Source organism: Platalea leucorodia, assembly GCF_965183815.1.
Source record: "Platalea leucorodia genome assembly, chromosome: 13".
Lineage (NCBI taxonomy): Eukaryota > Metazoa > Chordata > Aves > Pelecaniformes > Threskiornithidae > Platalea > Platalea leucorodia.
In genome coordinates this window covers 9358288-9502466 of record NC_138835.1, presented here as the reverse complement: position 1 = coordinate 9502466, position 144179 = coordinate 9358288, and the positions used below count along the sequence as shown (strand labels likewise).

At 40.2% G+C, this 144179-nt stretch overlaps 2 protein-coding genes and 1 long non-coding RNA gene across 21 annotated transcripts; 1 reads left to right on the top strand and 2 right to left on the bottom strand.

Moving 5' to 3' along the window:
• The first annotated feature begins 36620 nt into the window (after positions 1-36620).
• Positions 36621-81859, top strand: PTPN1 (protein tyrosine phosphatase non-receptor type 1). 3 transcript variants are annotated; one of them, XM_082326258.1, is made up of 9 exons: positions 36621-36854; positions 67646-67736; positions 69487-69587; positions 71577-71675; positions 74478-74615; positions 76481-76690; positions 77421-77582; positions 78238-78473; positions 81177-81859. In XM_082326258.1, exons 1-9 carry the CDS (start codon positions 36681-36683, stop codon positions 81382-81384), a joined length of 1419 nt encoding a protein of 472 aa, XP_082182384.1. In that variant the 5' UTR covers positions 36621-36680; the 3' UTR covers positions 81385-81859. The 3 variants fall into 3 exon arrangements, with proteins under 3 accessions (XP_082182384.1, XP_082182385.1, XP_082182386.1); XM_082326259.1 differs by lacking the exons at positions 67646-67736; positions 69487-69587; XM_082326260.1 differs by lacking the exons at positions 36621-36854; positions 67646-67736; positions 69487-69587 and adding an exon at positions 69719-71029.
• Positions 81860-85678: 3819 nt separating this feature from the next.
• RIPOR3 (RIPOR family member 3) lies at positions 85679-140242 on the bottom strand. 17 transcript variants are annotated; one of them, XM_082326253.1, is made up of 24 exons: positions 139858-140011; positions 131018-131086; positions 127736-127892; positions 118149-118277; positions 114124-114270; positions 110268-110346; positions 109486-109509; positions 109305-109358; positions 108400-108549; positions 107740-107803; positions 107297-107340; positions 106486-106611; positions 104146-104291; positions 97095-97224; positions 95510-96094; positions 94212-94351; positions 93233-93365; positions 92353-92461; positions 90965-91126; positions 90636-90794; positions 89298-89500; positions 88960-89043; positions 87902-87992; positions 85679-86774 (listed from the first exon to the last, which is right to left on the bottom strand). In XM_082326253.1, the coding sequence occupies exons 4-24, from the start codon at positions 118247-118249 to the stop codon at positions 86674-86676; spliced, it is 2832 nt and encodes a 943-aa protein (XP_082182379.1). In that variant the 5' UTR covers positions 118250-118277; positions 127736-127892; positions 131018-131086; positions 139858-140011; the 3' UTR covers positions 85679-86673. The 17 variants fall into 17 exon arrangements, with proteins under 17 accessions (XP_082182379.1, XP_082182381.1, XP_082182368.1 ...); XM_082326255.1 differs by lacking the exon at positions 127736-127892 and adding an exon at positions 118628-118906; XM_082326242.1 differs by lacking the exon at positions 127736-127892 and adding an exon at positions 118628-118906 and having other exon boundaries at positions 139854-140006.
• Positions 110353-113211, bottom strand: LOC309597155. The gene is made up of 3 exons (XR_014229687.1): positions 113030-113211; positions 112320-112386; positions 110353-111397 (listed from the first exon to the last, which is right to left on the bottom strand). It is a non-coding gene; the product is annotated as an uncharacterized lncRNA (long non-coding RNA).
• Positions 140243-144179: the final 3937 nt, after the last annotated feature.

The following is a 144179-nucleotide window of genomic DNA, read 5'->3' as shown; positions in this document are numbered from 1 at the left end:
GATATACTTCCACCATGACAGAAAGCAATATAGAAACGGTGCTTTTTCCCCAAGGAATTTTATCAGTCAGAATGACTTTGCTATTCATGCAAATTAAAACTGTACCCTGGTGAGTCTGGAATCCAAACCCATCCCAGTTCATGGCTTAAAGGCACAGCAAAGACAGCAAAGTGTACACTAAAGGAGACACTGCTCTGTACTCTAGGCATCCAATAGTCAGAAAGTAGTCTGCTTATATAGTAAAGTAAAAGAGGTTTTGAAGAGGGCAGTACAGGCCATCTTCTTTTTCAAATGACTGTAAAGTTGACTAGGCTTCTAATTCTGTGTGTCCAGAATAGATGCCCTCTATGGTATAGATTATGCATCCTGTAAGGGTTTCAAATGTGAAGCAAAGTATGACTGAAGAAAATGGAGAAAGCAGTTGCCTAAAGATAAGTTTTGCTTCGTCTTGAATTTAGATGATCAATTCAGGCAGGGCACAAATAGCCTGGGGGAAATCAGGACTCGTTGAGTCCATGCTCATAAAGGAGTAAAGCGGCAATTTCCTCCACCATCTTTCCAGAGAAGACAGCAACAAGGGAAATTCATGGCTTGACAATCCCTGTGTGAAGCCTACAGAACCAGTTGTACAGAATGAGTCACGTCATGAAGGCAGAAAACTGCTTCCACAGCAGTACGTGAGAAAAGGTGATAGAATCCTGCGTTTTTCCAAAAGGTATCACGCTGCTTAACTCCCTTGTATAGCCAAACTTTCCCTCTTCTCTGAAATATCTCGCTCTTAGTCTGGCAATAACAAGCAGCACTGGAACTGATCCTTCTTAATCTGATTTACATTTTCCTAATAATTCCTGGACTTCAACTATGTCACTTCCTAGATGCAATGATGCAATCACACAATGCAGATGCAATGCTATGGCCATGAATACAGGCCCAGAACAATAATTATCAATTTCACTGTGTTAATCTGACCTACTCTTTCCTCTTCATTAGATTTTCTAGACCAGTTTAGTACAGAATACTACAATTGATAATGTCTCCCAGGCCACAGCTGTAACAAATACTTCCATCATTCTGCATTGTTAGGAAAATAAAATATTTTTGGCCTGCAAAGATTTTTGGTAAGGTAATGCATCTCCCTTTTCCTCTTCCAAATTGTCTGAAAAAACTTCCTCATTTCCTAGTTTGGCGATTTTGGAGGAACACATCTCCCAGATTAGATTAATGTTCTTAGCTAAGCACATATCAAAGATTCTCTATGAGTTTTGTGTATGGGTGGCGGATCCAGCACCTTCACATGTATATGGAAAAATTTAACCATGACGTTTCCATCATTATATGAACACTTTGAGTTCATATGGTTGTCAATTACTGTGAGGTAGAAAAGCCACAGATGGCTTTCTGCTCCTCAGACTAGAGGGAAGGTGGTAGCCATACGTACATGTCAAAGAACGCTTGCAGTGGAAGCATGTATTTTAGTGTCCTGCAATACCATTTCTGTTTATTATTATTTGTGTGTTTCAACCTGCCACACAGCAAGCAGGCACAGTACATTCAATTACACAGAAACCTCCAAAGAAACGTTGCCATCAGAGACCGAACCTGAAAAGGAAGCATTGCTGAAAACTGCTCCAGCTCTTTAGCAGATGTGCTGTCAAGGCAATAGTAACCTACATAGTGACTCAGTGGCTACACAGCCATCAAAGCGTATTCCACTACTTAGCAGGTTGTTGTTTGCAACCTCAGAAATATTGTGGCCGGAAAGACTGGGAAATGGAGGCTCAGCCTCACAACAAGATTCATGAGGAATATATTCAGAGTTGGCTTTAGATTTTGTAAGCCACTAATTCTCAGCACTTCTTCCCAGCTCCAGTACAGGCCTGTGTGGTTCATCAATGCACACAAACAGTTACCAAATTAATCACATATTGGCATATGCACTGGTGGCTAACTATCATGGGCATTCAGGCTGTGGAAGGACACTGTAACTGTATTTCTGAGGAGTGAGGCTTTGAAGTTGGTATTCCTTTTAAAATAAATCAACTTGGTCCAAAAGAAGAGAGAATTTTGGCTGACAGGAAAGAGACAATTTATTATCCCTGAGATATCTTTAAAGAAAATTTGAGCATCTAATCAAAAAAAAGTGCAGGCCAGATAAGACTTAGCCCTTAACATTAAATCAGCTGAAGGAAAATGGTAGAGGAAAACACAAAGAGAACTGCTGAACACTGTCAGTGAAGTCCCAAAATGATGGCAGGAAAATTAATTAATAAACTCTTCTCACCTTCACTAGCTGGGTCACAGAAAGTGCAGCTGTCCCTGAGATCTTGAAAACAAACACACTAACTGGTACTGAACACTTGGTATAGGCAACATTGAATGCAGGCCCAAGGAAACTTAACCTTTTGTCACCAGGTGACTAACAGGCACCACAAACTGAGATAAACAAACTTATCACTTACCTAAGTTATCCTGTGTTCTGAGAGTGCAGCACATATAAATAGTTATTCATTACGTCTTCATGTAATTATTTTTAATTAAATATATAGAGCATAGCAGTAACACAAACATCAGAAAATCAGTTAACATCTCAATACCACTCTACAACCTTACAAAAATAATCTGTTAAGAAAAATGCTGTTATCCAAACTGTTACACAAATGAACACTAAAATGCAAAATAGTGGGGATTGTTCACTTCAACACAGTGTTGTTCTCAGAAGAAGGTAGTGAATCATGTCTTTACAAAGCAACTTCATTTGCTTTCAGAGTTAGAAAAAAAATGTTCAACATACAATATTAGAATGCACTAGTTCCTCCTCTATTTTCTTTGATGAAGAAATTTATCTTTAACATATTCTGTGGTGAAAGTACATTAGTATGGTCCATATGACTGAAACTACGTTGTGGCTTTGCAACCGTCCATTGGTACAAGATCAAGCAGACAGCCAAAGTACTCTGATATATTCCAAGTAAAGCAGGTTTAGCTAAAATGCCTCAGGGAATGAGCTACATACTGCTCCTTCTATAGGCTGTTGAAGAAGCAAACTACATTCCCCATAACTTTGTCACTAGATGTTGGCAGGCTGCCCACCCAATCCAGCTGGCCCCACTGTTGTGGGACTGTGCAATGAAACCCATGTGCCTGCTGTTTGCCACAATAGCAAAATGTAAAAATACTTCTTCTTCCAGAGTTCAGGCAATGTTCCTGCCCTTTTCATAGGTGTGAGGCAAGCCCCAGAGTTGCAGCGAGATTTCAAAACGCCACAAGCGGTCTAGTTCACGCTCCTTTTCTTATTGGAATCTTGGCACTCCAAAGCAGCTAAAAGTATCTCACAGCTTGGGCAGGAATATTCTGAACAGTTAAAGTTATGATGGCTCACTTTATCATGCATATCTATAACTACTACTATTGCTCTCACCAATCATTGTCAAATAGCTCAGCATTCTTAGCAGTGCACTGACTTCCTAAAGCTTTGAGTTACACCGTGCAGTGAACCAACTCATCCTGCTTCAAGCAAGAGTTTGAACAAGTTTATCAATAAAGGTCCCTTCCAACCAGTATCTCTATTAACCTCTTAAATAAACAGAAGATTGACATCTTGAAGTCAAGACAAAAACAAATGTTCATGTGTCAATAAAACCAAATAGTCGTGTGTCAATATAGCAAAACAAAATTGGGTGGGAAATGGGCATGCAACCTTATTTCAGTAAAATCTGAACACAGTCTAAAAACACGTGGTCTGAAATATTGCCAGCTCCCATCTGTTCTGAGATGGATCTGCATTTTTAACTATTTCGAGGCTAGCTAGGTTGCAAGTCCTATAAATATTACACAGATTATCATAAATGTGCACGTTGGTATTTGAACCCTGCCAGTGGATAAGCTTACACTTTGCACCAAACCTCAAAGTACCCAGCTGCTCTTCACTGCACTGAAAACCTTTATCACGTTTTTTAAAATCACCCTGTACTTGGGGCTCAATCAAATCTTCCCAACATAGCACTATGCTCATTATCATCCTACTTCTTAAACGCTCCCTCCCTCTCAACCCCCACCCTTTTTTTAATCTTCCCACAAGGTACACACCTGTATAACTCTTGAGATAGAAAAGCAAAGTAAACAACCTCATAGCATCGTGACTGAACTCTCAGGGTACAGTATGTACAGCGCTTGCCAGATCTGACGGTTGACAGTACTTATTTTGGACACATTTGCTGATAAGGATGAATGAGTTTGTACATTTCCTTAAAAACTCCACGTTCCATTAATAAGCACCCGAGAGGAATGACTGGTCTAGCAATAATCCTGACACCCCATTCCACTCCTCAACTTCTTGAAGTACATATTTTAGAGAACCGTCTAGTTATCCATCAAGACCATATGAATGCTTTGCTTGGATGTCTTTGGCGCATTTTCTGGCTTAACGCAGAGTTAAGCTTTTCATCTTAAAGCAGCATCTGTCGTAAGAAGGGGCTGAGAGGTTGTAACACATTTCAGGCATATGGTTTAAGCCTATAAAGATCTTGTGTATATATAAAATTATTTCACATTTTTAACCACTTCAGGGGCAGATATTTTGTGTTCCCATGACATAATTGTTATTAAAAGGTAGTAGTTTGAATTGCAATCCCTTCTTTTACATCCTCCATTTCATTTTAGGCCTTCACAGTGGTACATCTTTAGAACTTTGATCTCAGAGGAATCAGAAACTGCCAAAAGTGAGATGTAAGTAGAGTTTGAAAATGGTATTCAACAATACCAGTATCAAAAATCTACATGGAAAAAACCCCTTTTTTCCATGTGACAGTTTTCCATTACAATTCCTATCTGTGGACAACATTACTACACTGATGTGAAAGTTCTTTCACTGGAGATAAGTTTGTATTAAAAAAATAAAATAATAATGGAACAACTCCCAGGAAACAGAGAGAAGGCAGTGGGTAATAGTAAAGTACACCATTGGGTGGCAGAGTCAAACAGACATGAGGTCTAGAAAATGCCACTTTTCTCTTTGATCTTCCGGTGTATCCAATACAGACTCTGTAGAAATAACTAACATAAATGGTGAAAAGACATGCCAAAGATTGTTAAGAGAAACTTAAGGCAGAAGTAGTTTATCCAAATTCACTCATGAATTCAGTGCTAGTCAGGAATAATCTTGAAATTTTTCACATCACAAGTCCGTGACACAAATACAACATCCACTCAAGATAAAAATCTAAATACTAATCTAAATTCTGAAATGCCTGTCTTTGGAGATTTTTAAATTTATGATGATAGTGTTATTATTTGAATCCTTCTGTGTATAATAACTAAGGAATGAATAGTATATAGTAATATAAACCTAAGTTTTCATCAAAGGGACAGATTACCATGTAAATTTGTGTATTCCATTTACATCCTCTGTTACTCAAAGCATGATACTAAGATGGGAGGGATCTGCTGTACTAAGATAAAGACTTTAAGAATTTAAAGGACCTTTCTGCATCCAGGAGTTGGTAAGTTTCTGCCATCTTTTCCATTAAATGTAATGGATCAAATTCTGTTCCGTTTTTACAACAGGATTTTTACATGAGTAAGGACTCTATAATGACTGAACAAGAAAGCCCCACTCTGATCCATTAAATGTACAGTGTTACCCAAGTAACATTCCCACTGTAGGTACAACCTGCATGAGAACTGTGCAAAGTCCTCAAAATTTTGAGAAAATCTGTGTCACTGGAAGAGGTTATTTCTTGTACAAATGGATTGGGTAAGACTCAGGCTTTCTGCATACTCTGGCAACCAACTGGGCTCTTCAGCATGTGCTTGGCATATCTTACTGCTGTCCTCAAAACAACACATGACATACCACGTACCATGCCCAGTTACTGAAGATGGCAGACCTTCATAATACAGCTGAAATTTAACTGGATAGGTAGCAATGCCACTGTGTATTCAAGGGGAAATGGTTTGCCTGATCTTCCAAGTCTCATCCTTTTGCAGGCAATACCTATGCAAAACTTACTCAAAAAGATAAGCAAATCACCCACATTAAGACCACTTTTGTTCCTTTATTAATAGATGGAAAAATATTACTATTGCCAATGCCTCTGTTTCCTGGGAGAGGATAGCAAAAAAGACTTTGTAATATATTATTACACACCTTTTTGTGGGTGTCTTGGTGTCAGCTGGGATAGAGTTGATTTTTTTCTTCCTAATAGCTGGTATAGTGCTGTATTCTGGATTTAGTATAAGAATAATGTTGATAACACACTGATGCTTTAGTTGTTGCTAAGCAGTGCTTACACCAGTCAAGGACTTTTCAGCTTCCCAGGCTCTGCCCGGTGCACAAGAAGCTGGGAGGGGGCACAGCCAGGACAGCTGACCCAGCCTGGCCAAAGGGCTATGCCATACCACATGATGTCACGCCCAGTATATAAACTGGGGGAGTTGGCCGGGGGGCAGCAATCGCTGCTCGGGGACAGGCTGGGCATCGTTCGGCAGGTGGTGAGCAATTGTATCGTGTATCACTTGCTTTGTATATTATTATTGGTTTTTATTATTATTATTATTATTATTATTATTATTATTACTACTACTACTACTACTACTACTACTACTACTACTACTACTACTACTACTACTACTACTACTACTATTCTATTTCATTTTACTTCAATTATTAAACTGTTCTTATCTCAACCCATGCGTTTTCTGACTTTCACCCTTCCAATTCTCTCCCCCATCCCACTGGGGTGGGGGTAGTGAGCGAGTGGCTGGGTGGTGCTTAGTTGCCAGCTGGGGTTAAACCACGACAGTGGGATCACTAGTCAGATATTACACATACAGAGAGAAGTGGTAAAGCAAGTAGAAAAAAACTGGAAAGAAGCCAAGCAAAACACTATCATCCAAACATTATTTTACACTACACGGACAAGGGCAAACCCAAAAGATCATTAACAGCGCTTTCCAAAAAAGGCATAATATACATCACCTTTTGCTCTGCTTATAAAAAGGTTAGTTCCACACTTAAAATACCAAGATATGACATAAAATAATACATCATCAGAGACAACAGGCAAGGAGAGAAGAGAAAAAAAATCATTTTCTCCGACTCTACAATGCACTTTCTGTCCTGAGGCCATGGGAAGTCTTCTGCGAGTTCCCTTCTTAGCTGAAGGTCAGGGCTTTCTCCACTGGAGGCCTCAAAGTGTCTACCTATGTACAGAAGTCACTTTTTAGTCAAGCACATTTGCAGCTCTCAAATCATTATACAAACGACTATACCAGCAATACATTTCTGGTATCAGGCACTTCGAGGCTTTCACTAAAATAAAACCCATTATTAAAAGTCAGCAAGAGTATAACCCAGCATAAGCTGAAATCTAACGCCTGCGCTGGTACAGAAGCATGCATGTTTCAATACCAGCAACAGCCTCATATATCTGCTGATGTTATAAGGGTTATTATAACAGTGGCTTATTTTACAGATGAGAAAATTAAGGTTGTAGTCAAAAGTGTGCCTGATTTGCGGTATGTTAATATTCTATTCATTATGGGCACATAATGAAACACAGGAAATTCAACTTAAACATAAGAAAAAGCTTTTTTACTGTGAGGGTGGTCTAGCACAGGAACAGGTTGCCCTGTGAGGAGTTTGTGGAGTCTCTATCGTTAGAAATATTCAAACAAGACACAATCCTGAGTAAACTGCTCTATCTTGGTCCTGCTTTGAGCTGGGGAGTTGGACTACTTGGCCTCCAGAGGTCCCTTCCAGCCACAAATATTCTATGATTCTATGATTCCTTCGCAAAAAATCCCCAACTCCTAAGCAAATTATGCTGATTTTACAGCAATTACTTTAAGTAATATTTACTAAAAATGTGCAGAAGACTGGGAAATCACAAACATTAAACAAATATGTATGGTTTTTTCAGTATAAGTATATGCATGATGTCCTGAAAGTAAGAGATTTCTGTTTGTGTAGATTGTGGGTTTTCGGGTACCTGTCCCTTCAACCAAACTTGGCTTTTCCAGAGAGATATTTTTGTTCTGGACACATTTTTGTAATAAGGTAACTTTTTCCATTTTCCTTGTCCATTTAAGTCCTGCTCATCCTCAGGGTTCCTTCAAATGTTCTTCAAAGAAGGACATTTTTCTGACATAATTTTTTAAACGAATACATGTTTTATTACATCCAAAATATTACATACAAACACATACCTGTTTACAAAACAAAACCTATAGGGGCTAACCTATAAACTGACCTGACTTTCTGAACATTCCTTGTAACTTATCTGTTTATACAGAGCTGCAAAGTCAGAAGACTGTTTTTTCCATCCTTATTTAAAAGAATCAGGGCAGTCCTTGATAAGGCCAATTCATCTAATAAACAAGCATTTCTTTTTCAATGTTCAGTTTTCCCAGGACAAATCTCAATATGCAGAGTTTACCTTTGACTTCTGCAGCAGCAGGAGGAGGTATACGACATATAGGCCTCAAAGACAGGAATTGTTCCTTATCTCATTTATCATCTCATTATCCATGAAATTTACATTTTTCAGTAGAGATTGTTAAAGCAGGACACAGATAATTAAATGCTTCAGCTTTTCATAGGACCTGCCCAGTTAATTTTTGTACAGTTTGTTTGAGCACATAAGTATGTGAAGTCCATCTGGTGATAAGAAATGAATGTTACACGGAATGATCAAGGAAGGAAAGAATTCTAGTTTGGGCGAGAGAAGGTGAAACAAGGACGCAGTGACAGAATCCAGGGCAGAGAAACTAAATTGCTTCTGATGTTGCGCTCCTTTGACTCTTAACTGGGTCCTAGCAGAACATGGAGTCACTGGGATCTAGCTCATTTGACTGTGCTGTTGTAGAATTCCAGTGTCCCAGGGAGACTCCATGAAATGATATCTAATCCTGATGTGAAGGTGTCTAAAGATAAGATTCTGACAAAAGGCACCTATAGAATAATATACCAAACAGAACAGAACAAGAGTTCTGTCTCCTTTACATTAAGGTCCCCTTACATAATTTCATTTCTGTAGAACCTTGCCTTGGAATAGTATAAATTAATTGCTTCTCTTTATGCTGCATTGACACATGAAAGGAAACCTTCCCGGACGATGTTGTAGGTAATTCAGCCCTCTTTGAAATTAGTGGTAAGTGAAGTTTTATATCTCTCCCTCAAGGAGTTTTCTCTAATGCTGATTAGCTTACCTGTTGCTCTACTTAAGATTCAGCTTGCTTGTAAGTTACAACACAGAATATTCACCAAGTAGCCATCAGTGAAGACTAACCTAAGACACTCAATCTTTTGAAAATGCCAGCCTTAACTTCCATGGGGATTTTGATACTTTTATAAGAGATCCATTTGAAAAACAGAAATAATGATACATATTCACACTTGTAAAGACTTTGGCAAACTGAAAGTGAGCAGCACAAGGGTAAATAATATCATTATTATCTTTTACAAATATAAATTATGAGACAGTGTAGAGTTAAAGAAATCTCAATCAGCTATCTCTCTTAACACATGTTGCAAACACTTGCATTTCTTCTTTTCCCAGCTCTACATTCTCTGAAGGACATTATAATTTATTGTCTCAAGCCATATTTGGTATTTAGTGCCTGCAGAAGCTTGTGAAAAAAAGATGTGTTTGTTACATGAAAATGAAAACATGTTGTGGTTTCACCTCAATTTCTTTCCTTCTCCCCCACTTCTAAAGAGAAGAGACAATTTTAAGAAGCAGGAAAAGTAAACAAACGAGATATACAAAAATATACAAACACAAATACAAACAAAAACAACTCATAAGTTAGGGAAAAAATGGAACTTCTGCCCTGGGGTAAAGTATGCAAAAAGTGGTGATTTGTTCAAGGGCAGAATTTTGGCATTTTTCTTTAGCTTCAAGTAAATAAATAAGACAAAGAAAAGTCTTTTCATTTGATTGTTTTACAGTGCCTGGGGCTATGTACATTGGACACTGTTTGCAACTGTTTTCATTTAGGGATAAGTGAAGTGGTTCAATTAAAACATTAGCAGTTCTGGACCTTTGCTGTGAATAAAACAGAATATTTCTGGGGAGGTTCAAGGAAGTCCAGTTAATTGTCATTATTTACCTCTTTGTACTTATGTGTTGTGACACTGTCTGTATTCAAAAGTGCCACCATATAAGCCAGGCCTATTATATTGTGCTTAATTCTGCTGATCAAAACAGTTTGAATTGGTTGGGCTAGCAGCATGGAAATTTTGGGGAACTAACCCATGTACAATGTGAAGTTTTGAGGTCCACCCATTACAAATTTCCCACACCCACTACTGTGCCTTTTACTTCTGTGGGAAAAAAGGAGCTGTTGCAATTTCTAAGGAAAAGAGCACTGGAGCATTAAAGCCTCAGGCTAAGTCTGCACTACAGACCTCCAGAGGCATATATCGTGTAGGTGAAAGGTGTGAAGAGGTGCATGAGATGTGTTAGGAGAAACCCATAATGTAGAAAAAAATCGGTAAAACAGCACTTCACTAGTATGAGTTGTTTTTCTCTGGAAGGATAGTTACATTAGATTATGTTTCACTGCACTGCTTTAGTACAAAATACCAGCGCTGTCACAATTACACTGGAAGCACCTCCGGCTCTATGGCTGATGAGCATTTCTTCCCCAGTAAAGGCCTCTTATTGGAGGCATGAGTGTCACCTTACTGCTTTGCAGCCAGGTATCTCAGTGAGCCAGCATCGGTGGAACATTCTCCTCTGTTCTGTAATGCGTCTGGGATAGCTGTTTCCCACATCATGATACAAGTTCATTGCCTCCCTGTCCACTCACAGTCAGCTGCAAAAAAAAAGCCTCAAAGCTACAATGTCAAAACTCTTAGAAAATTAAAGACATGCTAACAGACAGAACTGACTGCAAGCCCTCCTATGGATCCCAGCTTCACCAGCTCAACAATTTCTTCTGGTTCCACTGAGTTTGACCTGAGAGACTGGGTGCTGACTTGTCCCCAAGTGCTGTTAAGGGCACAATGTATCCATAGATATCCCAGCCAGATTTGTCACGAATCACATAAACTGGCATTTTTTCACCAGCAATATCCTCAGAGAGGATATACTGAACAATTTTGCTTTGTTTGCTGCCGGTTTCTTCAGAAAATTATGGAAGTCACTGATACTGCTCACGGTCTACCTATATCATATGGTGAGGTACACATCGTCCTGGGCTGTTTGCTACTCCAGTCTTTTCTCTGTATCCAATTCTGCACTAAACTTTACTTATTTGAAAGGTTAAAAGACTACTTCTCTTCAAACTGTATTGAAGAGAGCTGTCTCAGAGATTTTATCATATGCATGCGAAGAGATCATTCACCTCTGAAAGAGCTCTCAGCCTCAGATATTTATGGGACACCATTTATAGTACATACAAATACATCCAATAAAGCTGGGGGTTAATCGGTGATGGCAAAGTTATATGCAAGACTCACAATTAAATAATCATACTGGGTCAAGAAAGAAAAACAATTAATGCCAGTCCTACTTACTAACTTTCAAAACAAGATGCAGAAGAAAATGGTATCACCATCTGCTCGAGGGAGTGGGTGTCATTATTGTTCTCTTCATTATTATGTTTTTATTTTCCAAATTAGAAAAAAAGAGGATCACAGAATATCTTCTTCCTCCATTGTCCAAACCAGACTAATCAGATGCCTACCATAGAGCATGACCATGGGTTTTCGGGGCTTGTATTTAAACCCAGACTTTTTCAGCTCTATGCTGCAAATGCTTATGTATGTACTTAACTCTAATACTGTGAATAGTCCCACTGATTTCAGAAGCATAGTCAAAGTAATAAAGGTAAGCACATACGTAAATACTTGCAGCATTAGGTCTAAATTACTGAATTCAGTCACTTACGTGGAAAAATGATTTTTATGTATCTTTGGATTCATCTGGCATGAAAAACGTATTTGTCACTTTACACAATACTCAGGGACTCATGCTTTCACTAAAGATACGTGAGTCCTTTCACAGAAACAAGTAAATACATCCAAGAATCCACGTATTTTTCTACAACAGGGTATTGTGCATCTTTTGGATGCCAAAATAGTTATAACTGTTATAACTCTTTCCTACCAAGCAGAAGACTTAAAAGTGTGCCTTTATATTCATGCAAGAATAGCAGCAATTAGCAAAATTCATTTTAAAATGTGAATCTTTTTTTACCTGGATTACAGTGTCTTTTAATTATGAAACAGTAAAACATTTATTATCATAATACTCTATGAGTGTGCAAATTTGTTAACTGAAAGATTGGGATGCTTAGTACTGTTCTTTACTGTATCATCTGATTTAAAAACCCTGAGTCTAAATTCAATGCTGATTCCACTTTGAGCAGGAACTGGACTAGAGACTTCCCCAGGCCCCTTGCAACCTGAATGACTCGATGACTGTCTGTGTGATAGAGAGTGGGGCCAAGACCTCGGAGACGAAATAAAAATCAGCTGTCTCTCTATTATAGCTCATACAGCTTAAGAACTACATTAAACCAGGATTTGCACATGCTGCCATCAAGTAACAAGGGAACTACTGTGACATGGGTTTAGCTACACTTTGTTCTCTGGGACTAACTGATACAATATCGATCATGTACCACTGAATAAATTATAAATGAGAAAAGAAATGCTATGAAGTTACCTTATTCTTCCTTGTCCTGGAAGGATTCAAACATCAGGAAATCATGAAAATGAACTGGCAGTAAATGGAACATTAGCTTTCAGTTGAGAAAGACATTCTATGAGAGGATTTTCATAAAAATCAGAGCAAAAACTCAGGGCCAAAATTTTATCAGCATTTTGGGATTACTGAATTTACAGCAGTAAATTCCCATTTGAATTGTAATTTTGATCCCTCAGTTTTGCAAATGTACAGATAAAAGAAGTATATTGTCATGCAAACTTAAGGATATATTATTTTTGAGAGAAATGCATACTACATGAGCTCACAGAAATTTTTATAATTTGGAATTTCTCCTCCCTTTCAGTTTCAGAACACTAGATAGTAACTATTCCAAGCACAGGGTTCTCTCTCTTACTATATTTAGAATTTAGCAGCCACTCTGCATTGAATCACATCTTTCTTCCTTCATGGTTCTAGTGATGATAACTGGTTCTGAACTTGAAGTTTATCACAGTATTTTCCCTGAGTTGCTGTACATATCGTGAACCTGCTCTGCAGTTCCTTCTAGTTCTATTAAGAAACACTGATAAATTTACATTAGCCAGTTGACTGAATACTACCTGAAGATTCCTGGCTCCGAGAGAGGCAACTACAATGTGAACTGAAAAATCCATTCATTCATTCACTCCTTCCCAGCAGCATTCCTTGGCCTGGTGCCAGATACCATTTGACGTCACGGCTCTAACCAGGAACATAATGTGCTGGCACTGGGACAAAAGTTTTACTATGGAAAAAACCAGCAACAAGTAGAAACTTATCACAGTAGCTGGGAGAGTGAGTTAAGAGAATGAGATTGAGGGCAAATCAGCAGAAAATTAAATGAACTATGACAGGCCCAGTATTTTGCTTGTGTTTTTCAGCACAGCACCTCCTTAAGTTAATACTCAAAAGTACTGATCTTACTAACACAAATAGCATGCACAGCGAAAAGATGTCCTTGAATACTTACTACTTCCCATTCTATTTTTTGTAGCACTTGCTGAAGTATTACAAAAGGTCTATTCTTTCATGTTTTTTACTTTAAATGATTTGAAACAAAATAATCCAAAGATTTTTTTGGCCTGCAATAGCTAGTTTTGTAGAAAAAAATCTCAGTTCTGTTTATTTGAGTTAAATATTAAACAGGTCTTTAAGTAGAGACTCAAAAAGTTTGCAGTGTTAATACGCAAAATCCTGAAAGTAGTTTAAGGACAGAAAAAACAATCTTTCCAGTCTCTTCATAGCCACAATTAAGGTGGTGGGTAACACTTACACTCTGCTTCTAATTGTCAATGACAAGCAGCCTAATTTTTGGGAAGTACCCTTATCTCTCTATAATTCAGATTTTAATTAAAAATGGGATTAATGTTACTGACTTCCCTTACAAAACACTTCAAGAGCTACTGCTAAAAATTCTACGAAAGAACTAAAATTACTGTTAGTGCTTGTTTTAGTGCTAGGTTGTTTTCATAACATGAAGCTAAAGAGAAACTAGACTGAGGCTTAACAAGCCTCATACATATCACACTGAGTAATGGTCACGTTAAAATTTCTGTCACTACTGGATTTAAACCTGTGACCTACAGATAAGACTGTTTCAGATCCTGCCATGTGACATTGTCTTTTTTGAAAAGGCCAACAAAGACACCAGCAATCTGTGGTAAAACTGAGGATCTGTGCAGCCAAGAGTGTCCCTCATGGAAAGCACCTCCCATCGAATTCTCCTTATTGATTCTAGGTAGAGAAATTTCAGGGGTAAGACTGGTTGAAGAGTAGGGAGCACAATCAGAGATCTGTTGTACTATAAAAACATTTAGTGGATATTAAACACTTGTGAAACTAAATTGTACCAATAATCAAACTGGCCAATGAAACCTAGCAGAACTTTCTTCTAGAGAGAATTATCAGACCCTATTCCCCAGAGCTGTATGTTTTACTCTCATTGCTGACTGTGTTCTGTTTCCCTCACAACATTTAATTCCATACATTACAAGGACACTTTCCAATCACTCCACACCGTTAATTTTATTTAACAAAATTTAGTTTTGTTCATTTCTAACCACATAGCTTATACGTGCAGATCTATTTTCAAAGTGCTTCTAAATTTATTAAGCAACTGATTTCAAATGTGTCTTTAGAAGGTTTTTTGTGTAGAATATTTATGAAGTTCAAAAGCAGGTATCTGTATTCATCGAATTCACTGCTGTACAGGAGAACATTTAGAAATAGGACCTAAATGTGTTAAGTATGTCTGCTGTAGACTGCTATTCATTTACAATTTGTTTTAATAAATGTGCACAGTGAATATTTAAAAAAAACACTGATGTATTCTTACAAGCTCTACCATTCTTCAGAACACTGACATTTCAAACTATATTGCTTTCAGTCCAAAACTTTGATACTTGGACTCAGCCTCCAAGTACTCAATTACTGTACGTGGCACCCAGTGCCTAGTTTTTGGAATCCAAGCCTACAACTTATGTCCAGTGCACTAAATCAGATTTTGGCTCAACCCAGTGCCCCATACCTGGAGAACTTTGAGGACATCAAGAATACAATGCAGGCTTATACAATTTGTTAGAAACTTGAGTGCTGATTCTGAAAATAATTCTGAAATTCTAAAAAGCACCTTAGAAAATAAAAGAAATTGGTGTGGATTTTAAATGAGCATTCCAGAATCTTCCACAGAATTACCCAGAATGGATAATTAGCTGAGCAGTCCCAAAGACTGCTGAGCTGACAATGCAGAACTAGGGCCTTCATGAGAATTTTAATAGCACCAAAGTCTTAACTCCTCAATTCTTTTGAGAGTTCCAGTCACTGATACCTGAAGTTGTATCATTCCAGCCATTGACCTCCAGAAGTTTACAGAGACATTTCCTGAACAGTCTATAAATCTTATGGTAGTCTACATGGAATTAATTTTGGAAAACAGAATTTTTATTTGGCAGTTATCTAAAATTTAATCCTCAAGAAAACCTTCTGAAGATGTCCATCACCTTCCTGTTTGTTGGCGTTCTTGGACTCTTCACAGAAAACGCTGAGTTTCAATTACATTGGAATTTGAGACTGCTCAGCAAACACCACCAGACAGCTCTCTATATTTCAGTGGCTCTTCAAGGACTATATTCCTGTTCAATTCAAAACAGGAAGGACGACTTGGGAATGAGCTATGTACACCCTTCAGTGGTTTGAAGCTAAACTACAATCATGCACAGTACATTGCATGCACATTCCAGAAGCCAATTTCACCATTTTCTTTTGGCCTAGGTCATGACCATCAGACTCACAGCATTAGTAAGTGGAGTGTTCAAATCCCTGTTCAGCTGAATATACCCAGTCATTAGAGACATATGAAGTGGAAAAAGTTCACAAACATCGTGTTTTGTTGAAATCTGGAACTACTTAGGCTGAAATTACACAAACATGGACAATAGCATACCCACTCTGCATGGAAAAAACGCCCTGCTCAAAGTACAGATATCTGTTCCATGGAGAGTTTCAACTGGGGTGCCAGTGACTAATAAATCTCTCATATATCTTAATTTTCTCATTATCTCTGTAACCTGCTAATTAGCAGTAGCAATATAGGCATATTTAACTATGCCTACTGACAAAATTCTCTTTGCTAAAATTCAGTACTGCTAAGATACCATGCTGTCTGGTCACAGGACAGTCTCTCTGATGGGAGCTATAAGCTACACCTAGCCACATCTATAAATGTATTAATTATAAGTGAATTTTTGTCAAGTCATATTATCACTGAGAAATTTATTCTAGTTTCGGAAATGTTAGTCTGAGTTAAAAACCCACAAACCCACCTGGGCACTCTTTATGTACCTAAGTTTCAGTATGTGTTGGACTACCCTAGGGGCACTCTGCTGTTCTAGATTTGCACCTTCTCTGCCCAGGCAAACGGATATCCACAGCGTGGATCACCCAGCAGGTTAACTCTTCCAGCTGCTCAACTGTTAAGCGTCACAATGCTTAGCACATTTGGTGTTCTCCCCCTAGTTACCAAAGAGCTGAGCACATTGTCTGGTGTAGAAAAAAATATTTCCTATCCATTTTACATTATTTCATAAAGACAAAATTAAAGATAGTTGTGAAACACGAGCTTCCTAATCTCACGACATTTAAACCATAATCGCAACGTTCTTTTTCCATCCCCTTTGTATTCTTCTTAGCGACTGCTCTTAGTTTGACCACTAAAGACTATATTTTCAAAGAGGCCACAGATTAATCTCTTAATTTGTAATAGATATTCTGCTAGCTTCACATCTCATTAGGCCACTTCTATTTGACCAAAGTTTCATTATTGAGCATTTACCATTGTTTGAGTAATACTACTGTACTTCTCCCATGCCTGGCTTTACATTGATATAAGCTGCTTCACAGGAGTGAAAAAATAAAATTAATAATTCACAAAACTTACTCAGTTCAACATTTTCCACAATCCTCTGGACTTTTAAGCTCTAATGCAAAATTCTGACTTCACCTCAGCTGGATTTTGCCTGAGAACAGTCTGTATTTTCTCTAATCCCTAAAAAACTGCTCTGCTGCAAAAACAATTGGTTGGATGCTGCTTGTGAAATCATTCATTTGACAAGTTCTATGATATTTTGAATAACTTAGTTAATGGATTTTCTCTTCTTTATTATTTGCTTGGGATCAATGGCTTATGTGCAGAATGTGCAAACCTAAACACAAACAAGCCCCAATCATCTTATTGTCCAAACACACATTTTTTGGTTTTGGGTGTACACAGCCCCATCTATTGTAACCAACGATACAGTGCCAGAACTTCAAGCCACTAGGTGGGTCACGCATCCCATGGCATTGTTCATCTGGGTAACAGATGTAAGACAAACATGATATGTACATATCCTACAGAAGGAAGAGTGAAACCAGGATGCATGGTAAGAAGCCATTGTATTTAAACTACTATTTAAACTATTTATGGCTGGACGGGAAAAAATATCTGAGCAAAATCCTGAAGCATCAGAATTTAGCTGCGTTCCAGACTGGGACAAACTGAAGACCTTCCAATTTTTTTTCCAAGGGGAGAACACAAGCTCATAACCCATGTACAGGCAGCCAGATTTCAAACAGCCATTTCTTCAAGGCACTTCTCTGAGACACAGGACAAAAGTTAAAGCGCCTGTTGTGGGTGACAGCACTAACCACTGGACTTCTTGACTTTCCAAAATGGGAGAGTTTCTCACACTCTCTTACTTTGACTAGATATACCACCCTGGATCTCAGAAGTTTTTTGTAAAAAGTACAACACGTCCACAAGAGTTTTCTCTTCTAACAAAACAGCAATTTTAGACAAAGAAAGTTTTGCTAAAAAATTCTTAACCAGTACTCAATCATTCCTCTTACAAGCTTAGCTATATATTTCTATTTCAGATAAGGAAAATAAAACCTCGAACTGCAGATTTTTGTGACTCATTGAAATATTACATGATGGAATGTATTTCATAGATCTGCAGGCTTCTTTGCTCAAAAATAGTCCAATTTTCTGTGAAGACACTGCCTTTTCCAGCACTTAAAACTGTGCTCTGGCAGCAGAGATTTTTCACCTCATAAAACAAGATGTTCTAATATTTGAAAATGCTTTGCTGTAGCAAAAAATGAAGTGCCTTGTTCCATCTTAAAAGCTCCTTGTAAAAAAAAACAAAAAACCAAAAAAACCATGCTAATATGGCCCTGAAGCCAACTGTAAACTAGTCACTCTAAAATTTTATGTAAAAAATGAATATTTGATGTGATTTTGCTGACTCTGAAAGCCATGTACAGTCATACAAAGACCTTTCAAAAGGAATTTTGTTTGTTTGCTTCCCTTCTGAAGTTCTTGGCAGTTTTATTAGAACAAATGAATTACTGCTTTAAGGAAATAATTGTCAAAGTCTCCTAACCTCTAATAAGTACTCAGTTTCATTTTCATCAAAATCAGCAGCAAACTGCCACAAATGGGAGCACATTACGGGGGCAAAGAATCAGTAATTTTAATTTATTATCAAGAAGAGAGGTGGAAATTCATACTACTGACTTGTGCACAATAAACTAGATAGCTAAATGGGAAGTTAGTTGTCCTTACTTAATCCACTGTCAACACGAAGTGGCATTATCCTTGGAAGACAATTCAATGCATCTAGCTCTAAATCGCCATCTTTTTCTATTTACTGTACAGGTAATTAAAAGCTAAGTATGTATTCAGAATGTAAGATGTGCCTACAATTAGGGAATACGAATGCTATTCAATTCCATCACGTAAAAGCACAGACTGATCAAAAAAAAAAAAAAAAGTAACTATTTGAACTACTTGCCTTTATTATTAACTAAGTACTAAAAAACCTCTGTAATCAAAACCCAAGAATATTTATAAACAATAAGCTGAACAAAGGCCTTCATAGAGAGTTTATACTGAATACTTGTACCTCAGAAACAATTTCTCATTGTATTGAGAAATTATCACAGCTTCTGTTTCATGAGTTGTTCTTGATATTCCTCGATTTTCTTTTATGCTAGAAGTAATAAAAATATTTGCAGGATTTTATACATGTGCACACACACACACGTAACAGAACTGACAGCCAAATCTTCACCAAATTTAAACCTGTATCAATGAAGTTCTATAAATTGATCAGAACATAGTTTACATATAACAAAATTTCTGCACTATATCATCTGATTTTTAGCTTGTCCATATACTAATTCTTTGCACAACAACTGGACATAGGTGCTATGCCAATCAAATGGTCACAATCTATAGGTGACAAAGGAGGTTTTTGTTTTTGATTTTGGTCAACAAGTGGCCAGCTAACACCCAACAGTGTCATTTGGTTCTTCCTGTGGGCAGCTCGTTTGCTTAATGCAATCCACGTGAGCCTAAATTTCTGTAGAAATTTAGAATAGAATTTTCCACATTCAGTGGACCTAATTGAGCTTTGTTTCCTTCTTCACCCTTTACTTCTCTTCCTTTGGGAAAACAGAATTTTTCTTTTCTTGCTGTTATTCTTTAATAGCCCAATTCTTATTACATACTTAAATCAGGAGTAACACTATTGGAGTTGATTCAGTTAGATAAGAAAAAGGAACAATGAACCCCTTTTATTTCTATCCTGTCAGATGTGAACCAATATTCTTGTAAATCACAACATTACAGCTGTTAGTATGGAATATGCAACAAGAAAACCAAGCAAATACTGCATAGCAGCTTAAGATATTGAAGTCTTTAAATAAGATCTAACATGAACAACCATCACCAACATATGATTTATTAATTATAACTCAGCACAGGACAGGCCTCAGTGCCAACTGCTTTCTATATTAAGCATTAGAAGGCAGACCATGTGATATCTATTACAGAGGTGAGAGCTTGCATCTCTGTCCCCATTACCAAGAGGATCAACATCAGTTTTCCCAGTAATCTCCCTACGCTTAAAGCTTTGGAGAAAGAATTGGAATTGATCCAGCAAACATCTTGAAAAACATACTATACTATATACAAACCCCACAAAATGTAAACCAGACACTCAGAGCTCTACAATGATACCAGAGATTTCCAGATGGCAGGTAGCAAAAATGATGTCTGTATACACATGCCAGAAAATTTAAGACTCTCAAACTATCATTGGTTTGGTTAATCCTGGATTGTCTAGTGTGCATTTCAAATTTCAAAGGGATAGTAACCTGTGCTCCTGTGGAGTTCTTGTCTCAGTTGTTAAGAGTCCTGCAAATAATGCACATAAAATAAACCTTGTAGCTGCATGCAAAATGACTACTACCTCCCTTCATTTAAGTAACCGTAAATAGTTCAGAAGTGCATGTGGACTGCCACTATGCATTGTCTTTTATAAGCTCCTTAAAGGGTCTTGACATTTAATTTCCTATTAAAGGTCTACTCCAATCTACAAGAATGCAATCAAGATAACTAAAAAGGACTAGACCCCAGACCTCCAAAATTTAATACTAGGCCCATCCTTTCACCTTCACAGTGATTTACTCTAACACATTCTACTACAGAATTGGCACAGGCTAAAAATGACTTCATGGTCAGTGACTACAGCTCAGCACACAGACAATTTATGAGACACGGTGATTCTTGACTGCTCTGGGTGATGTGGCTACATCTTAACTGTGACATTGTATTTTGTGTCTTTACAGCACCTGAACTAAAAAGAGATGTTAGAGAGAGCTGCAACAAAGATCCATTATCAAACATTTAGGAATCTGAGGTATGTTGGATGAGAAATATTTACAAGAACTGTTTACAATATTCTGGTTTATATTTGTGCCCGATTTTTTCCCCATGTACTTCTGGGTTTTACTGAGCTAGTGTTCATCATCAGTAAAAGATCAGACTCGGAGGAATCCGATTATAGTTTTAACTGCTTGATCCTTTGGGTGGAGAAGAACAGATTAATCTTTCCATCTTGTTTCTTATTTATTGAATACTATATTTAGCTGTAATGTTTAACAGTACAGTGGAGTATCTTAATATGTAACAGAAGAACATGACAGATGAAGAAAAAATTAGGGTATTTATTCCATATTACATTTTAAATAGACAATTTTCAGAATTTTGACTAATTTTGCAAACCTGTTAGGCACATTCTTAAGTCTGAGTATGTATCATACAGTCAAATATTTTGCTGAATCTGGTCTTGCATATGAAATTGAAATTAGTAGCAAATGAAAGGCTTTCAGAAGGAAACAACTTAAAACCAGAAAACCCAAGTCTTTGCAATGTACTTCATATTTAAACCTCTTCATATTTAAGTTTTCAATTAAGATGCCAAAGAGAAGGAGCTAAATCTAAATCCCGAGGATTCATGTTTCTTCTGATTTTGCTATTTAATTTCAGATTTTAAAATTAAAGCTGTCTTCAGTACATCAACCTTTTCCTGGCTCCTGATTAAACTACAAGGGTGCTAAACACAAATCACAGGGTACATGGAATCTGATCAATATTACTGGACTATTCATCTAGGTAACAAGAATTCTTTCCAAGATCAAGACCATACAATACTTTAAGGTCTTTTTAATTGTTTTACCATTTAGTTCCCAGATGGATTCAGACTTTCAGTACACCACACAAGATCTGCAAAGACATACTACACAGCTATCCTGTGATTTTCAAAAGCATTTATAATATTTAGGAGCCTGAATCTTTAATTTCCAAACAAATTGCTGGTATGTTCACATCACACAAAGGGTACATACACTTCTAAGAGTATGCACTTGTGACAGAGCACTAGCACCCCAACCAGAAATGGTATTGCTGAATCATGGCAGAGATGTGATGCAATCAGAAATGGGGCAGGAAGGCAGGGCTTACTGGAGTTTTCCTACACCTAAGTTACATTATTTAGAGCTGCCATCTAATGCATCTGCAGAAATGTGCTGCACCATGTCAGTCTGGCATCTCTACCATTCATACCACCACCTGGTACAGAAATGTCTTTTTAAACTTCTTAGTTAATAGCTTTTGAAAATGTTATCCCAAGCTAGAGATGTGCACAGCTTACTGCATACAGCAGTGGTAATTACACATGCAATTTAAGAACTTTTCCCATATTTGTGCCCATTAAAAATGTTGAAAAGTATCATAGTAAGACAGTCATTTGACCAAGAAGGAAAGTGAAACAACAAGCAACACAGAATATATACTTCTAGGTCAAATATGCCTGTATATATTGGTGAAAGTTTTACTTCTGCTACAATGCAAAGTTAAAAGCAGCCATCTTAATACAAGATCATTCAGACCTATCTGATATCAGTTATCCTGTTGGGAGCAGATACTCCATGGATAAAGGTGGTTTGTGGGTTTTTTTAAGAACCTTAGATACATATTAGTTTTGGTTGTCATACAGACCTGCTCTCTGAGAGGTTACTGTGACCCATTCATATTGATCTACATGCAGACAGGAGTGAAATGTTGACATTTTGTAAGTGCTTTTATGTTTTCACAGACAATATTTTTCATAGGAACCAGAATAAATTGGTTTGGTTAAATCTCCTCCTATTTTATCAGTTACAAAAGAGAGATTCAACCCTGCTGGAAGGGATTTCTTCATAAATAAGGAGAGCTTGTGATTTAATCCTTTAGCAAGAGCACTCAAAAATCATTCATATGTGGTGTGCTTGCTGCCTGATGCCACAGACAGAGAAAGCAACTGATTTTTAAAGAAGCTAAGCACACAAATATAAGTTCAAAATGCATATAAAACTGTTCCTTCATTGTTTTGACTACACATGCAGCTGGCACAACTGTGCTCACATTCCACATCTAGTGCAGGTACTTACTGATGTCCATATGTGCACATGACAGATAATACAGTAACATGCAGCTTCCTAATGTGTTTGCAAACCAGTCTCATGGACATTTTACATATGCATTTGGATGCCCAAAGTATCCACTCTAAAATGCTTAAAATTTAAAAATGGCTTATGAAAATAATTTTGGAATATCACTGCTCATTACTGCTATATAAAAATATATAATCCTTCAAGATATACAGGCTAATCCTTCCACTCATTTTAGCATTGGAAAAAAACTCATTTGAAGATGTCTTCTTCAAGAATAGAGCTACAAGCAGAACTAGAAATAAAGACGTAGGTTCGACACTAGTAGAAAGTATCTAATAGTGAAGCTGCTGAAGCACTGGAATAGAATGTCTGAGAATATTAAAGAATCTTCACCCATTTAGGTCTATTTAGGTTCATCTGAATGCTTTCACTCCCTGCTCCAACACATTTTGTGCCCTTAATATTCTTCTCCCCAACTCATTTCTCAGTGGTGCTCACATTAATGGGGGGAAAGGGATACCCCCATAGATATTATCGTGGAAGACCAATGCTGCGAGGTGCTGAGCTGAGAATGGCAGATGTGTCTGGGAGAAGGTAAAGAGAGGCAAAAGAGTGGAAATTCATTGATTAGCCCTACCTTTATCTCAAACTCTTTGATACATCCTGCGCTCTGTTTCCAGCAACTCTGGCAATATATCATCCTCCCTTCCACTTCCAATGTATTCTGTAGAGTTCAGCTTGAGAATCTCATAGACAGACATTTAGCAGAAACATCCCTGTAGCTGATCCCTAATTTAACCTCTCAAGATCTGTTCCAACCAAGCTTTAATACTATTCCTCTTTCATGAAATATAAAGCCAAATTGTGGCTAGTCAGTTTGTATACAATATATTGGAAAATTCATAAGCTGCAAGTTTTGCCCCAACCCTAGGTTTCATGAGATTTGTGAAGAAGCAGAATGTGGGCAAGACACTGTCATAATTCCGCAATAAAAATGACATATGGCTTATTTACACTCCCAAATAAGAACAGAAGCAGATCTGTCTGCTGCCAGACAGATCATAGGCAGAATATATAGCAATGTTTTAATTTTGTAACAGTGCTTCAATTTCTCTTTTATACGCCTGAAATAAAATTCAAATACGAGATTAGAATGCCTTCTTGAATCCCTGCTCAGTCCATTGAAAACTTGTTCAAGAAAATGCATTTCTCCATGCTACCCTATACAATTCACACAACAGGGAAGAAGTAGTAAAGCACGGATTTGCACCTTGCCCTTTCTTCATCACAGAGCAGATTACGCATAACAAAAGGGACGGGGCTGCTTCATAAAAGATGATGCCAAACAATTTATACTCTGCACAGATATTACAGTTGGGAGGAATTACATCTCAAGGAACAATTGTTCTTGGAGCTTCCTTTGGAACAGGGTAACTCTCAAAAACAGTGGTGATCGGTCGCTAAACAGCAAGCTATTCCAGGAGCATTAGCCCTTGTAGCTTTTATAAGCCATTACATTCAATAAATAGAGTTAGTAGACTGAAAGAGAATTTTACTGATGAAATACTACCATTTCCATTGGAATACAGGGTTAAGTTAGCTTGATAGTCAGGTTGAGAATACCTGATTCAAGTGGGGAGGGTGGAGGCACAGAGTGGATAACTAATCTCTCAATCATCAGACAGATCTGGATGAAAGCAATATCAAGGTACCTCTTCTCAGACGGCAAGACGGGGGGAAGTTCACAAAATGTTCCTGAAATACTACGGATTTTGTTGTGTCTGGACTAGCATAACAGTGCACACTGTCAAGGTTCACAGATTTCAGGCACTTTGGAGTACCGCACAGTCAGCAAAGCTTTTTTTTTTGCCCTTTTTTTTAATATTTTAAAATATTAACAGATAAAGACCTGAAAATTCAGTTTCTGTTTTATACATTTCAGAAGGCATTTTGCAGGCTTTGTAGAATCAGATAACTAGCATACGGTAATGACAAAAGTGTTCTCTAATTCATACTAACTATTGTTTCATCTACCTGTTGAGGTCAGATAGAACACTGGCCCCTGGATACACACCAGCAGCTCTCCACCGCCACAATTATGTATTGTGCAATTTCATTGTCATTTGAGAAAACAGTGTATACTTCCAAGAGGATTGCAGAAGAGTCAATGTAGGTTAAAACATTCCCTCCCCAATCCCACCACCCTGTCCATTCTCCACCCAAACACCTCCTCCTGCACACGCACAACTTCTCCCTTCTGTTTATTTTTGGTTTTAAACACTCTAAGCAAAAATTGACTTTGGCTGCTCTTCCTGAACTCTGAAGTGTTTGAGCAGATAAAATGCAGATAATACGTTAGAAGAAAGTCTCATAGGTCCCTTTTCTCCTGGCAGGTAGTCACCAAGGCCAACCATGCACTAAGGTTTCTTTCCCCTGCAGCAGTATTTTTCTGGCTTGTCTGCTTATCAAACTAGGCCAGATTTGAAATTTTTACTCTATCTGACTTGGAAAAAATATTTCAGCTGCAAGATACTTGTTTATATACAGTGCTGGGGAAATACAATGTGTAAATCTACCTACTGTCATCCCAAATGTGGTGTTAGTTTCTCAAGCAGTTTTATTGAGCCCTTCTTGGACTAAGTGAAAAGGAGTTGATCTGAGCTCCTCTTCCTTTATGGGAAATAAATTAAGAGTGATAAAATTCACACACTACAAAAGAAATAACATATGCTTCCAGAAATAATAGGTCTTTAAAGGACAATATGAAAATAGTCACACTTGTTTCAATGAAATACTGGTTAAAATGGATGTACTCTTATTTTCCTATCACTATTTTTTCCACTTAGAGGCCTACCTGAAACTACAAGGCTCTCATTCTACTCGTAGGTAAAAAGAATTTCAGGGCACTCTTTCCACATAAGGCATTTTCTGCCACTCCAGTGATCTTACTTTTTTTTTTTTTTTTTTTTTTTTGTCATAAACACTAAATTCAACATTGAGCTGTGCTCAGAATGTTTTATCTGGGCTTGTCAGGGCCCATACTAAGTCTGTGTGCCACCAAAAGAAGTCATATAGAAGCAGCTCCAAACATAATTATTTAAAATATGACCTTATCTTAATTTAAAACACAGATTACTGTGAATCACTGAAATTGTAAATTTAGTTGCGGTGTCTCAAGATAAAGTCTTTAGTGGCAATACTGGCTTATGGTATTGATGTTTGTCTTCTGTAATCTTCCTGCCCCAGCATCAACGTATTCTGTTGTTCTAGAAAAATTGTTTGTGTAACCATGTGGTTCAGTATACTGGAGACCTGATCTTGCTTAAAACTAACCCAGAAGAAAACCTAGTATTTTTTTTTTAGGTAGATATGTTCCCAGCTCCATTTCCAAGTGCAGCTGCATAAATAGTTGGGCTGGCACAATTGAAGGGGTGGTATACCACAGAAACCAGCAGCAGGTGGCAAAGGAGGTGAGGCTAGGTCAATATTGCTGCCAAACACTTTGCCTTTGGATACACAGCCCAAGTCTATTCAGCAGTTCTTGTATACAATTCACTTTTAGCTTCAAACTAAGTGTCCTGGCAGCAAGGAACTCAGAACAGACTGCAAAACCCTACAGGAAACTCAGGTAAATTTGCAACTGGCTTGCTTGTGCTGAATGCCATGCTATGGTCATAGTGATACCAATGACATAACTGTCTCAGTATTAAACTAACGGTGTATAAATAACTCAAATTTAAGCTAATGTTTCTGTGCATACATAAAAACAGCAGCCACAACTTTGAATGAACTGCAGACATTCCCTTGAACACTTGTGTCTTCAACGTGAGGTGAAAAATATTTATACTTGCAAGACTACAGGTCTGCAGAGTTAAGCACACTCACCCATTCTGTAGCCCTAGGATACACAGCTGAAGGCGATTCCAAACTCAGATATGCCATATCTGCTGTAAGGAAAAAGGATTGTTTAAAGAAAGGGTTGCTGAAAACATTCTCTCATTAATATAAAACATTGCATAAAGCATGAAACAGTGAATGAAAGCCTTGGGGTAAAATACCCTATAATCACAAAACATACCCATAACATCTTTTATGCCAGTAGAGAGCACACAGTGCCTGAGTCCCATATGACAGACGCAACTGCATTTTGAAATCTTTATTTAGAAAACTAAGCAACCTGGCAAGATTTCAACATAGATTTCCTAAAATCTAATGCTGCAAAACTAAAGCCAGCTCTGAAAGTGTAATGTTATTTTATTAACATCACGTTAGCCATAAAAAAGTCTTTCCAGTAACTATTTCCCTATTAGTTGCTACTTGACCTAAAATTCTTGAGGAATAAATTATTCAGGGCTGTGATTACTATGAGCAGAAAGGACTATAGTGCCATCCAGTGGTACGATGGTCTTTAGCAGCTATGACTTCCTTCCAAATTTCTACCTCTAGCTGCTTCTGCCACAGCATGACATTAACCTTAAACACATTCTGCAAAACCCATGAAAGCTGAAAAATACCAGAAGCAGCAAAAGGTGCACATGCACGCACATACGTTGTACACTTCCCCCATCGGCACGCTTTGCCACACCATCGCTGATGGCTGAAACTTCAATGTACAGATAATAGGGAGATATCCCTTCTTTCCTTTTCACACAGAATTCCGACAGATTATTTCTTAAGGCTAGATTAGTGTAAACTTTACCAAAAAAAGTTATTCTTACTCTCTTAAAAGAGGCAGTAAGCAGAGTTTTTGGCATCCTTGTCCTGCTAACAGCATTCTGGTTAGCCAATCCCAGAGGAGGAGCTCTGTTCCCTAAGAGCTAAAGAATAAGCCTGACGGCTAACATAGCAACTGTGTCATGAAGAGTCACGTATCTTGCCACTCCATATAACAGATTTCGCTTATTTGCAACTTTCTTCATCAAGTTGCTTTGAACTATGGAGAATGAAGAGAGGATATGAAATGTATGTTTGAGTTTGGACAAGCACCTTCTTTTTTTATGAAGTGGAATAAGTAACAAGATCCAATCCTGTATTTTGTATTCTCATTTTCTTTTCAAGTACCAGATTCTAATGGACAATTTACGAACTAAAAACTCTGAATCAGAGTATTTTGGGGATGAAAAATCGATGTGCCTCAGGTTAGACAGGGTGGAATTATTTTGGGGAGGGACTGCCTTCCTCTCTAAAGTGCAAGAAGGGTTGTGTCCTGAGATCACAGAACGTTTTCAGTTACCTAATCCTGCATTATTATAAGGATCTAAGTCACTAGTAATGCTTTTAATCTCTTCTGTTTTTTTCCTGCAATGGTTTGCAGATTTTGCAACTTTCAGTATTTTGTAAGGTAGATCGTAAATTTCATATAGGCTGTTAGGAAATGTTTGGCTGCTCTGGATCTGTGTGGAGAGTGCAATTTGAGGACTAAATATCTATTAAATGGTTGCACACATTTGTAGGGCACATCATCCAAGTGGCCCTTTTCAGCCCATATTCTTGACTGGAATATATTTAAGACCTTTGATTCTACTGGGACAGGCATCCAAAAGCGTGGAGCCTGACAAGTCCAATTCAGCATTAGGGTAAACAGGTATTGCCCGCTTGGGCTTCAACTGAAATTATAAATCCAGAGATTAATTTACCCTCCTTACGTTGCAAGCCAGGACTGGAAATGTCATGAAAACAGACCTTCTCATAAAAATTCCAATCCAGACATTCCTATTACCTATTCTATTCTATCCCAATCATCACTAGATTGTGCTTTTTTTTTTTTTTTTTTTTAATTTGTACTGCTTCCTATCATGAAGAAAATAGTTCAGAAGTCACTGAAAAAAATCTTTCAAAACAAGCCAAGCTATGTGAGGGTCAATTTTCCCTGCAGAAGCATTTTAGACTGAAATATTTTGCCAGTGGAAAAGTGCATCTTCACAATGAGGAAAGGAGCAGCATAAAAAGTCAAATGGCTCAACTCTTAATAACCTTCCATCAACACTTATAGCAAAGTTTTAAAAAATACACTAACAGTTTTAAGAGCCTCTACTGAAGCAAAATAAAATAGAACTTTAATTATTACTTGATTAAATGGGTCAAGGACAATCTTTTCATCTTGCTTTCATGCAGAGCCTAATTTAGAAGGGAACAGTCTATGCATGAGACCATCCATGCATGAGACCCTATAGCATTGCTGCAACAATAATTTTGTGCTAAATTTTGTATTTTTCTTAAAATGAAAAATTATGGTCATAGTTTCCATACAGAAGACTGCAATTGCTCTAGTGCTTGTTTTGGAGCTGAGAAACGAGTAGTTATGACATGCAGCAGTGCTGCAGCTTTCCGCAAGTACATCTGCCCAGAGTTTAGATGCCACATCCACTCAGCTTCTAAATTTCAGCCTCGTCCTTGGAGAATCAGAGGCACTGCAATGAGTAATACAGGATATCGATATAATTATCATTACAGAAAACAGTTCATTTCAAAGAGGAAGACATTTGTTTCATTACATGAGCAGCTCTGCTCCCACCCAGTTGTCTACAGTAATGCTTCCAAAAGGAGACACTGACTGAGTAAACAATTTAAATATTTCCTTAACTTCATACAGTATTAACTACAGAAAAGAGTGACACCAAGCGGTTACTTTTAATGATGCATACATTTCTTGTTGCTACAAGTAATTTTCTCTCTCAATAGCCTCTTTATTAAGAGATCATTTTGGGGCCCAGTTCAATTACTAAGGTTTCAGAAGAGGTCAGAGTCATGCAATGACTTAGGTTGAGGTAAGCGGCTCCTGAGCTCCATGTCAATGTGTGAATCATGCTACAACATGTTGAAGTTATCCCTCTGAAGTTCAAGACGAGGCCGACCCACAGCTACAATGCACAAACACCCTTGATGACGAATTTAGCACAAATCGGTGTCACACGAGGTACAAACACAGTGACCTTCCTCAGCGCTGAAAACATAGGTGCGAGGCGCCGCAGGTAAAGCACTTCAGCCGGTAGATGGCGCCATCCCAAACGGTAACACAAGTGTGACGTCACTTCCCTGACCCGCACGGGGAGAACGTGACTCTCGCTCCTCAGAAAATCGGCGTTGCTTTCAAATCCAGTTTTTATTTTTAACGTGCCATCAGAATTATATTTTTTCTGTTTGCGTCTCTTTTTCATCACTATTCTCCATCCTCATTTTCCACTCTGCAGCTTCTTTTGGTCCTGATCCAGCTGAATTCCTGTGTCAGGTTGGTCCCAACTGTTGTGTAAAACTGTCCAGTTCCTGTAAAGCTCCCCATGAGGCCACCTCTACACACCAACTAAAGTGAAACCAACCCCTGATGGCTGCTACTGCTCTCCAGCTGATGAGACAACGCAGTGTCTAGCCAACTTGGCCACTTCCATGTTGGCCCCCTTTCCCAGCCATCCATGAAGATGCTGATTCTCTCTGTACGACTGGGTATCTGAAGCGTGTGAACCCATGCACCGTTCTTCTCCATGACTGTGCTCTCACCGAGGACTTTGTTTTGCATGGCACTGCATCTGTCACCTAAGATGCTTCATTGCAGCGGAACTTCAGGGACTCTGTCGCATTTAGGGTTTAAGATCATCTCTCATCATCTCAATCCTGAAGTGCTTTGGAGCAAGGATTTTGATATCTCTTTATCAGACAAAACTTTCTGTTGCACACTGACAAACTGCAGTTTGGTTTCTCACACTCTTGTTGTACTCCCACTATTCTCAGTATATCTGCTCTTATAGCACAAAGTCCAGCCTCTAGAGTATCATCTGTTCCCATCAGGAGACAAGGTGAAGTGGACCACTTACTTCACAAGGATTAGAACTCACAGGAGGGATTACTCTGCAACAAAGCGGTGCCACCTCTCCTAACGTGTTTTGGAAAGAAGCTGTCCTCATTAAAAAGATGTCAAGCATTCTTCCCAACAGATTCAATATTGAGCCATAATAAAGAACTCTTTCTTCCCTATAGTTTAACACACTGGCGTGTGAATATTTTAATGTCTCTTTCTCTAACTACGAACACAGAAAGAACAAGCCAAGACCAGGAATCATTTTTCTGGAGCACTGCAGATCCAAGGTGGCTATATACAACTAGATCTCTCGCTAGACATTTATCTATTAAAACCTTTTATACTCACATTCTCAGCCCTTGATCTGAAGGAGCTGTTAGGAAATAACTTGAAGCATCTTTGCTTCTAAATGCGAAAGGTGTTAGTCACTGCAGAAACAGATACTCATCCTGCTTCCCAGTCTTTCAGAAAGAGCAAAATTCTAATTAGTTCCCATATGACTTCCACAGCACGGAGAGCTTCACTGTCCATTGAGCCAGATAATTTTAGGATCCTCCATCCTTTTCTTGTTGGGGACTTATTTAATACTGCAGGATAAGGACACCAGCAGGAATTGCAGGAGAAATACTGCCCCTCTCCCCACTGTCCTACCCTGTATAGATTTCTAGGAATTTAGCACCAACCAATTATGCAAACACTTTCAAGCTTTTTTTTTTTTTAACTGAGATTCATTGATTAATTCAACTTTTCTATTGGCTCTCTCTGTGGTGATGGTTTTGATAAGAGTTAATTTCAGTATCCCCTTCCCAGTAAATGCTTGTTCTTTTATCTTGGTATAAAGAGACAGGCATCAGGAAAGCCAGACACAAGAAAATTATTCCTTTGATTTGAGAAGGATAGAGAGGATACAGGGTTACAAGCCAGACTGAAGCTCGACACTGATTCTACCACTGCTCGAGTCACAATAGCCAAGTCATTTAATTGCATCTTCTCTGATAAGTTGTGACTGGTTTCTGACCCCAGCATCCTATTACGATGTCTTTGTGAAGTGCCCAGTACAATATGAATCCTTTGCTAGATTACAAGGTCTCATAGGTCACCAGCCTAAAACTTTGAGTCTAAAATTCTCTGCCTGAACTCTTAGCATGCACAAAATTCCCTCAGTTTTGACACAATTGCCTAAATCAGCTTTTCTCCTTAGTCTAAGCCCCCAGCTCACAAATAAGTTCTCCACACTTAGACTCCTTGAGAAACCTGGTCCTGGAGACATACTCAAAGCACCAGTAGGCCACATTCTGAAAACAAAGAAAGGAGCTGTGGATGGGAATCACCTTTCAACTAATACCTCAGCGGTTAGATCTCTTACTACACAGGGATGTGGCAGACTTGCCTTCAACTCTTGCCTCTGCCTCAGGGAAACACATCTGTCGCATCTCAGCAGTGCCCTAACCATGAGGTCATGGAGTCTGGTGTGGAGATCTTTCAGCCTCCCTTACATATGTGAAACTGTTTTGCACAGACATTCACCACCAGCAGGACTAGAATCTGACTGTCCTTTCTGATGAGTTCCCTAAGACTTGGGCTATAGCAATTTTGTCCTTAACCCATGTTCATTACAACATTTTCTCTCTTTCTATTAAAAAAGTGATCTGGCTTGTGCATCTCACTCCCACAGGTGGCTCAGATTTGTGAATTCAGAGATACCTACTTTCCTGAACACTTGACTTAGATGCCTAAGACTCTCAGAAGTACATGAACTAAAATATTTAACAGTTTCCTATTTCTGCTCCTTCCTATGCTAGTCTCTCATCCTGAGTCTCCACTAAACATGCTATTTTTTTAAGTTCCACTCTTGACCGCTTACCTCTTCAAGGAGCTTTAAAGTTAGATGAGCCTGAATACTAATTTGTGTATGTAACCTTAGTATTAAAAAATTACAAGCTAATGTACATTTTTACCAAAGAAATCATACAAAGTTACAATATACCAGGCTTGATCCTTATCTTGCATACAGTAATATAAATCAAGAATAATTTTATCACATCAAAACTGATGCTAACATCAGAACAAAATCAGAAGCACAAGTCTATTTACACAATATGACAATGTCCAATTGCACTGGATTTTGCTCATGAACTTACAGGAACTTCAAAGTAATGGAGGTATAATGTGAATCATTAGAGCCTTGTGTGATGTTGTAATATTAGTGAGAGGACAATCAAGACAGAACTGAACCTTCCACAGTAACAATCCTGAATGCTTAACTACAACAAAAGAGAAAATCAGAACAAGGAATGGTTAAGATGTAACACCAAAAGGACATGCTAGAGGATCCAAGTCTGAGCTCTGTTTCACACGAGATTATATTTCTGCTAAATAGAGATACAAATATGTACAGTGCAATAGCATTAAGTGTGTTGAATGCGAATGACAAGCTTCCCAGTTGTACACTGGAGATGCAGCCTGCTAGAACTGGCTTAATATAACTATAAAGTTGCATTCAAAAATCAAATAGTGAAGGAACGTGTATCATATTTGCAGACACTTTAATGGAGATTTATGACATCAGCTGTTTTAAACTAGGTCATCTCAAAATGCTGAATATTGTTAGCAGAAAGGCAAATTAAATTCTTTAACATGATTAGACTGAATAAGTCATTTTATGGGTTTGAAATGAATTAAAAATAATAGAGTTAGTTTCATTGTTCTGCTAATGTTCATTTTTAAACTCAAGGCCAGGCTGTTTCACATTGTTTTGTGGGTAGCTAGAGCCTAGTGTGTATTAGAGGACAAATAAAAATTACTACAAACCCCTACAACTGTTACAAAGAAAAAGACGGAATGCTCTCCCCTACTCAGCAGGAGGAATTCCAGAATTCTCACCTTCAGAATGCACTTGATGGCTCCATAAAGTGGCCTGTGTGCCTTTTACATTGCTGTAGCACCACAAGGTGCCAAAGAGATGAAGCTTGTTATTTGACATAAACTAGTATCTAACTGCATATTGTAAGGGTCTGAGGTTTTTAGCTATGGATGTCACTGCGTCTACTATTGCTGAAATTGTATGTAAAAAGCAAGCCAAAAGAATTCAATAGTATACGCACCAATTAGCTGTGCTTTTCTGAAATAAGAGTCACAATGTGTATCACTGCTGCAAATTGTTTCTTACTTCTTTTATATAGGCATATATAGGTAAAAGCAAACATTTATAACGTAGTCTATCCCCTCCAAAATTTCCAGTTATTTAATAAAATCATTCATTGAACCAGACCGACACATTTTAAAATGTTACTGGCCACAAATATTGCAACTGTGATCGAAATTTATGAAGAAATGTAAGATACGCTGGCAATTTTTATAATACTTTCTTTTCTCGGTTACTCTGTGAAACCTTCAGCTGAATATCAATTTGTTCAGGGCAATATGTGAGTTTTTGTCATTCAAGGCAATTATTTCTGTGACAACAGTACACAGCAGAATACATTGCTGATGAATCATTGACCGAAGAACTTGTACTGATTTTATTTATTAGGCCCATTCAGGTGACATAAGCATAAAAGACCATATGCTATCTTCCTTTATAAAATGCTTATGCACTGCAGTAATTCAGTTGCATTTAGCTGTAGCATCACAAGCTTTGACCTCTTCTAGGTGGGATCAGGTTTATGCCTGCATGAAAAATGGCCATCCACAGGAACTGCTCTTCAGTGACATTATAAAGACTCATCTCTCAGTATGGAATCACTGAAACACAGCAAGACTCCCCACATCCGTTGATAATTTGTGACCCTGAAATAACAGGGAAAGGGGAAAGCAGCAAAGTTGTTAAATTTGTCTTTATGTCCCCAGGTCCAGTAGGTTAAAAATTCACCACCTGGACTCAAGATAAGGATACTGCCTCAGAGCAGCCAGATTGGGAGAGAAGATGCAGCCCCCCATCCATTGCTTTTAGAAATACAGAAGCAGGTCTCAATAGGTGGAAGTCCTTTTATTCATGGGACTAATACTGCATCTGCCTAGTTCCAAAAATCAGGTCAAGAGAAAGCCCGTGCAGTAAGAAAGGCAAAAAATCTTTTTAATACCATCTGCTAATGCCTCTATGCTACATGCAGCAGCTGACTAGAGAATAATGTTCCATTGTTTACCTTGGTTAAGTCATTTATCCTATTAAGACGCTTTCCACAGCTTGCCTTTACTGTGGGCGTTACTACTAACCCTCCCCCAAAATTCTGGGCCCCTCAGCTCACATCTCTGACTAGTCCTCTCTTCTCAGAGAGCATCCATTTGCACTTAAGTAGCCTAACAAGCGAGTCTTGAATGGGGTGGCATTCTGGGGCTAAACACTTGAAAGGAAGCCTCTTCCAAAGACTGCACAGTAGAATGATTAGGAAAAGCAATGGAAAATCTTCCTCTGGCAGGAACAGCTAAGTGGTGCAAGGGCTGCAGCTAAGCTATGAAATACTTCTGTCAGTGATACATCTCGCCTGTTGAGAACTCTACCGCTCTCACTGCCTTCAATCCATGCTGTGCTTAGGGTATTTATAATCAAATTCACTCATGAAAAATGTTGATCCTGCAAACCCACTCTTACAACCTTATTATTTTGGGTCAGTGTTCATGCTTCAGAGATACCAGGTGCGCCAAGCCTGCACAAGCCCTCAGAAGTAGTAGTATGCTCTAAAAGCCTGAGAAACAGTAATCTAGCAAACAGGAGCTGGCTGACATGAGGAGTAAAATTCCTCGCTTTGGAAACAAAGTGTGCTCTAGCATGATACATGGGATAACTACCTCCATATGTTTGGAACATCTGCTCTTGAAGCTCAGGAAGAAGGACATTGGCTCTCTAAAATGAGATATGTATGCTAAAACTTCATTCAGCATTGCCTTATGAGAAGGGTGAGATAGAATGACAAATGTTTACCTCCTAGGATAGGACTACAGCACCTTGACGGTAATGGCCATTTCAGAGTAGTAATCCAAGAGCTGAAGACAGATTATCAAACTCCATTCGGAGCTTGTCACATCACACTTTCCTTTAAATCAAAGGGTATGGGACTACTGACAGAAATACATTTCATTCTGCAGACTGCGTAAGAGCAAAAAATAAACTCTCCATCTTCTGAGTGCAGCGAGAGAGAATGCAGTTGTCTCACCCATCTCTGAAGTGTGCAGAAGCACCCTGCACTGCCAGACCGGGCACCTGCTGCCAGACCGCTGTTCGCCTTACAGCCCTTCCTCTGCAATCAGATGGCTGCATGAGAATTTTTTAAAATTTCTGACCCTCTTGCCGCAGATGAAGAGCTTGAAAACACGATTCAAGCACTCCCTCATGGCTCAGAAACCAGAAGACACCAGCCTGGGGCCCGAAGAGCCACAACCAGCGGCTCCGCCTGCTGTTTCCCCAGCCAGATCCCGCTGCCGAGCACAAGCCGGGACTCCCCGCTGCCACCTCCAACCTGCGGCCCCTCAGCCCTGCCGAGGCCGCCCTACCTGTCAGCGCGGCCCCGGGCGGGACGGCTGGGCTGGCGGCGCGGGGTGCTGAGGGGGAGGAGGCACCCGAGCCCGCCCCGTTTGCCGCCGGGAGCGGCTCTCTGCCGGACTCTCGCCTCAGGGGGCCGGGGGGCCGGCAGCTCCCCGCGCCCCGGCGGGAGGAAGGCGCTGCCTCCCCCGCCCGCCACAGGCGGGCAGCGGCCCCCGCAGCCCCGCCACAGGGCGCTCGCGCCCGCAGCGACCGTTACAGACCGTTGACGCCGCGCGCCTCCCGCGCGCCCCCCTCTCCCGCCGCCCCGCAGACCCCCCGCGGCTGCGGGGCCGCCCCGGACGTCGCGTCGCCGGGGCGGGCTGCGTAGTTCCGGCGGGGAGAAGGGAGGGGTGACATGCAGAGCAGGCAGCCGCGGCCTCGGGAGCAGCTGGAGCCGGAGCTGCCGGAGCGGCGGGCGGGAGCGGGAGCGGCGCTGGGGGGCCAGGCCTGGCGCGGCGTCCCCACCATGGAGATCGAGAAGGAGTTCCACCGGCTCGACCAGGCCGCCAGCTGGGCCGACATCTACCAGGTGAGGGGCAGCCGCTCGCCCCGGCTCTGCCCCCAGCCCCGGCGCTGAGGGGGGGAGCGCCCCTTCCCTCACCCTCTCTCTCTGCAGCCGCCCGCTTCTGCCCCCCCAGCTGCCGAGCGCCCTGCGCGGGGAGCGCTGCCCTCCGCCTCCCCTCTCCCGGGTCGGAGCTCTCCCTTCCCCCTTCCCCTCTTCCCTCCCGCAACAAGCTGCGGGCTGGCCCGCCGCTCCGCTCTGCCCTCCTTCCCCTTTCGCCCGGCGCTGAGGGGGCAGAGGGAGGCCCCGCTCTCCGCCCCGGCGGAGCAGAGCCCCTCACCTCCTTCTCCTCAGGAGCTGGCGTGGGCGGGGAGTGCCGGGGGACCCCGCTCCGCTCCCCTCCCGAGCCTCCGCGGGGCTGCACCCCCGCTCTGCGGAGCGAGCCTGGAAGGAGATCCCTCAGCGAGATCCCTCAGCGAGATCCCTCAGCCACGCTCTTGTTCTCGCTCCGGGTTCCGCTTGGAGCAAAGCATGGACATAAATTCTCAGGAACCTTTTAAAACTGCCCCCTTCCTAACCTCGAGGGAGTAAATCTAAGTATCGTATTTGTCTTTTTTTTTTTTTTCAGATAAACAGTGGTGGGCAGCGTTGCATGCACCTAGCTCTTCAGTCAGTTTAATAATAGAACAGAGCCTGAGAACAGCTTGCTAGTAATACTTGTGCAGTTATCTGGTACTATTTTTTATTGTTTTGTTTACCACATTTACATTTTTTTGTGACATTTTAAAAAAACTGTGTGGTAAACGTGAATGCCTGTAAGAATATTTGCTGACTGGATCCAGCTTCACATGCACAAACAACAGAAATTAGAGCTTTTCTCTTTAATAAGCTCTTTGCACATTTATCCAAAATGAAGTTTAAGAGAAGATATGGTTGGGCAGATGTGTTCAGTCAGATCAGGCAGCATTATTGTAAAATCCATTTGAATGTTTAAGCTGGTATATTGCATAAACTAATGAGTTTTAAGTTCACATTTGCAACATAGGAGTTGGGCTTTGCTTCCCTTTCACTATGAATTTCTCTGGCAATAGGCATTTAAAAGAAGGAGTGGAGTTTTATAATGATTTATAATAAATGAACTCCAGTTTCAGAATCACAGCAGGCAAGTTTTAGAAGTTTTAAAAGTAGTGGCTTGCAGGATGAACATCTCCAGTTGTTTGGCAATTCAAGAATAAGCATGAAATTTTGACCGTGCTTTTCAGAAGGTCCATTTTTTGTTAGAGTATTTCATTTCCTGCAGAGTTTCAGTGCTTGCTAACTGTATCAGTTGAAAGTCATGTGCATATATGACGTTATGTTTTAGCTAAACTGTTCTTGACGATTTGGTATGTTGCAGGCTTAGTGCTCAGGAAATTATTTTGAGTAATGCAGCTCTGTAATGGAGGTGGTGTATTTCTACGGGTACAATTTAATTACAGAAGTGAAATGTAGAAGGAGAATGAGGGACTGTGGCATATTTTCAATGTGGGATCAGCATTCAGTGATATTTTTGTCCTACTTTCTTTGAATGATGTGACTCAGTAGCCTGCTCAGACTGTGGCACAGCACAAGGTTTGATTGAGGACTGAAATTCAACTCAAAGAAAAAAAAAAAAAAAAGACTAAAAAGACTAAAGTGATTCTTTGGTTTGCATCCAACTATTGACAAGCACGAGGGGTGGGGTTTTTGCCCTTTTTTTTTTTTTTTTTTCCTTAAGATCGATTAGTAAGCATGTGCATCTATGTCATGTAACTCAGTTTCTCAACTGCATCCTGCTTTTAAATATCGGCTGTTGAAAATGACATCTTGGCAGATCAAGTACGTCTGGAAGAACAATGTACTTCACTGTAATCCATGCTTTTGATGTCTGGGCGGTGACATTAACAATGCAGTTTTCCTACAAATACCAATCTTTGCCTGAAGAGTAGAGTAAGTAGAATAATGTATGTTATTGATGCAGAAAAACGTCTTCCCCCAAGTTAATTGTACCACAGGCTTCTAGTATCTAGGTGTTATGATTGTCACTGCTAAAATCCAAAAACGTTCACCACTATTCTGAGTGAAGCATAATGCAGTTTATTAAGAGTCACTTCCTCTTGCTTCTTGGCTAAATCTATTATCTAGAGATACAGAACTGCCCAGCATCTAGGGGAGGAATTATCAATACTACAGGGAGGTGAAGCTAATTGGAAGGATGGCTACAAGGAGACTTCTCTGGGTGCCACGTGACTTTGAAGGGTTAAAATTGCCCAAGCTTCTTTTTTTTGGACAAGGGGAAGCTATGTTCAGCTATGATAATAGTACAGTTGTGAAGGAATAAAATTTAGATTATTTTTTTTAAGTGTAAGTAATCACAGGATGGAGACAAAAACATTTCAAAATTAAGCCCTTGTGCAGGGGATTTTGTGACAGTCATGTCTTAGGCACTGCATGTGCAGTGGAACTATTCTCTGCTGTAGCTGGTCAAAATAGGGTGAACGCTGATGAAGTTCTCTGTGTTTTGTTGTTGGTTTTTTTTGTTTTGGTTTGGTTTGTTTTTTTTAAATACCCAGTAGTGTCCCTTACTTTCATCTAGATTTACTTGCTACAAGAACTGTGAGCCATGAGATCCTATAAAGGTTGTTCAGAGACCCAGTAGATAAAAAGGACTGGTCTGGTTCTGGCTGTTGCTTGTATTGTAGAGAAAGATACTTAGAAGGTAACTAATAAAATGAGACCTGATCTGAGCATAAGAAATGCCCGTTCAAGTTGAAGTCCTCTTCCATAAACGAGTAAGTTAAAGGAAAATGGACAGCAGATTAAATGTGAGCTTTGCAATGTGATACTGTGATAAAGGTATGCAACAGAAAACAAATGCTTAAGGGTAAGTGAATGATACGCACCCTGCATAAATATCATTAGAAGTATCAATAGGAATGAAAAACATTCACTCTGGAGATGTCACAACAAAAAAGCAATAGCCTAAAGCTAAGAAAAGCACAGTTTAGGCTTGCTGGGGAGCAGCAGGGAGCAGGGGAGAAAACGATACAGATATTTGTCCAGAATATCAAAGGAACATTGAATTTTCATTTGCTCACAGTGAGTGCAATATCAGATTTTCATAGTAATTTTATATGCAGAAGTCTTTCAGAATTTTAGGAGGTATTTTAGTTTCTAACTTCTTACCTATGGTGGTAGAATGAGATATTATCTTAAAAACACAACCCTCAAATACAGGTAGAGTTGCTTCTTGTGTTTATATAAACTAGATATGTTGACTTTAGTATGTTGGCTAATGATATTAACTTTGATGTGCTTATCAGTAACAGTAGAGACACCTTTGAATTATTTACTGATCTACCATTCAACTAGGGATCCCATTCAATATGGACGGAGGCAGAGCTGACACTTGGTTTTGCAGAAACATCTATGGGGACAGCTCATACAGAGTTTTCCAGGTGAAGGTGGCAAAATTAACCGAAAATCTGCACTCTTCTAATTTTTGTAGTCAGTAGAATATAAAATAAGAAAGAACTGGGTGTGGTCTAGATTTTCAAACATGTTTGGAAGTGAGTATACTGAAAACAGAACTAAGTATACTGCTGTGTGTGCTCGGGAAAGCTGAAGTGTAGTTACAGTTTGGTTTGAGGCCTGTAAGAGACACGTAACTGTTCTCAGTTTCTTTATTAATTTTTAAGGATATTTTAAACTAATATTAACACGAATGTTACTTTTTTCCCCAAATCTCTTTTAGTGAAACTAAAATACCAGAAACTGTGGAAAGTTAATAACCTTTACCCAGATTATGGGAGGACAATAGAAAGCTATTGTGGACATTTTGGATATCTCTCTGTCAAGAGAGAAAAGGCATGGGAAGTTTTTTATGTATTCACTGTCTCTGGAAAAATATTTGTAGACTATGTAGATAGATAGATTTTAATGTTGAAAGTAAACTGTGAAATGGTTGACCCTGTAGACTTATAATAGTGTGGTGGTGTTGTGTATTTAAAGTAAATGAACAGGAAGTTCTACTAGTGTTTTCAGTTCATAAGCTGCAGTGAGAGTTCAGACTTTGTGCTGCTGCAGTCTGTAAGCATTTGGGTTACTGTTTTGCTCTGGTGCTAAAAAAACTTCAAGCTTCTTTGCAGCAGATAAATTGTGGCATGAGCATGACTTATTATAATTACATCTTTGTGCTTTATTCTGCCAGTTCTTGCTACTTGAAAATGCAGGTCTCTGCATGCATGCCTTGCCACTTCTTAATTCATGCTATGTTGATTCATTCGAGGCTTGGCTTAATTGGCTCTGGTTATGGAAAGCTAGTTTAGAACTGATAGTTGCAGGGAGTCTCTTTTTTCCTTCAATACAGCTAAAGATACTCCATGTTTTACAGTGCTATACTGCCACTGAATCTTGATACAAGTCCGGGAGAGGCTAACGGTGATGAAGGAGCTACATCTCTGTGGCTTGCAAAGTCAATATCCTCTTTGTGAAAACCAGAGTTTACTTTCAATTGCAAGTGATAATACGTTTTGTGCTATTGAGGATGTTTCAGGGCACTTCGCTGCATTGGTTAGTTATACTAACTTTTCAGATGGAGACCGATTGTGGCTACTGATGGCAAATGTGAGATTGTGCAAGTCCCATTATACGGAGCTACTGAGCCGCTTAGTTTTGCTTGTTTTTCAGAGTTTAAAATCTAAGTACTTGAATCCAAATCTTCTGTGATAGCATTGCTGTAAGTAGAACATTGAGAAATGGAGGCTGCTATGGCTTACAGTTAAGGGGATATGATTTGGTAAAAATCTAGAAATCGTACAACCTGCAGACGGTACTGCGCCTGTTTCTGAGCACCTTCGGAAGGTTTTTATGATTTTAGTGTGTTCTTCCACATGTTACTTAGTCTTCTTTCTCTGTCTGCTGTAAGGGTACGTATATAGAAGGAAACTGACAGTTAAAGAGAATGCAGTGTTGGCCATATGCCAAATGATGTTAAATTCAAGTAGAAATAGCCCTTGTAAGTAGAGAACAAAATGTGGTAGTGGTAGACCAAGCATTTTTGAAACTGAAATAACTTTCTAAATGTTCTGGGTAGGTTTGAATTAACAGTTCGTCTTATGGTTAACTACACATTAAAATGAAATCTTTCCTTGTAGTACTTGCTTTGCAAGTGGACTTTCTTCAAGGGCTCTCTTTAGCTGAGACTTTCTAAGCTGTGGTTTACACTGAAATATCACTGCTACTTTCTTGTAAACATATGAATTCTCAGGTTTTAGATCAGTGTCACTAGCATTTGGATTGTGAATTTAACCTAATTAAATATCTGAGGATACTAACTGATTCCTTAAAATTCAGAATTCCTGTATGATTCAAAGTGGACATCTTTAATTAAAAGAAAATGGAGGAGGAAAGAGTTTAAAAACAAAAAAAAAAGAAAAAAATCTATAAAAAGGGGTGAAAGCTTGAAGTCATGCTATCGCTTGTACTCCAGTGAATGTGAGAAATGGGTGGGTTCAGTCACCAGATAATGCCACTGAATTTGTTTCCCCATAGTCAAATAAACTAGTTTTTTTCTTTAGTCTCCCCATATGCAAAATGAAATTTATATTCGATAAAGTGTTAGAGAGCTTGCTTTTTTTTCTTTTTTTTAAACACAAAATTACTTTCATGCCTTCTGTAACACAGAAGGGAAGGAACCAAAAACATGCAGGCAGTATCAGTATTCTGTTACTAATAATATATTAAGTAGTTTCTAGTAGGGTTTTGGGTTTTGTGTGTTTGTTTTTTTTTTTAAGTACCTGCAAATTAGGTTAGCACTGTGTGACAAAAAGCTCAGCTCCTGTAATGCTTCAGGCAATTCAAGATCATAGGAGGATTTTCTCCTGTGACCACAGTCCTTCTTGTAATTTTGTTCTCCTCTTTTAAAACAGAGGCCTGTTGTCCAGCAGTGGAAGGCATAAGTTCTCTGCGGAGTGAAAGTTTTTTAAAATGTGAGTTGAGTAGGATGCTTATTAACAACAAATTGATAAATACTTGAAAATTGAATATTGTGCCATAAACCTAACAAATTAACAAAACAAACAAAAAAAACCCAACCCCTTAGCTAGAGTGGTTAGTTAGAATGTTCCTGAGATTAGGATTTCATATTAAAGTTTACTTAATTTTGCTTATTTCTGTAATACCGATTTGGAAAAAGTTAGTATAAACTGAGATACAAGACAAACATTAGGGGATTGCCAAAGGTTTTGTACCATCTTCAGTGCTGATTTGAAGTGCTGTCAGTGTTCAGACATTTTACAGAATTACATAAATTTAAACTTTGTTATTTTTAACATATTAGACTAGAACATTTGTATCTGCACCTCTGTAAAAGTGTGTACAGCATCCCTGTCAAAGGAAAGCAGCCCTAGTGAACAATGTGTGCATTTTTTCATAAAAGAAGCAAGTTTATGAAAATGTAGAAACAGATTCTCTGCCATGTTCAGAATTAATAATATAAACTTGATCTGATCTGCAAGCTTTGATGTTTACAGCACTTACCATTGAGGGTTTTTTTGGGTTTTGGTTTTTTTTTTTTTTTTTTAGTCATTGGTCAACTTGTTTCATGTTGATTTGCACAAGAAACATTTTTTTGTTTATCTTTCTGGTGCCAGTAGACATGCCCTTGCTGGTTTGGCTGGGAGAGGCACTATGATACAGCATCAGAATGCCTTTGTGTGTTCACTTTGTAGATCATGTAGTACAAATGCCAATTCATTTTCTACCAAACCCTGTGAATTTAGATGTGCTTTTTCTCTCACCCACGCGAAACACAGCTAAGATTCAACAGCTTGCCTGTCATATTATACTAAGAAAAAGTGATAAAAGTGATTCTTGGAAATTCATGTGACTCTGCTAATAGTGATAGCTGATCTACTTTCAAATTGGGTTTGTGCTTTCTACATTTAAGAAAAAAGGTTGGTAGTACAGCAGTGAAAGATCCGATGTCTTTGTTGGGAAGGAAAATGAGCTAGCATAATATGAAACTTTTGGAAAGGTTTTTAATTAATTTTTTTCTTATTTGTAATTCTGTAGGTTCTGTTTCCATATGCTTTCACCTTGCACAATATTTTATCCTAGAATATGGACTGATAAACACATTATTTCCATAAGTTATTGTTTTTGCATTCATAAGTAGTGGAGTAACAAGTTGGTAAAGGGCAACTACTTGCGGAAGCAACATAAATACAGCCGGCTTACTTGAGAGATCTCTGTTTTTAACCATTGTAGCTAGAGTCTCTATATTTTTCACTCAAAATATTTATCATCAACACTAAGTCAGATGTGATTCCTCCCAGACTCTGTGTGTGTGTGTGTGTTACTTTTTTTTTTCCTGGTGGCTTTTGTTTTTAACGTATACTCTCTTGCTGCCTCCTACCTGTCCTTTTTGGCATGATGATTATACTATGCTTTTAAGCAGAATTTTTTTGGTATCAGTGATACTGAACACGTACCTTATTTAGTTGCTGATTTGTTAACCTCTGGAATGAAAAAGTATTTGGACAGTCCTGCTTCTTAGTTGGGCATATCTTTCATGAAAGAAAGTGAGATTAATGCTCGATTCAGTGGAAATGTTTTTTTAATCTTATATTGGATTTACTTAAGTAGCATACTGATACATTAAAGGCCTGTTTCAGAGGCCTGTTTCCATTGTTAGGGACTGAAAGTGGATTTCTACTTTGTGTATAGGATGTCTTGTTTCCTTCTCTGTTAGGATCCAGGCCTTTAAGTAGTTCCGTAGTTGTCTCAGCTCTTGGTTGTTGTGGATGCTTCAGGAACACGTGGTTCAAGGGGTAAAAAGTCACTTTCAGCACTGAGGGTGAAGAGATCGATGATGAGGAAGACTTACTTGTCTTACCAACTGTTAAAAGATTGTTGAATCAGATTTGAATCGTGTGGTGCAGTCTTTTTCCTGTACTTAGAAGAAGGTTAAAACAGTTTCTATGTAAGTAGAAATAGGAGATAAAGCAACAACAAAGCAAGTTTAGCATTCTGCCAGTACATGCAATTATAGAAAAACTTCCATGCTGTACCAGTGGCGAGCGTGGAGCTATGCAGATCTCGCTGCGGGCAGAGAGGAAACTGTCCCCTTTGGGAAGAAAGCTCACTATACTTTTTGGACTAAAATAACTGCTTGTTAAAAATGCTACTAAATAGCAGTATTTTGAACTTAAAGTAGCTGTTCTATTTGTGATTTTTCAGGTGCTTTTTCTTGTATCTCAAGTTCCCAGAATTTTATGCTTTTCCTGTGAAGTGCTTGATTCATCAAGTACTTGATGCTGTGAGCCGTTCTACAAAAGACACTCTGTTTCTCAGATTCTTTATATTTATTTGGAACAAGAACAAGTGGTCTACACATAAAGAGGAATGTTCTCATAACCTTCTTCCCTTGTGCACATTTGAATGAGAATTGCTTATTTATATCATTTTTAATCCCACAGTAACAGGTTACAGTAGCATAAACAGTGTGACCTTTTAATGTGATCACAGGAAGTAAAATGTGAAATCTATTTTAAAAATGCGTCTTTGACTAAGGAAGAGTATGCTTCCTTTTCTGACAGGAAAAATAACCCATACTAGTTCAGAAGATCTCAATTCCATTAGACTGTGTAGGGCATATTTTTTCCACTGTCTTCTGTACAATCATGGTAGCTGCTTGAAGCAGGACTAAAACTGCCATGCTTGTGTGGAATTGTACATCCTTGCTCTGTGTTGCGTAGGCATAAATGACTACAGATGGGGGCTACTGGAAAAACAGAACTCTGACACGAGCAAGAGGCTTTAGTAAGAGGAACTTCTTTTGGAAAGAAGGAGAGGGTGGGTCATTGGAGCAAGAACTGGAAAAATACTACTTAGCTTATTTAACAGCCAAAATACATATATACACATTTTAGAAATTTTCTGAATATTTCCAGAAATGGAAGAAAAATGGGTAGAGTTTTAACCAGGAAAGGATGGGGGAGTGGACAGCTACCCAACTCTAGAAAATGTTTTTGTTTATTCCCTTTACAGTTTAATTAAATTGGAAAGCAACATTGTCACTTGTTTCTTAAACTTCTGACAACGGAGAATTTTCACATTAAATCTCAGTTGCTACCTAGAACTGCGCAATGCCCAGCAGTGTCTGTAGGATGACATGAACAAGAATCTTGTTTCAACTTGTACAGTGTTTTCATTCCCAGTATTGCTATCTTCTCAGAATTGGCCTGAAGTGTTTCATGACCAGAGCAGATCTGCCCTTGTACTGTTTCAAAACAAGTATAGTAAATACGTGGAGGACAACATGTGTTGTGAACCAACAAACCCATCCTTTTTATCCTTGAATATTACAACGTTAGCTGCAGTTGAATTGGTAGCATACTGAAAAATGCAATATTGAGTTGGAGGGTTGGTTGTTTGATTTGCCAGTGAGCGGTATTACATAGATGGCTCATGAATAATTTCCCTTTAGATAGCAATTGCTTTCAGTTCTTCTACAACAATCTCTCTGATAACTGACACCTATTAACAGACAGCTAAACTACGAAGGAGCGTGTGGCAGTCTGGCTGTGGTTGGCAGAGGCAAGCAGAGGCAGAAGCGGGTGGTGAGCAAGGGTAGTGGTGGCTTGGGGAAAGGGAGGCTCGAAGCAGCCTGGGGTTCAAAACCCCGAGGCGGTCAGCTGTCCTCTCCGGAGGCAGTCTCGGGAATAGGGCCGTTGTCAGGGGGTACCCCCAGGTTCTGAGCTTGTTTGCTCTGTGTCCATCAGACTCGTCTTGTTTTCAGTAGAGGTGAAAGATTGGAACAGGAGGTTGAAAATATGTAAAATCTTTACAGCTGCTAAGTTACTGGATTTATTAGCCGACATGAGAGCATTAGTGGAGAGGTCTAATCTTACAAGTCTTTTTAAAGCTTGTCAAGAAGCAGGCAGAGCAGAAAGACTTCATGGAAACTACTGACTTATGCCTTATTTGTCATTGATTTCTTGTTTATAATTTGCATAAAGCTTACCATTCAGAACCTCCGTTAGGAACGAGTCCCCTGTGCTAGGCTTTACTTCATTGCCTTGTACACTCCAGTGTGCAGCCTACTTTTCTGTGACTGACTGACCGCAGGAAATTCCTTATTTGCTGTTGTGTCTGCTAAGTTCTCTGCCACATGAAGCGGGGATTTTGGGTGGTAAAACTGTTATGTGCTTATTATCTTTTTACGAGTAGCTAAGTAAGTTAATATTGCTACCTAGTTAGGAGCAAGCACTCAAACATTTATTGTTTTCATGTAAGAATGTTTCAAAACAAACAATTGTATTCATGTACATCTTTAGGGTTTTCTTGTACTAAAGACTTTGCTAACAATGTGTACTCCATATAAAACTCTCTCTCTCCATGCAAAATTCTGTCTTGGAATACTTAGAGAAAGATAATCCAATCTTCTAGTAAAAACGCTTTGCCCTCAGCACTGTTTATGTAAGAGGAGGCACTTGTGTGTGATCCTAATAGTCGATAACCTTTATTTGTGGGTCAGTGCTCAGAAAGCTTCGGTGTAACGGTCAGTCTTTTGCGGGCAGGGGAATGGAAAGGGATGTGATGGGGTGAAGAGTTTTTTAAAGATGTTTGGAAGTTACTGCATTTTATCATTTTATACTTTTTTTTCTGTAAATATTCCACATATGTGCTAAGACTGCAAATGAGGGTTTGAGATAGCCACCAAATTATAAAGCATGTTTAGTCAAGACTGATAACTGGCTCTGGCTGGCAGGAAGTGGAACGTGATGAGCAAGAGTCTCGGGGAGCTGCGGGGTGTGGTGTGTTACTACTGTGCTGCGCCTGGGCTGTAAGAGGAGCATAGGAAGTCATAGCAGTCGCGCATTTCCAGAGAGGATGCTGTCATTATAGAGGCAGAAGTTATGATAGCTGCTTGGCTTTGCTAAATCAGTTGGTGTTCTCAGAGTAAATTATTTTAAACTAGCAGTATTAGTAGATGCATGAAGTGGCAAAATATTTTTTATCTCATCTGATCCATGCAACTTACTTTCACTCACAAATCTGTTTCATTAGCATGGGGAGGATTAAATAGTCCTTTGAAGGTCTAGCTTGTTGAGTTTCGCAGTCTTTTTCATGTGCTGGAGTGCAGAGCGCTAATCTGTCCTGCTTTAGGATGTCTGTGAAAGCTTATCTTGATTATGTGATGTGCCTGTTTAACACTGACATTTGTTTTTAAACTCTGAGTTGCTTTCAGATGGGGAGAAGATGACCTGCACAGCTGGAGGCGAAAGCTCTCTCTCACTGCAATACCAGTTAAAACAATCTCTAGTAACACAGGATTGGTTCTGCCAGTGTCTTAAAGTAGTGCTTTGCAACTTGGAGAAATAATAAAATACAGAATAAATTTTAGCATTTAAGGTATGGCTGCTTTTGGGTTAAGGGAGGGGTTGTATCTTTCCACAGGAAGTTCTCAGGCTTGTTGGCCATAGGTAGATTTTCTTACACATTGTCTTTTCTGAAGACATACTTTTATTCACCTTTCCTGTGTGAGAACTAAATGCTAACACACATTAGAGACTATGCTTACGATAATTAAAATGCAGTATCAATATCCACTGTGACTAAAGACTTAATATGCATTATTATTTGTGTGTGAAGGGCAGCTAGTAAAGCAAAAGTGCTCAGAAACCTACCTCGGATCTAAGTAGCTTAACTTCTCTGAATGTCAGTTCAGTAAACGTTACATCTCTGCTGTCGGCATTTAAGGGTTAAGTTTCTTTTTCCAAGAAAGTATTGATTTTTTTCTCTTTTTGTCTTAGAACAGTTTACTACTCTGGAAGTAGTTGCGTAAACATTCAGCTTTAAGTGCAACTTCTTCTGTTAAACCCTGGTGTAGATCAGAGGTGCCCAGCCATTCTGCCCTGGAGCCATGTGAAGGCTGGACAGCGTGTTCTTTCCCCGTCATCAACCAACATGCTTGTGCATTTGTCACGTGGCCTGTTCAGCCCTTACATGACCTGGCAGTCGTATAGTCAGGTAAACAAATGCGTAGGCTTGTGTTTGTGGGGGTAGCGGAAATGGCATCAGTGTTTGACTTAGCCCCAAAACTGTATTTGGTTCACAGATTGTGAGCTCATCATCTCAAGGTTTACAAAGCTGTAAGCTTTAATATTAAACTAGCTTAGCTTAGATTGGTTTCCTAAACACATATTAGACAGTCATGTGAGAAAACAGGAGTATCCTAATTCTGCTTTATCTAACATCTGTTTTCAGCAGTACTGTTTGTTCTCAGCAGGTTTTTGTGTGCATTGCAGTAGCTTGGCAACCTGTAGGTTTCACCATTCAATGAAGTCAGTATGCTTTTAATCATCACTAAAATTTTCCTTTCCAAATTTGAATATTATAAGTACAGTGAAGTGGGCATCTGTGATAATAACAGCAACAGCCATGTTAAACAGATCCCAACTGAAACAAGCTGTTCATGTGAATTTGTAATCCAGTGTATTTCTTCAAATTTCAGTCCAAAAGTCTTCCTTGAAATTAGTTTAAGAAAGGATGCTTCTAACTTCTTTCTGGGAACAGTATTTAAGCAGTTACAGCTACTTAAAAGTTCCCAAATACAGATTGGGGCAGTATGCTGAAAAACATAACTACTAAAAGCATGACTATTTGCTAGTTCTGTTGTAGGAGCAAAGCTCGAGTTTGGCCTTTCTCTGCACGCAGAGGCATGAACATAGTTTGTGCAATCCTGTTAATTGTACATTCTCTTTAAAGTTGAATGTCAGTATGTTAGAAATGGTAAAAAGCTTTCGGTAATAGTAATGAGTTTGTTTTGACAATGAATCTTCAGTTCCATTGCCTGTGTTCTTACTGATGGCCAACAGAGTGGAGCATTCTTATGCCACAAATTAGAACTTGCTGGGATTTTGTATTATACCCTGACTTGTAGGGAAGAAACAGAATGCAGGAGGGAAACCCACTTACGTTATGGAGCTGGTACCTGTTGTAACATATGGTTCATCATTTTGAATGAACAAGGTATTCTTGATGCTAAATAAATCTAGTAATCCCCCTCACACTTTTAACTTAAAAATTGCATCTCAGGAAAGCCAGCAAAACAGCGTATGGTACAAACATCTTCAAGGAAATGAAGTTTACCACTAAGTCAGATGTAGATATCTTTTTTCTTTTTTTTTTTTAAATAGGTAATGCAGAGTTCACAACTTCCTATTTAACAATTCCTGCCACTTCCTTTCTTGTGTGTTTTAGTACTTCCTCTACACACGAGCTCATAACTTTGAGAATTTTGATGGAATTAATAGAAGGTTGGAAATATGACTGTCGCCTGTCCCATAGTATTCTAAATACAAAAATAATACTGACATGGTCTGAATATGTGCCACATCATAGTCGTGATGTGACTTTATTCCCTTAATTTTTGCAAATACATTAGGCAGTTTTATTTTGCTTTTAGATTATTGGAGTACCCAACGTGAATGAAATAATTTATGCAGTGACACCCGTTAGCCATGAGAGAAAAAAAATTGCTTTAAACTCTGACTGCAATTGCTCAGTGTTTCAAAGTAATGAACAGTTTACTTGCATTAGAACCGAGTCCTTTCTTTTTCATATTAAACATTTACTGGTATTGCTTGTTCTTCTAAAGGTTTAACACAGATTCTTATGTTATGGTAGTTTTTCATAGCTGTCTCTAGAAAAAGTAGATTTAAAAATATGCTTTCACCAATAGAAATATATTTTAGGAAACTATTCTCTTACCTTTCCTGTTTATGAAAATACTAATAAAATAACTGACATAATACATATAAACCAAAACGTGATGGCTTAAATATGACTTACTTTGTGAATGCCAATTTTAAATGCACTGCGATAATGCACGTTGCTCCTCATCTTTCATTCTTCATCACTGATGTATACCTGTTTGTGCAGAGTAAGAATCTGATACATGCAGAGCCACCTATGTTTTAATTTTAAAATCTGACCGTTAATTCATATTCAAGCATGTTCAACATTGGCTTGCCACTACTTCTGCCATGTAAATTCAATGGTATTTTGACTGTTGGTGGGACAGTCAGCATTTTGAAAGTCTCACCTGTGTAATGTAATGTATTCAGAAGATGATGTAGCAGAAACTTGGGCTGTGTGGCCAAGATACAGTATTAAATGTACAGTTTGGCTAAAAAAATACCTTTGCTTTCTAATGCGTTTCTTCCATCATCTGAACAAAAATTGCTCCAAAATACCAACCTGTGTTGGTTACTATTTCTAAAACACAGAGGGCTCACAAAAAACCTTCATGGCAGTTCTGGTGTGTTGTGTTTGAGAAGTGTGTTCAAGTCTATCTGTTTCATGCTTTTGCTGCTGAATGGATACAGGAGCTACGTGAACACTTTTGTGCATTGATTACTGAAACTGGAGTTCAGAGCTCTTTAAACAGGGAGTACATGTTCATAAGCAAGCAGCTATGAACTGGACCTTTTTTTTTCCTTTCAAGACAGGCTCTTCTGAATGCTCCAGATAGAGAGGAGATTGCCTTTACCTTATCAAATAAGAATATATGCCTTTATAAATGAAACATTACAGAAAAAATAGTGGTAAGTCTCTCAAGTCTGAATAATCTGTTGCTGTTCATTTGATATGGTAACAGTATTGTGCTGTGAAGGCTAATTTAGTAGGTTTCTGAGAGGGAAATAACCTTTGGAACTCTTATAATATGCAAACTAATTAAAGGTTACAGTGAACACAGCTGTTTCTGCCAAGCTGACTAAGCTAGGAATTCAAATTACTATTTTTAGCCAGCTTATACTGTCTCTAGTTCTCAATGGTACCCATGTTATTACTTTTAAAAATTATAGTAATGTGTATTTATCACACTGACAAACTAGGTACAATAAACATTTTTAGTGCAACCAGGCCGTTACTTTCTAAATCGAACAAACAGTGTGAATGTAGAGACACAACAGAACACTTCAGGGCTGTGTTACGCTAAAATCACATCTATGACTTGTATGAATTCAAACTGAAAGCTTCCTCAGAGGAAGAGGCATAAGCCCTGGAATGAAGTAATTGTTGTTTTAAGTTGTTTACATATAGTCTGTCTAGCATACATATTCCTCCTTTTCTTGCCCTCCAAGAAAGTTGCCTTTTTCCATTATACAGGAATTTCTTGCATACTGTTGTTTGCATTCAAGATGCTTTTCTGTTGATCCTTGAGATACGATCATTGTACAGACCCTGTAAAAATTACTATAAATTCTATCCTGAAATCTAAAAATCATTGCAGTTAACCGTACTTCTGCAGAGTATGAAATAACTGCACTAATAAAAATTTGGAAAATAATGCTGGTGGAGGTTACTTTGTGTGAAGTGTTTACAGTTCTATGAGATGTTGTCAAGATTAACTTCAAACATTCTGAACTAGTTTCTTTTTTCTAATAAGCTTTATTTGGTACTTTCTGCAAAGATTACTGCATGAGCAAAAGCATTCCTCAAAATATGTGTGTACTGAGTAGACATATTTCATGCATAAATTTGTTGCTTTTTTAAAAAAAACAGTCTAATTTTAACATAACATATGGCAAGCTGGTGTCTAAAACTGCTTTAACTGACTGTACTTTCTAAAGGCATATATAACTAGTTTAACTTGAGATAGGAATGAAGTCTTAGAAAAACTATTTTAATTCCTATTTGCTTCTGTTAACACCAATAGCTTGCTTATTCTGTCCTCTAAATTACAGTAGATAAGATCTGAGTTTAGTTCTAGTCAGCGTTGGGTGTAGAAAATGATGCTTGTAAATTAATCCTGTTTTCATAAAATCCTGTTTTCACTTCTGTTTTTTGTGATGGTAAGAGACTTTCAGACCTACTCAAATCGAGAAAATACAACCTAGGCGAACTCCAGAAGTTCTGATTCCTAAGTAATAATCCTTTTGTTTCTGGTTTTATGTCCTCATGGAAAATGGGCCATTGACAATTAATCTAGGAGTGCTTTTGTGTGTAGAAAGACTTTCTCACCAAAAATGTAAAGGAAATGCATGATTTCCAGGCCTGGCTCCCATGGCTCTGAATGATGTCCGCTTCCAATGACAGTTCTTTTTTCTATAGCACTAATGATGGGGAAGGGGAGCTAATCTAAAACTTTCTTCCCTTGCCTCTAGGGACCAGGGAAGACAAAAGCATTCCTACAAGAGCCTAAAAAAATTGCTCAGAGAAATAGCCTCCCTTCTGAAAGGAGAAATATATAGTTGTTCCAACACAGCTGTCAACCCAAGAGCATTACAGCGAAGTGGTTGGATTCCTAAAATGGTAGTGAGAAACATTGACTCCTAAGTTAGAAACCTAATGAGTTTGAGCATTGCAGATGAAAACTAATCTGCTTGGAGAACACAAGCAGCATCCATAATAGCAACCAAGAGGTGTCTTCTGACTGCCTTCAGTGGGTGACTTCCTTAACTGGCGCATTTGCACTACTCTTGAGGGAGGACACAACTGGCTGTTCAGAAGAGATAGGGCAGATCAAAATCACTAGTCTAGCATCAAGGCCCATCTCTTTCTCATTGGAACCCTTTAACGTTTTAGCAGTCCAAATTGACATAAATGTTTCTTTTGGAGCATAATGCCAGCAACAACAACAACAAACCTGACATTAGGACATCCAAAGGACAATAGCAGTGATGTGAAAAAATGTATGATATTTTCCTTTGTAAGACCTATAAGGATATTTTTGTAGCTCTAAGTCTCTAATGAACTTGCAAAGGATTATGTGTATGCGTATGCTTACATACAGCCTATCTTTTCCCTTTGCATGCAGATTCTAATGCCATGTTAACAGCGTAACAAAAATGAATTGGTGATAAATGTCGGAGTGTATGAAGTCTTCTGCTTTCCCTATTGCTCTTTGCGTTGACTGGGGTTTCTAGGAGGTAATGTACGGTGCCAAGTCAAGTTGTTGAATTTCTAGAGCTTGATAAGTAAATATGAGAACTCTGGAGCTCTTTAAAACCTCAGATTTTCTGTTTTCAGGCACATCTAGTCCTGTAAGACCTCTCTGACATTGGTGAATTTTTTGCTTTTGATCAAATTGTCTCTATATAACCATCTCTCATTCCACGTCGTTGTTAATATTCATTTTGAGCACCCACCAAAACTTCTGAGGTCATCTGTTTCCTGTTTTCAGGTAGCATTTGTAAATGCTCTTTGGTCTTCATTGCTAGTAACTGGATGACCACCACTTTAATGTAGATATCACACCATGAGAGAGATGTATGGTTTTTTTCTATTTGAACCTCATCGTCCATCTACAACAGGAAGTAGTGCTGCAGAACAAACTGAAAGCTGTAAAAAGCATGTTCCTATTTGCTGAATCCAGGGTTAAAAATCCTTGTGGTTATATTCAGGGAATCAGATGCCTTCCAGGGAATTGTTCTGGTGCTAAATGTATGGGTGTAAAATCAAACTCTCTGAAAAACAGGAGCTCTGTGTTTCTTCTCTTTACCAACAATTTATCTTTCTCTGACTTGGTTAGGATTGCCTTGAGGATTAGAACCGTAAAATACCCCAAAGCTTGGCAAATATATTTTGTTATCCCTACTGAATAGGCAAAATGATGGATTTAGGAGAGATGATGACTTTGTAGTAGATGGCAATTTTACCCACATCACAAGTGTTGCTGAGGTCTTGCGTATTTTGTAGATACTTCACCTGTCCCTTACGCCACTTCACAGCCTTACTGCTAACTAAAATCCCTCATACTTCATGGATGCTACCTAATTAGTTTCAATTAGGGAGAAAAGGGAAAGCTAATTAGTTGGTGAGGTTGTGTTCCCAGCTTATTTGTGGTTGGTGTTTTGGGACTGCTGTACAGACACCTTGTCATTTTCCTTAAGATCCTTTCCCAGGACAGGCCTCCGGTTTAGTAGTGGGCTCATGCTCTGTGCTGTCAGCTTCTGCACTCTGGCTTCACGGCAAAATTGCCTTTCCCCGGGGGAGAGAACATGATATGTGTATCATAGTCATTGAAATGTCTGGGGAATCACCCTTTGTTTGGAAGCTCTGATTTGTGTTATGCTTTCATGGATGATTTCATAAACACATCAGGAAAGTGACTGTGTGAGCTTCTTGTATGGGCCGTGTTGTGGAAACGTAGTGTGGTGGAACCGCATCTTTTAAACTTAGAGCAGTGGCTTGCTAAAATGTTGTTCTAATGCTGACTTTGTTTTTCTCTGGTAATTTCTAGTTGTGGTGTGTGCTAGACAATTAGATCTCTATCTCACATATGATACCTTAATTTGAAAATGACCTTGAGAAAATTGATCACTTGGGTATTGTGGCCTGCCCTTTTCTCTTTGACAGTTCTGTTATTTTAAGAAGTTCTGCATGTTATTGATGAGCATATATCACTGCAGATAGCAAATACTAGACTTGACTAGTCTTCTGTTAATGTGACCAATATTCTTAAGATAGCAGTTAGTAATCTAGATGTGTTTAATTCATATCATCTGTGAAAGAAATAAAAATAATGCTCTGGTAGTTCTGCAATGGGGTACGTTTAAACTGCTGATAAGAAAAATGCACAACTGTTGGCATTTCTTTAAAAAAAAAATTTCTAACATTTGTAATCTTACTTTGCTGCTTTAAAATATTTGTCCTGAGCAAAATGACTGTGGTGTTTGTGTATTAAGCAGCTGAAGTGCTCTGCTGTTTGTTTGGCTTTTAGTCAACATACTTTCCAGGAAAAGGTGAAAGGACACAAATACCACAGACAAGTTTCGTTTGTAGTTCAGTGAATGTGAACTATATGTTTTAATCTAAAATGAAGTCTCTTTTTAAAAAACTTAATCGAGGCTTAGTAGAAAGGCTCAAACTTCAGCTCCTCAAATATGCAGGGCTGCTTGTTTTCAGACTTGGAAAGTGTGATATTACTCATCAAGACCACAGAAGTTGTTCTGTGTTTGGATGCTCTGGGTCCTTTGGTAATTGTAGTAGTTCTGTTACAGTTCATCAGTTGAGCATGTTAATGGTCTCCCCAACTGACTTAGAGGGCCTTAAAAAGTGGCAATAGATCCAATACCAAACAACTGCCCAGAGTCTGTCTTTAGGCAGAAGATTATATTGTCCTTCTATATTGGTACAATACCTAGTACGTTAGGAGCCTCTCAAATTCCTTGTTAACAGTAGTAATAAAAATGCGAGATATTATGAAAATTTACATTCTCTAGTAGGCAGCATGCCCTTGGGGTCAAAAATGGAAGATAAGGAAAATGCATCAGTAAAGATCTGTTCAGCTTTTAACTGATAAGACCTTGAATCTGTTGCCTGATGAGGGCAGGGAGGTGGTGGTAGCGATGGAAGTGGATCCAAAATATTTCATTGTTGTCATTCAGACTCCAGGGCAAGTTTAAATTCCGAAACAATAATTCAGTTAAAGGATCTCCTATATTTCTTTTTCTTTTTTTTTTTTTTTTTAAAAAACATGTGAGTAAGTCTTATATACATGACAAGAAGCTAGCAACTGTAGTTTTATTAGGAAAGACATGATTTAAAAACACTCAACCCACCCCCACAAACAAACAAACCTACGACCCATAAACCCACAGGTGACTTCTTGTTGTATTTGTCAAAATTAAGGAGACAGTTTGTCAGAGTGGACACCTGGAGGAGGCGGGAAAAGACAACTTCAGACAGGGTCTGGTAGTGATTTTCTTTGCTTACTGCTGTTGTCGTACAGCTGACAGGAACTAGGAATATAATTGTTAGCAAGTTTTTGTCTCTGCGCCAGAGCGCACGCTCTGATGCCCTGTACCTGTATAGATCAAATCACACATGCTTTCTGTGTGAAGGGCGAGGATGGTAAGTTATGAAATGGAACTGTGTGCCTGTGTTGGTTTACAGGAACGTTCTTCTGCTTCAAGATTTTAAATGTGCTTGTTTCAGTGTACTGAAATCAATTTACAGGAAGTCGGGCTCGACTGATTCACTTTCTGCGTATTGATTTCTGCCCAAAGTGAAACTTCTCATATTAACAAAGCATGAGCGATTTTTTTTTTTTTTTTCCCAGACATCACTTGAAATGACTGAAAATAATAAAGACTGTTTTCTTATTCTTGAAGGTTGTGCTTTTTTAAAGGCGAGATTTAAATCTGAATAAGAATGATTCTGGGTAATTCCTCTAATGGTGATGAAGTTTATAACTGGTTTGTGCTTATATAGAACAAGAATTCATACTGTTTTCCTGCCTTTATTTCAGTAGCTTTTCTTGATCTTCTGAAAATAAATTAGCCACTGCCTGGTATAATACCTGTTTTCAGGGTTCCAAGAACAGGCTATCCATATGTCAGTCGTGGCAGGTAAAGAACCACCACCTGATGACAGGTCCTGAAACAGAGTGAGAAACTTAAAGCACTTCAGTTAACTTAGTTTATTCCTTCTGTTTCTTTGATTCTCTTCTGTTAAGATTTAGGGACAAACAAGACTTTTTCTTTTTTTTTTTTTCTCCTGTGTCTGCTCCTTCTGTTTTTAATGGAAAATTAACTTTCAGATTTTCTTCCTTAGTTTTTATTCTGCAGCATGTAAAACAGCATGTAAAACTTCATGAAATTTAGGAATTAGAGTGTAATTGTTGTTTTACAATGAAAAGGGGTTATGATTATTTCAATATGTTGATAGTGTCTCTAGATTACTTCAAAATTTTGTTTTAGAGAACATCTGCTAAGGCACTACATAGGTTAGTAATGTAGGGACATGTTAGAGCTCTATTGCGTTGAAGTGCAAAAACTTTATATGGAGAATTAAATATTCCTTCACTGGATTACCGTAAAACTTGTACTCGTTGACAGAATACTAAGACAATCAGAATTGCTTGACTCCTCCAGATTTAACCAAATCAAAATGTTTTCTGAGTGCCTTTATTATGGAACAGATTTAACTCAACTGGTGGTGTTTTTCATACACCCATCACTATACTTACCATGTATAAAGCTCTCCTTAAATCCTTTCTGTCACTATCCTTCTGTAACTACTTTCAAGCTGTTTTTATCACTCTTCCAAACAGTGTAGCCCAGGTTCTAAATAAATGATCATGGATTGATGATCATTTTGTAGGTACTTCTAGTTGCCCAGTCATCTTAAAAACTTAATCAGAAGTAGGTTTATCCTTTTCATGTGTAGAGTATGCGTGTGCCCTGTAAGGATGTTCATCCATCAGATTACCTGGTTAAATTCAGAACAAAACCTAGATTTTATTTTGCTTGTTGCAGCTAAAGATGAAGTGGGTTTTCATTGCTTGATCAAATGCTTGTTACATAAAAAATACTTTATCCTTCTGCCAAACGGTTTTTGGATAAAACTGTTACAGATTAAACCATGTCAACATGGCACTGCCTTCTGCTATCTTTTAGTAAATAGGACTCTGGTTACTGAGAGATATAGTGTCAATTGGCTGCTGTTAGACAGCTATTAGGAAGTTTTTAATCTCAGTTTTATTGTGGATTTTGACAAAAGAAATTATTTCTATAAGCCAGATATTAAATTTTTTAAAAAAGTTGGAAATTCATATATGAGTGCCAGCTGTTTAGTGGTATTAACTGTGCAAACCAGGCTAATTAGCTTTCCTCCGAAGTCTTCTGCCCTTGTTCTAGCACAATCCTTGAAATTATTTAAACACAAGATTATCTCAAACCTTTTAAAAAGACTGGATTTTTTTTTTTTTCTCCTGTGCAGAACACTGAGCTTTATAAACAAGTCAGGCTTTCTGGCTTTATACGTAGAACTTCTAATACTGAACTTCAGTGTCCAGTGTATGTTAATTGGTATTAATACACCAGTGTTCAAATTGGTATATTAACCTGAGCTGCTTTCTGAGACCCATGTAAATGAATTTAAATACTTGAAAGTCTAGCAAGTGTTTGAAAATATTTGCATAATTTTGAGGGAATTGAGGGGGGGTAATACGTAGCTGCTTGATGATTTGAAAAAACAAAAACCAAAAACCCAAACCCAAAACAAACCCAACTTCTTAAAAAAGCAGTAAAACTTTAAAATATTAGTGACTAATGACCATGAAAGTGAACAGTGTACCTATACAAATGATGAAACAGTGAGCAAGGAGTGATGTTGATGCCAATAGCTTGAAACTCACTGTATTGTGTTGTAAACCTTGCTGGAAAAGGGGCACTCAAAAGCAAGAGAATCTTACATTTTATTATCTAATTTATTTATTTTTTTTAATCGGATGAGCTCATTTATCTTAAGATTAAATGGTGATAATGGATTATGCAGGAATTTGGGGCAATAGTACAGTCTTGCTTTCTTAACATGAACTGAGGTTATTAACACTGTATGTAGTATCTCTGAAAGATAGTAGAGGATTCTGAGTGAGTGTAAATAAAAAGTCAGTCCATGGTTCCTATTTCGTGAAGTCAGAGATCCCCTTGAGAAACTGTAAACTATCTGCAGTGGTTCCAAGGGCATGTCTTGTCCTTTTGTTTCCAATTTGCAGCTTATCTGAACTCTAGAAAATACCTTGGTTATGCAGCACAGTTATCTGGTTTTGCTGTGAAAAGGTGTGAGAAGAAGCTTTTCTTATCCCTTTCTCACCTTCTAGTACTTACAGGTTTTATGTCTTTTTTTTTTTTTTCTTCCCCTCCCTTCCTCATGCTCCCTGAAGCCTGCAAAGTCTACACACATGGTCTTTACCTCATTGTTGGGTTTTTTTTGTGTGTGTAGCGGTAGCTCTGTAAAAGATATAAATACTGCTAGGTGGCTTGTGAGATGTCAGAGTGAAAATGTTAGGTAAATAGGAGAGGAAGACTCTGTTTATAACCACAGTTGTCAGTTTATGAAGCCTAGAATACCCTACAGGGCAGGAATTACACATTTTTAAACTCATACAAACCCCATACTTCAAACAAATTAAGGTCTGGATTTGCTACACAGACTAAATTCCTTTAGGAGTTCTGTAGATATCTGGGCTGTCAGATGCACCAGTCTATTTGAGATGAGGTTAAACCAAAACTCTCTATCTGGAGACCTCTAATGTTTGGGCAAATGAAGATCTGTATCTCATCTCCGTGATTATTTTTCTTATAGGAGAAGAGTAACTGAGTTAGAATCTCTTGACACATTAATGAGACTGTGGTTTATTTCCTGGCACTGACTTTGTTTGATGATACAGATAGCAAAGCTTCTCTTTTGCACAACAGCTGTCGAGAAAAAGCCATTTCATCTTCTCGAAAGTCTGTATCCTTCCAATAATGTCTAAGATGTACTTCTGGAGCAGATTGATTATCTGGGAGGAAAAATAGAGATGGACATGAAGAAGAAGGGAACTTCAGTTGTTTTCTTATACTGACCCTCCATTCAGTTGTTTCCTGTTTTGGCAGTGAGTACATGGCTACAAAACAGCAGAAGTAGAGTGTTCCTGCCAGCTACTCTGAACTTCTTCTGTTATGGGTCATAAATTTCAAGGACAAACTGTATTTTGAACTTACTGAAATTTGAGAAGTCTCATGTAATTCTTTAACCTAATATCAGAGTTTAGGTCTTCGATCGTCCTGGCTCTGCTGCAACCCTCAAAAAAAGTCAGAATTGAAAAATCATTTTTTACTCATTGCAGATAACGACATTGAAGCAATACAAGAATCTGAACAGCTGAGTTCTGCAGAATTGCAATGATTTATTCTACAGCAATGTCTTCCTTTTGACAACGTGCAAAATAAATATAATACTGTTAAAATTTGGAAATGACACAAGTCTATGACTTTTTCCCTTCTGGAAGCATGTACCCAAGTTGTAGGCATGTTGAAACTAGTCAATGGTGAGAAACAATCTATACTATTTGCTAGCTGCAGTAAATGTGGGCCCAAAAAAAGTGAGTACACTTTTACAAGTGCTGATATGATTTAATAACATGATCATGCCCAGTTTACATTCTCCTGGGGGGTTATTTCCGTGCCTGCAACTAGCTGACTAGTGTCAGGAACACTGCTTATGCTGTGTTGCTACAACCTGTTCCAGATTGCCCACATAGTGCTGAATTAGCAAGGGGCTTTCTAGGAAAACCATGTTGCAAGCATGTGATTTTTTTTTTTTTTTTTAATTTTTTTTTTTTTAAACTCGCGTAATAGTGTTGTTGAACTTTAAACAAGCCTGTCCCTTTCTCTCTCTCTCCATGCTACTTGACCTCAGGAAGAAGCTTGGCATACCAGCCTACTGGCTTTTCTTGAGGGATATTAATAAGCAAATCAATACTACCATATTTTACTTGAAAGCAAAACTGAGAGCCTAGATAAAATGTTTTAAAAGGGTATTAAAATCTACATTTATTTAATTTATCTGGCTAAAATTCTGCAGCTTGTTGTTAAGATCGATGTTATGTGATGCAATTGTCTGTTCATCTATCTGATCTTTAGATGACCTTCTTGTTACCTACAAGTTACATCCTCATTTCTTGTCCCTGTCCAAATATCCTGATACAAAGTTTAATACAGAATAAGAAATCTAGTCTTCCTTGTCAAAGTGGGTTGAATGATCTGTGTATGCTTTATATCTTAGCAAGATTCTTTTGTTGAGGAGTCAGTTCACTGCTTTTCAATGAGACTGTTTGCTCCCTTACACACTGAATCTGAATTTTTCTTGTGGTCTTCTGTACAGGTCTTTGCCACCTCATATAATGACATCTCAGAAGGCAGCAGCTTTCACTTGACTTTACTGTAACTTTTTTTTTTTTTTTTTTTTTTACTTTTCCACCTTTTACAGCAGTGTCATCATTTTTTCGGTGCTAGCTTTAAGAGGAAACTTTTTTTTTTAAGCCCTTAAGCTAAAATTACTTTTTCATTTAAGTCTTTATATACTTGTTGTGAATTGCTTTCCTTAGTGTGACTGCCTCAGTAGATAGATTACTGTGCATTTCTGTAGCCCGTGATAAGATCTTGGCAATTGCTGCTTCCTGTAGGAACAGAACTGTTAAAATGACAGTATATCATTATCTCTTAGTCTGAGCTACTCCAGAGTTTATGGTGTAATAAAATAGTGTGATCAAATTGAGGCCTGCTGCAGAGTTGCCGGGAGGCTTTCTCTTGAATCGGAAGGCCTTTAGACTGGGCATTTAGTTTCTATTCTGGAAATACTGACATGCAAATCTATGCAACATTGCAGTGCTTGAATGACTGATGGCCTGAACACTTCTTCATGTGATCTTACGTAATACTTACTTGAAGATTTTGGGGTATATCTTCTCTTTCTTAATCTGTAGGTGTCTGAACAAGATGGGGAAAGTATAGCCAAATGTGCTGTTGTGCTGACTTTATGTGTGGCAACTATAGTGTAGTGCAGGGTACCATAGAATCATAGAATCGTTAAGGTTGGAAAAGACCCTTAAGATCATCGAGTGCAACCGTTAACCTATCGCTGCCAAGTCCACCACTAAACCATGTCCTCAAGCACCACGTCTACCCATCTTTTAAACGCCTTCAGGGATGGAGACTCAACCACTCCCCTGGGCAGCCTGTTCCAATGCTTGATTACCCTTTTGGTGAAGAAGTTTTTCCTAATATCCAACCTAAACCTCCCCTGGCACAGCTTGATGCTGTTTCCTCTCATCCTATCGCTTGTTGCTTGGGAGAAGAGACCGACCCCCACCTCGCTACAGCCTCCTTTCAGGCCGTTGTAGAGAGCAATAAGGTCTCCCCTCAATCTGCTCTTCTCCAAACTAAACAAATGCAGCTCCCTCAGCCGCTCCTCACCAGACTTCTGCTCCAGACCTTTCACCAACTTTGTTGCCCTTCTCTGGCCACGCTCCAGCACCTCAATGTCCTTCTTGTAGTGAGGGACCCAAAACTGAACACAGGATTCGAGGTGTGGCCTCACCAGTGCCGAGTACAGGGGCACTATCACGTCCCTGGTCCTGCTGGCCACACTGTTCCTGATACAGGCCAGGATGCCATTGGCCCTCTTGGCCACCTGAGGACACTGCTGGCTCATGTTCAGGTGGCTGTCAACCAACACCCCCAGGTCCTTTTCCGCCAGGCAGCTCTCCAGCCACTCCTCCCCAAGCCTGTAGCGTTGCCTGGGGTTGTTGTGACTGAAATGCAGGACCCGGCACTTAGCTTTGTTGAATCTCATACAATTGGCCCCAGCCCAACGGTCCAGCTTGTCCAGGTCCCTCTGCAGGGCCTTCCTGCCCTCCAGCAGATCAACACTTCCACCCAACTTGGTGTCATCTGCAAACTTACTGAGGGTGCACTCAATGCCCTCATCCAGATCATCAGTAAAGATATTGAACAGGACCAGCCCCAATACTGAGCCCTGGGGAACACCGCTTGTGACCGGCCGCCAGCTGGATTTGACTCGGTTAACCACCACTCTCTGGGCTCAGCCATCCAGCCAGTTTCTAACCCAGCACAGAGTGCACTTATCCAAGCCGTGAGCAGCCAGCTTTTCCAGGAGAATGCTGTGGGAGACAGTGTCAAAGGCCTTACTAAAGTCCAAGTAGGCAACATCCACAGCCTTCCCCTCATCCACTAAGCGGGTCACCTTGTCATAGAAGGAGACCAGGTTAGTGAAGCAGGACCTCCCTTTCCATGCTGGCTGGGTCTGATCCCCTGGTTGTCCCGCACGTGCCGTGTAGTGGCACTCAAGATGATCTGGTCAATGACCTTTCCCGGCACCAAGGTCAGACTGACAGGCCTGTAGTTCCCTGGATCCTCTTTCCGACCCTTCTTGTAGATGGGTGTCACATTTGCTAACTTCCAGTCATCTGGGACCTCCCCGGTTGACCAGAACTGCTGATAAATGATGGAAAGTGGCGTGGCAAGCTCCTCTGCCAGCTCCCTCAGTATCCTCGGGTGGATACCAGTGGCTAGGACAAGTAGGAAAGTTTGCAGAAAATACTTACTGAGCAAAGGGGGAATGGATGGACCTAGGACTCCAGAGCAGTTACAGGTTAGGAGACTAAATCGAGGGTAATTTTTTGAAGGCTGGGAGGAATGGAAAGAAAGGGCTGTGGGCTACAGAGTGAATCGCTTATGTTAGGTTTCTGGCAGGGGGAGGGGAGGAAGGGTCAGGCATTCTGGTACAGAAGGCTTTGGGACAAGGGGCTGAGAGCCACCCTGAGCACCTCTTCCTGACGAACATCTGTAGGACTCTGGAAAGTAAGGCTGTATTCATGGGACTGGTCCCTTTTGTCTGAACAACACAGCCATCTGCCCTTGCATTCTGTGTCCTTTGTGGCAGGAAATGTGATGCTGTCAGGCCAAGTGGAACCCATTCATGCAACTGAGAACAACCTTCTCCCGTAAAGCACTAAAGAACTTCTTATTCCAGTCACTACTGCAAATTAACAGCAACAAGAACTTTCCATTTGAAGAACAGCGCTTCAGCAGACTTCCTCTTTCCACCCCTGAAGTTTTTGGGGGTATTTGCACAGGGTACAGGACTTAAAACCGGGAGATGAACGGCATGGAATGACTCATGCCCAAAACCAGAAGCATTTGACTTTGGAAAACTGACTTCAGTTCGAGCCCTTCCTCTTCAAAGTTTTATATTGCATGACCTTTTAAATGAAATGTTGAGCTTCCTTTTTAAATGACAGGATCTCTGCAGTGTGACTATGAGTGTGATTCAAGAAGGTGTTTCGTAACTTTATCAATCCCTGTGTCCATCCACTAACTTCAGTTCTCGTGACATCACTGGCTTCAAGTTCCTCAGAGCATGATAATTACATGCTTTGAATGAGTCTGCTTTTTCCAACATCGAGATCCTGTGGTACTATTATTGACATATTCGGAAACCGCCCTGACACCAGTGAGCATCAGTAGTTATGTGATTCCTGCAATAACCCATAACAGAAGTTTTTGAAGAATGTACAAGAAAGCCTATAACATGGCCATTTTATGTAACTTCTCACTAGATTGTTTCCCTCCAATAATTTTCTTTGTTGAAGGCCATCTCATTTCCACTGAAGTCAGCTTCATATCCTGGAAGGGATCTTGGAAATTTTTTTTTTTTTTTTTTGGTCACTGTATATGTTCTAGCAACTGCTGTAGCCAAACAAACAAAAAAAAAAACAAACCCCAACAAAAATCCCAAACCACTTTTATCCCATATTGCGGAGAAGAGTATGCCCCATCTTTTCAGACGTGGATTTGACCACTGAGGTCCAGGCATGCACGCCCTCCAGGATTTTCTCTTTTATTGGTGTTCATTACATTCAGAAATGAAGTGCTATATGCTGGTTGGATTTTCAGCTTGCCCGTTGCCGTATCTAGGTCCCCCATTTTATTCCCACCCCACCCCATTTTTTTTCCTGTTTGTTGAAACATGCTTCAGAAATATATTACACTTTTTAAATTGTCTGCATTTCTGGAAGGTGCATGGGTAACTTCTTTCTTTTCATTTTCTCTGTGCCTATGGGAGTTATGCATCTCCTAGAACTCCCTTACTCTTTCAGTACCTTTAGGCATTGTAGCATCTTTAAAAAGATCTAATATTTGGTTGTGAGGTAGTAGTCAGCTCTCTATTCCCTGAGCAATAAATTACCAGTTTCAGATCCTTAAATATGTGATGTTGGTATTTGAATCTGTGGAACTCTCTGAGTCTGGGAGTAGTGTGTATGTGCACATATGGATGTATGCTTAAGTATCATATTTTTATATAAAAATGCCTTTGTATCACTCCATTTCTGTAATGAAGCATTTCATCCATTTCCTTTTTTAAGAGTGGGGACAGTTCTTTTCAAATTTTTTTAATGCCATGAAAGGAAACAGTGTAGATTAGTGCTGCTGGTAATTTAACCCAATATTTACAGCAAAAATGCTTAAGGATCTTTTGATTTCATTTGCATTTTGCCATTTGTTTTTTTGTTTTTGGTTTGGGGTTTTTTTTAATATGACTACTAAGTGGTAGGGTGGTTGGGTTGTTTTTCGTTTTGTTTTGTTTTTTTTTTTAACACTTAAATAACATACGTAGGCTGTGTGGGAAATGTGGTTAGACATCTAGAAAACCATTTTTCCTAGTTCCCTGTTTTTGTCTCTTGTTAATCCTGTACAGTCAGTACAGAAGAAAAATAAACCCCTGCAAAATACAAAGTCACCAACTTAGTGTCAGAGACGAATTTATGAAAACATCCATTTAAGCTGCCTCATGTTTGAGATATTAGACTGTGGCAGTCAAGATCATATTCTCCAGACTGCATTCTTCGTAAGCAGAAATACTGGCAGCCATGTGTTAAGTTATAAAAAGATAGCAGCTGATGTCAGGGCTTATTTCAGTGAGGAGCCATTTCAGAATACTGTACTAATTTTGAGCAGGTATATGTAAAATAGAACTCTTCCCTTGACATGTAGCATTCAGTGTAAATTGATACATATCTGAATAATGGGGTAGAAAAGGCTAAACAAGTAATAAGCTGCAGTACATAGGCCATTTAAAAAAAAAAAAAAATCTTCAGTATTGTACGTGATTCTTTATGCAAAACTGAGAGGAACAGAAAAACAGTTCAGTTTGACCTGCATTTTAGGGATTAGATTTTTGAGCTGGTATAAAACCCTCCTGCTCTGATGTTGGAAAGCTACCACAATTTGAACCAGAGCCTGCGCTAATTTGAAACTATTAATAGAGGAGTGCCCAGCCTTTCTGCGCAAGTGATCTACGTATCGCAAGCGGCCCTCCAAATGCACTTTTATGTGTGCAGAAACCTGTTCTCTGGTCTCACTGGATGTGGATCAACACCATGCTCAAATATATTTGTGTCTGGACAGATAATTAATATTAAACTCTGCTTCATTTGGTTGACTATATTTAACAAAATTAATTTCATCCAATGAAAGGGGATGAATTTAGCTCAATAATTTGTTTTGAATTATGCTTTTTAGTGGCCTCTGGGCTAGGTTCATTTGCTCATTTCATGAATGTGCACAGTGTCTGTTTTAGGATTTCTTAATTATGCTATTGAAATATCAGTTCCACAGTAAATGCATTCCTTCGGTTTTCATAAATTTCAGTTAAATCTAACAGCTCCACCCTGAAGTTTCTAGTACTATAATTTTTAAGAATTGCGTATTTATGCAGTATTTATTTACAATGTGAAGTTGTCTTTCACAAATCGGGACTAATGTCCAAGGACAGCAGAATTCTTTTCATTATAACTTTTGAAATTGTCTCAGGTAGCTGAGCTATTGTATGCATCTGAAAAAAACTGAAAGAAACCCTAATTATGTGCTTTATATGTTATGCTATATATATGTTTTTGTTGAGCGTGTGAATTAGATACAAATAACTTCAGCCATTTGCAGCTTTGTGACATCTTGCTGATAACTCAAGATAAAGATGTAAATGATCTTAGACAAGTCACCACTCCATGTGTGTGTTTGATGCCAAGGGGGGTTGGCAAGTTTTTTTCTATCACAATGAACGTTTTCTCATTGCTGCTGAGTCAGAAGTGCAATTGGTAGTTTCACTGATAGTGGAAACAATTGCTTCAAGCAGTTTATATGAAAGTGCTTTGGGGCAGAGACCCTGCCTCATCAGGAGTGTAAAGGCATAATGTCTGGTAAATGTTCTGCTACTTTATTATGCAAGCTAATAATATTTTAACACACAAATAATGTTAGTGTTGTATTCTGATAAATTTAAACTCAGTTCTTAAGTTGAAGCCCAAAGTGCTTTCTGTCCGGAACTCCCACATGTGAAGATGTGAAGTCAAATGGGTATTTGTCTTAAAATAGCTAGTGTTATGATGATATTAGATGGATTAATATCTAAGACTTTATTTTGTTTTGTTTCAGGACATCAGGCACAAAGCCAGTGATTTTCCATGTAAAGTGGCCAAACATCCCAGAAACAAAAATAGAAATAGGTACAGAGATGTCAGTCCCTGTAAGTACGTTTTCTTTTCCATTGTTTGTAACAGACTGTTGGCCTCTAATGACTTCTTCTAACAGCTAAATGTTCTTTGTAAGAACAAGATTTCTGTTCGATGGATATGCATCCGAGACAATTCTTTTTGTTAATATAGTTATGTATGAGATAGATGTCACAGGATGCCATTATATCCATAGGATTATGCTAGAGCAGCATACAGTAGATTCTGTATTTGTCAGCAGAAATCTGAGGGGAAAAAACTTGCTTTACCTTTGAATTCTTATGCTAGAGAAGAATGGTGGCTGAAGTAACATCAATAAAATTGCAAGTATCCTTTCTATTACAGTATACTTACTAGAACATCCTTCTAGTCAATATAGCATAACTGCCCCTATTGGGAGATGGGGAAGAGTCCTACATAAAACATACAACTACTACAAATAAATCTAAGCTAATAAGCTAATTGGAACAGAGAAAAGGGGGCATTTGCAAAGGTGGCAAGACTAGTGAGACACCTGTGTTTCTGAAATGATAATCATTACGTATTCTGATGAATTCTGATGGGAAGTGCATCTCTGAGCACGTGTTCTCTGTACAAGGCACAGCTCAGTTTGGTGTTGCAGCCTGTCTTTCCTTTCACGATCCCATGTACAAAGGCCGTAACATTCAGACTTGCCGGTGCCTGGCATGCTGTACTTTTGGCGTGTGCAGAGAAGTACAAGACTGTAGTCAAATGATTGGCAAATAATACTTGATGTATCAGACACTGAAGAAATGCCTGAGCTGGTTCACTAAACTGCCTTCTCTGCACGAAATGACAATGCCTGTTCTGGGACTTCTTTCCCTCTTCAAGGGCGCAGTACTGCCACGTGTTTTAAATGCAAAGTTTCTATAGGCTCCGTCACTGAGAAAATGTCTATCTTCTGTTCAAAGATGAGTATTATTGTATATCAGAAAACTTTTATACTTAGTGGTTAAAAGTTACTGAAATCTTGGGGGCAATCGACTAGGAACAATACTGTTGCACATAGTTTGCTTTGCTAAGCAGTTCTAATATTTGGGGTTGTGAGTAACAAATGGTTCCTTTTTGCCTTTAGATAATACTGCTTCCAATCTGTTTCACTTTTTTGCAAAATGTGGGAACTCTTGTATGTGGTTTTTTGTTGGTGGTTCATTTTTTTAATCCTAAGTGGAGCAAGCTGAGAGTAACAAGAGCAATGAAATTGCATTTGCTGTAGTTCTTGAATTTTGATCATTCTTTCAGTACATTAAGGTGTGGTTGGGTTGGGAACAGTAGCTAAACGTCTATAAGAAGAATAAGAAGCCTCTGTTCTGTTTGTCCGATATATGTTTACGCAAAGCTTTAACAACCTTGAACAAGCTGAGTTTGCAGAAGATAAGCAGTTGTGTAATTAGATTTATTCAAAAACAGTAACTCGATAACTGTACAAATAGGTCAGTGTGATCTGGTTTGCAAATTACTGTTGTGATTACTTCAGATGCAAATGCTTCCGTTCTTGCAGTGTAGTCTTGGAAGACGGAGTGCAACTTACGTTCACTGCTCTGCTGTAGTGCTGTTCGTGTAATACCTATATCGTCTTGCCAGAGTTAAAGGCACCAGCGAACATTTCTGCATTACCTGTGATAGAGCTCTTTTTGTTCTTCTGGACGACTCGGGTTTTTTGATCGTAACATCTGATGAGGTTGTGTGTGGATTGTGCTGTGTTGCATATACGTTAACCAGTGTTTTCTAATTATGCTGCAGTTGATCACAGTCGAATTAAGCTAAACCAAGGTGACAATGACTATATCAATGCTAGTTTGATAAAAATGGAAGAGGCCCAAAGGAGCTACATCCTTACCCAGGTAATTGCTGGCAGCGGGTAATAAAAATCATATCGTGATTGGAGTTGTTTTTCATTGTTTTTCTTTAGCCTTATTATGTTTGTTTTCTTTATTGTAAAGCTAGTTCAGTGTATATTAACATCTGTGTGTGTGTATAAACATATACATAGAACAGTTTTACAGAAATGCTACATATTTATTCCTGCTTCCTGTCAGCACTGACTGACTTTTTTGTAGAGTATTTTGGCCACTTTGTATTTGACTTTAGACCCATCTAGGCTAGAAGCTAACGTGCTTCTAGAAATCTGCTTGTTGGCTTATGACGAGCAACATTTACATGTGGTTGAAATGAATCGCACTTCTACATGGAAGGTCAGCACAAAGGTTTCAGACCACTATTAAGTTGCCTGATAAATTCTCTGAACCCAGCTGAACCTCACTTAGTGGGAGGGCTTCACATTTGCAGAACTGTATGTATGAACTTCAAGATGTTCAAAACCTATTTGAAATAACATACTTTAAATATAACGGATATTCATGTGTTATGTTGAGTGGGGCAGGTGTTAACTAGAAGATATTAGGGAATTTTTTACACCTGACCTTCTGTTTCAAGTAAGCAGTATGCTCCACCACGTATTTCTTGTTAAACGTTCTTCTGAAAGTGATGTTATTGTAGTATTTACAAATAGTGTACCTCCTAATAACACGGCTTGCAAAAGGTCTAAGTTGGGCAATGCTGATGCTTCTACCTTTAATGTGAGAGAGGAAAGCTATGAATACAGACTTTAGTGATGGGAATACGGGGGGCAGGAGGGAAGTGGCTGTTTTTCACTGAATCTGTGAATTCCACACCTATCTATAAAACAAATTTAAAAATACCCAGATACCCTGTTGTCTTATTCTGAAAGCTAGCAACTGTGCCAGAATTCTTGTTTGTTCTAAATGTTTGGTTCCCTGGAGACTGCCCTGGTCTCTAATCTTAACTTTTTTTTTACCCCTTCCTCCCACACTTTAGATAAAGGTAGGCTGGGATTAATATTTTCAAGCAGCAGCTCTTCCTTCCTGTTTCTAAAGAATAAAGATAAATCTTCTAAGGAAGAAGTGGACAGTACAGTGTTCAATATGAAAATGATTCTGTGCACACAGCTCTTACTCAGACCAGGGGAGGTTGATCATCGGGTTGAACTGATAGACCTGTATGTGGAATAGTCAAATGTGCAGCTAACTGGTACTGGTTATCTGTTCTGATCCAGAATTTAATGGATTCAAATGGCTTTATTTAAATCCAGTCATTCTTTCTGAGGACCCTGGCCTGCTATTTTGTGTGAGCAAAGTTATGGATAGCAAATACCAGAGGCACAACGATGCTGGTTTGTGTGGCCCAAAATTCAGAGCAATGGTTTTGGAGTAGAAAATGGCAAAGGAACATACCACAAACAAAAAATTACAAGGAAATCTACTTAGTGAGTAGACAGTAGTCTTTAAAAGGAGTTATCATTTTGTTCAGTCCCAAAGCAGATCCATGAAGATTCTGGAAAACCATATAATTTGTTACTGATCTGGCATTGTTTCAGTCTTTTGAATGTCTGTCCATTCAGTCTAGTAGTTTTCAAGTATTATGAATAACAATGATGAATTGCAGAAGAGTACAACATAAACGGTAATTCTGCTCTTAGTTAGTCAATGAGGTTTTATTTCCCCATTATATGTATACCTTTCCTAAGAAAATTCTCTCAGCATTTTTCACTCCCAGTTCTCTTCTTGCAAATGAGACTACTTCCCTCTTCCTGTTATGTATGGGGGGGAAAAGATCAACCATGCTTTAATGGGTAATTTCATAGTGGGAAAATGGAACTTAAAGCTGTATCACTGCATTTTTTTGCAGTTTGAAATGAGAAGTTGCTTGTTACTTGTCTAAATTTATTGCCTAGTGCAGTAACTTTTACTGGGGAGCATTGCACTGACATTAACAGAAAATAATGCTTATTTCTGGGGATTCTGTCTCTGCAGGGACCTTTGCCAAATACTTGTGGTCACTTTTGGGAGATGGTTTGGGAACAGAAAAGCCGTGGTGTTGTCATGTTGAACAGAGTGATGGAAAAGGGATCTGTAAGTACTTACCCAGTTCTAGCTATATGTTCATTGCATGTTTATAAAGTTTTTTCTTTAAAAAAACAAAACCAAAAAAACCCAACCCAAATAAAGGGGGAGGGGTGGAGAGGTGATGACCATCAATAATTTTGTCTAGAAATTATGCCTAGAATTGAATACTTGGTGAACTGATCTCAGTGCAGTCAGAAAATTATTCGGTTTGTAATCGTAGGTCTTAATTTCTTCTGAGTTTGGCTGAAATAAGGCATGAACACAATATGACTCCCCACACAAATGAATGTTTGGTCTCTACTGATAGCCTAGGTATCTGAATGTAGTTCTTCTCAGTGCACACAGATTGCACCTCTCAAAGCTCATTCGCACCAAGTGTTCATTCATGAGCATTATGAAATTGTTTTGAAGTAGTTATAGAGGCAGTTTGACTCCAAGTGTCCTTCATGCAGTAAGAGCTCTGATTATTAAATGTATCATCAAGGCATATTGTTTCTCCACCAGTGTCCTTGCTTTACAAAAGACATTAGAGGTATGAGGACAACAAGGGTACAATTGACAGTACTTCTCCTGGTGTCTGTCTTAAGCAGCGATCTGGGTGATGGGGAACCAGCTGTTAAGCCAGTGCTTTACTTGCTAGGACAAGTGCGGTGGGCTGAGTTCTGTCCGGACCTTTTAGGGAGTTTACATTAGACAAGACAGGCAGAAGATGAAGGGAAACAATAGATGAACAAACAATTGGGGTTATTTTAAGTAATTTACCTTCAGATAGAGAAAGAGTTTTGATTCCTCTGGCACATAGAGTAGCTGCTGTCTTGAGAAGGAAACGCCTCAGCCTTTCTGATGGTGGAGAGGACAGGAACCATCAGGCATGGTTTTCATCCATGGGTCAGAGTTCTGCCTCTATGCTAATTCCACAGCTGCCATCCTTAAAGTGGACTTGGCAGCTGTGCAAATTTGAGACAAAAGCAATTTTAAAGACTGATAGAAATGCACGATTTAAAGTTGAACGTTACAGTGTAGTCAGTATAAAGACACTTTGGAGGAGGGGTAGTGGGTGTGTTGGGTATCCACCAGTGATAACTGGGTGGCACATGCTTTTGCATAATCGGGAAAGAATTTCCAATAATCAGGAAAATTCTTGTGCAATGAGTTGTGTTTTAATAAACTACAGTCTCAATTTTTGAGTGTTTTGCTTTTTTTGTAGTGCAAGTGAAATTTAATCTTCAAAAGAGATGCAGTAACCATATTTTTCAATAGTTTCTTCCTTCCCAACAATTCCCGCTCATTCTCTGCACTGCCAATAGTTTTGAACAAAATGAATTATTGTGATCCCTTAGGGCAGGCTGCTTACGCTTCTCAGCAAACAGCAGTGGGGGACCTACAGTGGAGCACAACAAAATATTGTTTGCAGACACATTTGGTGGAGAAATTAGACACAAAGCCAGTTGCTGTCTCTTTAACATTAATAAAAAAAAAAAGCGCAGAGAATTATAACTGCATTCTACACCCTGATAAACTAGAGGATGTATTTTGAATAAAAACTAGAATTAGTCTGAGTGAAACTAGTGTTAGTCTACCTACGAATAAAATACCGAAGGGTTTTCTTACTTATTAAAATGCTTTCAGAAATCATGTTCGTCTTGAGAATGCTGTTCTTCTTTCATCGTTCTTCAGCTTCAACTTTAAAGCCGTATTATTTGCCCTTTAATAAAAGAGGCGTTAGCCATGTCCAACAATCTATTCTTACTGCATGTTTAGGTATGGGCAAATAGGGGCAAATATGGCCATAATCCCATTTCAGAGGAGCAGTGCTTAGTGGCAGAAGTAGCAGGCCAGTGCTCCCAGTCACAATATCCTTAGATTTAAGTGTCAGGAACTTGGTTGCAGACTTTCCTGTTCATGTTGCTGATGAGTTTCTTTAGTTTTATTTTTTTCCTGCACACTGCTAAATGTGCTACTTTTCTATTTGGTTGGCTCATTTAAGGTCCTAGCATGTAGCAGTCTTTGTAAAACTAAGCTCTCTGGGAAACTTTACTGAGAAAAATTGAAATTCAGTCAGAACTAGGTAATGGGAATATTTGCTGAATGCAGGTTTTTTTTGTTTGGCACTTCTAAACTGTGCCACGTAAAATCAAAATGATCTCACTGCTATTTTTATTTTTGTGGTGAGTTGAGTGGAGTAACCCAAAATCTCATCTGATGTTACACTTGCAAATTAGCAACTTTGTAGTTCTCTATATGTAGCTTATTCATGGAATTCATAATACTTTTTCACAGTATGTTCTGCTCTTGTTAACATCTAACTCTTCTTTTGAAATTTAAATATTTGACATGAGGATAATAAATAAAATGCAGAGTAGACTAAAATTCAGATTTTGGCAGAGGGTTGTGAGAGCTTTTATACTTAGACAGTTATTAGATTTTGGTTGTTTGTTTGTTTGTTTGGACACAAGCTAAAATAAATAGTGGCTTTGGTGATTTTGATTAGATTCCATAGCTTCACACTCTTTCAGCTTACATGTAGAAGAAAGAGAGCTCTACCTAAACAAAGCTATCCTCAATCCTTAGGTATTTTCATGAGTTCAATCAGGGTCAAAATAATCTGACTCATACAAAAGATTCAGTGAAGATGTGGTTCTGCAACATAAAGGAAGACTGACATTCTTCACCCTAGAATTGGTCCTTCTTAATAATAAAAGCAGATTAAGAAATTGCCTCATAAGAAAATGTTGTATTTAAGGATGTTTATTCCTTGCCTTTTACACAAACATAAAGGACATATAAATGTCTCCTATTTGTTTTTAGATAAAGTGTGCGCAGTACTGGCCACGGAAGGAGGAGAAGGAAATGTTTTTTGAAGATACAAACTTGAAACTAACATCGATATCTGAAGATATAAAATCATATTACACAGTACGACAGCTAGAATTGGAAAACCTTACAGTAAGTACAGAAACTAGTACCAATCAGATTCTTCAGTCTCTCTGAGGTGAGATTCACCTCCTCATCAACAAGGTCTTGAAAAAGATGGTCACGAATTATAGGAGATTTTGTTCTGGAATCGGTGATTCTGCATGAGATAGTTCTTCAGCCTCTAGTTTGTGTGTTGTGGAAGTAAAACTCTTAAATATTTATGAAATGTATCTGGGGAAACTACAGTCCTTTTCATGTCTCGGCTGTACACTGAGTGAGAAGGTTAGTTTGTCACTACACTGCCTTTCAGAGAAGCCTTTATAAAATCACTTAGCGGATGTTCTAGTGCTTTTGTGTTCTAGCTGAAGTAATTGCTCTTCCTGTCACTTAAGCTACCTGTTTGCCTGTGTCTTGTCCTAAGGCTTATTTTTAGGTTTTGGCTTAAATCTTCAGGTTTTGCATTGATGGCCTTCATCTGAAAGCAGGAACTGTTTTAGCCCTGGTCCTGCAATGAGTGGTATGGAGCTTGGTACAAGGATCAGGCCACTACCTTTAAGAGAAATAATTCTTCTTTTTTTTTTCTTTTTTTTTTCTTTTTTTTTTCTTTTTTTTTTCTTTTTTTTTCTTTTTTTTCTTTTTTTTCTTTTTTCTTTTTTTTCTTTTTTTTTTCTTTTTTCTTTTTTTTCTTTTTTTTTCTTTTTTTTTCTTTTTTTTTTCTTTTTTTTTTCTTTTTTTTTTGCAATGCCAAAATAAAAGTATACGTGCCGTTTCCCACCCTTCCTCTCCTCTTCAACGCTGCCCTGTATTAGAGCAGGGAGAGCTAATCTAAAGCTCCTTGGGGAGACTGGCTAAGGAAGCACACCATTAACTTTCACTGCATGCAGGTCACTGAAGATAATGTCTGAGGTCCTCGATGGTGCTGACCTAGGTGTGTACGCTGTGATGTGCTAGCCTGAGTTCTGTCCTGGTACTGCTCACTCCTGGAAGACACAGTTATTCCTTTGCTCATCTGTTAGCATCTTGCATGCTTCATCCTGCCAGGAAACATGAGACAGCAGATGAATTTGACTAAATTATACTTGAGTAAGAATTTAGCTGATGTAGCTTATGGTGTGTATTAACTATGACGTCTGCCGTAGACATGTTTGATGGTTGTGGCTCAGTATTCTAGGAGGATGTGAGCACCCGTGGTTTAGTAGTCTTGGAAGAAAGTTTTCAGGTTGGGAACAAACCTGTAAAGGAACAGCTGTGGTAGTGTGAGGGCTTTGCCTGCAGAAAGTGTGAAGGGCTTCTCTAACTCGAGGTACTTCATTCTGAGAAATCTTCAAATGATAGTCTGTCGTTAGAAGTTGGAAGGCAGTAGTGCCAGATGTCTTGTGATACAGGCATTTGAACCATACTGAAAAAACTACACTATGTTATAAATAAGTAAATTTACTTATGCAATTTCCTTTGCTCAAAATGGAGACCTTCACAACAAGAGAAAATTATTTGTAATTAGTTTCTTAGCTGTGCAGCTATAAAAGCTCCCTCAGACTGGTGGAACTTTGTCATTTGAATTTTAAGTCAGCTGTTCTAAAGAAGTAGTAGAATCAGTGTAGTCTGAGTAGCATACAAAGCTGAGCAGGCACGTGCCTCCATCCCATGTAAGTCAGAGTTATTTTCAAAGGAAGTAGCTAAAATTTTTCCAAAGGCACAAATTTGCAATTGACCTAAAGGTCAAAATGTCTAATGTCTAAAGCTGTATGTCTAAACATATAAGTGACTATTTGCTAGGAAAATGAATGAGGAATTGTATTTGCTGATTAGAACATCATTGTAGGCATCTGTGCTTTGACTTGTGCGTCTGACTCATGTATCCAAGCTAAAAGACTTCCTAAATACTGTTTTTACAGACACGGGAAACTAGAGAGATTCTGCACTTCCATTATACTACGTGGCCCGACTTTGGCGTCCCAGAGTCACCTGCTTCATTCCTCAATTTCCTGTTCAAAGTGAGAGAGTCCGGCTCGCTTAACCCTGAGCACGGACCCGTTGTGGTGCACTGCAGCGCAGGCATCGGGAGATCAGGAACTTTCTGTTTGGTTGATACGTGTCTTCTACTGGTAAGAACTACTTCTTCAGATGATACGCTATTTCTGTAGAGTTATTTTGAGGAATGGTTTGTCATAGGCTTGCCAAAGAGCTGTGGTATGTTCCGTGAAGTATTGTTGCATGCTATTTCCCATTATCTTAATCATATTCTGGTTTGGGAGTGTATTCCAAGGCAGATCTCGTTCTTAACTGGCCATTTTAAGTCTGGGGAAGAAAAGTCTCTAGTTTTTAGAGCGATTTGCAAAGGCAGGCTTTGCCCTCGTGGTTGAGAAAAAACCCACTAGGTGTCTGCTAAGTAATAGCGTGAACTGTCCTAAAACAATGCAAAGACATCTAACGTGTTTCCTTTTACAAAGTCAGCTTCACCTGTAGGCAGGGGGAAATTGTCCTGACTTTGAGATAAAGCTGGAGTTCCCTTGGCTTTATTCTGTCACTGTGCGAGAGCAGCTAATACACAGAAGTCAGGCCTAGGTTAAAATGTCTCTTTTTTTTTTTTTTTTTTCCTAATTATATTTTCAAAACAAGGAAGAAAAAAGGGAAAAGCATACAACATGTTGGAGACCCAGTGTTGTTTTCCTTTCTCTGTCTCTCTAGAGACCCAATAAATAGCTGCTGGTACCAGTTTTTTATTAGTTTATTAATTCTGTAATACGGAGGGTAGTTTGAAGGCCATACTACAAAATGAGTCATTGCATTGAATCTCATCAGAGCATAAAGCATGTTTCAAATTTTTATCTTCAGATGGACAAACGGAAAGATCCTTCTTCTGTGGACGTTAAACAGGTTCTCCTCGAAATGAGGAAGTACAGAATGGGGCTTATACAGACAGCAGATCAGCTCCGTTTCTCCTACCTAGCTGTTATTGAAGGGGCAAAATTCATTATGGGAGATGCTTCAGTGCAAGTGAGTATTATGGACTGCACAGCCTGATGTGGTGAGCTGTGACTCTGTTCTAACTGTAGCAAATATGTGGGATGAACAGAATAGAAAGAAACTTTAAATTTCATTCTTGCTTTGGCTTCAATAAATTTTTATATTATAGGGCTCTTAAATACAGTGCTTTATGATCGTCACTACCTAAAGTGTTGTATTTAAGAGCCTTCAAAAAAGTACCTGTGATATAACGGGTGGCCTTGTGTACCTTTCAACACTGAAATTTGGGTATAGACTGGCTGAATCGGCCTTGTCTTTTATTTCAGGTAATAAAAATTTTCTAATATGCCAGAAGCTTATTATGATTAAATCCTGTAAGTTTGTTTTATGGTAAGCAGAACTCTAGCAACAGAGTTTCTCTTTAAATTTTCCAGAAGTAGATAAAAATTTCCTGCATTTATAGCGGATGCCTTCTGTACCGGATGTAGCTTAGGTTTGGAGCTCTTGTGTCTCGTTTTTTTGGGTTCCCCCCCCCCCCCTCCTTTTTTTCAATGCAAATGAACAGCCACTCTAAGAATAAATGAAAAGGTAGAGTGTAAAGACCCTGCCATGTTAAAGTTAAAAGTTATAGCAGCTTACATAGAAGAAGTAGATAAAAGCTTAATAGGGTCTTTCCTTCCTGAAGGAACAGTGGAAAGAGCTCTCCAATGAAGACCTGGACCCTCCACCTGAACACACCCCACCACCTCCCAGACCACCAAAGCGAACCTCAGAAATGCACAACGGAAGGATGCATGAACACACAGAGTTCTTTCCTAAACATCAAGTAGTAGAGGAAGAGATTAGATGTTCAGTCAGCGCTGTGGAAGAGACGGTTCCAGATGGCAGAGCTCGTTCATCTGTACCACTGATCACAGACAGGTAATTCATTTAGTTTCCCACTTTTAACTGTCCCAAGACGACTGTCCAGCTGGCTTACAGCGTTGAGAGGTTGTAGGTCGTTTGCTCATAAATGGCATTTCATACAGAAGGTCCTGAAGAGACCTTGATCGAGTCAGTGTAATAGTAGTTCCAACCCCAAATCTTTTCAGTAAAGGTCTTATGCTCATGTCCTTTTAACTTCACACGTGAGCTAGGGCCTCTTACGGGATCCTGCTAGAGTAAAAGAAAAAGCGACAGCGTAATGAGGTGGTTTAGTCTTGCAGTGTATATTAAGTTACAGAGCAGCTCTTTCACTGCATAGAGGCGGTATTAGTCATGTAGCTGAAAACGAGGCTGACTAGCTTTAGCCGCACTTAGAAAGGTGAAATTAACTGCGAGCAAAGCTACTTTGATGAAAGGAGTAGGGGGCTCATGAACAGAGAACTTTTCTACCCGTCATTGTAACCTAAATTGTAGAGACTAATAAATGTGCAGAAATGCTGTGTACACGAGCGGTAGAGCAGCAAAGAAGCCAAGGTTCCTGCCTGCTTAACCACTAGATGTCACTCCTGATTTATCAGAGTGGCGTGGAACTGGTTGAAATCCCCACGCCTTGGTGTTGCTGGCGTCCTGCATGTTAACTAGTTTTTTTCAGAACAACCAAATGCCACGCAGAACAAAAAAAATCAAAATTAAGAAAATAAAAATAAAAAGCCCTACACCCACGAGGGATAATCAAGGGAAAGTTTAATGTTCCCCCATTAGATGGTCTCCTAACAAGATATCTTCAGCTTCCCTTAGGAATACTGGAATAAAATACCAAGTTTTAGTATTGTCCAGAGAACTCCAGAGCCTTTTCAAGAGATGCAGCTGGCAGGCTTGATGTGTTTCATTGAGCTGAACCAGTGGGGGAGTGTGTGACTCCGGGAGCTGGAGATTAGCGAGATGTGTTTCCAGTAGTCTTTCTGCAAAGTAAACCTCCTCGTCCTTTCCCATAGTGGAGCAGAGGGGCTGAGACCGTGGCCTGAACCTGTTGTCTCCCTCTAAATTTTGCTGGAGGCAAGGAGATAAAATGCAAGTGTTTCCCTGCTCAGTGTGACACAACGGTTTGATCCGGATTTTTCTTATTTCATTGGGGAGATTCTGGAAGCGAAATACTCAAATTCCAAACATCTTTACTAAAAAGAAAGGAAATCTTGGAAATAGGAATGGATACAAATGGAAGCTTAGCTACAAAAGAAGGAAATATTGCAAGGGTAGCACCTCCCTCTTTCTGCCCTCCGTGACAATACAGTTCTGTTACCAGAATATTTGCCTGGGATGCGAGATGCCAGCTAATGCTTTCCACGCCTAACGAAGAGTATGGATTTAGCGCTGGTGTCTTGTGTCTTCTCATTAGCTATATAAATCTGAATTTCTCAGTGAATAAATGATTTCCTGAAAATACTTTACACAGTGTAGTTTAACTGAACATAAGACCTGTCTCGCTCTAAAGAGCTCAGAGAATTAATTTCATTTATTATAGTCCCTTGTTTGAGGTTGGAGTTGAGTCATGCTCTGGAACTGCCTGTCTTCACTCACTGTAGAGGCTGACCGGGCGCCTGCCTTTTGCCTTGCTAAGGTTAAATCCTACCTTATGCGATGCTTCGGGCGTACTGGGAAAGGCCAGGACTGGAATCCCGAGCTCCCTCACTCCGTACCAGTGCTGTTGCTGCAGGATGAGGCCTCCGTTGTGATCATCGCTCTTGTCCTCCTGTCTGGGGCAGGGAGCCTGAAGGGGGGGAGCAGTCTGGTGTGAAGGGACGTGGGACAGCGCGAGGCTGGAGGAGACGGCGGGGTGGGAAATAGACCTGGTGCTGGCAGTGGCGAGGGGAGAAGCAGCAGAAGTCTTAAGCACGTTTATTTTCCTGCCCGGATATTCTAGTGTCTGGGATGGAAGATTCCTGAGTTCTTCTGCACCTAAGCTGTCCGCAGATGTCTAGGAAATCCCCCTGCAAAGCATCTCCCCGCTGGTTACCACCCCACGGGTTCTCACAGCATGATGATGCTCTGCTTTCTAAACTCTGCTGGAAGAAGTTGTACAGCAGATATAAAAGGTCCCGCTCAGTTATGAAGCCTCTTTGGGTGCCAGCACGCTGCCAGCAGGATGGAGGTCTAGTATCTAGGGAAAAAAGCCTGATTAGAGAGTATTAAAGGTGACGAGCTCTTCAGTTCCAACATTAAAGGCTATCGCTGTGCATTTAGCCACTCTTTCTAAGTTACGGCTGCTCAAGCAGCCACAGTTCGTCATTTTCTGACTTTTTGGGCGGGTGCTTGATTTTAGAACCTTAATGTTCTCCTGACCTGGACGAAGGTTTGGTGTGTGCTGGTTCACTGCTCGTCTCAGTGCAGGTGGCAGGTCTGTGATAAGCAACGGGAGTAGGTGGTGTTTAAAACTAAGTCAGCTTGTCCTTTAAAGAGCACAAAATACTCCCAAGCATGGCTTTTGATGACAAGCACTGTTCTAAACCTGTAATTTAATAGCCAGAGCTGTAATAATTAGTGATAGGCTTTGGTTTGTCGTCTGCTGCGGCTCCTGATAGCGAGAGCCCTCCAGCTTTGCCTGCGGTGTCCCATGGGTGAGGCCACGCTCTTGCAGGGTCTGCGTGGCTTCTCTCCTAGACGGGGAATCCGGTGCTGAATGTTTCTTTCTTTGCCCTTAAGCACTAGTCAAGACACTGAAATTCGGAGGAGAACTGTTGGTGAAAATCTGCGCCTCTCGCCCCACAAAGAAGAATCGATGAAGTCCGAAAACTCAGAAGAGGATGACGAGAACATGGTGACAACTTGGAAGCCATTTCTAGTGAATATATGCATGTTCACTTTCCTCACGGCAGGAGCTTATCTCTGTTACAGGGTGTGTTTTCATTGACGGACGTGCCAGCGACATCGACCCTGCAGAAAACACCAACGATTTGATCGGTTTGTAATAAGCTTCTCTGAAAGCAAGCTAATTGAGGCGTGCAAGCCTTGTCTCAGTGGAGGTAGATCTTAGGTTGAAAGGCCGGAACTTTGGTTAGGGCTTAAAGTGAGAATTGATGCACTAGGGTTTTATCTAGCCCTGTGGTCCCAAGAACATAATAGTCTAAACTCAGGGCCTTAAAATATTCAGGAGTAAGCAGAGAAAATGCCAAATAGTCTGTTTTCCTTTTTTTTCTTTTTTTTTTTTTTTAAACTAAATAATAGAATTACAACACATTGTTGTTTTTAGCCTTTTTTAAAAAGCCAGTTCTTTTTCTTTTGTGTTACAGAAAAACTAGGCACAAGTGAAACTTGCTTGTACTCTCCAAGTGTTGTAACCAAATACATGACTTATATCGATGAGTTCCCAAAAAAAGAAAAAGAAACCCACATACCTGAAGAATGTAAACTTTCTGGAAAGGAGGGAGTTGGGGAGGGGTGTTTGTGGTTGTTATTTTGTTTTGGTTTTTTTAACTTGCTTCATCATTAAAGACTGAGTTGTGGGCAGTGCCTGTGGTATTGATATATTTAATCTTGGCATAACTGTTCTGAAAGAGCTTATTGTTTTACATGTGTTCATAGAAACAGGCTTCTGCATTTGCTCAGGGTATCCCAACATGTCAAGCTCTTTTTTTTTTTGCCTTTTTTTTTTTTTTAAATAAGTGTATCTCCTCATTGACTTTTGTTGCACTCTACTTGCACATACGCCTATTTACATTGCACCATCCTTTGTAAAGCTGTTGTTACTTTTACATTCTGGGTTAGGAGAGGTTGAGGGGAAGGAGAGAAGCAGGAGGGGAAATTCAACCAAACCACGTCCACCAGCATCGTGCAGTTGGCATTCAGAAGGACCAGTTCTGGAACCTCATCATTTGGAATGTAAAACCCGGTTTCACTCTCCATCTGCTCCATAAGGAATAGCGTGCTTCCTGCAAGGGCCGGGCAGGGCACCCGCTCGGAGGCATCGCAGGCAGTGAACAGGAAAGCATTTCAGTACATCCAGAGCAATCCACGCTGTGGCAGCTTCCTTAAGACCTAAAAAGTTCACCAGAGACACGTTGGTCTGCGGACGTATCGGTTGGCTTATGATGCAAGCGTTTGTGTGTTCTGCTTTTTTTAAAGCAAAGATTTAAAATACTGGCTTTAGTCTGGCTCGAAGATACGCCCTTCAGCAATTAGCGGGCACGGCGGCGTAGGAGGGCGAGTCCCGCACCTCCGCAGCCAGGGTCATCGCTGTCCTAACGGAAGCGACGGGCGAGGGCTGGCTTGGTCCTGCACCACGCTGCGTCCCCGCCGGCGCGCGGGGCCTGGACAAGGTCAAGTGCTTGTAAATAAGGATTTGGGTGCATTGGTGGAACTGTGCCTGGAAGCCGGCGTTGCGCTGACCAGGCCTAGGCACTGCCCTTCCTCTCGGTAGTGCCAAATTCCGAGTGGTTGGAGCAACGATAGCAGAGGTTTCTTTGCTCGCCTCACGGGGCAGAGGGTAGGAGTCACCTCACTGCTGAGAGCTGTAGTGACTGAAACTAAACCGTGACGGCCGATTTGCAGCAGTGTTACTAATCAGTTCTTTTAATTTTTAACGGCTTTCTAGATTTATAGCACTTCACCACCACTCTCCGTGCGAACATCGCTATGGAGTACCTTACGCGAGGCTCTCGCCACTCCGTATTTATTTTTGCACCGCTGTCTGTAGGTGTAGCTTTTTTCCTTCGGTGAATAAGTTGGTGAACGGGGGGGGAGGTGGGTGGGAGTTTCTTCGGTTTTGTGTTTTGTTAAGCTTGCATCAAGGGCTGTTCAAAAGTACAATAATAAATCCTCAGGTAGTACTGGGAATCGCTCCTTTACCTGTGAGACTGTTGGTCAGACCAGTACTTGAAAGGAGGAATGTTGTAATCAGTCAGTATTTAGTTATATTATTGGAAACATGAAAAATGAGTATAGAAAAATGGTAATATATTATGGCTCATCTGTGTATTTAAGATACAGTATGTGATTGCTTCGTCCCCACTATTCTCTCCGTCCTCTGGTAGAATATTGTTCTAAGGCGACATTTGTACCCCATTTGTATTAAAATGCATGTAAAGTCTTCTAGTGTCCTGATTAAATACCACGTGCTTGAAAGGTGAAAGAACTTATATTTCTGCTTACTGATGTGCCCAAATTATATTTGCATGAACTGATCATTAAGTGGCTGTGGTTCAAAGGGTGTTGCTGAAAGTATCTTCGTTCAGCGATGGACCGATTTGGTGTTTATCAGATAACATGTACTCGCCTAATACTTGGCATGACTTCCTCTTGAATTGCTGCGTACTCCGTGTAACCCGGTTGTTGAGCATGGTTCATTTCGGCTGAGTCAGCGTAGTACAGACATTCCAGAGTTCAGCCAGCCCCGTTCACCCCTCGCCGCTTGCGGGGAGCAGCAGCCCGGGGCGGGCAGGGCAGGGCAGGGCAGAGGGGCTGCGCCGCTTCGGCAAGACGGCAGTAGCGTGCTTCCATCTGCAGAAACACTCGACAACACAGACACCAACCTCACCTCTAGACCGTGCCCAAGAGGGAACCTTTTAAATTCTAGGCTTGACAGGGAAGCGAGGCAGCCTTCCTCCGAACCCAGACTAACCCCCTGGCACCCGAGTCTAACAAGAGAAAGTTTCTGCAGATGCTACAAAGACCTTTTGACCGCCCCCCTTCCTGCCCACCCATCCGTTCCCAGCCCAGACCGTCCCGGGACGGGCGGTGGAACGCCCCGCAGGCCCGGGGAGGGCTGGATAGGGCTGGTAATGCTGAACCCTAAACATTTTCGTTTTGCTGTCCTGTATATGTATGTAGTAGTTTGGGTGTGTATATACAGTAGCGTTTCACAGTGGGTGTATTGGTTAACCTATTATTGGAAAATGGACAAATATCCATGTTAAACTTGTTAGAAAGTTAGTGAGCTGCTCTGCTATATGCCTTAAGCGAATATTTACTCATCAGGTCTTTCTTTTTTACAGATTGCCATAGAATAAACTTTTTTAAAAAAACAAAAAAACAAAAAAGCTAAATGTTTTGGTATAATACATTTTCAGGTATCTTGTCTTTTGTGTAAGCCGCTACAAAGACCTCACAGGTTACAGTAAAATTGTACAGTTTTTCAATTTCCCATGCAAGTTTTCAGTTCTCATTTTAGTTGAAACAATAAAATTCTTTTTTTAAAGAACGTACACGAGAGTCTTATTGCTTCCCGTCTTCTCAGGGCTTTTGACTCACTTGCGACTCGGGGCTGGCGTGGTATTTGGTGGGGCTTTGTGTAGCGGAAAGTTGCTTTAAGTGTTGCTGCGAGAACTCACCTGGAGGGCAGAGCTCCAGTACAAGAGCGTGAAATGAGCGTCCCGCGCCTCTCCCCGGCACATCCGCCTCCCTCCTCTCGTCTGGCACTTCAGACAGTTAAATTTGAACTGCCTTGGCCCAGCCATCAGTGTAATACAAGCAGCGTGGTAACTCTCAAGCATAAATGTTCTGCAGGAGTTTGAGTTGTGCCTCGGCGGGAAGCTGGGTTGGGCAGGGACGCAGCGGCTGCAGCCATCAGCTTCCCACCTTGTTTGGATTAAAGCATTTACCTTCTTGTTTGCATTTTTAAGGAAAGCTGCAAGGGGAGGAGAGGTGCTGCAAGAGAGAACTCGGTAGTTTCATGAAGTGCTATTAAAAGAGCCGAGGGGGTTCCAGGCGCTGCCCCTCGGGCGCTCTCGGTGCCGCACCCTTCGGGGTTGAAGCCTGGCTCAGGCTTGGGCAAGAAGAGCCTGGGCTGCCCTCTCTCTCCCAAGTCACCAGCTTTCCCCTTCCCCCAGGAGCGGGGGAGAGAACTTACCAAAGCAGAACAGCTTCTCTTCCCTGCTTTTAAATAAACCCCCAAGGTAAAAGCAGAGTTCCGCACAGAACAGCGGCCCATGGAGTTGCGCTTTGCCATAGAGCAGCAGGACCTGAGCACCACGGCCCTGCTCTTCAGAGCTCATCAGTAAAAAGGCTTCAGCTGCCCCATTGCAAACGGAGCAGCAGCAGCAGAAGGGGAGCTCGGCCGGGTTCGGCCTGGCCCTTCCACAGCGGGACGGCAGAAGCGGGTGCCCAACGCGCCGCCCGTCGGCCCCGTACCCGAACTCCCCGCGGGGCTTTATCGCCTTACGCCTCCTCGGGCTGCTGCGAGCACATCCGGCTGAAGCACTTGCAGGAACTTGTCTCAAACGTTTTATTAGGATTTTAGAAAACAGGATGAAATCCAACAAATAAATACTGCATAGAAAAGTTATATATATATATAAAAAAAATAGATATATACACACAAGCCAAACCCTTTCAAGTATTTTACCTGAAGCCAGGCTTCTCTTTATGGCTACCCTCCACTAAGTTACGTAAGTGTTGAGTAAGGAGCCTGACAAGGGGTGTACGATTATGAGAAGTCTCGATCTAGGGCTAAAGGAATAAATTTAAAAACCAAAAAAAACCAAAACCAGCCAACCACCCTACAGAGAGCTGCCCCTGCGTCAGCCCTGCCGATGGCAAACACGACACGTCCCTTCCGTTGTAAACAGCCGAGGACACGCGCTCAGCACGCGTCCCTGCCACTCCTTGCTCGAACCTGCCCTAAATTGCAGAGATTACGAAGAACTTGGCTTTTGAAGCAGCGAGCTTTCCTTCCTTCTGCGACTAAACTGTACAAGAAAAGGCAACCACCAAGCCATGCTGCTAGATCTTCCTAAGGTACCTGGCAGCTGATGTAAGTAAGTGATCCGTTGCCTGCTAGTTGCTGGATGGGCTGTTGGAGAGCCATCGTTCCTCTCCCCTCGGAGAAATGGCAAATTAATAAAATACTTTATGGGAAAACAGATCATATTTGACTTGCAGTTTGAGCAGGGGCAGGTAATTCCAGCGAGATGGGGATTTGAACTCGAGTGACAGCCTGGTTCCGCATTCTAAGCGCTCCTCGGTTTTCTTCATCCAGCACTTGGTATTTCATCATGTGCCGAGAGAGAGGGAGAAAATGCAACCCGTCCGCTTGGCGCAGGCCGCAGGCTCTGCCCCCTTTGGAAATAAACTGCGCTCTGTCAGGATGCGGCACGTACGCAGCGGGGCGTAGGGAAACCAGACACTGATAAACAACAAAAGAAAATCCTCGGGCACCCGGCTGCGGCTGTGAGGACAGTACGAGTCAGCTCCTCACATTCCGCTGCTAGAATACTGTGATTTCAATTTCAGCCTCTTGTTGCACAGTTTCTCTTAATTCACAGCAAATCCTGTCCATTTTCTCAAAGGCTTGCCGTCCCTTTTCACCTACGGAGAAAGAGAAAATATATCCCGTGCTGAGGAAGAGAAAGCAGTCAGAAACACCCCCAGAAACGTGATGCTCCCGCACGACTTCTGTTGTGACCCGGTTCGGAACCAACCAGAACGCTCAACACTGACAAACACATCTCTAAAGGAGTAGTTTTCCAAAAAGTGCTGGAAGCCACCATGGAAAATCAGGCCTTCTGTAAACATTTCCACATGAGTAACAACTTGGAGCATCACAGTTGGAAAACTTGTTTTGTAATACGCGTGAATCTGAGTGTTTCTGTGAAGCAAGCCTGGAGATCCCCAGAACTAAGCAGAAATCAGCGTTTTTAGGAAGAACAGAACAGGGAAATTACTGTTTCCTAGACAAACTGGACATCCTCGCTGGCAGCTGCGCATTGAAGGCATTTAGCCTAGGCAATTCTCCTTTGCCCTCAGTGGAAGGACAAATACCGGACAGTAGCAGATGGGGAACGCTGACGCTTCGTTAGCAGCTCAGCTGCACTGCAGATCACCTGAATTCAGGTGAAGTAACTTGTAACGAACCACTATAAACCCATTTTGTTTGTACTCTTTACCCCTCCGGCATTCAGAGTGGAACCATTTGAAGAAGCATAGGAACAGCAAAATCCGAAGTAACCGGTCAGTTTGTAGGTGGCTAGAAAAGATCACCAGGCCCAGCGTCTGTTGCTGTTCTGGTATGTATAAAAGATCTTTAAATCAGCTTAGCTGATCTCGGAGCTAGAGGAGGCTTCATTGTGAGCTGCCAGGTTCAAGTGTCCTTTTCGCAAAATCTAGGAGGAGAGAATTGCTGACGCCAGTGCTGCTATTAGGAAGTACTCTGGCAGCACTGTCAGTACTTATCCGCCACCTTTTTCAGAAGTTTAGTGGTCCTTAAAGCACTTTATCCTACCGTAATCTCCTTGGTCTGGTTCTACAAGCTTTAATGGGAGCCTTTGGTTATTATACGCGGTACAAAGTTCACCTTAATGGTATGAAACAGCTGTTGGTGAAATATTTCCATTGCCCTGGATGTGTTCAGGCTGAGCGTCAGGCCTGTTCCGGTCCTGCGCTATTTCACATGACTTGTTCAGACTCTATATTTTAAAGCTGTACGGAAGACTTACCAAAGGACAGCGTCGTTTCCCTGGCGGCATTCCTAACTTCCTCTGTTTCAGACTGGCACAGGTGGGCAACCTGCTCAATACTCTCGACACCCTGTTTGAGAAAAGAAAAATCTGCAACAGCAGCTTTTCAGCAAGCATCTTGATGAACATTTTTTGCAGGGTGCACACATGCATACGAACTCCCGCCTCTTCTGGCATCTGAATTCTACTGCGACCTTTCTTTTCTCCCCCAATACAGCAGCTTGCAGTTAATTTTTCTGAGCGTGATCTCACCCCTGCTACTTTCTCTCCTGTTTTAGGACATGAAAAAGGGTAAAAGTTCTAGGGCACAGGTCACTGCTGCAGCACCACTGAATTGGCGTAAAGCAATCGGGACCTTCACTGAAAGAGCTAATGCAGGTGGTGCAAGGGCAGGAGGTGCTTTGTGAATCTGACTTTGAGAATAAGGCTCCGATTTGTTGGGGCTATCTTGTGCCTCCGTGTCTGTAGGAGCTGTACTCGCAATAATCCCTTCTGTGCAAGCTAACTTATTACAGCCTTGTGGCTGCTGGAAAGCTTTAAATCTGTTCTGACAGTTTCTTATAATTGCAATGCAAATATTACTTTTATTTTCTGACTATAATCAGCTATTGTTAAAAAAAAAAAAGATGAACAGATTTAACTTGAAGCTTCTATAGTTAAAGCCTTAGAACTGACTCCATACGTAGCTGACTGTTGCTCATTTTTCTACATGCCAGACGTCCCCCAGTCAGACAGCGCCTGTCCTCCTTCGCCACTGACAATATTGTACAAGTTAGAAAACATCCTTTCGGCCACTGTCCTGTGCCCCTCCGATCAACCTGAGACCCTCCAAGATGCCTGCAGCTCCCTCTGCCTACTGCCTTCTGCGTAACAGCATTAATAGCTTGGAACTTTGGCAGCCAAAGAATTAATTCCAAATAGAAGGAAGCTGAAAAAGTAACCCTACCAGCTTAAAAAAAACAACCTAGATGATACACTTTTGCATCTAGCAATTTTGGCCAGACATGCACAGCAAAAGTAGAGCTGTAAATACTTACTCTGAGGTTTTTAAGAGCCAAACACGCAGCTTGCTGAAGTCTTGCATCACAGTCAGCTAAAACATCAGTGTAAAAGATGACAGCCTGAATGAAAAAAGGGGGGGGGGAGGCTTTATCAACTTAAGCGTAATCAAGCACTCAGACTGCTATAAGCACTTTTTTACCTATCTGAAATTGAATAAAGGGTGTAGACAAATCACTTGAGCACTGATGTAATTTAGGGTCTAGTGAACAGATTAATGAAGCGCAGAGAGGACAGCAGTGCTATTCTAGGATAAAACAAGTCCCATGTATTTCAGCATCTATTTAGAAAGGCCGGCAAGAACTGCGGTCTTTACCCTTTCCCTGAAGTTCTTGCTTGCTGCTGCACGGGAGAGGCAGGATGTGGCTGCTTTGCTGACGCGGTGGTTGTCGTCTAGCTGTAAAATCCCAAGTAGCCGTAAAGTCTGTGGTAGAGGTTGGAGTTTGTTCAGTCGCTTTCCTCGCAATTTTTTAAGGGTCTTCAGCCGCCCAGGGCATTGCAGCTCCTCAGTCAGCATCACTGCAAGTGAAAGGGCTCAACTTCACTAACTGACAAAGGAAGACATTATCAAGAGAAGACAAACTCCTCTCTAATTCAGTCTCCTTTCCCCACAAGTAGTTATTCGCATGGCTACAAGCAAGCCAAGCGTGGCAGGAAGCAAATCAGGACGACGGCCCCTTTGACCATCCTGTCTTCTTTCCCTGTCATTGTTTCATTTCCTCCCATGCCAAGGCTGGCTGAGGAACGGAGCAGAGACGATGGTTGCACAACGGTAGTTCACAGGGTGCAGCAAAGCCCTGGCCCTTTTAGGACCCGGGTGCACGGAGCACAACACGGAGTGCAAAAGAACTCCTACACCTGTGGATGTTAGGACAAGCGGTCTCGTCCCATGATAAGGAAGCCACGATCAAGCAAAATACTTTTCAACATCCCTGAAAGATCTTGCTGTACTGGTCAAAGAGAAAACCCTCTATCTTTCGAAAAATAAGAGATCAGGCACTGGACTGACAGTTTCAATTTGAAGAATGTTCCAGGTCTTTTTCACTGGCTAGCACTGCACAAGTTCCTGGTCCCCCACCAGATGAGTCATCTGCATCAAAACAAGACTAAAGATGCAGCCAATATCAGGAGTATTTTTAAAATAATTCTTTTCTGATACAGACTAAGTTTTAAAGTACTTTCATATGTTGGACTAGGCTTCAGCAAGACACTGGCTACCTCGTGCTAGAAAATGCACGTTAGTAACCTCTGAAATTTTATTGTTATTATCTGTGTCTGATTACAGCTGCTATAGTCACACAAAGCTACAGACATTTACTCAGTCCTTGAATCCAGCTGTAGATTGCTGCCAGCTTTGTTTCTGCTTTAACTTCAGAATACCACAGAACCCACTCCTTAGGGCACTTACTTAAGACAAACCCCTCCTTCACACCTCTGTTTTGTTTCCACCCGGTTAGATATGGGAGTCAAGCGTGTCTTTCCTGTTCTAATTAAAACTACATGGTCGTAAGGGGTATTAAAATGGAAAGAAATTGTCAGTGCAATGGTTGGGCTGTTTTCTGCTCTGAAAGTGTATCTTGAGTAGTAACTTGGAGAGCAACAGCCAGCTGCTGGGCCGGTGAGTTCAAGTGAAGTTGCCAAGCATGGCCATTACCTTCTTTAGCAAGCTTTCCCAGGTGTTTCTCCAGGCTGGTAATGTGGTGTTTCTCCAGGTAGCCGTAAAATTGGAATAAAGTAACTGGTTCTGTTTGGAGGTACAGAGAGGGGAGCAACCCGTCACAGGTGATGATCTGCTCTAGCAACCTCTGCAATACTGAAAGTAACACAGAAAAGAACAAATGGGAAAATGAAAGCTTGGTTAGACGGAAGCTGCTTAAAACAAGTAAGAGTTTTAGTTTAATTTTTAAAATGCACAAGGACAATTTTAAGCTGTGCAATAAAATGAAACCAGAGTGGCTTTGTGTTCAAGAAACAGACTGGTACCTGCTTCTAATTGACCGGGGTATTTTTCCTTCACTTTGAGCATCGATGTGTATTTTAGTGCATGACGGAATCTTTCTGCTGAAGCAAACAAGAAGCTGCCAGGCTCTGCAAGATCACTCCAGATTTTCAGATAGTGCTTCTTCTTTTTAGCCTTTTGAATAACTGGGGAGGGGGAGAAAAAAAAAAAAAAATCTCATTTTAGAAAGTGAGTGAGCTCTAGCGGATTTTGGATTTTACATGACAAATTAGGCAGCAGATGGCATATCTAGAGACGTGTCAGCATAACTTTTATTTGCATTATATAGATGGCTTTGTTCAAAGCTGGAGACTTGCTGCCAGTATTTTAACATCTGCAAGCATTGATTTCACCGAGCTTGGGTTGAGCTCCTAAACCGTCATTATGAGACCTGAATGAGATGCCTAGCAGCTCTCCTGCCTCTCATTATTCATTTTATCCCAGCATCTGAGCCAAGTTTCAGAAGAACTTTCTGTAAGTTGAACTGTTTGCACTTCTACCAGCAAGAGATGTGCTGTTTCCAAGCATTTTAGAGATCCTGTCATACGGACCTTCACAAGTGGAGACCTCTGAACCTCCGTGCATAGGCTGAGGCAGGCTTGCTTTCATCAAACACTTCAGAAGAGCACTTGAAGCAATACCTTGTGGTTTCTCACTATCATTTAAACCCTATAATTTCTCACTCTTACCTATAGAGATGTTGAACTTGTGTTCAGCCTTTGAGACTCCTACACTTCCCTCGTCATGTTGTGCCAAAGGCCCTTCGGAGCCTTGCTCTAGGGAATGGTTTATTCTCACATCCTTCAGGATAAAATGTCAGCACGTGCTTTCAACTAAAATTTGCATTCTTGCCACTATATTTACCACAATGAGAACAAAAGCCTTCAAAGTCTCTCGTTGTGCCTTTATCATTTTGTCATATCCAACAGTCAATGGAAGAATTTAGTAGGGGGAAGGCCTGCGATAGGAAAAATTGCACACCAAACTTTTCTTGCAAATGTGTAGGGAAGTTGGGTTCTTTGCTTACTAAGTAAAAACATAGATATAAAATAGGATTTTATTAAGGCTGCTCTGCTGTTCTTTGACTGCAGACTCCATCATCTTTAACATCCTATGTATGTTTCTATGACATTACCAGTTCAGCTACTATTTCTTTGAGCCAAACATCTTCAAATCTTTTCTTTCCTTTCAGGGGAAAAACACAAACAAACAGTGAGCCCTGTTTTTTCTAAGAATCCAGATATAAGAGCTGATTTAATTATGGGAACATGAGGAATTTAGAATGAAACCCTGATGTGTCTGGGGAAGCTCAAGCAGAGTTACCTGTACCTCTCACATCTCTGGCATGCCTTCAAATAATGCAGTTACTCACTTTCTTCAACAGACATGTCCAAGACATCCCGCAGGACTTCTGTCTGCTCTGATACTTCTTCCAAAATGCTCTCCTGGACAACCTGGGCTACATTTGGTGACCTCAGTTTCTGAAATGCAACGCGCTTATCTTAGTAGCTGAAACAAAGGCAGTATCAAGCTCAAGATGAATGAGGATTTGTTTCTTAGAATCAAACTTCTAAAATCTGAGAGAAAACACCAGCTGCTCTCAAAAGGCCTCTTTATCCATCACAGCACGGACAGGTCACTTTTGAGTGCAAAGCTGCTCAGCAGAACAGGAGTCAATCACGTTATGCTGGAACAGGCTGTCCGGCATCTGACATCCTTCTCTGCCCCTGTCCATTGACAACTGCGTAGCAGATCAATACGAACAGTTACACTGTCCTCCGCTGCCCATCCTCATCAGAGCTAATACTTTGAGGATGATAATGTGCTTGAGCACTATAACCAAAATTATTATTTGAGGAATGAGGTCTCAAGGGGAGATAAGAGTTCTTTCTTGCCCTACATGCTAGCAGTTCCTTTCCAGTAGTAGCAGTTTTTCATTCATTAAAATAACTGGTCACCTGTTATCGATACGCAATTCAACCCAAATCTGTCCTACTGCATTAGCAGCCTGCCTTGGGCACAAAGGTATTACTCAAAGCTTCAGCAAAACCCAGAGGCTAAAAAAAAAAAGCAGCAGAGGTTTGTGTGACATGTTCTGTGCTTACACATGTATACACTGCATTTTTTTGGACTCAATTTCTATTCTGAATCTTCCTGCTTTTATAAAAGAACCAGCTACATATTCACTTTCGTCCGTAATCAGAATCAACAATTACAACCAGTGCCCTGGAAACCCATAGGCTGTTCCTTACCTGCAAAAGACCTTTGCACAGCTTCAGATGAGTTATCAAAAGCGTGTCTAAGTTGTCATCACCAGTAGTTACATCTCTTGTTTCTGTTCTCATGTCACAGCTGAGGGACCGAAGCGTGTTGTCATTGTATGTGCTGTTGAGATGGGGGGGACGGGGGGGAAAGTGTTAAAAGTCTCATGACCAAATAAATATGAAGTAGTGCCATCTCAATAGTGGCCTCCAAGCAAGTTGCAGAAGTACAAACCAGGTGGCATTTAACAGATAACAGCATTTTTTATTGCATTTATAACACTTCTTAAAAACATGAGGACTTTATTTCTAAAACTCATTCCAGGACAGTAATACTGGATCACTTGATCCCACAAAATCTCATTTTGGAGAATCAATACTAGTAAAGGTGCTTCCAGATAATGCAAATCGAGTTGCTGGCTCATTTGCAGCTGATGAACTGCAAAAGCAGCACATATAACAGACAAATCCCTTGGTGTTCTCCCAACTCGATGATACTGGGAGCGTAGTAAGTCTCCCAGGATCAGGCTCGGAGCTCTGGAACCTAAGTTTCAGTGCTACGCAACTTGCAAAATGCAAAACTGAATTCAAAAGAAAGAACAGGTAGAAGAGCTCTGTGAATTACTAGTAGCTCTCTCCCCCGCTAGCGCAGAACTGTTCAGCATCATCCTGATACGCCTCTTTCCTGCAGTCTGTTTCTAGCAGTCCTACGTGTTAGGCCTTCCACCACAGCCTGGGGGTATCATTCTGCAATGGTTTCCGTAAGTCCAGTTTAAGTTTCCTGCTATTTCAATCTGGTAGGTGTTCTGAATTACGAATCTCGGAGTATTCAAAAAAATTCATTTCTATCCTGGATGTTCATACCAACTCTGCACAATCGTTACTTAGCCAAGTATAGTGTATCTGCAAGTGTTCCCGAGATCCGCCCTCCTTACCCCTGTCCCTGTAACGAAGCGCTGCAGATACATACCTGATACTGGCTGTTCTTATGCTTCCAAATAATGAAAGCTCGTCAGCACTACAGTCAGCGTTTAAAAAGTCAAAGCTTTCCAGTACTGTCTCCACCATTAAACTTTCCATAGATGAATGTTTGTGATGAAGTGTCTTTAGCTGTTGATGGAATGGAAGGAAAAATATTGTTATTTGTAGTTATCAGGCCATTTTGCATGAGTTCTTTGCTGTTTTTCAAATCACGCTTAATCAACAAATCAATTTGCTTTTCTGATTTCATTCTTAACACATCAGGAAATTTAGCTCTTGGCACAGCGCTCTGATCCCAAAACAATGTTGCTAATTAAAGTCAAAATATGCTTCAATATTTTAATCTGTCTGTATTCCTCTTTGGATTTCCATGCCTGTTAAGGTTAGTATGAGGACTGATTTTTCTCTGCATCTTCTGCCATTAGTGCAGTTTTCACTCATTCTTTGTTTCAAATATAGAAGTAGCAACCTTAGGGGTCTGTTGCATTCCAGTGTAGTATCCAAGAACTTTGATATCAGTAGTGGATTTCATGGGGCCACTAACTTTCTCCCCCTTGGAAAGGCTGCTTTGAGAGCAGTTTGGGTTTTTTTTTTTAATTTCTATTTTTAAAGTGGTTGCACTGGAACAGGATGTCAATGCAGTTTTGTTAACGTCATTTATTTTTCCAGACCTCAGATGACCTTACAGCATCTTATCTCCCAAGTCTGCACACTGGCCCCATGTACTACAAGGCTACCAAATTTGCAGTATAACCCACTGCTTGCAGAAAGCAAGGACCTTTCCTCTAAAGAGAAAAATGTTTTCAGCATCATATGACTCGTCAGACAGACTGAACTGCCTGTAAAAGCTAGGTGATCCTGGAGAAAGATCAGGTTTGATGAACTGAAGCAGTCATCTCAAGGTATACTAAATCTGAAAAACATCAAAAAAATTAGAAACAAACCAAAATGCAGAGGCTCTGACATACAGTTCAGATCATGCTTAGCCCAGACTCGTTTCCACTTTGACTGCATGCAGTTTCTTAATTTCTTTTTCCAGATTATTGATCTGCGCACAGCATCTGAAGGCTGTCTCTGAGAGATGCTGTGCAACACAGTGCTCCAGTGTAGCTAGCACTCAAGGCTGCCTTTTCTGAGTAGTGCCTGACCTCTGGTGGCCAAACTTACTTTTTGGGAACATGCCATCGATATATTAAATCAAATCCACCACAGGGTCACGGAACTTCTACAGTTTTAGGAGTAACAGAGGAAGCTACGCCATCTACCAAGAGTAAAACGCTACCATACCTTTAACTTATCCCTCAGAGATGAAATCCGGTATTCCAATTTCTTCAGTTGGGCTTGCCCCACATCATGTAATTTCAGCAAATTTAACACTTCTTGGAGAGTCTTATCAATTGACTTTGTACGTCCATCTGGTTTTAGGTCATTTGCAGCATTCAAGCTTTTCTGGCTAATATCTTCTTGCTCTGTCAGACGGCGATTTCTGCTCTGGTTGAAAGAATCTCTACCACCTTTGTGGTGATTCAGAAAACTCGATGGTTTATTTGGAAATCCATCCACACACGGAGTCTTCTTCAGGATATCTAGAGTTGCGTGACTTGGAAGAGGATGCTGTCGCTCTTCTGCACAAGTCTCTTGAATAATCACCAATGGCAATGTCCTATGGTCTAGAGCTGGAGTTGTATTTCTGGATTCTGTCCCTTTCTGATCCTCAGAGCTGAACGAGTCTGCCTCGCTTGTCTCTGCAGGATTGTGAGGCTTGCTCCTCCCATGTACATCAAAATCACAGGCAGCCAAGTAGCTCAATATGCTGGGAGGCTGAGCTTCATCACTTACATCCCCTTGGTTCTGCCTTTGTTGCAAAACAGACTACAGCAAACAGATTCGTAAGTGAGCATATATACAGTTGAAAAGCATAAGATACCACCTAAGATAGAGAACTATGGTTTCCTGTTCTTGGAAACATACGCACCCAAACTGATCAAAACCACAGGGCTCTTCTGCACAGAAGGAGCCAGGCCAGCATAGACTGGACAAAAGAAACTATTGAAACAAAATATTAAGAGCCTACTGGATGACCTAAGTGGAGCAGCAGTAACTGTGCTTTAGATCTTTCAGATGAAAGTTACCAACACAGCTAAAAAATTGTTTCTGGAAAAAAAACCTTGCCAAGCAGCTTTCGTGTCACATCAGCTTAGGACAGGATGTGAATGTAGCGGTTAGAGGAAACGTTCATTTTGAAGAGTCCAACATACCCTGTACAAATAATTAAACCTTTCCAAAGAAGACTGCGTATTCTGCTGCCTTGGTGAGGCAACGCCAAACCTGACTTCGACTTTATGTTAGGGGAACACATATATGATGTTATTAGTATTTGAGATGTATGGCAGAATTAACAGGTTCATATAAAACAACCATTAAAACAAAACCCTCCTGAACGAATGAGAAAGAGGACAGGGTTTTCTATTCCCCTGGGATACACTTGGCAAAAAGTGGGGTTGAGGAAGAGGAAGGCTTGTTTCACACAGCACCTCTAAGATGCCATTCTGCTCTGTGGCTACTGAGACAGACTGGTTCCCAGTTTGATTCCCACCGTAGACTATTAGAACAGATGCCCCCACCCCTACCATTCTGGCTGCCAAGAGGAATATTTGGCAGGTTTGGGTTTTTTTTTCTTTTACAAAATCTAAAATGGAGCTCAAAAGAATAGGGGTTAAAAGAAAAATGTAACGAAGCCCCAAAATAAACTGCAAAGGCCCTGGAGTGCTACATTTTCACATTTCTGAGTGTGTTCTTCAATAGCCTAATCTAATCCCAAAATCAAGTCCTGGGTCTGTGCTTTGCATTTTGCTTTCCTCAGCATACTCACCAGGTAGTATTTCTCTCTGAAGCTGGGAGTATTTGGTGGGGTCCAGTTGTACAATGAGCTCTTCCTGCTACCCACAGAAAACTTGGCAGTGGTTCCAGGTGACAAAAACAGGTTCTCTGTGTCAAAGGGGCTGTAGCAGAAGACACAAAGGCCTAAGTGTCAGTAAGACCAGAAAGCACAGAAATGTTTAGCAGCAGGAACAGCTCTTAGGATCTGAGCTGTGACATTAGTAAACAACACAGGGAATAAAAGGAAAGAGAGACTGCCTCTCTGACCAGTATCTTTGATTGCACCAGCAGGGAAAGGGGTAGGCAAAAGGGTTGTATATTTTACACAGAATTCTCAACACCCTTTAGACAGAGACCTGTGCCAGAGTCTTTGGAAGAAGAGTCCAACAGGCCACAAGTCTGAAGCGCTCTCCGTCCTTCTGCAGCATCCTACACAGACACCAGTGCTGGCAATACAGTCCAGGCTGCTTGCTGACAGCCACAGGACAGGTAGCGAGACATACACCGTACCAGATCAGAAGGAAACATAACACATGTAATAAAGGAAAACTGTCATTCATTTCCCTCCTGCAGAGCACACACCATCTGAAAAAGCCACTAAAAACCCTTAATTATCCTCTAAATATTAATAAACAACAACTTTAGCTGGCAGAAGCAGCTTGTGCAGTGGTATATGGCAAGTTACGTGGTTCATGCAGTCATGGACGAGTCCGGTTATAGCCCCAGAGGCTACTGGCTATGGTCTACAAGAGTCTGACAAGTCCTGCTCTAAAGATGTCCCAATTACCTACTACATCACAGCCATTAATTTCCCAGCTCCTTTGCAAAGCAGTCTAAGGAAACTTGGACGAACTGTTTCCCAAAATGCAACTCAGCTAACAAGGAGAGGGAAAACATATTTAAAGTTAAGTAAAGCAAGTTTGTTTTTTCTACATGTTACTTTTGTTCCCTACTGATATGCCTTGTGGCACCAAAAGAAAGTTTGTTTTTCCACTGAAGTACTGGCACTTTGAAAAAAGTGAATTGTTTATAATAAATCTAATCTCATAGATATGAATATAATGACCAAACAGTAGGATAAAGTCAGCTGCATTTAGCTGTATGATACAGAACCACAAGAAGTCTGAAAAGATCCAAACAATAATGAGGACTAATCAATTACAGGGAAATGAACTTCTGCCTCTAGCAAAAGCTGAAAAACAGAGCTCCAGCTCTCTCTAGCTTCTCACGGTGCACGGGGACAATTCTCAACAGCATCCTGCAGTGCAACACACCGCTGTCTTCCTCAGCATGGAGGTAACACTCTGTGAGCTTGCCTCATACAGGTTAATTGGCTAAATTAGCCAGTGTCACCCAGCTGGCGTTCATCAAACAGGCCAGTTCCACAGAGTCACATTAACAAGCATCAGCATTGTCTCACTATGCAGAAAATAAATTGGGTTTCTGACAGCAAGAGCCTTTTAGCCAAAGCTTGCTATGTTTACTGATGGAAGCAAATTACTCCCATCCATAGCATTTCTTAAGAAGAGTCACAGGGATCCATTCCTCAGATTTTTCATTTTTAGCTTTTCATATAGCAATGCAGTAATGCAAAATGACACTTTGGAGGAAAGGGACAGGAATAACAAGCTAAATCTGTTTTGCCCCTTTGACAATTACTAAAACCCTCTAGCAAAACACAGCTATTCAGCTGCCCTCCCAACAAGCACACGCTCCCCGTTACTGCAAGATAACAAGTTGAGAGAGCAATGGGAAGGGTGAAGGAAAGAATGAAGTCTGCTCTAAAGCATCTGTTATCTCTCGGTTGTAAGCACTTTGGGCATGATCCATCATCTTGTTCCACATTTGTACAGCAAACAAAACATCGTACTGGGACAGATCTACAAAGCCATCTCTCCCAGCATCTTGACATTGACAGAAGCCAGTAGAGGATACTCAGGGGAAAAACATAGGAAGTAAGTCAAATATAGTAGGCTTTCCCCAGACGCACACTCAAATTTGAGGCAATCCATAGCTTAGATCTGTCATGCACCAGACTTTGCAAGCAGACTATTGCCTTTAATTGTCACATGCTTTTCCTTAGTTTGTCTGTTCACTTCCTGAAATCGTTGACACACAAATCTCCGTGTAGGTCAAAAGTATGCAGAAATTTCATTATTTAACTTTAAATTGTGGAACAACTACTGTGACGTGGTGGGGGTGGTCTCTGTGGCTGTACTGAGAGAAACAGTGGCTCATCATTTCCTTTCCACATTCTCCACAGCGAACATCTATATGCCTGTACAGCATTATCCATCAACACCTTTTTAAGACTGAAAAATTATATTAAAAAAAATGGAAGTGGCCCCACATGTCTGATCATCTTTATTGTCCCCATTCTACTTCTGTGTTGCCAAAAGTGTTGGCTTTCAGTTATGACTAATTACAATATTGGCATTAAATGCATGACAGTACAATGCCATTATTGTTAAGGCCAATGTAAATGCAGCACATAACTCTCCTTTAGCTTGCCTTAGCACTGTTGCAGGACTTCAGTGTTCAGGTCCAAAACTCACATGCCCAGCCTGACCTCGAAGGGGTTAACAATTCATCAGAGCTCATGTTTCCTAGATTGAACCTCCCACAACGTCAGCAGCTTTGCATTCACACACATTCAGAGGCACCTCGGCCTTGCCAGCACTAAGCATGGATTCCCAGTGAGATACTATTTTGTCATAACCACCAAACCTGTGGAGGGATGAAATAGTTGAGATTTCTACTGTTTCCCTCACCCTGCTGCATTTCTGTGTTGGGTGTGTAAGGAGGACACTTCCTGGTTTATGTTCTCAGAGGAACATAAGGAATCAGGCAGAGCATGTAAGAGCTGAACTCAATTCAGTCTTCAGCCCCAGAGGATCTGCATTCCTTTCTCCCACTGCCCGGACCGTGCCCTAATCACTCCCCTTCTGTCCAGTTGCTCCACGTATTAAATACCACCATGCCAGAAGGGCTCTTGGTGGATAGACCTGTCTGAACCCCACTACTAAGCCTGTGATTCCAGACTTGCATTAATACAAAAAAAAAAAAAAAAAAGTGGTCAACTGCATTGAACTCACTGAGATTTCTTTTTTTCCCCTATTGAACACAGGTGAAAATGCCCATGCAATTTTAAGTGTGACTGTTGTTAGGTTTCCTCCTACACATTAAAGCATAATAAACACCAGTTTCAAGGTTAGTACAGCTTATCACAAGGCTAAGCTATGAAACAGCACTTCCATCGAAAGCAGAGATGCATTGACAGACTACTGCCTAAAGATACCTGCATGAGTAACCACCTATTCATAGAAGTTTTCATCTATAAGAGCAAGACTGTCAGTAGGTATGTATCCAAAAACCAGACTTCCCTTTTTTATTCTCCCTTAAGGTTTTTCTACTGCTCCCCGAACCCTTGTGAGCCAGGCCAGCACAGGCTCAAAGTGGGCAGAAATCACAAGAGTGGTTCTGGCTGGCTGGTACCCTTAGATCCCAGTACGGGGTGCTAACTGAAGTTCTGAAAAGAGAATACAGGCTTTCTCTTTGTCCTTCATGTGAGAGACAGAATTCAGGCTGCTGTTTAGGTTGGCAAAAAAACCAAAGTCTTCCGCCAAACTGTCCAACAAAGCCGTTCTGCAACAGGCCCAAGCTCCTCATGGCATAATCTATAAAGGAGTTGAAGGAACTTTTGTTAGAGCCCAGAAGACTAGTGGCCTATTTAAAGAAAATATACATTTAGAAGTGGAAGAGTGATCTGCATTTGGATTTCTCACCAAGCAGGTCTAGACTGAAAGCTTGCCTCTCAGGGAAGCTTGGGCAAGTCAGCTGGATTTGTTTAGTCATTCTCAAATTAGAGAAAAAAAGCAGCTGTTATTTTGAGTGCTCTCTTTGAAAACAGAAATACCCTTAGTTATCACCACACAACTTCTCTTTCCTGTAAACAACTTCAGCAAACAGGCTGTCAAAGAGGAGGAGCCTGCCAGTTCCACGCAGAAGTGCTCTGGAGAATCCACTTGGTAGGATACCAACGCATTTCACAAAACTTAAACACAGCAGAGACACACAGCTGGAGTTTTCTCAGACGCTGAAAAATTCCAAGTGGGGATTAACTCCCAAAGAAAATGCGTCACCACTAGCTCTGCTCCCAGCTCAGCTGTTGCCAACTCTAAAAGCTGGGTGATGGTTCTCCCAAGCGCCATAGAAGTGCTCATCTTGCCAACCAAAAGCTGCACTTTGAGCTGTGAGCTACTGCAACAATCAAGTGTCAACTTAATTTGAATTGTATTTTTCTAGAAAATTTAGTCACAAGTATCATTTGCTTTGGAGATTTAGGCTATTATCTGAGAAACTATGCAATATCCCAGAATAGGGAGGTGTTTTCTTCATACAACTTATGTGCATAATTATTTATGCAAGTTATTGACAGCAAGGAAAGGCAAGCAAGTAGATCCAGCAAAAGTAAATGAAGTGAATCTGTAAGATGCCATTTGTGTGGGTTAACAAGAAGAAAGTAGAAGTGATTTCTTCCAGACTCCACTATGAATGTGCCATCACTCAGCACAGCACTTCCCATATTAGGGCAAAAGCAGATTTTATACCCAGTTCAATAAAGAAAGTATGTCTCCTTCACCGCACAAGTGAAGCTTCTTAAGATGTTAGGCTTGAAGTCAGGGGAAAAAGGGACTGCCCTTATAAGAAAAGCATCTCTGCAAGCAGAGCGTTCCCTCTGCAGCCCCTTCTGCTCTAAAACCATGACTAGAGCTTTTGATCATTTTACATCCAGATTAAACCCAATGCAAGTTTTGGTGGCGTGTGTTTTTTCAGGATGAGTGATGACAAATAAAGGCATCTGACTTTGCTGGGGATGTACGAGAGCCCATATATCCTCCTATGCCGCTCTTCTCTCCTTCCTTCCCCAATACTAAGACATGCAAATGTCAAAACAACGGAATATTTTAATTCACCTTCATTTAAAAGGGCCGTCATTTTAAGAGCTGCTTTTAAAAAAATACAATGCAACTTGCACCATCCCCACTCCACAGGGTTTTCAATAACTCTACCATGAATGTCCCTGCTTTCAGATTCAAATGGGAATACATACGTAACTTGGCACAAGCAAGAGGATGTTTCATAGGGCATATAATGCAAGATCACAGCAAGTTTCTGGAATGAGGCTTTGTCACCCAACTAATTAGTGGCTCAGCTTCTCAAATGAGAAACAGAGGCCTCAAAAGTCTCAGAGCAGCTGCAGCATCTCACCAAAACAAAACACATACTGATGCCCATGGTTAGATCTCAGGAGGAAAAAGTGTCATAAACAACAGGTGCAGGCAAACTCTGCTGTGTGAGTTTATTTCTCATTGACTTAGAGCAACGTGTGCATTTGAAAGTAATTTTCAGATGCTGTTGCCAAGACTCATTTTTCAGCCCAACTGCATGTACAAGTCAACAGTAAATTTCAAGAACCACAGCATACACAAGACATTCAGAAAACAGTATGTTGATTAATAAAGCTTTTCTTTCCCCGAGCCCAGAAATGCAACCTCAAAACTGTTTATCAACACTTGAATGGGAATTGCAACAGAAAACCTTTGTGGCATTTCTCCTGTTGGTGGCTTACAAGACTGTGATAAGGTTTAAAGTCAAACAATGCTTCCAAAGGTAATTAAGACCTGTAAAATCAGGTCTGATTGTAAAATACATTTGGTTACTTCATCCTAAGGGCAGGGAAACTTTTCTCTTACTGAGAGATCTGTTTAGCTTTTGGGCATGTTTGGCAGACCATACATTCAACCCATACAAGCTTTTTTATTTTGGGGTAATTTTTAAGAAAACAAGAAGCCAGCATGGCCAGAGAAGAAGAGTTGTGTAAGGCTGAGTCATAGGTGAGTCTGGCCTGCAAGGCGTAGCTCCCTGTCCTTCCTAATCTAAACATTGTTCAGTTTCTGCTTTTCCTGGAGAGAGCCTAGATCCACAAGTCATCACAAAGTGGCCTTTCAAGAAGGTCCTTATCATGGAGGTGTGTTCAAATGCCTCTTTGCCATGTTGGGTTGGGAAGAACTGAGGACCGCAGTAAGCCATATACAAAAGTACAAGTGAAGAGCGCCCATTGTTTAATTCAGCATTTCACCAAGATGGCCAGATTTAACCCCTGGACAATAGTAAATGGAAACAGATTAAAAAGTTTTGATTTGTTGCAGACAAAACTCTCAGTATAGACTGACAGTCCCATAAAGCAGAAATAACAGTACTACCTCAAAAATCTACGGTGCTGTGTCTAGAGTGAAGAAGTTCCAGTGCAGCATTCACAAAAGTGAGAATTTGCTTTTAATAACATCAGTAATCCACTACAAAAATCAATTTACAGATTTAAATTATAAATCAATTTAACAAATCACAGGCACCATGTAAATACTCAGCTATTTTAAAAGTGCATCTGCAACCAAGCTTCCCTGTAGTGCACAAACAGGGTATTTATAACTCTAAGCACAGTGAAATAGGAAGGTGCTAAGACTTTGGGAAAGCTTCTTTTTTAACAAATTGTGGCCTGGTAATAGCGATTGTCCTAAAATTTCAGCTATATTTTTTTGTCATTGTGCCTAGAAACTGCTATTTTCAGTTGCGTTTCATCATCTTTAAGATTATTGTTCATGTTTTATAGATGTACATACGTTGCTTGGAGCTAGACTTGAATGCTCATTCTGAAGAGCAGTAAGCTAAGTAAAAGCCTATAGTCAGTCCATGTGGCTAGCCGTGGCTCTGGTAACATCAACACAAAGAACTGAAGGGTCACAGAAATGGCTTCTGTCCCTTTCCCCCTCCCTTTCCTGAGGACTGGTCCCACAGAGTCAGAGATCAGGCACAGTGGCTGGGGTTGCTGTGACGAAGCATGTGGCTGCTATCTATCCTGCACCTACTCTGCAAATAGAAAGAGGACTATGATGTTGAATGCTACTAAGTGACATACTTAGGAGCCTTTAATTTATTTCAAATGTTTAGCTCCAGCTTTTTTCATTTGAAGCTGTACTTACTTCCAGAGGACCTCCAGCTGTAGCTTGATAGTGCCCAGTTCAGTTATATCCACAATGATTGCCTGAGGCTTGGTTGTAAAGAAGTTTATGTTGTCGCATGTCACAACACCAACGAGAATAGTGGCCAGTCCTCGCAGCTCTGTTACCTGCAGGGACAGACAAGCATATCCATTTTCATCTTACCAGACAATCTTAAGTCATGTGCATGGAAAGGAGCACGCCCCAGGCTCAGATCTGCTCTGAGGCCCACAACAAACTTAAAACCTTGATACTCAATTCCGGGCCCTTAAACTGTTGTGAGTCAGTATGCCCACAAGGAATGTGTCATAGATGGCTAGCAAAGAGGAAAGGAGTTGTATGAGTTGGGGAGAGACAGAGCTGTACAGCACTTCTGAAAACAGATTTTCGTAGACTATGATTTTAAAAAAAATTAGTCTAAAATTTCAAAATTCTAGCTCTGATATACATACAAGTAGTTGTCATTTATAGTACAGAGTCTAGCTTGTCCAGATATTAGAATAACACTGTCAAAAATATATATTACAGAGAAGTATATTAGCCTACCTACACTAGACTATTTCAGCTCTCAATTGCCTAAAGGATCTGGAAGCACAACTGTCTGCATCCACTGTGACCTTTCTAACTGTCCTGAGCTCAGCTGCGGACCAACATCAGAACTTGTAAGTGTCAGTTCTTTCCTCTAGCCCTGCAGGTGGCTCCAAGGTTGTTATCAATGCAGTTACACGCCTGGATTCGTCCCAGGCTGGCATTTTGCTTCTTCAGCTACATAAAAGAAAAAAAATCTAATCAAACACTTGCTATAAAAACATACTTCTAATTGAAGATCAAATTGTTCTAGAAGCGCATAAAGCATCAGACTCAGCACAGAATTTTAGCACAAGTGCCTAAAGTCCACTTCTGGAATTAGTTACATGCCTACATCTCCTTTAAGAGCTAGCAAAAGTTATGTTGCCAGGCTCCTCTTGGAACACTCTTTGGCACTTCTCAATTTTTAATTTTTTTTTTTTTTTAAGCCTGCTATGTATTTGTACTGGGCAAAGATTATTAAGTGCAAAGTGGAAAGAGCAGGAGGATGTGGAGAACATTAGTCAGTAGACTTTCATAAGCTGACAAAAAAGAGTAAAACTGTCATTGTCATACAAAGTAATTCAAGTTTTTACAAGTATTATGGGGAAAAAGGGGATCTGAATTAGCCTCTCACCTGATCTTCATTGTGCAGTGGCAGTAAAAAAATGCATAAGCACATTTCCAAAGCTGTGCTGGCAAGATGCCAAAGCGTCTCTCCTGTGTAACCCACTTCTTGCTGCCAGATAGGAGGGGAACATTGCAATAGCTGCTTTAACACAGCTGCCAGAAGTTGAAACCCTGCACTGGCACAGTCTCCTAGTAGAACAGGATCCAGCACAGCCTTCGGTCTCAGCTCCTTTCAGGTTGACAGGAGTCATGCTGCAGAGTCCAGCCCACGAAAGATGCCAGACTACAGTGAAAATGCTGTTTAAGGATTAACTCCACCTGCTAGGTAAGTGCCAGAACCGCTGCCAGTGGCAGCTGCACAAGGGTCTATGAAAACTACAAGCTGCCCCCAAGGGGTACCCACAAGGTGTCATCTACAGATCACAGGCCACTAGCACTGGTCCCTTATTGTTAAAGGTATGAACTCTTCTGAGGGACTTTAAAAAAGTGTCAGAGCTCTAAATAAAGATATAAAGTACAGACAGTTTGTACCAGCGTATAAATGCCATCGGTTCTTGGCAGATATGGAGCTTCTCCGGAGTAAAACATGACAAAAGAATCTGCAGTGCACCCAGACAAAGGAACACTTGAACTACACATTCAAAACATACACATGTGCAATGATATGTTTTCCATATACATATTTCTTTTTCAATAGAGAACAGAACTCCAGGTACTTCATATTCCACATGGGTGATATAAATAATATCTACATACACATCTTTTTGTCTCCACATCTAGACTTCACCCTAGAAAGTCCCAGATACTGATCTAGGACTTTTTGAAAAAAACAAAAACAACAAACAAACAAAAAACCCCCCAAACAAAGCCACAACACCAACCACCTACACCAGACTGCAGAACATGGGAAAGCAGATGCACTAATACAGTTACGAGTGCCAGGAGTACAGGAAAAACAGAAGTAGATGTCCATTCAGTAGGCAGAACATTAACTGCCATTTTTACATGGCTAGGAAAAGAAAACTCCGTAAGAATTTTGACAAACACCTGGTAGCCTAACAGGTAAGTAGTATGGCAGAAGACCTGTTAACCCACTGATTCCAATCCAACCATTATACACCACACCTTGATTTCAAACTTCTCGTGGAGACTGGGTATAAAAATCTTTTCTTCCTCATCCCATGTTTGGCTGTCATCGCTCTCAATCTTGCCTTTCAACCTCCATTTTTGGCGCCCCAGTCGCACAAACACCTAGAAACCACGAAGAAAAAAAAAGGATGTTGGGCCAACATATCCCAGAACGTTCCCTTCAGTCCGTAGGCCTCATACTGTTCCAGTACCACAGAGGCAAAGCCATTCCTTTGATCACTATACCTTTAGGAACTTGGATAAAGCTAGAAGATTGGAGGCAGGAATTCAAGTTGCAGGTTTTAACACCTTAACTCAGTGCCAAATTACACGTCCCACCCATTCTAGAGGAACTGCAAAACGACATCGCATAGCACGTGTAGCAGTACTGAAATACAAGGCACACTGGAATTCATTTGGAACTGTTAGAAGTAGAACAACAACTCAGGAAGATACTAAGATGCATTCAAAGCATGCCAAGGGCAATCTTCCAAGAAACAGCCAGCAACTATTACTTGATTCCAGGGCAACTTTGAAGACAAAGACCTGACAGGCTGGTTTTGACAGGAAATCACTGCCGTCTTTTAAACCCTCCCATAACACTGGAATCAGCTCTTCCCTCTTCAGTCTCAGAGGGCAGAGTGACCAGTGAATGTGCCAAAGAACTGTTCTCATCAGAACAGCACGTGGTTTTATCATAATCTGTTTCCTGCTCGCCTTCTACATGTTGCACCCTTGCTGTCCTGTTCCTCTACTGCAAACTCACAGCAGCAAAATAAAGGACAAAATGAATTGCTGTATACTGCACCTCATATTGGTCCCCCGGGCAGAGACGTGCAAAGCCCACCAACCCTGAAAAGAGAAGGAAAACTCCTAATACTTGTAGAGTTTTACAGTGTCCCCCAAAGCCTCAGCTTGGAATAAATAAAGTGACTATCTGGCTAACACCGCCTTGTCCTCAACTCTGTGCAGAAGCTATGCCACCAGCCCAAAACACTCTTAGAAGAGCAAACTTTAATTGAGCTGAGGAAAGAAGGCTTGTCAGCTTTTGTACCATATAAAATACCATTGAAGATCTGTTTTACAGTGCTGAAGCAAACAGAAGTTTGCCAAAATTCTGCTCAGTGTCTGATCCAGAAAGCCAGTGGAAGCAACTGACATTGAATAAATGGACTCTCAGCGGATCAGATTGCTACACAGGAAACCCAAAATCAATTGGTGAGTCTTGAAGGAAACGAGAAAGGAACATACCTTTCATCTTCAAGTGGAACTCTCCCAAATGGACCTCCAGTGCCCCTTCTATAAAGCACATGTCCTAGAAGGAAGACTGAACAGTCATTATGACTGAAAAGCAGCGCAGAGTAGCTACCTTCCCAATACCTGCCATTTTCTTTAAAGGACTTTGGCTTTTTTTTTTTTTTAAAGGACACACACTGACATTTTCACTAGTGGAGATGGATACAGAGTCCATTCATACTACTTTTAAGACAGAAAATTATGATGCCACTCCACAGGAGAGTGGAACTGCTTGAGCAGATCACTGTCAGTTACCTTCCACTGCTTGTTTTGTAAAAATAGCATAGCTTATTCATTATTCAATTCACATCCCAGTACTTCCAGGGGAAGTCATAATGGACCCCAGTATTAAAGCAGAAATCCAAAAGATTTTTCATTTGCCTTCATGAATGCACGAAGCCAAGCTCAGTAGGGGCAAAAAAAGGGCACAGAATTCAAGAGCTTTGTCTGTAAGGTATTTATCTCACAAGCTTCAGTTCACATTATGTACCTGTATTTCATTCACGTGTTAAGCTTTTAACCTGCACCGTTAAAAAAAAAGCCAGCAGCAAGTCCTAGTACATTTTTTGCTAAGGAACGGTCCGGTCTTCGTTACATGTGCGTAGTATTTCCTACCTCTGTGCACTCTTGGAAGTTCTTGTAAAGCTCCACTAGGCTCTCCCTGGAGGCTTTGGTGGAAGGAGACAAGGAAAAGGCATGTTTCATATTAGTGGCCCCATCTCGTAGTCTGCACTGTATACAGTAAGCTTCATAGAGTTCTTCTACCTTTAAGATTTGGGGGGGGGGGGGGGGGGGGGAGGGAGAAGGGGGGAAGAATGAACAAGAATTAACCGACAGTTTTAATAAGTTCTGGAAAGGAACATCAGCAGTCTTTCCTGAAAAAAAACCCAAACAAATCCCACTATCATAGTATTACAGAACGAGTCAACTCCTGCATTTTACAGGCTGATCAGAGTGCAACAGTCTGTACACATTCCTGAAAAAAAGCATGGGATATTGAGAAACAATTCATTCTGTGTTATCAGACTAGACGACAAGGAGTAGAGTAACACTTTGTTCAGGGAAAAATTACTTGGGCAGCAGGAAACCGATTCCCTCAATACAAATTAAAACACCTACACCTTTAGCTACGTCAGAGGAGAGATTTCATTCCTTTAGAAGCAGATGGCAGACAGCAGACATGCACTCTACAGAACTTCCCATTTGGCCTCTTGTGGGAAGGGGGGGAGAACGTGTAAGTCTTCCCACAGCAGCATTTTCTGAACAAACTGGCAGAGCATGCAAACTGGCTTCACAGGAAAACTCAGGTTGGGTTGCGCCCAACATTCAGCCTGAATAGAACCATTCAAGAAAATAAATAAATAAAAATCCCCTCCTTCTGTAAGAAGAGTGGTTACAGCTTTCGGAAAGTACCCAGCATTATTCCCCTTCAGATGAATTAAATCAAAGTATTTTCTATTTAGATAGCTTGCTTATATAGCAGCGTAAGCCTTACATGTACAAGATCTAAAACCCCTTACCTTGCTTATGTGAAACTCCAGTTTTCTGATGTATCTCTCCACAGAGCGGATTTGCTTTTGAAAAGGGGAGAGAGAGGAGGACTTGAGAAATTATTTCCTAAACATGCCTTAAGTAACACAGTAGGCACATCATTCATTTTTCTCTATTTGCAGTGTTTCCTCTCATCCTCAATAGCCTTACCTTATCCAGGTCATAGTAGAAAGCCTGAAAGAGAAATAGCATAGGCTGAGCAGGAAAGCATGTATATTTGTACATATAAATGATACTTTCGTATTTACTGCAAGACTCACTACGTATATCTTAAGTTACACTAAATTAAGATGCATTGTTTACTACAAGGAGACAGTCCAACATTTTTAATAGTTTCATTTTCTGTGCATAGTTGGTTGGTTTGTTTTTGCAGATGCTTGAAATAAGACAGTAAGGGTCTCACCACCAGCTGTAACAACATTGGCCATGGTACATGGAAGTTCCTGATTTATATTTTTTTTTTTTCAATCTAGCTATCATTGCCCAAATGAAAGGCAAAGTTGGATCTGTGAGTTGTCTTTACATTAGCACTGTTGCTGAAAGTACTTTAGGGAGTTGTGAACATGACAGAATCTAGGTTACAAGGACACAGGCACCAACTATGGAAAACGAAGCCCGATCTTTATCACCATTTCTGTCCATACAGAGTCAGGTACAAACACTGATCACTGAACAGACACAAGGAGATACCATCCCAGTAAAGGAACACTATCTGAAGAACACTGCTGGATATTGAAAAATGAGAAATCCCAAGTTTAATTCTCACATCTAGAGCTAGCCTGCTCGGTAAATTTCTGGTTGTGATGCCTTGCTGGACTTCACCTCAGTGCTTCAACTGGAAAACCCCTGGGAGTCCCAGATGTGAGAGAGCATCTACTTTTGTGACTTCATTTTTAAAGTCATTTAAGTATTTAACATTAAAAGCATCTTACCAATCTGGAGTTCCTTTTTGTATCTTTGTGTCGACCAGAGAGATAATCCAATTCAGCCTGATGTGCTTCTAAGTATTCACTGGAGAGGAAGAAAACCCAGTGTTACGATCTTCTGGTACATTCATTACAACACCTCCCCAAAGAATTTTTCAGCAGAATATTACAGAAGACTTCGCCTGGTTTACTCTCCAGAGATGTGAATGGCTATATAGAGGGACATGGGTCAACAGATGAGAGTGGTCTCTATAGACAAATATTTGTCCTAAATGCAAAGTCACTCCTAGACAAGCATCTGTACACAATGAGTGCCAGAAGATGCTGATTACTGTTACCTAACATTTAAAGATGCTGTACATTAGGAATCCTCCTGAATCCTCTTTACTCCAAGATGTGGAATGCTACAGTGCAATTCAAGAAGGCTGCCACTGCAGCATAAGGTATATACATGTAGACGTGCACACACTACACTCAGACATTCACTATTTCTTGTTTCCCTTCATCTAAAACAGATCATTCAAGTGAAAGATAGGCTTTATTCCAGGAATGTGAGGCAAAACAAAACAAGGCGGTAGAGCTGGAAGTACTACCAAAGACAAGAGGAAAGGAAGGATGTAGGAGAGTAGCAAGTTCTAACACACACATAACCCAGCTCACAGATCTCCTTTTCAGATTTCTCTAACTACTCCTGTTTGGCCTTCTGGAACCATTTCTGTAAGGTAGAAGATCAGTTCATTTGTTGAGCAAGTCTCTTCTTACAGTTACTGAGAAGTAAGAATTCATCAACCAACTCCATCTTACAAAGCCAAAGAATTGCGACACAAACCCAAGCTCATAGAAGTACTCCACATGTAAGGCAGGGCACATGTCATCCCGTGTTTTTGCACACAGAACTGAATACCACTTTTTAGTATGCCAGACAATTTCTTAATGTGACCATTACTTTTTCCAGAACGAGAACTGTTTTGCAAGGTGTGAAGAACTTGATGCCAGTTGGCTTCCATAGAGTTGCTTGCATGCAAGCGTTGTCCCTTAGGAGTTCCCACAGGGCCTTAAACTATTTCTGCTGAGACCATCTTCTTCCAACTTTGCTTTTAATACAGAGCAGACTTAGGTAACTTTTTCCTCTTATGCTTAAAAGGGAACAAGAGTAACTTGGTAAATACTACATTATAAGACAGTTTCTGAGCAGTCAAAATAACTTCATTTTAGACAGCTGCACTTCACGTTTGCTTTGATGCATTTCATTTTCTTACTGTTACAAAACCAGTTCCCCCAAGACACCCAGTGGCTCCAGCATTCAGCTGTCTCCTCCTTACACTTGCCTATTAACAGCTCAGTGCAGAAGCAGCCAAGGCTGGTGGCAGAAAAGAGTTCACTTTCCTTTTAGTAGAGCTTCATCACTTTTAGATTTAAGTACGTTAGTATTGCCAGCTTCATGGAATGGTACCCAGATGGTTAACAGAATAAAGAGTTATTTGCTATAGCTATAAAGAAACAGGCACGTAAAACATGTTCTGTACTAAAAATTCAAGTCACTCCAGCACCAAGTGGACTCAGTCTGCATCTACTTAAAATTTGGACTTTGCATTGCTATTTGATACAGTTGTTTTCTGTAGGTTACTTTAGTCAATTAGTTAGCTGCTCAGTTTTGGCAGGAGTCTGATCATATGGCATTCCCTGCAGAACTGGGAACAAATTCTGAGCCACTTTATGGTTTCTCCTCCCTAAGCTCTGATAAATTCTAAACTCTGCAAAAACATTTGGGTTTGTTATTTGTTTTAAATCTAAATCCACTAATAAAGACATTGACTGATACTTTTAAGGCTAAGACTTTATAGTCTTTTGTTGGAACAAAAGTGTGACACATCTGAGTTTACAATGTATTATTACAGTGTGTTTTATGTTCTTTGCTTAAGAAAACAAACTGTCATCAGAATTAATACAGTAGCAAAATTCCGAGGACAGCAACAACATACATGAACAAACTGTTAGTTAGTAGGGTGCCAGCAGAAAGAGCTACAGGGTTTACAAATCCAAGGAAATGTATTTTACCTTCTGATAGTAGCTTCAGGGTATAAATGAAGCTCCTATGATATTAGACTAGGCCCATCACCATCAACTGTAATGATTTAAGATGTATTTTTATATAATAAGATTTGAGGACTCAGTTAAAGGTTGATCAGTGTTGTGGTTTAACCCTAGTCGGCAATTAAGCACCACACAGCCGCTCACCTGCCCTCCCCCCCACAGTGGGATTGGCCAGAGAATCAGGGAAAAAAGTAAAACCCATGGGGTGAGATAAAGACAGTTTAATAGGACAGCAGAGGAAGAGGAAATAATAATAATAAAAATATACAAAACAAGCGATGCACAATGTAATTGTGCACCCGCTGACCGATGCCCTGCCCATCCCACCCCCGAGCAGCGATCGCTGCCCCCCAGCCAACTCCCCCCAGTTTATATACTGGGCATGATGCCATACGGTATGGAATAGCCCTTTGGCCAGTCTGGGTCAGCTGTCCTGGCTGTGCCCCCTCCCAGCTTCTTGTGCACCGGGCAGAGCCTGGGAAGCTGAAAAGTCCTTGACTTACTGTAAGCACTGCTTAGCAACAACTAAAGCATCCGTGTGTTATCATCAACTTTATTCTCATACTAAATCCAAAACACAGCACGATACCAACTACTAGGAAGAAAATTAACTCTATCCCAGCCAAAACCAGGACAATCTGTTTCAATCACTGATGGAGGCAAACAGCACTTACCACTACTTCCTTTCTGGTCTATGATACCAAGAGAACAAGCTCATCCATGTTTTATTGCCATTTCAGTATTCAGTAGTATCAGTGTTTCTGTGCGATAACTGACAGCTTCCTCAAAGCCAGAATACCCTAAATTCAGATTGCCAGCCCATCCTTTGATCTCTATTATGTCTGCTGCATACACCCCACATCTGCCAGACAGAGACAATATGGACAAAATTGGTCTTTAGCCTTTTCACTCAAGTCTGTACTGATGCAACATTGACTATGCAGTCAACCATAATAAAGACTCTGAAATAATGCTACATTTAAAGGAAGATAGCATTACCTACATTGCCATAAGAAGATGGGAGTTATACTACAGCTCTGTTTCATCACCTCAAGCCAGCTGAAGTTTTCAGGTGGATCTACTTAGACCTTTCCCTTACAACACACCACCCAGAGATGAAAGAGGACTTTTGAAGTCCAGAGTTTAATTCTATTAAAAGAAAAGAAAAAAAACAAACCAGAAAACAAAAAAACGCACTAGACTATCTAACTCTTTACTTTAAGTGCTCTCTAATTAGCATAGAGAGAATAGAAATGGTTTACTAACCAGCCTCCCCACTGTGTCCTTGCAGGGCACACCCTCGCTTTCAGACTTGGTTTTAAGTCAGCTTTTTGAGTCAAAGCAAACTCCACACAGCTCCCTCTCCAGAAACTTTCTGCCAATCACCCCCCAGGTCTGGCTGTCCCATCCCTATCCAAGTCTCTCCTTGGTCTGCAGTCTTCCTGCCTACCACCCTGCATGCTCTGAAAGCCTCCCTTCCTCAGGAGAGCTTAGCTGCTCCCCAAGAGATGGAGAATCTCCCCACAGAGTTCTACCTGTCATTGTTCCACTTCTCTAAAAAGTCAAACTAGGAACAAACAAAAACATCAGAGCACTTTGTTTGCAAGCAGACTGCCTGAGAGTGAATGAAACTTGTTTTACAAGGTCACAAGCTAGTGTCTGGGAAAGTCACTACATATGTTTAGAGATGCCAGATGGGAGACAGTGATACACAGACTTAAGCAGCATGACTAGGTAAGGCAAATTACAATATTTAAAGAGTCCTTACTTAAGTCCTTTCTTCAAAGCTTCAAAAATTTTCTTCACGTGCAGTGGCTTTGGATCCCAGATGACTGCCCCCTTCTGCAGGGAATTGTAAGCCTTGGGGGATTTCAGTGACATTCTTGATCTCACTGAACTTCTGCTGAGAGACTTTCTGTAGAAAGAGAAAAGAAATATAGGAAAGATGCAAACCCCATCACCTGGGAGAACAGAGATGCCTAACCCACAAAGCTTCCAGGCTGCAAGTTATATGCCCAACCCCATATACTTTTACTCAAAAGAACAAAGCTCTTGGACACGCTGAGAATACTTTCACAGATAACATTAGAAAGTTAAGGCCCAGGCCTAAATACCTATTGCAAAAAACTGCAAGTTTTTTGTGACTTAACAATAATAATTTCAGTAAGAAACATCTCCTTCTCCAAGCTTGACGCAGACTCTGAGAAGCCTAGTAGTTCTCTTTTATCCTTTTCAAATAAAGAAAAATTGTGCAGGTCTCCACTTCTTTGGGAAGGTGGGGGGCACTGAGCAAGAAAAAGAAAAGCTCATTTTTATAACAGCTTGATAACAAATTAATGTTCACACTGCTAGCAACTGTCTTAACAGACACGCATGGCAGCTAGCTACAGCCCTGTTTCTGTGCGCACGTTCACACCAGTTGTTGGGTCAACTACAGAACTAGTCCAGTAAGCCACGCTGCAGGACAAGGACACTCCCATTCTGACTCTCACCTGCAATTCAGGAAAATGAGGCAACAAACTTTTGATCTGCTCAAGGTCTAACCGATAAAGCTAACATAAAAAGCCTTTAGAAATAGATATTTCTTTGCCTTCATTCACCATCCATTTAAATGATGGCTTAGAGCCCTACCACGTTTTAGAAAAGCAAGCTACCAAGCCCAGACTGCATACAAGATATCATTATCGAGGTGTTTTTTCAGTGTCTAGCACCTCACTTACTTTTAAGAGCAACTGCAAAAACAAAATTAAATATTATTTCTAACAGAAGTCCCCCCAGACAGGATTTTTTGTGCTAACCTAAAGAGTTAGAACACCTTGAGCCATTAGTTATATATCTACAACATTTAAACCAGAAAATGAGCTCTCTGCAAATGGTTCTTTCACATTGCCAGATTCCTGCCTAGCTTACCTCTATCTATATACTCCTCTAAGTCTTAGTTATTTGTATATAGTTTTGTTAATACTCCCTGAAAGTCAAGCCTCTAAAACAACATTATCTAAAAAAGTTTCCCATTCCACCAAGCCAAGCCAACTGCTTGCTCTCAGAGAAGCTTTCCATCTTCTCTACAATCTCTATTCTAAATTCAGCTCACCTGGAGAAATGATGAACTTGAACAAGCTTAATACTTAGCCACTGGCTGTTTTAAGTTCTAGGCATGTGACTGGAGGCCTAAGGAGATAATTGAGCTTGGTGATTAAATCCTAGGCCCAGCACACCTGAGAGCTGTCCCCAGTCCTATTATAGAAACCTTTGAGTAACTAATTATTCTGGTGCTAAATTTCCACTTATCTCCATTTTTTAACATATAATCTGCAAAAAATCTGATAAAATTAGGTGTTGCCAAACATTACTGGATATTTAATTTCTTCACCCCAATGATTATCTTCATTTTTTATGATGACTTAATGTAAAGTATTAATTAACCAAACCACTTGGAACTCAGGTTACCTATAATGAGGAACATAACTCTTAAATTAGAAACTGACATTAATATTATTTTCTTTCGTAAGATAATGAATCTTTGAGTATTCCATGCAAAGTGAGAGGGTTTCAACAGCAATAACACTGGAAGGGACAGTCAAGCCAATAACAGCAGTTTAAAGAGTCTCCTAGAAGGATCATCACTTAAAATTCTTTCATGCAAAGAAGGAAATAGCATCCAGTTCCATGCTTTAGATGAGTACTCTAATTAGCAAGATACCATATGGAAGATATAAGATAATTTGAAATTAAAAAGCCCAAATTACTCCTGGGTTTTGTTTATTTTTTGAAAGGAAAGGACTTTGATATTTACCATCAGAGTTTTGGACTGCAAATCCTAAATTCAGGAAATTATTTCCCTTCAGCTAAAGTATAGCACCTAAGCACTGCATACGGATAGGTTGGGATTTAAAACTTACCATTTGCCTTAGTATCTCCTACTGACTGACATAGCCCATATGTAGTCAGTGCACTGATGTTAAGAATCCCATTTTCATACATTTCATAGGGAAGTTAAGTGGCTGACATGGGCCTTCAGGGACAGTAGCTAAAAGCTAGATGCTGTGTTGCTGCTTTCCCTTGTGAACTTAATAATTTAAGTATCAGATTTCCCACTTTACAGATAACAGTAATAATATTTACTTCCTGTGGAGACCATCGTGAGGAAAAATGCAATAGTGTGCCTGACTGAGAGCCTCAGAAGGAAGTTGCTAAAGAAATGCAAAAGTATATTTAGCATCTGCTTAAGAATCTCCATGTGGACCTGATTTGTGTGTCATCCTTTGGATAGACCTTGCACAGGGCCCCTGCAATCTCCTGCTGTGTTTTGCAACAGTGCCTAAGGGAGAGATAAGTTAGGGAAGGGTGATTAAAAAATTTCTTCACTATGCTGGGGAAGGCTCTCGGGTGTTCACTGGGCTGTGACTGAGTTTCTAGTAAGCAAATTTTCCTTATTGCGGTGATTCCTGAATGTGACTGTCTGTCTAAACACTTAAATAATGAAAAGCAACATCATAAAAAATGCATAGAGAGAGGCATTTGGTTAGAAAACCTTTGCAGCTAAAAGTAACAGAATAATCTTAAGGGATATATGAACTCTTCTGTTTGGAGCATTCTTACCCTGCCGGACTGTGCCTTTGTTGGAGAAACAGCTATTCAACACTTTTCCTGGTAGATCCTTTCCCTGCTAGAACTCCCACTATGTACTTGAGCTCAAGTCTGTTTATATAATTTTCTGACAGTGTTTTTCTCAAGATCTTAGCAGTTGGTGTGATTTTAGATGTCCGATCTTTTCTAGGTATAATATTATTTTTCAGCTTCCACAACGAATTAATTTATTCAAATGTGAAGACTTACTGATTACATCACAATCATGCTGGAATTTAATTTTTGCTCATACTTTACCATGCTGTGTTTAACTAAAAGGTTAATTCAGTCATTTGGTTCTTCGAAAATACATTTTATGACATGAGTCGGGTGTTTTACTGATACACAATAGGATTTTTTTGAGTACAATACTTTTAGAGGCATACTTTCCAGTACTTCTATATGATACTGCTAAATGATTCACTTCTTTGTTATTATTCTAGCATGCATTGGCAGTCAGAGATTATATTAATTTTCCATTTATATATCATATCTTCTAAAAGCACTCGACAGGATGTACAGGAATCACTACATTCAGAAAAAGAACAAGAGCTAGTGGAAAAGCTGCACGACTATCTACAAAGAGCAATGCTACACAACAATTTATGATAAGCAAAAGGGAAACACAGTGCAGGATGGGGCAGTGCAGGTGCAATTATGGGGCTCAACTGAGGACTGGAAGACTGGACTGCAACCTTGGCTATACTATAGACCTGTTACTGATCGCAGCAAATTTGCAGTGGCCGCCTTGGCCTGCTTGTATTCCTCCCTTTCTCTCATTTGTGGCATTGCCAGAAGGCAGCCCTTCCTCTCATGTAATGCTGCTCTGCTTAAATAACTCCAGAAGACATCAGTTACTACTAGGCTGCTAGAAGGAAGGGTCGCAGCCCTTCATTTTTCTAGAAGAAATGGACGCTATTAACAGTCTGACACATAACTTCTGAAATCCAGCCATCTCTGAAGTACAGTGTGTATGTGTAGTAGAAAGATAGTATGGTGTGAAGTATAGCTATTTATCAGTGAACCATGACAATGCTCAACAGTTTTAAGATAAAAAATAAGGAACAACTTCCACACATAGATGCCTTAGGTTAAAAAATACATTCACAGTACCTAATGTCTGTTGCCCAAATGATCAGGTGCTTTTCTTTTCGTGTTACTTACGCTAATTTTCTGCTTTGCACAGTGCTGAATCCAGTGAAGGAACAACTCCTGCTGATACCACCTCCATCACCAGGAGAGACAAATGTGAGTTTGACCGACATGATTGACAGTCAGTAAGTCTATCGGCTTCTGAAATAAACAGAAAAACAGATGAGTCAAAACCTCCTTGGCAGTTCAGGCTTAGACTTGTGCTGCTGCAAGTGCTATGCATGAAAGTGGAAAGTCAGAACAACAGACAGTAGATTAAATAGAAAAAAAAGACTTGTCTGCTATACACGTTTCCTCTGTTGCCATCCGCAATACAATTAATACGGGACTGAATAGTCTAAAATGAAATCTCTCATGCCCTCTTCAATTTCTGATTGATTTTACAAACACACTATGCAAAAGCCAGAATAGCCTCAATTCACAGGCTCTCTACATTTCTGATTTTTCAAAAACCCTGTAATTGTCCCACTGCTTAAGGAGTTCAGGCCAACCGGTGTATTTCCAAATCATTGTGGATGCCAGAACAATACTTAAGCTCCAGACTTAGTCAGGTCCAAAAAGCAGTTCCTTGCATCTGTGCAGAGCCACACTGAAGTCAATGGTAGAATTGGCTGAGTGTGGTACTTCAGCCCACGGCAGAAGTCTGGTTTCAACAGTAAATTTCAGGTTCATGCTCCTCCTCTGGCAGGATTTCTCTTGGATTGCTCTCTTCTGTTTTCCATCAGTCAAACTCTTTTGCTTTCTGGAGAATTGTGTTCTCTGCCATATGTCTATAGAATCCAAGTTACAATATAAGTAACAGACATATCCTTCAAAGCAGCTGTAGAAAATCACCCAGACAGTTAATATACAGAAAAATTCCCTTCGTCCCCCCCTCAAGCTGGTGTAATGTAAACACCACAACTGAGTAAATCTGAGTAAAATAAAAAGCTGGATTATCTATTTGTAGAGAGACGTACAAACTCCAATAAAGAGCTCTACATGGAGATGCTCCATGCAAAAGTTTGTCCTACATTATAGAATGTGCTCTGAAGAACAGCGAGCTCTTAATCTGTCAGAGTAGATACTGGAAAGAAACATCCACACTCAACCCCTATGCCTGACATTATCCCACCAGCACGGCTACAATCAATCAGACTAGAAGCCCAGAAATGTCAGGATAAGACTCTTTTCCTGGCTCTGCCACTAACTTGGAAAGCAGCTTAACTCAATGCTCTTCCAGACTGCATATAAAGAACTGAATGGTTGAACTATACTTCCCGAGAGGGGTGAGATTTGAGAGTGTTTTGCTAATTCTGGGCTAGTCTGCAAGTACAGGGAATTACTGTAAGTGACTATGCTTTAGGTATCATTATCTACCAAAGCAGTAACACAAGTTGTAATGGATTTCCACAAGCAGAGATCCTGCAGTGAGACCTGACCGTTTCATTAGCAGCTGCTCAGTCAGTTCCCTGGGCTGAGGTCTAAGACTCCCATTTCTTTGCCTGCTCTACAGGCTGTGCAAAGCTCATGAATACGTCTGTGAAAAACAGGCAAAACATTTTAGAACAAGACGTGAAAATGATAAAGTTGAGCCAAACAGCTACCTGCTTTGCAAGCTACCTAGTTTGTCAAAAGAGGTGTTGGGCATGGCTAGGTATTTTGTATCTCAGTGCATCAAAGTCCACATGACTCCATAGCTTCAGTAGTATCAATAGAAATCTGTTACATGGAAAAATTTAGGTGCATCTTAATCACCTTTTAATCAAACTGTACAGCACTTACGTTCTCTTGCTTTGAAAGGATGCCTCCCTGACACCCTTAATCAGAGACTGTACTTGCAGCACAACACAGCTGAAGTTTCAAAATATTTTCCATTCTTTCCTCTAGTTTTCAGATGCTTGTAAGTCTGTGAACAGTCACCCCATCAAAAGGATCATTAGACTGAAAAAAACATGCAACTTACTGAAAAATGCGATTGCACAACAAGCTGTGAAAGGAAGAAATAAAAGGAATAGCCTCGTGGTTATTGACCACATCCCTCATCAAGGCTAAGCCAGATTCCCAGGATCTATTCTTCAGGTCTCTAACCTGGGAGAGTTAGTTCATGAGTAAAAGGGAGGAAGAAAGTGCAGGAAAAGTTTGTCTAATTTTACAGGACTCCTAAAGCCTGCACAGCATGGGACTGAAAGCCTTTGAAGCATATAGGTATGAAATAAAAAAAAACAGGCAGACCCTTGACAGGGAACAGAAAGTGGAAAATGATGAGAAGACTCCTGAAGTACAAATCCGTGGTACTGAACCCCAGGTGTGAAGAATTAAGTTGGAAATATAGAGACCCCCAAAACCCAGTTGGTGAAAGAACGAAATTGCTTAAATTGCCTAGACTTGATTCTGTTGCCACATGTGTTTTTATAAATAAAATATAATTCTGGACTTCAAGAAGATACACTGTTGCAAATTAGTCAAAATGAGAGATGAATTGGACCTCACTTGCACATAGCCACAAGCATTTAAAAATTCTCATGGGTCGTTTGTTTTTTTTAACTGCACAAAGCTCAGTCCTCAAGGCCACTGACCGTGTCACGTTCTGCTGTAACGCGGAGCTACATTCGAAAGCAATTCACAAGCACATTTTCACAGTTCCCTCTTATAAGAATGATGTGAATCTAAATAATGTTAGGAAAGCACCATTAAAGGCGTTATCTTTCTTACTTTGAAATAATGTCGACAAAATACCTCATGGTACACACCTGCACATATATTTTTTATAGCAACCGAGAAATCTTACAGCTCATTTCACGCTTCTGAGTAGACAACCATAAGTAGGATGTCAAGACATTTTATTTGTAAGAAAAGTTTATAAATGCCGTTGTTTAAACAGAGGGTTTTGCTAGCCAGAGTGTCTGTATAACAGTGCTGAGCTACATTACAACTGCCCCTGAGAAAAAGCATCTGGACACGTCTCAAATTCAGCTCTCCCTTTAGGCTAGAAATAAATCAGATAAGGACCCCCGACAAAGCCGAGTTCAAATCTGTCTTCCAACCTGTAACCTCTGCTGTGTAGGCCAATGTCTCCAAATCTCATAAATACAGGGATTATACCCTGGGGGGGCAGAGGTACTTCCTCACTTTTAATCTTCCCCAAAAGCACAGAATGTGAATACGGTAGCTAGCTAAGGGCTGGCATATGTAGAGTGCAAAAGTATCAGGCCAAACTGAAGGAGTCTAGTGCCAAAGGCAATAGAAACACCGAACTGCTGGAAAAAACAAGGGGTCTTGAAAAAGTCTTACAAAGCTTGTGAGTCTTAAACAGACCTCCAAACAGCCACATACTAATCTACCCAAATGTTTTAATACATGCCATTTTGTAAGACTGAGAGTTCACATCTCAGAAATGTATTTTTAATATAAATCAAAGCAGTATTTTTTTCAAATTAGAGTATGTTTGTTTGTCCCTATTTCGATGATGTGCCAATGATTTGCCTTAAGTGACTATTAATTAGCATTTAACCTTCAGTGTTACCAAGTATCCAGGCATGTAAGGCCAAACATTTGAGCTTCTATGCGGCAGTGAGTACATTCAAATCCATGTTCTGCTTCATCTCTGTTAGCATTAGGATATTCCTCAAGCCAAATGACCTTCATCCTCTACAAACAAAAAGCTGGTGTCTGTTTGCGTTTATGGCTAAACTTTTCCAGCCCCAGTCACATATTTAATTGTTTCTGGGCACAATGGTTTCAACAGTTTTATGAGGAAAATATGACTCACTGACTTCTTGCAAAATATTTCTGCTTGTGTTTTGTACTTTAAATTAGTCGCCATGTTTTTTTTTTAATATCTCCAAGAGGTTCACTTGAACTTGGTGAACTACTGCTAGAGTAAGGTATTCGTGTTTCCTTAAAATTTATAGTGTTCCAATTGTGAATGACCAGTTGGCTAAGAGACACACACTTGCTTCTAGTTGTGTGTCTGCAAAAACTGTGCCAGACTCCTCTTTCCTTCAGCTAACTGTGGACACACACGTCGAGTTGATAGCAAGTGGGTATATATCTCACTAGTATGTCAGTACCCGCTGTTCACTGGCAATAAATGCACAAATGGCATAAATGCAATGACCGAACACAAACTGTCAAATGTCAACCACTTCAATGTCTTAGGATCGTGTTTGTGATTCTGGATACATTATGTGATCATGAGAATTTGTCTTACACCGCTTGATGGTAACTTTCTTCTTACATTTTTAGATTATTGTTGTTATTTTTACACATAATTTTATTTTTAACTATTACATTAGCTTTACTGGGAAGGACAATAGAGCCATTCTATCTTCTAGTTGTGGAAACCGATCAGAGTTGATTTCATTTTGTATTATCACAACATAATCCTTTTCTCAGTATCAGCTGAGCTCAACGTTTTATCGGAGGGACTGCAGCCTTGACCCTAAAATATGTGGCTTATATTTGTGCCTGTATGGAGAATCCTCTTAGTAAGTGGATTTTTGCATAGGATAGTACATAGATTTTATTGTAGGGTTGCCACATAGAATCTATGTCTTTTTAGAGCATGGTTTTATAAAATTCACTTCAGCTCCATGACAGCCAAACAAATTTGTCATTTATGTGTATTGGTTCCATAGCATCTCTACTGAAACTCAATTTTCACTGTACGTGACCAAAATCAGTAGTGATTAAGTAGATGAACATTTAGGGAGTTGAGAGACATTCTCTGGACTTACTCTAGAAATTATCTGCGATTCCAACTAATCATCTGCTGTTCAAAAAACCCTTCAGACAAAGGTGCAAAGTTACTCATTCCACTGCCGTGAATTTATTATGAACTCCACCACAATAACTGTTTTCCTGCTATAATTGCATCTGTATTAGGGCTTTAGCTGACAGAAATACATATTGCAAACACTTAATAGGTGAAAAGACAACCCTAACATTATTACAGCAGAAAATTTCTAGCATAAGTCAAATTTAAGAGCAATTTTACAAACTAGACTGCATTTGTCTACCATCACATTGATGTAATCACAATTATTTTTCTTCCTCTCATTTATTTCAAAACTCAGGAACAATGGAATTAACTAACACTTCTGGATGCTTACGATGGGTGGTATCCATTGCAAAACATTTGTGGCAGACAATGGCATTTGAGTCTTTCATGACACTGATAAAGAAAAAAAATCAGATTGCCACAATGTATTACAACACTGTCAAACTTTTTGAACAAAGTCTTAGGGCTGATCTGGGCCTGAACCACTGAAGCTTTTTGTGATTTCAATGTACCCTGGGACAGGCTGGAAATTTCTAGACCTTGGCACTTACTTTGCAGCGTTGGACATCTAAAGAATCCAGACCATTAAAATTAATGAAACTCCTGAGATGTGATAACATCATGACTCAGCCCTAATTACTCTAAAGGTAGATGTAATGAAGGCTGCCTGAGGAAAGAATGAAGTGACCATCTTGTGTACAGCACAGTGTTGAATCCACTGGGAAAATACACGCTATATTTAATCTTTGCTCTCGAGCATTCTTTAGAAAAACCATTGACCTCAGTAGCAATGTCTACTTTGCTAGATAAACATTCCAGATTTATGATTAAAACCCCTTAACTTTTAAGCATTTTTGTTCAATTGTTAGACAAACATTCTATTTATAGTGTTATTGGCAGAACTAAGAAAAATTTCTCTGGTCATTTTTCTAGAGATGAAAAGTCATTTGAATTAGGGAGACAGAAAGTGCCCTTGATGCTACATCTCAATATAGCTATTTTAACACAGCATTACACTCGAATAGGGATCCCTTCTTCAGATAAATCCTTTCTGTGGAAAGGATTCAGAGCACAAGGATTCACAGCAGAATTTGAAAAGGTTATATGTAATTCACTGTAACACAGGAATTCTGACTTGTGCATATCATCTATTCAGAACTGGTGTCTTGCACCAACACATATAACCTGTAACTAGTCCACCACACAGAGAGGGGAAGAGCCACTGCAATTACAGATATGGAAAGTGTATGTTTGGTATTTTGTTTATCAATCACATTTATATGGTAAAACAGATTTGCAAAAATGGAGGTAATGGAGACAAATAGTTGCCTGTGATGAGCTTTTGAAAATTTTCCCCTTAGTACTTTTATCATCCGCCCATGAAGCACTAAGAGGTAAATTTTTTTTCTCCCTTACACTTTTCCTGCTCTCCTGTCTCACCCCTACTCATCTCTTTTTCCTCCCTGGTTCCTACAATGGGAATAAAACAATGTAGACAGCTGAACTTGTTCAGCCTTCTTTGCAGAAAAATGCAATCCGTGCAGGAAACCATCCTTTACCGAAGAGGCATGTTTAGCTACAGTGCTGTAAAGGCCACTGGATATAGCTGTACAGAGCCATGAACAACCATTCTTCCACTCATATTCACCAGACATTTCTCCTGTTTTAAGACTGAGCAATGATGTGAGCAATTACATAGCAATTTTGCTGCAAGCAGAAGATTTTGCTTCTCTACAAACCTGCACATGTGTTCCATAGAACTTCTTGGCCTAAACCTGTTTAACTCAGATTATTAGACGGGCCCTTTACTTTGTACCAAACTTGTATCTGTCGGGTTGTATTCTCAAAATCTCAAATTATTTAGGAATATAATCCCATTCTCAAAAGTAATTTAGGCTCTTAAGAGTTAGCTCCATTGATTTTTAATAAGAATTACATTCATAGCTCACATTATTTAGAAAGATGGGGCTTCAGTGTGTAACTCATTTGGGTATTTTTGAAAATTTTATCTAGGCAGATTCAACTCTTAAATATATATTTAAATAGTACATATCTGACATACTTTCCTCCTAGCCATATTCAAGCTGTAAAAAGAAAATCAGATAAAACGGCTTTGATCCAAGTTATTGCTTTAGTCATTAGGCCCTTCTACAGCTTTATGCCAGCTTCTGGAAATGAAGTTCTCGAGTCCAGGTTTCCTATGCAGCAATAAATTTAAAAGTCATAAGCAGTCCCCTCAGACAGCTTCTCCTGTGCTGGAGGTAGTGTCTCTGATGTAACCATTTCTAGCGTAGTTCTTTGAACACAGGACTCAACTTTCAAGTCCAAGATGACCTGCTTTTCAAGGCTGCGATTCATAATGTTACTGTATTTCGAATTAGTTTTCATCTAAGCATACAGATCCAAATTCTATTCTCAGTGACACTGGTGCACATCCAGAGGAAATTAATCAGTCATTTATTCCAGATTTCCAGTAGAATCCCGGCAGCAAATGTTGGCCCGTACTTAGTTAATGACCTGGAAACTATTTTTCAAGACATAATTTTGTGGTCAATTTTGTACCTCCCTCTAGTGGCAGCAGATATCGAACAAATGAAGCACAAAGGAGACCTTGTCACAGAGCACACACTGATGTATTGTGCCTATTTCTTTTATGGAAATTTGTTACTTGGAAACAAGGTTGGCTGTAAATCCCACTGTAACTTTTTGGTAATGTCGTAATAAGAAAAGAATCAGTGATTGCATATAACCAAAATCCCCATTTACTTCCTTTGCCAGTACGTGGCATATTCATATAGCCACACGTAGTTTCTCCATGCTTGCCTAGATCATAGCAATTCTAGTTGCTGTGAGTACTTTTGCACTGAGTTTTGCTTTCCTCTTCAGGGGAAGGCACAGAACAATTCACCCATTATCAGCTGATTTATGAGCACAGGGCTTGCCGCTAGCTCCTCTGGTTTCAATTTCAAACTTGATGACAAACTTGCAAGCCTGAATCAGAGATTCAGGAATGTGGCAGGCTCCACACGCTAGCCTGACTTGCAGCTTTTTCAACTTTGGCGGAGTTTGAGTCTGCAGTTAGCTACATTATAATGAATACTTAAAAACAAATTCCTAACAAGAGAAGAAGCAGATGGCGCTGAGGGAGAGCAATTTACAAGTGATGAACAGGCTCTTCCATTTCTGACAAAGGAAAATTTGCCTAGCAGCAAGGCACTGAATCCTACCAATTCTGTCCTTGAGAGTTTCCTCCTTCTTAATTAGGAACCCCAAGGAACATTCTTCTGTAATACATCTCTCATTCTCCCTGTTTTCCCCCATCTATGCCTGAATGTATGTTACAGAGAGACTTATCAGGTGTGATCTTGTCTCCATCCATCAGCTAATGCAGGAGCCTCCCAAACGCCTATCTCCAGGTCAATTATGAAGTAAGGAAAGGCCTTCATCTCAGCCTTAGGGTTGTGGAAAGTCCCAAGTCTAAGCTTCAATAGAAACCACCATGATGGATGGATATATGTTTTGATCATTACACTGAGAAGGATATATTAACCAAAACAGATGACAAACTTCCAGTAATAGTGAAATTTGATGTTCAACAGTATGTGGGATGTATTTTGATATCTTCAAACACTGAAGTCTGTGAATCACAACATGCTGGTATGTGTCCTGGGGCATGCTTCTGAAGTGGGAGAAACTATCTGTTATTTAGCTGTCTGATCAAGAAAATTGTCCCTTTATTAAGAAGTAAACCATTAAGTCAACTTCCTATGGCAACCATGTTTTATTCCTGTAAGTGTTACCAAGACAATCTTGTGACACAGAAACAATGAAGTTGCTAAGTTAGGATCAGTATCCCAAAGAACACTGGAAAAAGAGAAAAGTATACAAAATGTCATGTAGGAGGTAAATAAGAGAGAGAAAAGGTTTGTGCTTTAAAGCAAAATATTTTCTTTAATGCTAATTAGACATAGACTTAGTTTTTATCAAAGTCCGTATTTCCCCTACTGATGAGTAAATCTCGGTACCTATCTTAAGACAATGAAAAAGGGTGTATTTTTTAGGAAGAGATATCAAAATCAAGACAATTTAGAATGTGTCTCGTTGGCCAGCTAACAGCCAAAGCGTCAAAAAATCATTTGGTGTGTTTGAACATTTTATCTAGGCTGAATTTACTCAGTATCTTCTAACACAGGCTTGAACTTATTATATTTTCTAACAAATTAGGGTAGCTGTCATAGCAATCCTAACACTGTGTTCTGTACTAACGTTCCCTTTCTGTAGACACTCCACAAGCATGTAAACTTTACTTGTGGGAAAAACACAAGAACCTTTGCGTATATATGGATATATCTGTACTTTCCCCTTCATTTCTTACCAGTTCTTAATACATATGCTCTAACATTCATGGCCCACATTTTTTACGCTGTTATTCTCTGCTTTTATTTGGTTTGGGTTTGTTTTTAATGAGGTGAACTTTGCACAGCCCAACTCTAGCTCCTATAAAATCTGTGCCTTAAATGGCTAGATTTAGTGATTTTTGTATGGAAAAAAAAAAGGCCTACATACTAACCACACAGCTGTACTTGAAAACAGATGTTTTACCCCCTTTAAACTGAACTAATGAGGACGGGAATATGGAACAGATAGGTCAGGAAAAATTCTGTCTAGATTTTGAATTTGGAATTATGGAAAGAGTACAGAAAAGACTGGTGCTGCCGCACAAGGTGAAGGGAGAAGGATGGTAGTTCCACTGATGATGAAAATTTGCACTAACTTCAAGGCACTTCCACTTCGCCGCCCTGTTCATCCCAGTGTCAGTTCTATCCACTTAACTCACCCAAGTATCCCATAATAAGCAGGCCAGATCCTCAGTTTATATGAACTGCCATAACTCTATTCAAATCAATCTGTTTACAGAAGTCCAGGATTTGGCTCTGTGTCTCCTTTGCATTTAGCAGGTGTGAAAGGACTCTAAATCACTTCTTTCAAGACTTCTATGAAACATAAAGTAGACCAATTATTTAGGATCAGATGCTGTGAAAACCGAAACTTCTGATAGAAATCTGACTAAACACGAACATTTTTTAAACTAACTTTGCCCATCAGTGTGTTCTTAAAATGTAAAGTGTCTTCTGCTGCTAGTTCAGAAATAGGTAAGGTTTTTAGGACCATCACTTCTCTTCCCAGTCTTGCTCCCACCAAAGTCACTGGAAGCATTGCCATTAACTTCAGAGAGAGGATGAACAAGACCTTTGTAGTCATGATTGTTGCTCACACTGGAAAAATGCATTAGTGATGGCTTTCTATAGATAAGACGCATCAGGTTTTCCCTCTAGTTCCTAGCTTAAACTTCTTTAAAATATTATTCTTGATTTGTCTTTATATGCTCTTCATCAGCATGCTCCCTTGCAGTATAGAGCAGGCCGCTTGCACTAAGCCACAGCAGCAAAAAAGAATCTTCTGCTGTATAAGGCTTTGTGAGACACAGTCATTACATGCAGAGGAAACTGGGTTTAGTGGGGCCCTAGTTCCCCCGGGGACTACCATAATATAAATTATTAATAATAAAAATAAACATTGGCTAGCTTGAACTTCTCTTCATTCCCTTAGAGCTTATTTTTGTGATGGAATTAGCTAAATAAAGCCCACTTGAAAGAATGCTTAATTGCAAACTGTCCAAACAAAACAAAACAGAACTAATTGGTTCTTAAATATTAAACATTCAAAAGGAGATGGCTTTGGAAACAGCTGAAAGACTAATGTATATTAGGATACATATGGTGAAGTGAGCAGTTAAGCAAAATGCAGTCTAAACCAGACTACATTTACTTTTAAGCCAGATATTCAAGTGTTGTCAGTCTGGTTCTGCCTAGAAGACAGCCTTGGATTATTTCAAGCCTAAACAGAATTACAGCAATACTCTTTTGAAAATTATAAAATCAGAAGAGTCAAACTTGTGTACTGACTTCTGGACATAGTTTGCCCAGGAAAGACTACAAAATCTACAATGATCATTACTCCATGGAGTGCCCCTTAAACCTATCTCAGCCTAAAAAAGATAGCTTAGCAAAGACTACTGTTTCGAGTGTTTTTTCTAAAGCAGTTATTTTCCTGGCAGTTGGGTAGGGAGAGCTCACATAAACAGTTCTGACAACACATCTCTAAAGGACAGTGGTGATGCCTTCCATCAGAATAACTGATTGCAGATCTGCCGTGGCCTTTATAAACTTCCTTTCTTCAGTCCTGTGTTTTTGTTACTGCCATGTAATTCAAATATTTCACAGTCAGCAAATAGAAAGTATTTCTTTAGGCATGTGAAAACTCCCTTTTGATATTCATTAAAGGTTAATACAGTTGCCACACTTATTTCTTAAATCAGAAGTATTTCTAGCAAACCTAGAAAATTATATCTCTAATGTGAGTGAAATTTGTAAACAAGAAAAAGAATTTCTACATTAGAAAGGAGCAAGAAGTAGGTAAGTTATAACCAAAATTATACAGTAAAAATAATTTTAAAAATTAATTAGTGGTAGAAGAATTTTTCTTTGGAGGACCACTGTGTGCTGTGACATGAAATCAGACTAGTGGTAAGCCATTGAAAGTGCACTGCCTAATCAGTCACACGTTTACTTTCTCACTTATCAATAACTGACATTAACAAGGCTTCTGCCAGAGATAATAAATTCCTGGAAATGTCAGGCTCTTGTACATCACCCAGCCCAAGCACAAGAGAGCTACTCACTGGGGGGGGGGGGGGGGGGGGAAGCAGACATAACTCCAAGTGCTAAGCAGAAGTTGCTCAGTAGAAGGACCAGTTGAGATCAAACCACCTCAACATTTAGGGCAAAAGCTAATCTCATTTTAAGGTCCCTTGAAATGTTATGAATATCATCAACAAACACAGCCAGAGTCACTCATGAAAATGCGTTTCAGTTTTGTGCACAAAAAAAATCCATCAGCTCTCTGTCTCAAACTTCTTCAAAGACTGTGAAAACAATTATTTGTTCCCTGAGGACTCAAAGCTTTTACTGCAACTAGCAGTCACATCTGCTTAGTGTTACGTATTTTTCAGCATCACGAGGAGTTTTTCTTAGACCTTGGACTGGTTTACTCAGCATCTATGTGTAAGTACAACAACAAAACTCCACCAGAAGAGATAACTGAGGTCTTCTGACAGTTTGTTTCTACCTCTCTCCCAAAAAGACACAGGCAATCCTGGCAAAAAAGATTATTCTATGTGAGTATTTTGCCAGCATAGCTAAATCTTTACAGGTTTCATTTTTTAACATTCCTCTTAGTGCTCACAGCTATTCCAGAAACTTTGTAACAGATCTACACAGTTACACAAGAAAGCTTTGTTGTTTTAATACATCTAGTATAGTTTTGAAAGGTATTAGTAGTCTGCAGGTAATGTAAAAAAATCCTCTGATGTGAACACCTTCTGCATATCTATCCTACCAGCACCTCACTGCTATCAGAATATTGGTATTATTTACTACAAAAGTTCTCCTAGAATGAATGGAGCAACTCAGCAGGCCCGTGCTTTCTGCCAGCATAGTTAAAACTATCCCTCAGACTTAAAACAATTATACTAACACATGCACAATTTCACTGTGCGCTCTAACTGCTTCTATACTTGTGTCTTTTGCTAATTCAGCCATGCTGGTAAACGAAGCCATTTTTCACAGTCCTTACCCAATTTAGCTGAGGGCAGGAATGGGTAATATAGACAGGGATTTGGCAGCTGTAGAGAGGGGCTTATTACTTGTTGTGTCTTTAGATACTACAAGGACTTTGCTAGTACAGATGTGCTGCTATAAAGCATCAGGGAAAAAAAAAATTGTATTAGCATACAACACTGCCATAACCATATAGCTGCAGAAGCTTTTAATATCATACGGCTATATCATTAAAAAAATCCTCAACCGAGACAAAATTATAGCGGTACTACATTTAAGCACAGAACAAAGCTTAGTATGACTACATGGCAAGTGTAGAACAACTACAATTCTCAGTTTATAAAAAAATCTGTGTGTAAGTCCTTCATGCCTCATAAAACAAGATTTATTTTTGTGATGTAAATTGACTTAGTCTATGTTACACAGACTCTCTTACTTACCTATGAGGCGATTATAATTGAGACCACTCTTGAAGAATAGGATCGTGTCACTTCACAAAACTGGGCCCCCTGTAAGAAAGTTCTCTTAGTTGCCTTTCAACATGGAAGGAGTGAATTGTAATGCTAACACACACACTGACTCAAGAGTATGAAGAGCTTTTACCCAAGACCAATGAGGAAAAGACTCAAGGTATCAATCAGCTCACTGTACAATACCGATCCTTAGTTCATCAGTTCCTATTGTCCTAATAGAACAAGGACAAACAACAGTCACCTTCAGAATGTGGTACGTAGGGAAATGACAGTCAGGTTTGCATTAAGTTATAGCTATTAGAGCTGCAGAGAGATCTCACACAAAACTGGATGGCCAAACGCACAGTCCGTATTCACATAGCTGTTGCTTGATTGATAATTTAAAGAGTCTTGGTGATGGATGAGATCACCAGCAAAGAACTTTAGATTTCAGGACAACACATAGGCAAATCAGTTAAATATCACAGTATTGCAATGACTCCAGTGATATCAAAGGCACTATGTGTGCACTGATCTGCTTTTTTGGCATCAGACAGGCACGATTTGTGAAAGACACACTCATCACACATCTTGCCAGATGAGCCCGAGATGATGGCAGCAGTGTCTGGAATGCTGAAAGCTGCTAAAAGCACAACAGTGATACGCCTCCACACTAATGAGGAACCATGCCTGGCTGGAGAGGCAGTAGATAGAACAGTACGTCCCGCTGATGTTCTGTGTCCCCTGGCAGTTTTCCCACCCTTGCAATATGACCCGCCAACCATCAGTGCATGGATCATTGATCTTATGAACTCACACTTGTGATCCTCTACAAAATTATCATCGAGATTGTACAGTCCAGAGAACTTACTGGCAGAAAATCACTCTTGGGTGATCTTCAAAATTCAGAAATGGCCATTGAGATACAAAATATACATGTTGACAAGTGATTCCAACAACATACTAATCCAGATCTAGAATTAAATCCAGATCCTGACACAGTTACAGCAGCAATGGCACACAGTGCATTCAATGTTATAACAGAAAAATGGTGTTTTGCTCCATATGACTTGGCTTACTCAAGAGTGATATTTTACAATAAGCTACAGTTTTACTGTACTGTAAAGATAATCTGACAATTACAGGTCAAAGTATACTTGCTTATTGCTTTAAATGAAACTAAAAGCAGTCAAATTCATACACATATGGGGGAAAGATTCATCATGTATTACTACAGCTCTGGAGAAAACAAGCTAGGCTGGGCAGACACAGAAATTATGTCTGGACTGGAGATCCTTACCAGAACAGGCAGTATATGTTCTCATCCAAAGCCTTCTCCTGCAGAGCACATACTCCTCAGACTTGTGGTTTTGTTTGTGAAGAACCCAAGCTCAAGCAATTTTGAGATACTTCGCACTGCTACTTACTTGTTCTGTGCTTCTGATGCCTGTTTGCAGGCAGCTAGGATGCCTGCACTGATTTTCTAAGGTTATTTAAATTCTTCTTTATTTGTTAACAAATTATGTTGGTTGCACAACACATTGGCATGTGAACACTTCAGAAAAAGGGAGGGGCACAACTCAGCCTCAGTGGAATTAGGAACAAGATCCAATGACTTCAGCAGAGTTACACAAAGGATAGCTCTATTGTTTCAGTGGGAGTTGTGGTTAATTAAAGTAGTATTTCCCGTCAGCTTTCTACATGCGGGACTCTCTTCAAAGGTGGCATTACCTTCAAGATCACTGTGTGGGCTTCCATTTCGGACAATGAATAACAAAAGCCTAGTGACAGATTTTCATAAAGTCTGGGCATATACTATTGTACTAAAAGCATGAAAAAAGACACACAGTAATGAGCGGTTATATGCATCTGTACAACAAACATATAGTGATGCTGAAGCTGTGATGTTACTGACGGAATTAAACCGATACAGTTTTAGACATGATCCATCCATTTTAAGTGCACTTTTGTTTTATCTTCCATTGTAAAAATCAGGTAACTAACTTGCTACAAATCAGTTATCTTCAAAACTTTAGAAAAGCCTGTGAACGTCCCGTATAGATCAAGTATTAGCCGCATTTTCACACACGGTTACCCAATATGTACGCTCTATTGTAATAATTGCTCAAACAGCTGCAAATGCATTTGGAATACCTCTCTATGTCAAATCTTTTTGAAAACCCTGGCCCTACTATTTTAACTTTACAGATCTCATAAAATAAAATCCTTCCTTATAATCCAGAGAAACCTTCTAAACTCTTTTTGTGAAATTTCAATTACATAATGTAAAACTTGCAGAAATTCAGCACATAGATGAACTGAAGGTTATTTACATTGTATTTTGTCTGCACAAGTAGAAATATGAACCTATTCATGCTAACACTAAAGCAGTAAACACTAAGATTTTAAAGCACACTGAGGTCTTTGAATTGCCTCCCTGTTTGTTTATCTATTGAGTCCCAGTGTCGGAGAATGATTTTTCCCTCTTCAAGACTGTGGCAATTTAAATAATAAAACAGAGGTTATGTAAGTGCAGAGAATTATGGAAAAAATGTAAGTGGAAAGTACATATTTTTAAAATGCACTTGTATAACTCAAATGCAGCTGAACTGACATTATTCAGATTTTCCAGTCTTATTCAACAGTGGATTGAAACCAAGCACAAGAAATGTCAGGCCCAAAGGACATTTTTAAGAAAATTACAAGTACCTATATTTCTAGTTTACAGTGTCTGTCTGGGAAAGCTCTACCACCTAAAGAAAGACTAAACTATCTTCTCATGGGATCAAACAAAAGGGATGTGAACTAATTAAGGGGTCGTTTGGATCAGTTTGCAAACATAAGGACTGATTCAGCCCTAAAGAGCACCCAAACCAGAAACCTGGATTCAAATATCTGTGGTCTTCTAGCGAAATATGGATGCAGATTCAGATCCAAATTTTACACTGAAAGTTCATTTCTAACCTGTGCAGACACAAGCTCTGCATTCCTTCCACACCCAGAATTGGAGTTCTGCCTGAATAAGGAATGCAAGAGAGAAATGAATTTCTTATCTTCACGGCAGATCTTGTTTGGTGATGTACATGCCTATGAACCTGCCAAAACTCAAATGTGTGACATGGTATGCAATCTAATTCCAAAACGGATAGATTTCAAAAGATTACTCTTGTAGGACACTTAAAATAAGGTTGAGCTATTTTCATAAGCATAAGTAACTGTTTCTAACTCTAGTATACCTGGATATATTCTGATTCTTCTGTTACAAACAATTTTCCTTAATGGAAAAGTGAAGATCCCAGATTTGTACAAAAAATGAGTAACAAAGAGAATAAATGATGTATTTCCAAACTGAGGGACATTTAAAAGTATGGCTAGATGAAAAAAGATTAAAAAAAAAATCACAGAGGCAAAATAATAAACAAAACAAACAAACAAATAATAGAATAAGGCTTCTTGGCATAACATTGTATGTCCATTATCCTCCAAAATCACACAGTAGCATTATGCATACAGATGCCTATGGTAAAATTTTTCCATCACTCCAAAGAGTCATGAACTTCACCCTTGCTTTTGATAAGATAAATGTAATCGTGTTTCCTTCAGGTACCCAGCCAGCAGTACTTTAAAATTTGCAGGGAGAAAGAACTTCCAAATGCACAAATGACAAAGAACTGCAGAAACAAGTCTCTTTATGTGTGGATCTTGGGCTTTTTTAAATTTTCCCAGATTGTTCAGTCAAGTTTATACAAGAAATGCCCATCAATGTTAGCTACAGATGCTGTATTTTATGACACGTCTATGATAAAACTGAAATCCTAGTGCAGACACAATTCCATCAACATTTTTGCTAGTTTAAATTAATTTGGTCAAAAATCAGCATAAATTCTACAAGAAAAATCTCTTTTTGCCAATCCTAGATGTATCTACATCTGGAGAGTTTCTGACACAATTATTACGTGCTCCAACCTGTTCTGCTGTGGCTGTGGGCTTCCTGGATGTTTTTCTTGTTATTCTATCCCAAACATCATGCAAAACTGTAGGATGCATATGCCCTTCTGTGGTCAAAAAAGTGAAAAGGTAATTCATGTTGCATTTTGTTCAGACAAATACTTTCATAATAGTTGAGAAAAGAATACGTTGAATAAAGTATCCTGTGGCAACTACTCTGAGAAAAAGAAATACTAGCTAAACTCAAGGGCTTTGTCTGCTTTAAGGCTTCCTAGGCAAGATTAAATAAAAATATTTCCTATATACATTCCCTCTTTTCATCAGCATGTCAATTGTAGTAAGTAAGAATGTGCTATTAATTCTCAGCATCAAAATCTGGGATAATTTTATATAGTCAAATGTTTCCTTACTTTCGCAGAAACAACTATTACTGGAATTTTTTTCCAAAGCATGTTGCAAGTGGAACTAAGTAAATCAGCTAGCACACTGCACACTTTTCAAGGAAAAAGTTCGTAAAAATGAGTCAGGATTTAATAAAAAATGTCTCTGAGGTACGTAACTCATGCCCATAATAGAATATTTTTCAATTTTCAACCCCGTATAGAGAATTTTAAAACGCTAACAGATGTATGAAACAAAAAAAAAAAGCAAAATTCTCCCTTACTGTCTCCTGTGAGCACATATAACACACATAGAAACCAATGAGAGGCTCTAAAACATGAATACTGCTTTTATATTTTCCACTAGAAAGACAATTTGCTTGCAATTCCTTCTCCCTTTAAATTGTTTCTGTGGCAACACATCTGGTGCTATAATTCTGGGCCAGAACATTAACTATCCTGAAAGAAGAAAGTTATGTCCTTGTTCTGGTCTGCAAGAATGTGAAGGCAGAGAGAGATCTACAAATACATGTAATCAGATAACCCTTTTCGCCTTCATAGGCGCACAGAATATTAGCTACCGATACTTACACATAGCTTAAAATTACAAGTTTAAAAATGTTTCTACAATGATTAGAAAAAACTCTTGTGGTGAGCACACATTCTATGAGCCAGCTTTTTCTAAACAAAATGACGAGTGCTTTGTTACCACTGCGCCTACCATATGAAAAAAGTGAGGAAAGTATTCGGCTAAGAGGAACAAGGTTCATTCCCTAATCATGAACATAACCCTTCCTATGTAACGGAGAAAGATTGATATTGATTTCTTATCATCTCCCCGGTTCTATGCAGACATTACTGTATTATCACCATTTTACAGATGAGATATGTCAGGAGCACCTAAGGCCAAAATGTCCGAAGGGTCTGTTAAATTCAGATGCCTCTACTATTAGTTACCCATACTGTAACATGCAGCCCATGGCTCTCTGAGCTGTTGAGGACCAATATTTTTACTGGCCTTACTTGAAATTATAGGAACCTATTGATGCTTAATATAAGTCTTGGACATCCCCGCTTGAGCATGCCAGCATTCTCAGAATTTGTAGTCCGAACAATTTAGTTGAAGAAGAAGGAAAGAAAAACAAGAACAAAAGCTTACAGCCCCCATTCAGTTTGCTAAGTCAACAAGTGAATAGTTTTTTTAATCACTAATAATCCCGACAAGTCAGTCTGAAATCTTAGAGTCATGCTATATGACTATAATCCAAAACAAGTTATTACAGGTATTTTACAGTGCAACTGAGATTGACACCTCAAGATATAAACTCTACTGTGATCTTAATTCATGATACAAGGGCCAGAGCAATTTGCAAGGGCTACTGCATTCACTTAACTCAATCTGGAGTAGCAAGAGTTAAAAAAATAATGAAAGTGGATTTTTGCTACTCCATCAAGCAGATCAGGGATGAATTCATGGAAAGAACACATCTGATGAATAACAAAATATCACTAACACAGTTACTTTTCCAATAACAATTGCATTTTAAGTTCCCCATGAAACAAATTTTATTATTTAATTTGAAACAGCTAAATTCAAATCTAGATCAGTTACATATAAATCACTTTGCTAACTACACTTACAGTATTTTCTGTAGTAGTGACAAAGAAGGCAAGATCGTCTTGGTGTTCTGATCCTCTAAATTACTAATGATTAAACGCATTGATTGGCTGAAAACCAAGTTTTCTCCTTGAAAAGTTGAATTGAATAAAAATTATGGCTTTCAGGCATTCTGCCTTTGAAGGCATACTGGTTTAAAGCAATCTGTGCTTAGGGAGAATAAACTGGCAACAGAAATGGAAAAGTTTAAAACAAGTGGATAAAAATTGGTATTTCATAAATATGAGTGTCCCTCTTGTACTATTGGAGGTGCCATCTTATGATTAGAATTAAACCCAGGACCCTGAGCACCTCTAGTCATTAAAGGCTGGCTGATGTCCTTTGCAAGACTTGCTGTCTGTATAATTTTGGATTCTCACCAGCCAATCACCTTCCAAAACCCAGTTCTGGCCAATAACAGTCTGGATAATTCAAGTCTGTCTGTTCCCTTTTTTCAGCCTTTTGGCTAAGATCGAGCGCGTATATTTAACTAATATTAAACCTACTATTTTACATAAAATATCTCCTTCACTTCCAATCTAGCCTTTCTATTTATTCCATCCAAATGGCATAATTAACAAACCTTCTGAGGCAGTTCTCACTCCCTTGCTTTATCTTGTATAACTTCCTATACACAGAACCTCTGTTTTGTCCTGGTGTACCATAACTCCACATTATCACTCCTCAAACCCCTGAGAAAAAGACACATTAAAATCATAACTTCCCGCTCCCCATAGACCGAGTCTGGTTTCCCTTCCCAGCCATAATGGCTCTATTCCACTTCTCAGGTTCTTTATGAGGATATTGCAAAGGAATACTTGTGAAGGAATTAGCTGTGGAAGGGAATAAAGTGATACTGGTGGATCTGCTATTACAGGGTCCCAAATCCCTGCCTGGATTGCTCCTAAGGAACCCAGGGCTAGAGTGAAGACTGTAGAGCAACTGTACGGCTGCTCTTTGTCCTGACAGAAGGAAATCATCTCATCCTTATACTACCCTTAAGGGAATACCATTACATAACTCACTGTTTGGCCTATATTTCCCTGTTCTTGGCTCCGTGCTGTTAACAGAAATACCACTGCTTCACTGCAGTCGCTGACTGACTCGAGAATCGAGCACTAGATAGGAAGGCAGGACCTGTCATCTCAGAGAAGCCCTTTAATTCCTCTAAACAGTGTCCAGACTCTAATCAGAGGAAAGTTTTACCAAGCTAGTTGTTTGCTACCGTATCACATGTGTTGTATCTCATACTAGTTTCTCTCTAGACCTGGGGCATAAAGTGGGCTTGGCCTGCCATTCAATAACAGCTCCATCCCATTTTGGCAGGTTTTGTGCAGCTTTTTTTTTTTGTGCACTACTACATGTGCTGCTTATGTCATCCACTCTGCAGAATTCAGAGCAGCAGCATGTAAGTGATCAACGGCACAAAAAATGAATACAACAGAGAAGTTTCTAATATGCATGCTCCCTTAGACACCACATCTTTCTCAGATGTGCCTCTCCATTCAACATGAAATGTTCCCTCAGACACATTTTGCATTGTTTACTACCCTTACAAATGATCTTCCTCTGCTTTCTTTTTTAATTAAGGTCTTTCCAAACAGAATATGTAATGCCCCTCATTAATAGGCATAGCTCCCATTTTACAGCTGTGGAAACACAGGTAGAGACAGATTAAGTCTTGATCCTAAGAAAGGAAACGACTGAATCAGGAGTTTTGAGTACTGGTGCTGTACTCTGACTCTGGTTCAATACTCAAGAAATGGCTCAAGAAATATGTAACCTTATTTTTCAAATTCCTTCAAGTTTTTTTGGTTGATGAACAGCTCAATTTCCATATGGCCCAACTTATTTAAAACACTTTTTAAAAGGGGAAATTAAACTCTCTCTGAAGCAAAATGTAACTGGGCTGTGACCCAAAGCCTCAATTTGTATTTATGAGCAAATAAAATGTACTCTCTGCACAGACAAAAAGAGTTAACTAAAATATAACCAGCTTATACAACGACACCTCCAAAACGCAAACCCTCTAGGATGGCATAAACATTGTCCCGCTCCTCTTACTTTTCCACCTGCTCCAGCCAGGCGTTCACCTCCCAGGGGCTTCCTGGGTGTCTCCTGGTGTGAATGTCTCTACCCCTGGATAAAAAGCTACCGCGCCTCTTTGCGCCAGTGCTGCCTCTGCAGGAATATCAGCATCCTTCAAAGCTTGCCTACTTACAGATGCCCACAGACTCCTAAGGAGCCTACTCCCCCCATGGGTGACATGCACCCCCCCTATGGGTGAGATGCCCCCCCACGGGTGACATGTTCCCCCCATAGGTGACATGCCCTCTGCCATGGGTGACATGCCCCCCCATGGGTGAGATGCCCCCTGCCATGGGTGACATGTTCCCCTCATGGGTGACATGCCCCCCCTATGGGTGACATGCCCCTGCCATGGGTGATATGTCCCCCCCATGGGTGACATGTCCCCCCCTATGGGTGACATGCCCTCCCCCACGGGTGACATGTCATCCCCCCATGGGTGACATGCCCCCGCCATGGGTGATATGTCCCCCCCATGGGTGACATGTCCCCCCCGTGGGTGACATGCCCTCCCCCGTGGGTGACATGCCCCCCTATGGTGACATGCCCCCCCGTAGGTGACATGCCCTCCCCCATGGGTGACATGCCGCTGCCATGGGTGATATGTCCCCGCCATGGGTGACATGCCCCCCTATGGTGACATGCCCTCCCCCATGGGTGACATGCCCCCGCCATGGGTGATATGTCCCCGCCATGGGTGATATGTCCCCCCCATGGGTGACATGCACCCCCGGTTCCTTGCAGCCCTCACCTACCGACGCGCTGCCGGTGCCTGCCCGTTGCCCCGCGCCTCTCGCACGCCCGTCTCCCCGCCGGGTGCCCGCAGCGGCCTCACCGACGCGCCGCTGCCCCGCACCTCCCGCCGCCGGGCCGGGCGGGGGTGGCGGCCGGCGCTCCGCCGGCGCGCAGCGGGGCGGGACGCCGCCTCTCCCCGCCCGGAGCCGGAGCCGGCAGCCCGCGCCCCCCGGGCGTCCCCGGCGGGACCCGCTCCGCGCTCCTCCGCGGCCAGGCGCTGCCTACCTGCCCCGGGGGCGGCGGGGCGCGGAGAGCGGCTCCGCACGGCTGCCGCGGCGCGGCAGGGCCCGCCGGGAGGGCCCCGATAGCCGCCGCTTATCGCCGCCGCCTGTCACCCAGCTGGGCTCGCTTTCCAGGAAGCCGCGGCTCCGGAGCGCTTGTTTGCTGCTGGATGCCGACCGCCCCGTCCCGCTCGCTGCCTCCCTCCCTCCCTCCCTCCGACCCCCCTCATTCTGGCAGGGGGGCTGGGAAAGCGCAGCGCGGCTCCAGCACATGCCGAGCCTGCGGTCACGGCCCGGACCCTCTGCTATTAATCAGGGAGCATCCCAAGCGCCCCCTTGCTTACTCCAGCTGTTTTACTCCGGGCCCCACCGCGCCGCAGGGCAACGACAAACCGGCTGCACAGGCGGGGACACCCGCCCCTGCCCCCCGGTTACTCCTCCGTTCCCCTGCCCCAGCTCTTACCCCTTCACTTCTCAGGCATCTTCTCCCGTGCCCAGACTCCCTCCCTTCCCGTCTTCCCCATCCACTGCTCTCTCCTCCTCTCCCCTTACCCCTCTCTCTTCACTATCCCTTTTAAGACTCCCTCCTCTCACAACCCTCACTCTTTCCCTAATCATCATCTTTCTCTTATTGCCTCCTCCCTTTTTCCATCCTACCCTCCCATAGGTTTTCTGTTATTGAAGATGTGTAATTAGCTGTGTCTTTGATTCTTTGCTAACCAAAGCCCGCTCCGAGCCCTTTCTGCTGCACCCACTACTGACCTCCTCGTTGCTTCTCCAGGCAGGTACTACTCCTCGAGAACCAGCTCCCTTCTGCTAGCTTTCCAGGCACCTTCCAGATAATCCTGGCAAAGAGATGTGAAATGGTGATGTAGAAAGCAGGCTGCAATCCTCCCCCGTTCCTTGCCTCGCCATGTGAACCCACACCTCTTTTCTTCCGAACAATGCCTTGCCCGGCCTTTTGTAAACACAACACACAAACGTGTTCCTGCCGCGGGCACAGCTCCTTGGGTTACCGTATGTCTCATCCCTCTTCCATTTTCCGCTATGTTCTTAGCACCCTTTCCCCATAGGGTTAGCGTGCTGATTGACTGACAGCGCGGGAAGCCAGACACTCCCCGTGAGGAAAATGAGCTGACTGTACGGAATCTGGACATGATCTTACGATAACTTTATTACTAATAGTGTCTGCTCCCCTCTTGACCATATTCAGCAACATCTAGGACACATACCAGACTCTTCCATCCTCTTTCAGGAGGATAAAACACAAACTAAAGTTCTCAAAGCACCAGATGACCAGAGATCCCATACAAGAACCTGTTAGGTCAAAGTCATTGTTTTCTTTTGCAGTACTTTATGAAGTCAATTAGGATTTGTATTTTTCTGTGTGCGTGCTTAAAGGAAAGGTTTGAAAGAGGCAAGGGAAGATCTCTTGCACAGCTGAATATGTCTTTAAAAAGATGCATGAGGGAATTGACACACATGAAAGTGAGAGCAATAAGAGACAAAAACAGATGGGCTGATGGACTTGGCTGAGCAAACAGCTCAAGCACTTTGCGTTTTATATATATTAGAAAGAACGGTGCCGAGATGCAAGTACAAGTGGGTTTCATACCGGATCTTGAAAGTGATTGGGGCTTGGAGCACTGGAAAAGGCAGCGGCAGTACACCAGGGAACAGACTAGTATCAGAGCCGGTGTGCCTAGAAAGACAAAGCAAGGAGATGCAAATACATGGACTTGTACAGGTAAGTATGTGACATATTCTAACAATTGTAATTCTACTAACTGTTCTCTTGACTTCCCTAGTATTTGGGGGTTTTATGATCAATCACACTGACTGCTTGAAGAAACCCCCCCGGCCAATACAACTGCAGCAGTTCAAGATGCAGCCAGCTACGTCCCGCCTCTCTGCTCAGGTTTTCCACTCTTACAGGAGAGTCAGCAAAGCTGGATGTGTGCTCCAGCCTCAGACCCACCAGTGTGAACGGTATGAGACCAACTCACGCGGCACAGGACCTTCCTAAAACGTGGACTGTGAACTGCAGCAGTTTAAGCACGGACCCACGTCCTGGCGTGCCAGCCCCACAGCAGGGTGGAGCACACAGGGGCTATTTTAAATCACCTTAACTGGATTTGCAGGAGGACATTTGTCAGAACACCAAATCTCTGCAGGAGCCCTATGCAACCAGTTGACCAAAAAACATTTACTGTTACTGTCATTTCCTCCTAAACATGAGCCTTATAATAAATTTCACAGACCAGACCCTCAGCTAATGCAAATGACCAGGCTTCCATCACTCCCGGTGCAGATATCCCTACTTACTTCAGCTGGGAATTGGCGTTACGTGTTTTTATTCCAGTTTATTTTTTATGATCTTCATTTGCTGTGTCTTCATCTGGTGTGTTTATGTGGCTGGTGCTTGGTTTTCATTATTTTTAACTGCATTTCAGATTATTTGTGCTATGGTTTTGTTCACATTCTCCTTTTCCACGAAATTCTAATAAAGCACTTGGCTACAGATTTTCCAAATTGAATACTGATGTTTAGTGCAGCTAATTATGTAGCAGGGTTCAAAGCGAGTTCTATAATGTAACAATTTACATATTCTTGGAAACAATGGACACAAACCTACAAATTATTGTTACAAGCTAGTTTCACATTCTTCTAAAATTTCCTTTAAAAATACATATGTTTAGTATTCTCACGCATATGAAAAGCAGTGAATACTGCATTGCTGGCACCGCTATAATATTTACAATGAAAAAACAAAACACATTCTGATGTCTGTCAGACCTAAAGGGACATTAAAAAAATGCTAGTACATCTCCTCCAAGGATCTCAAAGCACTTCACAAAAGCACTTCACAAATTCAGCCACTCAACATCTATCAAGTAGTATGCCAATGATACACAAAGATCATTTTACAATGAAATATTCAGGATGGTTGCAACAACATTACACATTTAGTGTTTCAGCCTCACTAGTGTTCTGGCATAATCAGATGAACTATAATTTCATTGTTTAAGTACTGAATAAAGTCATTTTTTGTTTGTTTTCTAAACCAACTGAACTACAGACAGCAAACTCTGTGAGCAGACCAGGCTTCTCAGGAAGATCCAGACTAAACTGACTTTTAGAAAGGCTGCTATAAACCATAACGCTGTTTGTAATAGCAATAGCTAATAACTCAATAGTTAGGCCTATTAATATGATCCTTTACACCAGGCTGACTTGGAGAAAACAATCATTTTTCTTGCTGCTCTTAATGCAAGCAGTATGTATGCAAACATTTCCTTGTGTCACTACTCCACCCTTTTTCAGTCTTTTAATTTTAGAATGCTACTTAAATGTTAATAAATATTAAGTAATCTGCATAGAAGTAGATTATCTGTCAATCTATCAATATATTGAACTACACACTTTCATTACTGCAACACAACAAACTTCAGACCATATTATAACACGGCATCCCTATATAAAGAGCTCAGTCTTTCTGAGGGTGTGTTATAATAAGATTAAACTGTAATTACACACATCCAGAATTCTAAGCCCATGATTATTTTTGCTTCGTTGTGCATCTATCTGCATTGGAGTTTATACTTCACGGTATTAGAACTCAGGAGGAAAACTAAGAGATGAGCCAACAGAAGCGAAGAGTATCTTCTGAAAGCTGAACGCAACTGGGACAGTGGCTGTACTCACACGGATTCAGTATTTCCAAATGTGACACACATGGAAAAATTGAATTGCTTTTCTACTTTCCTTGGCTTGTCCTTTTCTATTTTTACTTATTACCAGTGCATCAGTACTATTTGGTTAATAAACAGTGACATTCTATTATGTTAGCGTAAACGTCTGCCTGTTTAAACTCTGCAGTTTCACAGTGGGTTTGACTTGTTTGTGTGCACACGCATAAAAATACTAGGGAGAAAAAGCCTATGTTAATTTGAATTGTTTAAATACAATAATTGTTTTATATTTTCCTAAAATGTCACTATCTTATGATTTCAGCAATAAATCAATGAGCTATTAACGGTTACAAGACGGATTTTATGTAT

Excerpts from the sequence above, each read along its gene's own strand:
- PTPN1 (XM_082326258.1), top strand. The coding sequence starts at position 36,681 with ATGCAGAGCAGGCAGCCGCGGCCTCGGGAGCAGCTGGAGCCGGAGCTG. Across the intron at positions 36,855-67,645 it reads GCTGGGCCGACATCTACCAG|GACATCAGGCACAAAGCCAG; the intron begins GTGAGGGGCAGC and ends GTTTTGTTTCAG. Across the intron at positions 71,676-74,477 it reads GAGTGATGGAAAAGGGATCT|ATAAAGTGTGCGCAGTACTG; the intron begins GTAAGTACTTAC and ends ATTTGTTTTTAG.
- RIPOR3 (XM_082326251.1), bottom strand. The coding sequence starts at position 118,249 with ATGTCGGTCAAACTCACATTTGTCTCTCCTGGTGATGGAGGTGGTATC. Across the intron at positions 93,366-94,211 it reads ATAAGAACAGCCAGTATCAG|CACATACAATGACAACACGC; the intron begins GTATGTATCTGC and ends CCATCTCAACAG. Across the intron at positions 89,044-89,297 it reads GCAAGAACTTCAGGGAAAGG|GCTGTCATCTTTTACACTGA; the intron begins GTAAAGACCGCA and ends TTTTTCATTCAG.